This window comes from Gracilinanus agilis, chromosome 1, assembly GCF_016433145.1.
Source record: "Gracilinanus agilis isolate LMUSP501 chromosome 1, AgileGrace, whole genome shotgun sequence".
Classification (NCBI taxonomy): Eukaryota; Metazoa; Chordata; class Mammalia; order Didelphimorphia; family Didelphidae; genus Gracilinanus; species Gracilinanus agilis.
In genome coordinates this window covers 53,747,342-53,891,520 of record NC_058130.1, presented here as the reverse complement: position 1 = coordinate 53,891,520, position 144,179 = coordinate 53,747,342, and the positions used below count along the sequence as shown (strand labels likewise).

General features: G+C 40.5%; 6 protein-coding genes across 6 annotated transcripts in view; 2 read left to right on the top strand and 4 right to left on the bottom strand.

Moving 5' to 3' along the window:
- IRAK2 (interleukin 1 receptor associated kinase 2) overlaps window positions 1–362 on the bottom strand; it is a 53,541-nt gene extending 53,179 nt beyond the window's left edge. The window contains exon 1 of the mRNA XM_044676002.1: window positions 129–362. Within this exon, the coding sequence (XP_044531937.1) occupies window positions 129–276 (148 nt within the window). The 5' untranslated portion in view covers window positions 277–362. The remainder of the gene's footprint in view (window positions 1–128) is intronic.
- An 8,389-nt stretch (window positions 363–8,751) lies between these two features.
- VHL (von Hippel-Lindau tumor suppressor) lies at window positions 8,752–17,775 on the bottom strand. The gene is made up of 3 exons (XM_044656845.1): window positions 17,532–17,775; window positions 13,552–13,674; window positions 8,752–11,126 (listed from the first exon to the last, which is right to left on the bottom strand). Exons 1-3 carry the CDS (start codon window positions 17,704–17,706, stop codon window positions 10,948–10,950), a joined length of 477 nt encoding a protein of 158 aa, XP_044512780.1. The 5' UTR covers window positions 17,707–17,775; the 3' UTR covers window positions 8,752–10,947.
- Window positions 17,776–29,393: 11,618 nt separating this feature from the next.
- Window positions 29,394–39,200, bottom strand: BRK1 (BRICK1 subunit of SCAR/WAVE actin nucleating complex). Its single transcript, XM_044656844.1, has 3 exons — window positions 39,064–39,200; window positions 30,220–30,302; window positions 29,394–30,072 (listed from the first exon to the last, which is right to left on the bottom strand). The coding sequence occupies exons 1-3, from the start codon at window positions 39,179–39,181 to the stop codon at window positions 30,046–30,048; spliced, it is 228 nt and encodes a 75-aa protein (XP_044512779.1). The 5' UTR covers window positions 39,182–39,200; the 3' UTR covers window positions 29,394–30,045.
- Window positions 39,201–58,650: 19,450 nt separating this feature from the next.
- Window positions 58,651–59,187, top strand: FANCD2OS (FANCD2 opposite strand). Its single transcript, XM_044656843.1, has one exon. The coding sequence runs from the start codon at window positions 58,651–58,653 to the stop codon at window positions 59,185–59,187; it is 537 nt and encodes a 178-aa protein (XP_044512778.1).
- A 1,063-nt stretch (window positions 59,188–60,250) lies between these two features.
- FANCD2 (FA complementation group D2) lies at window positions 60,251–123,749 on the bottom strand. Its single transcript, XM_044656842.1, has 44 exons — window positions 123,686–123,749; window positions 123,578–123,580; window positions 121,976–122,113; window positions 121,463–121,530; window positions 121,002–121,105; window positions 120,580–120,640; window positions 119,363–119,415; window positions 119,095–119,173; window positions 116,860–116,984; window positions 112,627–112,714; window positions 111,479–111,583; window positions 110,797–110,897; window positions 110,507–110,612; window positions 109,430–109,465; window positions 108,613–108,756; window positions 103,880–104,014; window positions 101,828–101,959; window positions 99,131–99,241; window positions 96,232–96,341; window positions 92,476–92,533; window positions 91,854–91,973; window positions 91,548–91,621; window positions 91,008–91,157; window positions 90,238–90,335; window positions 89,832–89,947; window positions 88,056–88,164; window positions 83,779–83,889; window positions 83,189–83,301; window positions 82,796–82,942; window positions 80,755–80,871; window positions 77,239–77,367; window positions 76,503–76,621; window positions 74,073–74,183; window positions 73,039–73,166; window positions 71,424–71,523; window positions 70,097–70,219; window positions 69,065–69,158; window positions 67,873–67,944; window positions 66,939–66,977; window positions 66,374–66,448; window positions 65,104–65,178; window positions 63,464–63,610; window positions 62,173–62,265; window positions 60,251–60,768 (listed from the first exon to the last, which is right to left on the bottom strand). The coding sequence occupies exons 1-44, from the start codon at window positions 123,747–123,749 to the stop codon at window positions 60,721–60,723; spliced, it is 4,329 nt and encodes a 1,442-aa protein (XP_044512777.1). The 3' UTR covers window positions 60,251–60,720.
- A 3,442-nt stretch (window positions 123,750–127,191) lies between these two features.
- The window catches only part of EMC3 (ER membrane protein complex subunit 3), a 21,403-nt gene continuing 4,415 nt past the window's right edge, over window positions 127,192–144,179 (top strand). Inside the window, exons 1-6 of the mRNA XM_044665821.1 lie at window positions 127,192–127,411; window positions 136,717–136,774; window positions 137,358–137,451; window positions 138,125–138,229; window positions 139,163–139,244; window positions 140,169–140,248. Of these exons, the coding sequence (XP_044521756.1) occupies window positions 127,257–127,411; window positions 136,717–136,774; window positions 137,358–137,451; window positions 138,125–138,229; window positions 139,163–139,244; window positions 140,169–140,248 (574 nt within the window). The 5' untranslated portion in view covers window positions 127,192–127,256. The remainder of the gene's footprint in view (window positions 127,412–136,716; window positions 136,775–137,357; window positions 137,452–138,124; window positions 138,230–139,162; window positions 139,245–140,168; window positions 140,249–144,179) is intronic.

Below are 144,179 nucleotides of genomic sequence, written 5' to 3'. Positions count from 1 at the left end.
TAATCCCATTAGTTAGTTCCCTCTCAGCCCACTCTTGTACCCCATCAGCCTTGTCATTCCCAGGGTTCCCACCTTCCCAAGTCTCTAGTCTTCCCACTCTCCCCAGACCCTCTTGCCACCTCTCTCACCAAATTGCATCCAGTCCCATTCACTCAGGCTGTCCATCTTGTGGCAGAAGTCCTCCAGCACCCAAGAAGGGAGCTGATAGATATATTGGGCAGTCCTGGGGCTTCGGAGAGCCGGTGGGGGTGGCAGCAAAGGTGGCTGCAAGGCCATTTTCCCTGCTTCCAGTAATCCACAGGATGAAACAGTCAAGACTCTCTTCTCTCTCGGGCCATCAACTTGCTGGGACCGCAGATCTCTTTACCCCTCCCAGGAGAAGCAGCTGAGCCGCACCTGGAGTAACGTGATCCCTCCTTGGGGGGGGGAAGGAACCCAAACAGGGTGTCCCCTTTGTTAACAGCAAAGCATTGGGCTTTTTGTGGTACGGTCTGGGCTCCTACTTGTCAACAGGATGTCTGCTAGGCTGAGTTTCAGCCCGGAATGAGTCAGAAAGTGGCTGGCACCAAGCTTCTTACTCAGGGGAGGAGCCCCAATGGGAAGCACCCTTTGGTAACTAGCTACAATTTTCCAGGAAGTTGGGCTGAGCTGAGCTGAGCTAAGCTGGAGTGAGGTGGACTGAGCAGCACTGCCACCAAGCTGTATCTAAGAGCCATGACAGGAGAGTTCTAGCCAAGGGTTTACTGCCTCAGTAATCATAATGGCATTGAATCCAAAAGATGAAGGAAACCTAGAGATGAGGATGGCACCCTGGGTTCTAGTACTTACTAATTAATGCTACTTATGAGTGGGAGATTGCACAAGTCATGACTTCTTGGGGCCTCAATTTCCTTTGCTCTCAAACCAGGCTATTAGCCCTGCTATCTCCTCTGTATTAAGGAAATGACTGGGATAAAGTAAGCAGAAATATTTTTAAAAATATACATCCTTATCTAGTCCATACTTCTCATTTATAGACAACGGATGGACTAAAGAAATTAAGACAAAAGATGGACTAAAGACAAATGAAGACTAAAGAAATTGAGTAATTCTTCCCAAGGGCAAAGCTAATTAATAGAATGCCTGCAGCTGAGAGTCCAATTGAACAGGGGCTCAGTGTAGCAAAGAGATTCAGTATACGCTAAAATGGAATTTATAGAATTGGAAGGGCCTTTAGGTATCATTTAACTAAGACCTTTCATTTTAACAATGATGAAACTGAGGCTAGGGAGATTGTAAGTGACTTACAAATAAATAGTAGAAAAGCCAGGAATCAGAGGTCAACTGTCCCCCCAACCCCGTGCTTATCTGCACCAGGCAGGACAACCTTTGGGACTAAAAAGTCTTTGTTCTCAACTGGAAAGATTTAAGTACTGTGTTGTGGGAATGTAGCTGCTTTACACTGGATGGGCAAGGAGGAAATAAACAGGAAATATAATGGTTGGTTCCTGTTAAGCTGAAAGCAAGGCCTGGAAAGAGAACTGAAGGTAAAGAATGAGGGAAACGTCGAGTAAATCAAGAGAGTGGCTAATCCTAGAAATCTCTGGTTTGAGCAAATATTCAAAATCCCATATACAATTAATTTCTGACTACTCAACCAATAAATCACTTAGTAACATTATTCAAATCTGTACTGCTGATTTTCACTAGGATAGAATTTGGGCAGCTAGGTGGTGTAGTGAATAAAGAACCAACCTTGAAATCATGAAGACTCCTCTTGCTGAGTTCAAATCTGGCCTCAGACACTAACTGTGTGACCCAAGCCCCAGTTTCTCATATGTAAAATGAATTGGAGAAGGAAATGGTAAACCATTCATCACTAAGAAAATTTCAGACGGGGTCATGAAGACACAAGAACCAATTCCCAAATCTGTCCTCAGACACTTCCTAGCTGTGTGACTCTGGACAAGTCACTTGATCCCCACTGCCCAGCCCTTACTGCTCTTCTGCCATAGAACCAATACACAGTATTGGTTCTAAGACAGAAGGGAAGGTTTGTTTTTTTAAAGAACCAATTACCATATTTTACATGATAAAATATTTTATAAATTTCAATACATGGGACTATGTCATTGGAATTATTATCTGAAAATATAATTATAGTCATTATAACTGTAACAAAATATACAATACCAATAACAAAATATACATACATATGATATACAGAATTAAAACAAAATATACAAATATAGCATTATTGCATGGGGACAAAAAACAAAAACAGGTATTCATAGATTGAGGGATAGCTAAACAAATTATGGTTCATGAGCTTAATGGAATATTCTTATACTCAAGAAACAAAGAATATGGGGCATTTAGGAAAACATGTATATGTATTATGAAATGTTGCATCTGCTGCTCTCTCTGGTCTCAGCTCCCCTTTTTCCTGCCTCCTTTTCTGTCTGTTCTCCTTCTATTAGATTGTCAGCTCCTCAAGGGTAGGGATTGTTTTTCTTTTTATTAATCATATTCCTGGCAGACATCCTGTTGACAAATGGGAATCTAGACCATATAACAAAAAGCCCAACAATGCCCTGCTGTTAACAAAGGGGACACCCTGTTTGGATTCATCCCTCCCAAGGAAGAATCCTGTTACCGCAGGAGCTGCACCAGGCCTGGCACAGAGTTGGCACTTAATAAATGTTTGTAAAGAAAGCAGAATCCAGAGAACATACAACTGCAATAATAGAAATAAAAGCCACTCCAAGGGAACTGAACTCCCACAGTTACGGAAGTGGACAAAATCAGCAATCATGGAAGAGCTACTTTGAAGAGATTACCTTTGGATTTTGCCAGTGAAACTATTCAATTTAACTAATACATGTCTTAGAGCAGTGATTCCCAAAGGGGGCACTACCACCCCCTGGTGGGTGCTGCAGCGATCCAGGAGAGCAGTGATGGCCACAGGTGCATTTATCATTCCTATTCATTGCTATTAAAATTTTTAAAAATAATAATTTCCAGGGGGCTAAGTAATATTTTTTCTGGAAAGGGGGCGGTAGGCCAAAAAAGTTTGGGAACCACTGTCTTAGAGGGTGCAGCATAGTTTTTTCTAGAGATAATAGGCAGAGTCAATAAACATTTATTGAAGAACCTATCATATATCAGGCACTGTGCTCTAAGAACTGAAGATATAAATAGAAAAAAAATAGAAAAAAGACAGTCTCTGCCCTCAAGGAGTTTATAATTTAATGTCAGAAGAGGAAATACAAGAGAAAATGAGGTGAAGGGAGGGAGTGGAGTTTCCCTGGCATGAAGGCATGATGGAGAAGGAAAAAAATTCTAAATAAAAATTGGACAAAATTCTTAATAAAATTCCCAATAAAAAATAACATAAAATAAATTCTAAATAAGCATAGTAAGGGGCAGTTGGGTAGCTCAGTGGATTGAGAGTCAGGCCTAGAAACGGGAGGTCCTAGGTTCAAATCCGGCCTCAGACACTTCCCAGCTGTGTGACCCTGGGCAAGTCACTCGACTCCCATTGCCCACCCTTACCACTCTTCCACCTAGAAGCCAATATATAGAAGTTAAGGGCTTAAAAATAAATAAATAAACAAATAAGCATAGTCAGAGAAACCGTACATACATATATAAATGAGCATACATCTATATATATGCATGCATACATACATACATACATGTGTATTTATATATCATATATATACACACATATACACATTTTTGAACATGGCCAATGTGGGAATTTCTTTTGCTTGACTGCATATTTATTATCTTTTTCTTTTTTTTTCAGCTGGGGATAAAGAAAGACTGAAGACAGGGACCAAGTAGCAAAAACAAAAGAAAGAAAAGAGCCCTGAAGAATTTTTTTAATGCACAGGCATCCTATCTGAGCACAACAGCTTGGAAAGTGAAATGCCAAATGTATTCCACACCTCAAGAGAAAAGCAAGCTGTCCCTAGTAGATTTGTAGCTGAGGGTACAACCTCTTCCTCTGTTCTACTCTGAGTTTGGAAATGTGTTCCATTTATTTGGCATTTGTTAAGTTCAGAACAAAAAATAATTCTAAAAAATAACAATTTTTTTTAAAAAATGAATTTCCCAGGATTGGTAAAAACATCTTGAATTCAAGAGTCCCTGAATTGGCACCCGGCAGACCAGCAGCCACTCTCTGGAGCAGTGGGCTTCTTAGAGATGACTGGCTGCAGAAGGGCTGACCAAATCTTACCTTGAGTGACTCAGAAGCTTCAGGGGAGGGAGAGGGCGGTGTGCCTATTCTGCAGCCCCCCAAGGAGACTTTGCCTTCCAAGGAGGAGCGTGAATGTAATGGACTTGTTAAAAGATGTTTATCCTTTCTATACTCATCAGTGAGTGCCTGTGAGTTTTTTGCATCTTGAGCACTTGGGGCGATGGAGGAGAGAGAGCAGCTGTCCTCTTCCCAGGGCCTATAGTGTCTAACGAGGACCATTTCTAGAGGCTAACGTCTAGGGAGCACCGTAGAGGAAGTGGTGGCTCTTGGGTTAGAATCCTAACTTGGACACTCAATAGCGGTGTTACTCTGGGCAAGTCACTTAAGCTCTGGGTGGCTTAATTTTCTCTTCTGAAAAATGAGGATAATCATACCATCTTCTTCCTGGTGCTATTGAGGTTAAAATGACAGACTATGGAAAGTCGTTTCCAAACCTTAACTATAAACACTAGCTATTAGTTGGAGGAGGCTTGAGATAAGACCCCTCACTAAGTTTGGTTTTAGAGATTTCTCTGGAGCCATTATGTAGGTGAGGAGTGGAGGCAAAGATATTGGCATGAGGACCTCAAGAAAGGAAATACATGGGAGATAACCTAGTGGAATTGTTTGTCAGCTCTGGGAGGGAGGGGGTAAAGAAAATGAGTCATAGAAACATGGAAAAATATTTTTTAAAATAAATAAAATCTTTTAGGAAAAAATAAATAAAAATTAAGTCTATTTTTGCTTGATTTTTTGAGAGAGAGAGAGAGAGAGAGAGAGAGAGAGAGAGAGAGAGAGAGAGAGAGAGAGAGAGAACATATAGCCTCTTGTTGGAGGCTCCTGGACTACAGGGTACCAGGGTTGTACTGAGCATTGGACTTGACATAATCCTAAATGCTGCCTCTGACATTTACTCAATGTGTATTACAGGGCAAGTGAAGTAACCTCCCTCAGCTGTAACTTCCTCATCTCTAAAATGGGGGTAACAGCACTTAGTTTACAGGGGCTTTAGGAGAATCAAACACTGTGTTACAATTTCTGCTTCTACATCTTTCACCTCTATTTATTCTCACCGATCACACAACCACCACCACAGGTTGGACCCTCTTCACCTAACACATGGACAATTTTCAATCAAGAAGCATTTGTTACCTCTCTCTCCCACTTTTACCCCTCATTTAAAGAAAAAAAAAACACCCTTATAATAAATATGCATAGTCAAATAAAAGAATTTTCTACATTGACGATTTCCAAAAACAGTCTTATTCAGCATCTTGTCAGGAAAAGGGTGGCAAGATTTCATTTTTTTGGTACTTTGGAAGCATGGACTGCCATTGCATTGGTGAGGGTTGATATGAGACACTTTCCCAAAGAAAAGATCTTTTTCCCCCAGTTAACTAAAAGTTTCTCTTCTAATTTTAACAGCATCTGTTTTGCTTATGAAAATGTTTTTATTCTATATAATGAAAATTGTCCATTTTATCTTCTATTATCAGGATCTATCCACTGTGCTACTTAGTTGCCCTTTCTTGTTTTTCCTTAAAATAATAATAGATACTAATAAATAAACAATATGAATAAATATTATTTTGTAATGTATTTTAATAATATAAAATATTGTTTTATAATATATTTGATACCTGTTGTTGATATAATATAAATATTAATAATATAATAAATAATTAAAATTAAACCATTCCAGTCTTAATTGGTGAGGAGACATGGCTTGAAACTTACTGATAGGTTCTGGGGACCTAAATAGAAAAGCCAGCCTGGGAGGAGTCAGAGGCCCCTATTTAGGCTTTTTAGTATAGAAGAGAAATTGCTGTAGCCTTAAGTAAATATACTTCCATTAATTATTAGCCATTCTACAAGGGCCTTCTTTTGATCCTGAGTCACTAGAGAGCCAGAATCAGCTCTAGGCTTCCATAGTATGATCCTTTTGCTCTTGGGGAAAATCCCCACAGAAAACAGTCTAACTCTATCTTCTGTTTATTTCAGTTCTGCTTTTTAAAATATGATCTGGTATGACCCTGGGTAAGTCACTTACCTGCTCTGTTTCCTAGCCCTTACCACTCTTCTGTCTTGGAACCAGTATACAGTATTGATTCTAAGATGGAGGGTAAGGATTTAAATTAAAATATACATATATACATAAATATATATATACATATATATATATATGTATATATATATATATATAAACTGATCCTATGGAAAGTTCTTTTGGGGTCACATCAAGTTGGGAAAGGGATTAAAATCTCAAAAGGTACAACCTATATCGTGTTACTTGCCTTCTCAGGAAGTAAGAAAATATGGATTGCAAAATGTTAGAAGATGATTTTTTTTATTCAAAGATATTTTATTTTCCCAATTCCATGTAAAAACAATTTTCCACCTACATTTTCCAAAATTATAAGATCCGAATGGTTTCTCTTCCTCCCTTCCCTCCCCTAGCTCATAGAAGGAAAGCAATTTGATCTGGATTATTCATGAATTATCATGCCACATGTATTTCCATATTGGTCATTTTTGTAAGAGAATAATACTCATAGAAAACCAAAAACCCCAAATAACACCACAGATTAACTAATGTGAAAGATAGTCTGCTGTGATCTACATCTGACTCCAAAAGTTCTTTCTCTGGAGGTGAACAGCATTCTTTGTCATGACTATTAAAAATCATATTAATAAGTAACATGGAAACAATTTAAAACAAAAACAAAAGAATGTCAATGAAATGGGCATCGAGTCATGAGTTTCCTTTTGAGTTATATAAGAAGCAGCCTGAGAAAATGGTTGGGAAGTCAGTGTTTCCCCATGGAGCACAGCGAAGCAGAGCCCTTCAAGCCGTCTAGTCATCCCATCAGCTGGGGTCACTCGGCAGCCCCACGTCCTTTGGAGTGCCCATGAAGGGAGGGGAGGCTCAAAGCTGCCCCCGCGGTTCACTCACCTCCAGCGAGCCTCTTAGGGATGGACGTTCACGGCACGCTGGTCCTGGGTCTAAGGCAGAATCAAGCTGTTTCACAGAGCTTCTGTTTCTGATGTTACTTTGGAGAAAACAAGCCATTTCCGTATGAGCAAAGGGCCTCGTCCGAGTTCTCCTGGGCAGGTCACTTCTAACCTTGCTGGGCCTCAAGAACAGCACCCAGGTTCCAGGGTCTTGGTGGGGTAAACTGAGATATGTATCCAGCCTCCGTAAAAGATAATTCTTATCTCCCCGCTGTCAGTCATCTTGCGGATGGCCTACTGGGGAAGGAGGGGTTAAGATGGGATCGTCGGGTCTGAAAACAGACATGGAACGAAATCATTTCCAGGGTGGTGAGGACTAAGGACTGGGGGGATCGAGTCAGGCTTCATCTAGAAGATAAGTCAGGAAGCCTACCTTCTATGTGCCAGACACTGTGCTAAGCAGTTTACATCCATGGTCCCATCTGATCCTCAACAACCCCGGCAAGATGCTGCTGCTGTTTGCTGAGGACACTCAGACACTGGTTCAGTGACTTTCCCTGGGTCACCAGGCTAGGAAGGGTCTGAAGCTCGGATCTTCCTGACTCTGGCTGCCCTGATGACCCAACCTCCACTCCAATGAGTAATGTATGTAAGCCCTAAAACACCACCGGGGTATCAGCTCAGCTCAGACTCCTTTATCACTCAAAGTTTGATATCCAGAGGCAGCTCAGTGGATTGAGAGCCAGGCCTAGAGATGGGAGCCTAGGTTCAAATCTGGCCTCAGACACTTCCCAGCTGTGTGACCCTAGGCAGGTCACTTGACCCCCATTGCCCACCCTTACCACTCTTCTGCCTTGGAACCTATGTATTGGTTCCAAGACAGAAGGTAAGGGTTTAAAAAAAAAAGTTTGATATCCAACTATACTCTTTATCAGAAATAAAACCAAAGTTATCTACTCAATTCGATCCTTTAATTGCCATAAATGGTCATTTTCTCCATCTGTCCCTGGACTACCTTGGCCACGCCAGCCTTTCCCACAGGCCACTGCTTCCTAGGGTTCCTCCAAGCACTTCCTCCCTAGGAAGTGGGGCTTCTGTGTTCTTCATCCCTTAGGCCACAGGGTACTGCTTCCCACACAAAGTACTGGGGAGACAGAAGCATCTGTTTGCCTGGACCCAGGAGTTATGAAAGCTGAATGCAAAATGAACCTTCATTAACCTCTGACTGCACCTACCAGTTCATCTCTAGTCTTTCTCTCATTTCCATTATTAGTATTCTCCAGCATTTCCTAATCTTCCTCATTCCTAGAGAGGCCTTGCTTTTCTGCGACATGTCATATTTGCAGAAATTTGCACAAAGGCTAGGGTCCTAAGATATGAGCAGAGTATGACTGAGGAATCAAAGAAAATGGGATTTTTTTTTGTCCTAGTAAAGAATAAAACAGTTGCTCATGAATAGTACTGCTTCTGACAGAATTGTGAAAATGAAGGATTTAAAAACATGAGAAATAAATAGAAACAGGAAAACAATGTACCCAATAACTATGACGATAAAAAAACAAAACAAAGGCCAGTGCATGGACCTAACTCTTTATTCTTCATAAATTAAAATATTAGTACTATTTAATGCCAAACTGTAGTTGAGCAAAAAATTGTTTGTTGTTGTTGTTAACGCCAAATTATAGCTGAGACAAAAAAAAAATATAATCTCATTAAAACTGGTAATAGTCACAGAAATAAGAAAATACTTTGACTAACAGCCAATGCTCCGTAAGACAGCCTATATTGGAAACAATATTCAAATTGCATGATTCAGTGAGAAAAAAATTCATCATAAAGGGCTATCATCAGTGAAAGGCTTTAAGAAAATAACAGGGAGGGAGATCGATTGGGGACAGAACCTACAACTTCCATGATGTGACAGGTTTCGGCCTTCTCTACCACTGCTGTACTCACCCAGGACACTGAGCACTCTAAGGGACTTGTCTAGGGCCTGTCTGTGTCCTGATCCCATGATGCCATACTGTCTCTGAAAAAGGCAACTAAGGATAAACTCAGTAACTCTGGTTCAGACTCCCCTAAATTCCCTCTCTTTCAACATGAACATCTCTGTCTTTCCACCAGCACTCCAAAATTCTCTATAAAATCTATGGAGTTATTTATCCTCCCAACACAAGAGCTTATATGGCAAGCCATAGGGGAAAAAAAAAGACAATTGGACATGTCATGAAATGAGAAAAGTTAGGAAACGCTAGAGACAAATTGCTCTAGCACTTAAAAATGAAAGGAAAGAAAGTGGAATTTTAAACTTGACATTGTGGTGGAATGATTACTCATTATTTCATTTAGCCTCCAACTCCGTGTCAGGTCAGAGCACAAGAACTAAGTCTAAAGGTCAGTATTTGGTAACTCATTACCACAAAAAAAGGAAAACAAGGAAAAAAATCCAACATCAACCTTTAAGGATTGTCCCTTAGAGGATGTATAATTAATGAAGTTAAGTTGAAGCCAGAACAAAGAAGTTAAGTTTATAAGGAATAAACCACTTCTGGCTTTGAGGTGAACTCACCATATTCCTATACATATACATATATGTACATAGTACTTTACAATACATAGTAGAATAAAAATAGAAATACAAAAGCATTTCCTCAGGTAGAAAAATTACAGTGGATGATTAAAAAATTGTACTTTAGGAAATATGTTGGCATAAATGAATAAGTCATTAGATATATAAAAAAGAGAACAACAAAAACAGTAACATTTACAGTACTATGAAGTTCTTGCCTTTGTAGTCATTTCTTCAGGCTAGGCTGAAATACAAATATTAATAATGCACCTTATTCACTATGTAGAAACCAAGACAGAGTTCAAGACAGTCACAGCTCAGAAATGCTTGGCATAGTACTGTCCTGCCTTTTTGAAAAAACAGCACTTAAAAAAATTACAAAAAATGCCCTCCACAAGTGACTGCCTGACAAAATGAATAATCACCTTAATTTTTACAAGCCCCACCCGCAAAAAGCTTCCCAGACACTCCTGAATAACTTGTTTTTAAGTCTGGTGCTAGTATTCTCACAAGTGAAATGCTATAGTTTGTGCTTAGCATTCTGCTTTTCTACAGCAAAATAGCCTTGCACTATAAACAATCCTGAATCACCAAGAATCACTTTATCATCTCCCATAAACATTACTCTTGATTTTTTCACATAAAATAATTCAGGTCAATTACAACCTGACTAGGTAAATTCTTATTTTCCACAAAGGTAAACAAATAGATTAACTATGAATAATACTGTCTTACGGAGTAAGAACCAGCCTAAACTGAGCCAAAGCCCCCTGTAAAGCTGGCCACAGTTCTAACTTCATAAACCATAATAGATCATATAGTTAAGAGTTGGAAGCTACTGGTCCAGGGTTTGGGGGTACCCCTAACTCAAGGTAAGTTTGCATCCTATTAGTCAGAGGACCAGGACTCCCAAACAGCAGCCAAATCACTGAAGGCAGATGATATTTCCAAAGAGGACACTCATTAAAATGCATTTTGTGATCATAATTCCTAAACATCACCAAGTCCAATGAAGCCAGTTACAGTTAACATCTCAGTTACAGACTTGAAATGTTAATGTTCTAATTCCTGAAGCAATCATTATCATTAGAATATTTTACGTCTTGAGCACTAGATACTCTGAACCTGACCGTAAACAACAGTACCGTGGTTAAGTAAAATTACTCAAGGGCTTCCCCAGCAAAGCCTCAGAAACAGTCTCTTAATCTTTATTCACTTGATTTTCAAGGTACTCCAGTGAAAGCCTCCTGAGGTCCTTCTGGATATCAGGGTGGTCTTCAAGATCATCATACAATGACCTCACGATGTCCAGTTTCCTGTAGTCCTCAGGCTTGACCAGACAACGAACAACTTGAAGACATCTCTCTTTCAGTGTATAAACTGCAGGGGAACAAAACCTCAATAACCATTCTCTTTAATGGATTCATTCATTCGACTGTTTGATTTAAATCTAGCTTGCAAAGAGATGTGCTTCTCTACAGCTGCCAGAAAATGGAATTTTGTACAATAAATCATCCCTTCCTAACATCTTAGACAATTCTATTTAAGAAAATTGTAATTTGCATATTTGGCACTGCCCCTTGCCATACATTTGATTGATGAACACAACAGAAAAAGGCATTTCTGTGCAGAAACTTTGCAGATAAAATGTAAAGATGGACCATTGAGAGGACAAGAGTAGAACCACCACTCAGATATACTAATTGAGAGGACCTGTTTAAAGGCAAAAAATGACTGAGGCTGCTATTGTGGTACCTCAGCTCATTTGCATCTGGCTATTTTTAGAGTAGGAATGGATAAAACTCACAAAATGGTAAATTAAATAAGTTAATCCAACAGAGACTGATGAAAGAGAAAGAAAAAAAGCCTGGACATGTAACAATAACCACTATTAGATTTATTCAAGGATATTAAAGAAAAACCTCCCAAAAGTATTTCTAGTTCTTTTTATGGTAGCAAGAGATACCCATCTATTACAAAAGAAGAGAATAAGCATTTATAGAGCACCTACTATATTCCAGGCCCTGTGGCCCCAGGCTCAGTGCTCTAGCCACCTAGCTGCCTATCAATACACAAAAGGCATAAAAATGTAAAAGGATATTATTGCTCATTATGAAAAACCTGGGCAGACTCGTACAAACTGATGGGCAGTGAGCAGAACCAGAACAGTTTATCCCATGACAGTATGTTCATTCTAACTCATCTGCCTGCCTCTTGACTAAGACGTAGAACATGACCCATATTTTCAGACAGAGTCAATGTGAGAAATTATGTCATGAGGCAGGTGCTAATATACTCATTTTACCGTTGAGGAAAATAAGGCTGAAATTAAGTTACTTGCTCAGCACTACCCAGTAAGGAAGTGTCTGAGGCCAGATTAAAAATCTGATCTTCCTCACTGCAAGTCCAGAAATTCAACATGCAACTTTCAGAGTTGTCCTACTTCTTTCTCCCCATAGTCTTTCTGGCATTTCTTCTGTTCAGTTATCAAAAAATGAGGGGAGAGAGGGCAGCTGGGTAGCTCAGTGGAGTGAGAGTCAGGCCTAGAGACAGGAGGTCCTAGGTTCAAACCCAGCCTCAGCCACTTCCCAGCTGTGTGACCCTGGGCAAGTCACTTGACCCCCATTGCCCACCCTTACCAATCTTCCACCTATGAGACAATACACCGAAGTACAAGGGTTTAAAAAAAAAATTTAAAAAAAAATGAGGGGAGAATGGAACAAGGTTACTAATGCATCTTTTTTTTATAAAGAATCAAGAAGAGACAAGCCACAAGTTTTTAAAGTTACAGGATGAAATTATGTATTTAATAAGAAAAGCAAGCTGCACATAGTAGAGAACTGAAATTTCACATGCAATCCTTTTTCAGTTCTATTATGTATATGGAAATGTCCATTTTATTTGGTATTAAGGTCAAATAAAATAAGAGGGAAGAAAAAGACCTAGTAGAGTCTTAGGAAATGCCTTCTGAGCCAGATCAAGGTCAGTGATTCACAGGCTATAGATTGGGACATAATTAAATGGCTGTAGATTTTAAATGCAATAAAAACAAATTTGCTTAATGCCAGAAATGTAAAAGGATGAAAGTAATAAAATAGACACTGCTCACTTCTGCTTCAGCATTTACCATGGCAACAACCCTGGAGCAGAAAGACATGTAACAGGGAGGGTATTAGGAATTCAGATAAACTTCAGATGCTCTAGGTCCCAACAGACTGGGTTTTTAATGCCTCAGGCAACAAGAAAGCAATGTCAGAGGTCCAAGGCTCCCAGATCAGATAAAGTTTGAAAACAGCACCTGTAGCTCCTTAAAAGGAAATCATCCATCAGCTCTGTGACCCTGGGTAAGTCACTTAACCCCAACTGCTTAGCCTTTACTGCCCTTTTGCCTTGACATATAGTAAAGGTCTAAAAAAGAAAAAGAAAAAATATCCATGTCTACCTAAAGCAGATGCTACTCCCACCACACTGACTGAGTGGAGAGTAATGTGTTCCAGCAAAGACTAGCCAAAGGAGAAAATGTTGACAATGCGCCCCCCACCCACCCTACCCCCCCCAAAAAAAGACAAAAAAAAGCAATGTGAAGACTGAGAAAAGTAGTAATAGAAGGTAGGGAAATGGGAAGTACTAAATGTGGACAATGCTGTCCAGGAGTTTGGTGATTAAGAGGAGAAAAGCTATAGGATGCTACCACCCTTAAGGGATGATGTTCTTTTGCTTTTGTTTTTTTAAAAGAAGACAACTATGTGGAAGAATTTATGGGTGGTGGGGAAAGAGCTTTAAATAAAGGCAAGTTCTATCTTACCTGGGAGTGTGATGTTGGCAAAAACAGGCTGCCCATTTTCATTTAGAGTCGGCACAAATAATTCAGTCTGGTTAACAAGAAGTCCATCCCCTGTGTTTGCATCTCTGAATAACCAAAAATGGCCTGTTGTAAAATAAGTAATTGCTGGTTAAGTTCCTTATGCCTAATTATGAAGACACTAGTTTTTTCCTCTCAAAAATTTTACCTTCACCTGTTAAGATAAGTGCCTCAGGGAATACTTTCAAAGGCTTAAGTTAAAGGTGAGGAGAAATGCAGGGACATTTCCATTTTAGAGACCAGGAAGTCAAGGCCCAGAACCAAGGCAGTCAACAGCAAAGGTAAGAGGCCCAAAGCCTCGTACTTCCTCTCACAAGAGGCTTCTTCACTTACCTCAAGCACCACCTAAACTAACCCTGAAAACAATTACCTAGCAAACAGGGGATTCTAAGTATCTCCTCAAATGATAGTGGACTGAGCATTTAACTTGGATTCAAGAGCCTTAGTTTCAGTCTTCAACACTTCTGAACTATTCTGAGAAGTTCCTTTTAACTGGAGCCCAATTCTTCATCTATAAAATGAGTCAATATTTGCACTACTCACCCCATTAGATTGTTGGGAGAATGGAAAGCACTTTGTAATCATTAAATACTCCATTATGCCTAAGCTGCTTAAATCTATCAGTGCCAGTAATATATACAAGGGAAGCTGCTACTCTTACTCTTATAAAGAATAGGAATATAGGCTATGTAAGCACACAACCTAGTGGGAAAAGGACAATTACCAATTCCTTTTAAGGGTGAATCATGTTGTTTGAGGAATAATAGCAGAGGAGTAAAGGGTAAATAAGAGAAGAAAAAGAAACTGAAGGAGTTAAAGTAGGCAAAGAGGAAACTAAACTATTACTCTTTGTGGATGATAGGATGGTATACTTTGAAAATCCTAGAGAATCAACTAAAAATAAGGGTAAAGGGGGCATGAGAGGATGTAATCTAGGCAGACCAGGTGAAAGGACCACTCTGAAGCTCATTTAAAAAGAAAAGCAGAAAATTTAAATGTAAAAAAGTCACAGAGGGCAGCTGGGTAGCTCAGTGGATTGAGAGCCAGGCCTAGAGACAGGAGGTCCTAGGTTCAAATCCAGCCTCAGACACTTCCCAGCTGTGTGACCCCGGGCAAGTCACTTGACCCCCATTGCCTACCCTTGCCAATCTTCCACCTATAAGTCAATACACAGAAGTTAAGGGTTTAAAAGTTAAAAAAAAAAAAAAAAGTCACAGAATGAGAGGAAAATAACCATGCTTTAAAAAGGAACTTCCCAGTGTAACAAATCAACAAGATGGTAACTGTCTTCAGGAAAAATTTAGAACTAAAACAAAAACAAAAAAACTACTACCCTCCCCTTATAGAAAAGACCTAAAATGCTCTAGTTCTGATCTTTGGACTCTTGAGATGTGCCAAACATTGGAGATTAAGAGTACAGAGTTCTGACTCAATGGCTCCTTTCTCAGATCACTATCCTAAGAAATCTTCACTTGAACCCTACCTCTCCCCCAGATTCTTATCTCTTCTTCTTCTTACATTAAACTCCTAGAAAAAGCTATCTAGAAGCAGCTAGGTGGCTCAGTAGATTGAGAGCCAGGCCTAGAGTCAAGAGTTCCTGGGTTCAAATATGACCTCTGATATTTCCTAACTGTGTGACTGGGCAAGTCACTTAACCCCCATTGTCTAGCCCTTGCCACTCTTCTGCCTTGGAACTGATACTTAGGATTGATTCTAAGGTAAGGGCTTAAGAAAAAAAAAAAAGAAAGAAAAGAAAAAGCAGTCTACACTCCTGACTTCCATTCCTATTGGCTCACTCATTTCTCAAACTCCTCTAATCTGGTTGCTGCCTGCTATCTTCAAGTCAACTGAATTGCTCTGAGTTTACCAATAATATAACTGCCAAATGCAACAGCCTGACTTCCTAGCCTTCTTGACCTCTCAAAAGCATCTGGCATTGCTGACCACCCCCAATCCCACCTCCCCTCTCCTAGACACACTCTGCTCCCTGAGTTTTGTGACATTGTGTTCCTGTTTGGCCATTTCTTCCTCTCCTTTGCTGGACCATCATCCATATCCCTCTATTCAATGGATTCATTCCCTTCTGTCCTGGCCTCTATGGGCTCAATTATTATCCTCTATGCAGGTCTACGTGATCCTGTTAATAGAGTACTGGGCCATGAGTCATAAAGACATCTTTCTGTCTTTAAATCTGGCCTCAGACACTTATTAGTCATGTGATTCTGGGCAAGACACTTAATCCTATTTGCCTCTGTTTCCTCATGTTTAAAATAAACTGGAGAAGGAAATGGCAAATAACTCCAGTATCTCTGCCAAGAAAACTCCAAATAGGGGTCAGAGAAAAATCAGACACATCCGACAATGACTGAACAAGATGCAGGTCTATATATTCAGTAGATTCTGAGTTACTGTCCCAAATTACCTTTTCCAACTGGATGTCCTAAAAACCTAAAACTCAACATTTCCAAACCAAATTCTTTCCACATAATCTCCCCTCTACCCCCTCCACTTACTAACTTCCTTATTTTTATTTAGGGTATTTCCAGTCAGTCACTCAGGCCCCAAACCTAGCATAGGTCAGATTCTTCTACCTAATTATTGCCAAGTTCTCAGATTCTACCCCCCCAAGATCTCCCTTTACACCAGCCTAATTACCTTTCCCCTACACTATTGCAAAAGCTTCCTCCTCACCCACCTCCCTGCTCCAAGTCCAGTTCACTTTCACAATTGCCAAACTGGTTTTTATCAAACACAGTTCTAAATATGGAACTCCCCTCCTATGCCCCCAAAACTGTTTGCTCTCAAATCAAATTTTCCCCATCTTGGTTAAAATGGCCTACTTGCTAATCCCTATACAAGTCTGTTTTCACTGCCTCTGCAGTTTTGTCTGCCACGCCCAAAAGATATCCTCTCCCTCCCCCCTAGATTTCTTATAAATTCGGTTTATTTGCCATTTCTCTTACAAGAGACCCTATTGGGATAGCTAGTGGCTCAGTATCCTGAGAGCCAGGCCTTAGATGGTCCTATTCAAATCTGGCCTCAGACACTTCCTAGCTATATGATCCTGGGCTAGTCACTTAACCCCAATTGCCAAGCCCTTACTACTCTTCTGCTTTAGAACCAATACACACCATTGATTCTAAAACCAAAGGTAAGGGTTTAAAAAAAAAAACCAAGAGCATTTCTCCAGAGCCCTCCTAACTTCCCTTCCAAAATTACTGCATCTATTTGATTTCATATTTATAAAAAATAAAAATGACATAACAACATTAACAGACTACTGTGGGCTCCCACTAATTCTTTTTTTAACCCCTACTTTGTCTTCAAGGCAGAAGAGCAGTAAGAGCTAAATAAAGGTTAAGTGATGTGAAAGTGTCTGAGTTCAAATTTGAACCCAGGACCTCCCACCTCCTTGCAGGGCTCTCTATCCACTAAGCCACCTAGCTGCTTCAATTTAAAAAAAAAAAAAATGTTTTAGGCAAAGAGGGTCAAGTGATTTGTCCATAGTCACAGAGCTGTCTCTGTCTATGTCTGAGGACATATTTGAACCCACGTCCTCCCGACTCCAAGCCAGTCCATCCACCGAGTCCCGCCCCCTAACCCCCATTAACTCTAAGAATCTCGAAGGGAACAGGGACCCCCTTCTTTTCTATTTGTATCCCCTGCCAGGTGTCCGGCGCCTGGAAAGCGCTGCCTGGTACGTTTCCTGCCACAGAACTTTAGACTACGCCGATGTCCCATTTTCTCTAGGCGACGGGGTTGAAAGGCCTCCGGGAAAGCACAATTCCCCAGGGCCAGGCCCCAGGTGGGGGAGGGAGTGACAGCTCAAGGACTAAAAGGATGGAGAAACAGAGACCTCCGCGGCGGGGGGCGGGGCTCCAACACCAACCGCGGTCCCCGTCCCCGCCCCGCCCCGCCCGCACCGAGGTAGCTGCTCATCCTGCGGCCGGTGCCGGGGAGCAGCATCCGGTAGGGCGTCGGGTGCCCCTCGAAGTTGACCCAGAAGGGGAGCACCCGGCGGCAAGTGCGGTTACAGAAGATCACGGATGACGGCTCCCGACTGTTCACGGAGCGAAGCCGGGGCGGCTCCCGCGGCATCCTCGGGTCCCGCGCAGCGGAGCCAGAGAAGAGGGAAAGCACAGGGAGTGTGCCTCATGCGCCCCCGGGTCCCAAGCCCCCAGTTTCCTTCTAGGCTAGCAGCAGCGACGTGCCCGACGTGCCCCGACGCAGGGGCGGGGACCTGCGCCGAGAGCGCTTGTGCGCACGCGTGGGGCGGAGCTATCGGGGGCGGGGCCAGCGGGAGGCTGAGCACTTCTACCGCTTGCTCCGGAGTCTTGGACATCTTCTGTTTCTCCATGGGTGGCTGTTACTAACCCTCAGTCTCGTACAACTCAGGGATCAACTCAAGTCAAGTCCAACTCATTTCACGTATTTGGAGTGCTTTAAGTTTTATCAATAATAGTGATGACAATTGAGAATTTCCCAGTAGTCCCTGTTACATCAAGCCATTTTTGGATGCTCTGGAGCTGAGCGTCGCCCAGCATTTATTAAGCGACAACTTGTGTGAAGTTCTGAGGACACAGAGAAACGGGATGGGGTGGGGGGAATGGGAGAGACAGCAATCAATTAACATTTATTAAGTGCCTGCTCTGCACCTGAGCCAGGCTCTGGGAGTAAAAATACAAATAAAAATAGAATCCCTTCTCTCAAGGAGCTTATCGCTCTAATAGGGAAAGGTTATCAAGGGGAGGAAAAAGAGGAACACCAAAGCTAGTACTCATTCTTTTCTTGTAGTATTCCCTGGGGGAAAAAATCCCTAAATCATTTTTGGGGATTTGTTTGAGGATTTTTGGTCCTGAAGACTCAAGGTTGAGCTGATATGGGGATGTTAATGAGTTGAGGATAACAGGGCTATAGTAGGGGAAGGCAGAAAGTAAGTGGGTCCACAAGGAAAGATAATGAGTTCAATTTCCAGACATGTGGAGTTTAAGATGTCTGCTGGACATTCAATTGGAGATGTCTGCAAGGCCAGAGAAGATGAGAGTAGAAGTCAGCAGAGAGTTTGGGGTAGAATAGGTAGATATGAAAATCATCAATATAGGGGTAGCTAGGTAGCATAGTAGATAAAACACCAGTCTGGAGTTAGAAGGACCTGGGTTCAAATTTGGAGAAACAAACAAACAAACAAACAAAGGAAGAAAGAGGGGGGAGGGAGACAGGAAGGGAGGAAGGGAGGAAGGGAGATAAAGAAAAAGAAAGAAAAAAGGAAAGGAAGGAAGACTAGGAAAAAACAGGAGAAATTAGTGCCCAGAATTTTTCCATAAATTAATTCTATTACTTTAACATCAACATTCTTTGATGCTGAATGTCTATGAACCATGGAATACTGTAATCTTTGAGGAATTAAAGTTGTGCATTCCTCAAAGGGCACGAATTTAGGGTTGGCAAGCTACAGCTTGTTACCAACAAAGATTGTATATGAATAAATACATGATAAAATGTATCATCACAGAGCTTTATAATGGGAAAAGGAGATGAACTGGTCATGTGTCAAGGGTAAGGGTTGTATTATGTATCAATAAACAGTCCATGAGCTCCATTGGTACCCACAAAATGTCAGGAGATATAAAAGAAAGTTCCATTACATTGGATAGACATCCCATGGAGTACTTATGGGAGGACACAAACCAGAATAAGGAAGCATGACTTGGTTTCCATCAGTGCCACTGGAAGGAACACTTACATCAGCATAATTATGAATTCATCAGTGTTTTGAAGTAAATGGTAAAGTCTTACACTTGAGTTAAAAAATTAGGTTCACACATAGGTTGATGCAGACATGACTGGGGATGTAGACTTGAAACAACCACCACCAATGCAACTATCAATAATATGGAAATAGGTTGTTTTTTTTAAAACCCTCACCTTCCGTCTTGGAGTCAATACTGTGTAGTGGCTCCGAGGCAGAAGAGTGGTAAGGGTAGGCAATGGGGGTCAAGTGACTTGCCCAGGATCACACAGCTGGGAAGTGTCTGAGGCCAAATTTGAACCTAGGACCTCCCGTCTCTGGACCTGGCTTTCAATCCACTGAGCTACCCAGTTGCCCCCTGGAATTAGGTCTTGATCTATGTTAAAACCAGTGGAGAGGCAGCTGGTTAGCTCAGTGGATTGAGAGCCAGGCCTGGAGAAGGAGGGTCCTAGGTTCAAATCCAGCCTCAGACACTTCCCAGCTGTGTGACCATGGGCACGACCGCCATTGCCCACCCTTACCACTCTTCCACCTATGAGCCAATACACAGAAGTTAAGGGTTTAAAAAAAAAAATAAAAATAAATAAAACCAGTGGAAATGTTTGTGGGCTATGGGGAGGGAGGATGGGGAGGGGAGTGAAGGGGAAAGTAAAAACATCAATCATGTAACCATGGAAAATTTTTCTAAAAAAGAAAAAGAAAAAGCAAACAAAAAATTAGGTTCACAAATCCAAGATGGAGAGGAATGGGCAGAATATCTGAAGGAGGCCCACGCCTCTTAGTGTCCTTTAAGCTCAATATGATTCAATAGTATGAATTGACAACCAAAATTGTTAATGTCCTCTTGGACTACATTAAAAGAGGCTTCATATCCACAAGTAGAGAGGTGAGGAGTCCAGCCAGAACCGTGTCCTTGTTTAGACCACACCAGGTGCTTGGTGCAGAGTGTAATAAGAAATACTTTATCTAGACGGTTCTCTAAGCTAGAAAAGGCTTGTATGTTACATTAATGTTAAATTAATTTTTTGACATCAGGAACCATACATTAAATAGCAAAGCTTTTAATTAGGACAGAAGAGCAAAGTAAAATAAAAAAGGGGAAATTCTCTTTGCACAAAAGGGATAAGTATGTTCCTCCATATGTTTCCCATTCACTGATAGTAGAGAAGTTTCTAAGACAGTTTGCTTTCCTAGAATTGCAACCTTACTGAAAAATGTCTTATAACTTCATCTCCCAGAAAGCAGATTAGTAGGCCCCCATGCCCTTATTCTGCCCCTAAAGCTGCTTTCCAGGGACAGCTGGGTGGCTCAGTGGATTGAGAGCCAGGCCTAGAGAAGGGAGGTCCTGGGTTCAAATTCAGACTCAGATATTTCACAGCTGTGTGACCCTAGGCAAGTCACTTACCCCCCTCCCCCATTGCTTAGCCCAATACACAGTATTGATTCTAATACAAAAGGTAAGAGTTTTAAAAAATAAAATAAATAAATAAAGTTGCTCTCCCCACAGAGTGGCTGCTGCTTTCCATAGAGCTGCTGCCATCTGTTAGCATTGTCTTCAGTTAACTGGGGCTTCTTCTTTGAAGGAAGATGCTGGTTTTTTTTGTTTTTGCTAGGCATGCCCCTAGCTAACAACACATTTTAACTCTTATTTCTGACTATAGATCATAGGGGCTTCTAGTCATCTCAGGATGAGAGCCCCAGGGCTTTTTCAGCTCTCTCAGTCATAGGAGGATCAGTTTCTTCTCATTTGATTGCATTTCCTGATATCATCAACTTCCAGGGGTTTAATGATCATATATCTTTGATTCCCAGATTTATAAATCTAGCCCTAGTCTCTCTCCAAAATTCACATCAATCAGCAACTTGAAGGAGATGATCTTGATGTTGGATGTCACTGACAACATCTGACATCTTGAGCATGATCATAAAAGGCCCTCAAATTCAATGTGTCCAAAATAGAATTCACTCTCTTCAGCCCATCCCTTACCCCAATTCTTCCAGCTTTCCAATTATTGTCAAGGGCACCATGATTCTCCCTGTGATAGAGGTTATTTTTTCTTTTTAATAAACCTTAGCTTTGGTCTTAGAATCTTGATTCTAGGGCAGAAGAGCAATAAGGACTAAGCAATGAGGTTTAAATGACTTGCCCAGGGTCACATAGCTAGGCAGTATCTGAGGTCAGATCTGAAACCCAAAACCTGTCTCTAGGCCTGGCTTCTAACCACTGAACCACCTAGCTGTTCCCTGTAGAGAGTATTCTTGTTCAGATAAAGGTTGGATTTGATTTCTTCTAAGGTCTCCTTCAACTCTGATATTCTATGCCTTCTACAGACTCAACATTTCAGAACTAAAAATAACATTTCCGATGGTCTAGGCTGGGAATTTCTAGCCTTCTTTTGTGTCATGGACCCCTTGGACAGGCAGAAGAAGAAGAAGAAGGAGGAGGCGGAGGAGGAGGAGGAAGAAGAAAAAAGAAGAAGAAGAAGAAGAAGAAGAAGAAGAAGAAGAAGAAGAAGAAGAAAGACTATTTTATTTTTTTACGATTTTATATATTTTATATTATTATGTTTATTATTGATCATTAATAATATATTTATATATTAAATATATCTTCTTATTTTTATATATGTATCAATAATATATTTTATATATTAATGTATAATACATAAAACATTAACAATAATGTTTATATATTTATTAATATATTATATAACATAATATATTATGTATCAAATAATATACCTATATATTATTAGTAATGTAGCTATATTATTTGTTTAATTTTTTTTTACAAATATTTTTCCATGGTTATGTGATTCATGTTGCCTCCCTAACCTCTTTCCTTCTGCCTCCCAGAGCTGACAAGCAATCCATTGGGTTAAAAATGTATTATCACTCAAAACTTATTTCCATATCATTCAGAATAATATTTTAAAATGTATAGGGTTTGGGGGCAGCGAAGTAGCACAGTAGACAGAGCTTCAGGCCTGGAGTCAGGAGGATCTGGGTTCAAATCTGCTTGAACTGATACTAAGACAGAAGGTAAGGTTTTTTTTTAAATGTATAGGACAACAAAGGAAACCAAAGGTTAGTGAAAATAAAGAAGTATTTTTTTTCCCCATCAAAGCATCCTGGAAATTTCCTCAGAAATTTATCTATGGAACCTTTGCAGGCCATAGACTCCAAGTTAAAAACCCAATCTAACCCAATATCTCATATCCTCCCAGAGTATTTTACAAGCAAAGAAACTGAAGACTTCAAATGCACCTCTCATGGAAAGCCATGAAAGGGTGCAGCCCAATTTTGTTCAGTTCAATCGTTAACATTTGCAAAGTGCTTACTGAGTGCTGATTACAGCAGACACAAAAAAGCAAGTTATCTAGGTAGCCCATCTCTACCTGCCCAGAGAAATGAGATGATGTCCTTACATGCATCCTCTTAAAATTTAAGCATCAAGATTCCAGAACCTCTGTACTTTTGCAGAAACAGCTGTAGGTCAGATGTGCAAGTGCTAAAAGATTTTCAGTCTCAGTCTCTATAGCAACATCCTTTGCCTGACTTGACCCATTTTAAATTTTCTCCACGTCCTGTCCAGGAAGTGTTTGAATAAACAGGGAACTGATGTCATCTTTTCACCACAAACTACCGAGTGGAAAGAGTCTAATTTTAAAATGAGTGTGTGTGTCTATTAGGATAAAGCCATATATATATATACATATATATATATTTTTTTTAAATAAATAAACCCTTACTTTCTGTCTTAAAGTCAATACTACAGGGGCAGTTGGGTAGCTCAGTGGATTGAGAATCAGGCCTAGAGACTGGAGGTCCTAGGTTCAAATCTGGCCTGACACTTCCCAGCTGTGTGACCCTGGGCAAGTCACTTGACCCCTATTGCCCACCCTTACCACTCTTCCACCTAGGAGCCAATACACGGAAGTTAAGGGTTTAAAAAAAAAAGTTAAAAAAAAAAAAAAGTCAATACTGAGTATCATTTCCAAAGCAGAAGAGCTAAGCATTATGCTATGCATTGTATGGAGAACATGAGATGGATAAGCCATAAGGAATGGAAACTACACCCATAAGGAGTTTGTAACCTACTGCCATGAATAAGAAACATGAATGATGGTGGATTAGGAAACAGAGGCATGGAGGGAAGTCAAGAAGGCTGAGAATCAGGAGTGAAATGAGAGTCTCTCAAAGTCCTTAAGCCAAATGCCTTCCTCTTCCCTGAAAACTAGAATAATCTCTCAAAATCCCCAAGCCAAATGCCCTTCTCCCCTCCCAGAAGCCAGATGGTCCACTGCCACCCTGGAGGTTTCAGATGTTTCAGGGTATGCCCTGAAATCCAACAGAATCAGTCTGTTCACAGGTACCCATCTAGACTTCCAGAGTAAGAGAATAAGATCTCATCCTTCAGCCCTGCTGACTTCCAAGGCTTCACTGTTACAACAGGGATTCAGTAAAATGGAAGCTCTTTGGAGGCCGTGATTTCCCTTTTTTGCTTTTTTTTTTTTTGCACTGCCTTGAACTTACCTGAAACTTCCTATGTTTGCAAGATCCTTTCTGGGCTAGAAAAATGGAAGATCAGCACGCCAGGCAAGTCTGTGAGCCAAGAGATGATAGGAAAACCCATATCTAGTCCTTTTTTCACAGAATGACTTTTGGCAAGTTATCACCTATTTCCTCCAATAACTCGAGGGGGGTAGGGAAGAAGGGGGATTTTTTGCTTCATACTTTCTGAGAGCTTTTCAGCTTACTCAGTGCCTGACATCTATGATCTCACACAATTGTGTGAGGGAGAGAGGTATAAGAATTATTCTTAAGCTGCAACAGGCAAGGTGAAGAAAGGTTGTCTTTTCTTTTTTTTTTTTTAACCTTTACCTTCTTACCAATTCTAAGACAGAAGAAAGACAAGGGCCAGGCAATTGGAGTTAAGTGACTTGCCCACGGTCACATAGCTAGGAAGTGTATGAGGCCAAATTTGAACCAGGTCCTTTTGACTCTAGTCCTGGAGTTCTATCCAATGTGTTTCCCAGCTACCCAGAAAAATGAGTCTTGCTCAAAGTCACATAGCAACAGTGGGGATGTGAATTGGATCTTCTGACTGCACCAAAATGCCCCCTTTTTTTTTTAACCTATAAAGTCAGAGGAGTCAAACATAAAATTGTAGGAAGTTTTTTGTAGCTCTTTTGAAGGAAACTGTTAAAACTTTTATTTATTCTTTGTATCTTGCTCACCTACCCACCCACCCTTTTAGAACCTAAAAATTAAAGCTGAAAAATAAAGTAGATGTGAGCTTAAACACCTGCTTGATGGAGCTAAAAGGTGTCCTCCACAAAAATCAAAAGGAAAAAGTAGGGGGAAATTGGGACAGAAGTGGCAAAGATTTCTGTGTTCAGCCACAGTACCAAATGGGTGACAACCAAGATAAGAAATGCTCTGTATGACTGTGTCTGATGAGACAGAAGGATAGGAGTGAATAAAAGATAATAGTAATGTACAGGCATGAATAGGTTAATGTGTGTCACAGATCTCTAGAAGACCAAAGGAAGAGATAGCAAGGAAATAGCTAACCAGCATTTAGCATTGTGCCTGGTACACAGGATCATAATAAATGTTTGAAGAAAGGCTGATATTCCAAGATCAACAACCCTGGCCCAAGATTAAAGGGAAATTCTTGAAAGTTTCCTAAGTATCCCTGTCTACAAGTATGGGAAAAGGGGGTAAATTAAGGAGCAAACTGGGAAAAGCCTGCAGAAGGGGGACAATCAGGATACAATGGACTGGGGAATGCATCCACCTCATTATGAAAGCTTCTCACCAAACATGTCAGAATGGGAAACCTGCTTAACTTGGTTTGGAATCCAAAATCACTTACCTTGTCCAAATAAAGTAAGTTGATATTCTGGTTTCTAAATCAAGGGAGTTTAAGCTGATGCGGGCTAATTACAGCATAATAAATCTAAGTGGAAAGAGCTATAGAGATCTCACTAGGGTGAAGTAATACTGAGGATCCTGCCAACTAGCCTGATCTATTCAGTAGTTGGGAAATGATCTATTGTGCTGAATTTGGAGTCTCTCAGAAGTGCAAGATGAAGAGAAATCCCCTGACTTTTCGTACCTATCAAGAAAATACCCACATCAATTAGCTCCCCCAAATCTGCACACTTCCTAAAGGGCCACAGATTCTCCTGTTTCTTTGTTCCAATTCTTGACATCAAAAGGGTTGGAGAAGAAAGATAATGGCAAAAATGGATGAGATAGCTGGCCTTGATAGATGATAAACAGATCTGTATAGAAATTACAAACCAAATTATGGTTGGAGGTATTAAAAGAAAACTATCTTGGGGAGCTGCTAGGTGGCTCAGGGGATGGAGAGCCAGGCCTAGAGTCAGGTCCTGGGTCAGACACTTCCTAGCAGAGTGATCCCGAGCAAGCCACTTTACCCCCATTATCTAGCCCTTGCCACTCTTCTGCCTTGGAACCAATACACAATATTGACTCCAAGATAGAAGGTTAATATATATATTTTTTTAATGTGGCCCTGGGCAAATCACTTAACCCCCACTGCATAGCCCTTAACACTCTTTTGTCTCAGAACCAATACACAGAATTAATACTAAAACAGAAGGGAAGAGTTTAAAAAAAAACAAAACAAAACTGGATAGACTGGGTCAGAGGAGGTGAGAGAAAAGGAGGGTAGACACCTACTCCGCCCCTGAATCTGGGCGTATGTTAGAAAAGAGAGTCACAGGCTGACCACAGGAAATGTTTGTGATCCCTTCAGGGAAAACTTCCCTCAGTGGGAACAAAAGGCTTCACTTAGCAAAGAACAGACTATCCTCTTATAATTCTCCAGGAAGACAGGATGAATATAGTGCCTTTCCTTGGAAATAACAGATTATGCAAGTGCCAGGAAGAAGATAAGAAAGCCAAAAGGAATTTCTATGGAATAGCCTTATAGGCCTGCCATTTGAACTTGACAATCCCTTTTGGCCCTAAAATTCAGATTCTGTTTATTAGAGGCTTTTCAGAGCTAATTCTAACCTGGTGACAACTTGCAGCTGTATTTTGTTGCTTTCTCTAGAAAAAGAAGTTAGGTTTATTTGGTTATCTTATTGTATGATTTAAAAAGGGGAGGCACTTGAATCAGCCACATCTCTTTAGGGTTAGCCACTAGCTTTTAGATTGCCAAGCAAGGTTTCCAGAATCACATCATCAAAAGGACGAGGATACAGGTAATGGGAACAAATGTTTTGAGGGGCATCTGTGTGAAACCAAAAGCAACTTCTGAAGAGATCTCTGGGAGCGAGAACATTGAATTTAGCATTTTCTATGAGAATCTTATTTTTTTACTTTATGTAAAAGTTCAGAGGCCAGTGTAAACAACATGGTTGAGGTGGAACTTGGTTGTTAGGTAGGAAACTGGGTAAACATTCAACTTCTTCCAGTGCCTGCCTGTAGGTCTGGCTCAAATCACAGATTTGGAAAACATAGCAGGCTAAAGAGGTCCTTTCATCTGCAAAGGGGATTTGAAAACTATCCAGGCAAAGGAACTCTGTGTTCTAAACCTCTTGAAGAATAGAGCATTCATCCAAGTGTAAGGCACAGAAAAATATGCTCTGAAGGTTCCTAGTATACATAATAGGTGGGCAAGAAATCATTTTTTGCACTTTGTTTTCATTTGTTGCTTTCATAGGTATATGGCTTGATAAAAGTCCAAGTAGAATACAATCATTTGTTGGTGAAAAGGCTACTCTTCTGGGAAAATAAAGAAATAAAGGGGGAAAAAATAGCATTTTGGAAGGAAAATTAATTTAGCACAATTGATCAGGCAGCTTTGGACACGCTGGTACATTTGAACAAGCATTTCTGTGACCTAGACCAAGCTGGGGCTTTGCTCCAGGAACACATTCAGACCAGAGAGAGCTGGCCTAAACCTAGGAGTACACAGAGCAGAGACAAGTCTTTTGGAAAGGGCATACACTTCAAGGGAATTAAAAAACCGCAGTAAGACCTTTGAAAAGCGCTGTCTGGGGTGGCAAAGTAGCTCAGTGACTAGAGGATGTGGCCTGGAGTCAGGAGAACCTGGGTTCAAAACTGCCCTCAGTCACTTCCTAGTTGTGCAACCCTGGGCAAGTCACAACTCCATCTGCCCAGCCCTTGCCCTTCTTGCTTAATATTAAGACAGAAAGTAAGGGTTTAAAAAAAAGTCCTCTGGCTAGGGCTGCCAATAAGTAAAACCAGGTGACAGAAATGAAAAATGCAGAGGCCTATTAAGAAGAAACCCCTAAACTTTCTTGAAAATGAAGATAGGGAGCATCATAAAACCATGTTATGCCCCAAGTCACTTGCACAGAGTCATTTGAATGGAATGAATGAAAAGGCATTTATTAAGTGTGCTTAAAACGTGCCAAACACCAAGCTAAGCTGTGGAGATACAAATTCACAGTCCCCAGCAAGCTCAATTCTAGAGTGGAAGATAAGCCAAAGGAGGTCCAACTAGGACATTTTACTTTGAAAAATTCTAAGGCAAATGAGTGGAACCCTAGGGAAGTAAGCAGACCGACAGTGTGTTGTGAAAACATTGTGTCCAGAGGCAGCTAGATGGCTTAGTGGACAGAGGGCCAACACGGAGGCGGGAGGTCCTGGGTTCCAATCTAGCCTCAGACACTTCTTAGCTGTGTGACCCTGGGCAAGTCCCTTACCCTCCATTGCCTTTTCTGCCTTGGAACTAATATGCAGTATCAATTCTAAGAAAGGTAAAGGTTTTTTTAAAAAACGTTATGCCCAGAGAAAATGGACCAGGTGCTGTTACTGGTTATACGCTGCTGACAGTCAATGAGTTACCAGCAACAGACTGTATCAGGCCACTCCATGGCTCCCTGGAAAAAAATTTAAAACCTGATGCCTTTCTAAATAACATAGCAACAGGAAATTAAAATGGGCAGTCATGCATATGGAAAGCACTTGACCTGCTAGATAAACTGTTTCACTGCCACTCTGGCCTTGGGCTGGGTGATTCAGGATTATGGGCACAAAAAACACCCGTATGCTCATCTCCAAGGCCATCGGAGTTGGGAATAATGAACCCAAATGATTGTAGAGTGCTTTTTTCTGCACTTTTAGGAATATTAAAAAAGCAATGCTGACTATCAATAATATGTAAATAAGTCTTGATTGATCACACGTTAAAACCAGTGGAAATGTTCGTTGGATATGGGGGGTGGTGGTGAAGGGGAAAGTAAAAACAAGAATCATGTAACCATGGGAAATTTTCCTAAAAAATTAAATAAATAAAAATTTTAAAAAAGCAATGCCTGTGACTAATCCAAATTTAGGAAGCGAGGCTTGGACCTAGGATTTCACTGGTGTAGAGAACTCTGGGATGAAGAAATGCCTTCTAAAAAGGTTCAGTGAAATACTTGCTCGAGGTCATATGGCTAGTATGTGTCAGAGGTAGGGCTTCCTGGCTCTGAGGCCGCGTTGCCTCTTGAATAAGGACAACAGTAAAACAGAACATTTAAAATAGTAAGCTAGGTTGTGTCTACACTGAACTATGCTCATTTCCAAATTTAATAAAAATCTCTTAGTTTTGGCAGTGGTCTCAGAGAGGCAGAGTGGACAGAGGAGGGCCTTTCTTCAGACAGTGGGGATCTGTTATACTTTGGCAGGATTTTCTGGGTTGGATGATCACTAACATTTGGAAGAGCCCTCAAGGGTCATCTAATCCAACCCCTGCATTTTGAAAATTAGGAAACTTGAGGCCTAGGAAGGAAAGATGGCTTGTCAAAGGTCACACAGGGAGAAAGTGGCAGTCGGCATTTGAACCTAGCTCCTCAGACACCACATTCAGAGTTTATTCCATTGTACAATGGGTGGAACATTTACGCAACTATCCAAGTGCTGGCATTGCTGGGGATGAGTGAAGACAACACACAGAAAGTCCCATATCTGAGAATCCTCAGCATCCCACCAGGGACAGGCCACCAGGGGGTAGACTCTTGACCCCACTTCAATCACATCAATCAGATACAGTTGAGAAGTTTATTGGGAAAACATGACAAGCAGAGACATCTCACATGACAAAAACTAAACAGACTTTGAAAATGGCCCCTCCAGCCATGTGAGAGCCCAGCTCCATCTCCCTTCAAAGGACAGAACACCGGCAGGTTAGTAAGAACAACATTCTATGGCAGCCATTGAGCCTGGTGGAGGGCGCCAGCCTAGGCAAACCTGACACTGCTCCCCATCACAATGGAGTTCAGCACCCCCACCAACAATCAGCAGTGAACACACGGAGCCCTTCCAGAAACGACAGCGTGGGTTTGATGGGAACGCTCTTCAAATGTGAGAAGCTGCAGGGAGTAGGGACTGAAGAAGAGGAGGACGAGGGCATCATGAGGATCCCAGACTTCCAGCTTTTCAGCCACTTTGACAAATATCTCCAAGTAAAAAAATGTCACTTAAGTGAAATGCCCAATGTTGGTTTTCCAAGAGTTCCCCCTGGCCTGCACCCCCACTCCACACACCCACAGATGCATATGGTAGAGCCCAAAGGCCACATTTTTCGAAACAGAAAAGCAAGAACAAGCCTTGGGGCTCTGTAAGGAGTCAGGAAGGAGCTGGAGTCTGCTGGTGCCTCTCCCAAGCAGGCGACTGTCCAGCAGCTGTAGAGTACTGGTCTAGGTAAGGGTCTCACCCTTTGTTACCTGTCAAACAAAGAGAAAGGGACAGACTCAATTGACAAGGATTAAAAGTAATCAGCCTAGTCTCCTCACAAAGGATTCCCAGATGAATTCTTCCCTTGGGCATCTAGGTCCTGTCTTGAGATCAAGTATCACTCAAGTCTTGCTCACCCTTGCTTCAATGTACTCAATTCTCCGCTCCAGGGCTGTCAGTTTCTCATTGAGTGTCGCAAGCCTTGAACGACAGGACATATCTATTAAAAGAATATGGAAGATTCAGAGTCAACATCACAACATACAGACATAAAGGCTAGAATCATTCCCCCAACCAAGAAGAACTGAGACCTCATTTAGAAGATGTTTAAAGCAAAACCTAGAGGCAGACATCTTAAAACACAGCTCAGTGCAAATGATCATCTGTGCATGACTTAGCTTTTTTCAACAATACAAAGATCCAAGACTGTTCCAAAGTGTTTAGGATGAAAGAACTGACAGATTCTGAACACAGATTGAAGCATGTGCTTTTTAACTTTTTTTTTTTTTTGTCTTTTGTTTGGGTTTTTTTTTGGTCTGTCTTTTCTTTCACAATATTCTAATATGGAAATATGCTTTGCATGACTACACATCCACAACCTATATCAAATTGCTTGCCTTCTCAATGAGGGGGAAAGAAATTTTGGAACTCAATTTTTAAAAAAAATTATAAAACATTGTTTTTATATGTAATTGGAATAAAATAAAATATTTAATTTTTAAAAACACACATAGTTCAGTGTGCCCACCAAGACTGGGGCAATGAAATTTCTACCCAACAATCTTGCAAGAGTAATGAACATTCAAGAGAGGAAAAGTCTTACAAGGAAGTTAACAATTTCAATCAAATGGGGCTAAAGAAGGACAGGGAAAGGGCAATACAAGAAGTAGAAGGGAGAGCATATTTTTTAAACTCATGATAATAAAGCTCAAATAAATTCTAGGACAAAGGGACCTGAAAAACAATGCTAATAAATTTTCATTGAAGAATCAATAATGAAAAGATCATATTTAGAACAGGAAGAACCATAGCCCATCTACTCTAACTCCCTCATTTTGCCTTCAAGGGAACTAAGGTGCAGAAAGATGAAATTAGGAAGCAGGAAAAAAGGAAGCTGTCCACAGAAGTATCTAGAAGTCATCAACCAACATTGATTTTTAGCAGACATGGATAACAACCAAAATATTGAAGGTTACGCTACAAAAACAAAAACATTAGGAGAGAATCAGAACTGATGCATTCCACTTATTGCAAGGGACAGAGTTCTTACAAAAGAAAGAGAGGTGATCACAAAAGGCAATAGGTTATTTCAATTATATAAATGTAGAAAGCCATTGCAAGACAAGACCCAATACAACTAGTTTAAGGGAAGTTGTTGACTGGGGTAAAAAACATTAAATATCTTTGATTAAAATCTATATAGGAAGGAACTAAGCAAGCATTTATTAAGCATGTATTATGTGCCAGGCACTATGCTAGGTGCTTTACAAATCTCATTTTATCCACAACAACCCTAGGAGGTAGGTATAATTATCCCCATTTTATGGTTGAGGAATCTGAGGTAGGCAGTAGTTAAGCAACTTGCCCACAGCTACACAGCTAGTAAAGTATATGACCATGTTGGCAAACCTATGTCACACTTGTTGGGGGGGGGGGAACTGCTCCCTTACCCCTCTTCACAAAAGCTTGAGGACATTTCTCACATCACCCACCCCTCTGCCCAGCAGCCCAATGGGAGTGCTTCCTTCCTCCCCCATCTGGGGTAAGGAAGTGGCTCACATGAGGCATTAGGATTGCAGTTTAGACATTTAGTCTCTAAAAGATTTGCCATCACTGAACCCAAGATTTCCTGCCTGAACAGTGCTCTATTATTGCACCATTGGCATACATATATGAGACTATGAGCCATTCCCAATGAATAAGTGTTCAAAAACTATAAACAATTCTCAGAAGAATATTTGAAACCATTAAACTATTAAAAACCAATGAAAGAGAGGCAGCTGGGTAGCTCAGTGGAGTGAGAGTCAGGCCTAGAGACAGGAGGTCCTAGGTTCAAACCCGGCCTCAGCCACTTCCCAGCTGTGTGACCCTGGGCAAGTCACTTGACCCCCATTGCCCACCCTTACCACTCTTCCACCTATGAGACAATACACCGAAGTACAAGGGTTTAAAAAAAAAAAAACAATGAAAGACTACTCTACATCTCTAATAAATGAAAGAAACAGAAATCCAAACAACCAAAAGGTTTCTACCTCACACTCCACAAACTGGCAAATATTACAAAAAGATGGATTGGAGATGTGGGAAAATAGGCAAACTAATATACTGTTAGTGGAGCTTTGAACTGGACAGCAAGCTCAGAGACACCATCATGGTACTGAAGCCAAGCATACTAATGCCATTTAGGTTATGTTAGAAGTGGCACAGTTAACAGGACAAGAGAACTCTAGTCTGCTCTGGTCAGTCAAAACCTAGAGCATGGTGGCGAGTTCAGGGTATATTTTATTTATTGTTTTTTATTTATTTAATTTTATTTTTTTTAATTTTTTTCCATGGTTACATGATTTATGTTTTTACCTTCCCCCTTCCGGGAACTGACAAGCAATTTCACTGGGATATATATTTTTCTAAAAATCACTTGAACCCATTTCCACATTATTCATTTCTGTAAAAGAGTAATCCTTTAAAAACCCAAATCACCTACTCAGGTAAACAAGGGATAAACCACATGTTTTCTTCTGTATTTCTACTCCTACAGTTCTTTCTCTAGATGCAGATAGCATTCTTTCTCTTAAGTCCCACAGAATTGTCCTGGATCATAGCTATTAGCAGCAAAGTCCAGGGTACATTTCAGAATTAGAAAAGACACTGTTAAGTTAGAATGTGTTCAGAGGAACCAGGAAGATAATAGGCATTTAGAACGTGCCATTCTTGGAACTTTAGAAACTTCTCCCGTGTGATTCAGTGGAAAGGAAAGAGTATTATTGGATGTCATGCTGAGACCTGAGTTTGAATCTCACCACTTATGAACTAAACGAGTGAGGTCATCTAACTTCTCACAGCCTCGGTTTCTCTATTGTTTTACCTTACAGGGTTGTTGTGAGGGAAACACTATAAATCTCAAGTACACACAAATATAGCATCCTAACTCTAGGACATGGTAGTTATATAGTCCCCAGGATCTATTTCAAGAAGGAACTGTACAGAATTAATGGTTTTACTCCTAAATTCACTATATATTTCTTCTTTCTAATATATCATCTTTAATCACAGAAGAAGCACAGCTCAGAAAGCCAAGAATTAGCCTGAAAAACTGGTTTCTATTTCAAAGCAAAGGACCCTAACAATGTCCATTCTGGAGAGAGTAGTGATTCCCGGCAACTATCAAGGTATTACATAGCTACCTTCTCAATGTGATGCTCCTGTCCCCCCCCCCCTCCATTGCTTCCCAGCATCACCTGTCACAACAAATCACCAAAATACACATTTCATCAAGCTGCAAGCATATACACACACTAGGCCCAAATATAGTCATGCCACCTCAGAGAGCTAAGGATTAGAGCAAAATACATTTTTATGGTTAAAGTAATTAAAATCACAAGTCCAACAAGCACATTAAGTATGAAAGAAACAAAGTCAAAGAAAATAATATATTAAGCAATTACTTATATGGATTTTTCAAAACATGTTTCCAGTGTAAGATCCAAACTATAAAAACCTGAATTTTTCTTTAAGATATGTTTGAACATAAGACTCTTCAATTCTAAATTCAGCAAGTATGATGTCACTTCAACAAAGAATAAAATAGCTTTGATTTGGGTGTTTATCAGCGCAGAAATACTGTCACCACATCTGATCCTAATTTTCAGGGCAGGGCTGCCAAACAAAATGTGGCAGAAAGCAGTGTCAGGTTTTTTATTAAATGCTAGAAAGTGTGTTTCTTGATTTATATGAAAAGCTCTCACATGAGAGCCACCAGGCTTAATCTCTTGCTTGGAAGCACAATAATGTGTACATGCCATAACTTAAAAGAAATAGTCTTCTATACCTCCCCCTACTATTAAACAAAAGAATTACACATCCTAAGGGCAGAGCTCTGATTTTTCACTTCCAATATCACTAACTGCCATATTTAGATTGACAAAAAAAACCCTCATCCTCTTACTTTCTCCCATCTCCCAACAGATAATTTGGGAGTCTTTCAGCCTTTAAGTTAAGAAATTTTTATGACTTAAAGAATCATGTGAGGAAATGGTTTAGTTTCAGTTCTCCCAGTGACATAGGAAGGAAAAGATGTCAGTCACTAACATTAAAAATTAAGGAAGCGCTCCACACTGGAGATTTCAAAGGAGGATCACTAGCTAGCTCTTTGATTTAAATCCAGCTCTACTGGGTGGGAGTGTTTTTTAATTTTTTTCTAATTCAGAGAATCATGGAATATTAAGTGACCTTTTCAATTGTTTAATCCAATGCCCACACTTTACACATAAGGAAACTAAGACTCAAAGGAGGCATATAACTTGCCTAAGGTCCTGACAGCCACCTACTGGACAATATAGGATTAGAGGAATCCAAAGCTTTCGACATTCTAAGAAATCAGTATAAACTTTTGGATTTTCTCCCAAACTGGCTCCATCCCCAGTGCCACAACCCTGACGACGCTCCCTCTTTTTTCCAACATGATTACCAATCAATCAGCAAGCATTTAAGAACTGCACAAGTAGAATAATTAGAAAATTTAGCTAAGACAAGATCCTGCCCAGAAACAGTCTACTAGACACAGGAGAAGAGCACAGGGAACTACACAAGATATTACATGTGTCACTGGAGCCAAGGACCTCAGCTTCAAGTATAGCCTTGGATACTTACTATCCATGTGACTTTGATCAAGTCACTGAACCTCTCTACACCTCATCTGTAAAATGGGGGGAGCTGCTAGATGGCCTCAAGTTTCTTCCACCCTTTTTGAGGTCTATGATTCATTCCCTAGAGAAAGTATTATGTGACCAAAAGCTTCCTGAATGAAGTGGTGTTTGAGTTATCACAACTGTCTCTACATTCCATTCCTTACTCTCCCCCAGAGTAAAGAAATTTAGTACATTAAGCCACAGCAAGGCCAGACATACTGTATGCTTGGAGGGGATGGGGAGGGAAACAAGGAGAAGGAATGAACATTTATATAGCACCTACTATGTACTAGGCACTCCATAAGCACTTTTATATATATTATTTCAGTTGGTCCTTCATGACTCTATGAGGTAGGTGCTGTTATTTTTAATATACATATTAATATAATCTAGAACACCTGGACTTCCCCAACCCATGACTTACATTTTTCTTCCATCTTAGCTACCCTCCAGGAGATTTATAACTAAAAGCTTACTGTCACTTATAAGTGTTTGTTTCTTTTCAAAGAATTCAATTTTAGTTGTTTTCAGCTCCAAATTCTCTGCTCCTCACTTTTCCTACCGCGAGAACTAAAGAAAAATAAAACTCATTAAAAGCACGCAGAGTCAAGTAAAATGTTGCCTCATTGGCAAATGTTTCCCACTCCCTCCTAAAAAGCCTTGAATCTGCACCTTGTGTTCTTCACCTCCTTATCTGAAGGTGTGTAGATGTTTCACCATGAGACCTCTGGAACCATTTGTTATTTACGTTATCTTTCAAAACTGCCTTTTCAATATTGTTACTATATGCATTGTTCTCTTGGTTCTGGTCACTTTACTTTTGATTAGTTCATACAAGTCTTCCTAGGTTTCTCTGAAAACATCTTCTTGATCATCAGCTTCTTAAAGCACAAACAGTATTCTACCTTGTCAGGCACCCTTTCAGTTTCCAATTCTTTGTCAAAATGAAATGTGATACCAATACCCAACCCTGGACCATCACCCAACATCTACCTGCCTTTTCTGCCCATACTGTGGAGCTAAATGATGATGAAGGGAAGCCATTAAATGTGCCAACTGACACCACTACAAATTCAATTATCTAATTCCATTTAGACTCTCACAGCCACATGGCAATTCTTTTATTCTTCTAATTGACTCTCACATACACTCCAGAGGATATATTCTAAACTTTTTCCTTTAAACCGAAAACACATATGCCACGATCCCATCTCTCAGTTAACAGCCTTGCTTTCCACCTTCCTGAGAAAATAGAGATCACTGGTCATGAGTTCCTTCACCTTCCTATTCAATTGGAAACCTCTCTATGTCTCCCCCACATCTCTCTTTCTCCTCTAGAACCAGTCACTGAGGAAAAGGAGCCCCTTCTGCTTACCAAGGATACTAGAGCCCTCCTGTCCCCTCATTTCTTTCCAGGATATTGCCCTATCAATCATTCTTTTGCTCATCTTCAATCTCTCCCTAACTAGATCCTTCCATACTGCCTTCCACTCCAGGTATCCACCACCCTTAAAAAACTCCCACTTGATCTTGCTATTTTCTCAAGCTAGTATTTTATATTCCTAAGGGCTTTCTCTGCCAAATCCCTATAAAGAATCCTGTGCTGCCTCCCACCTTACCACCCACTCATTCCTCAACTCTTTGAAATCTGCCTCAACACTCAAATGAAACTACTTTCTATAAGGCTACCAAGAAAACTATCTCCCAGGTGCTAAATCCCAGCATTTTTTCTTGTCCTCTTTCTCATCTTTTCTTTATTTTAGAGGCTGATAATCAACCACTCACTCCCTCTACCTGGAAAATCACTCTTCCCTTGCTTCTACCTCTCTGGCTATTTCTCAGTGTCCTCTGCTGAACCAGTAATTCATTTCCCAATTCTCCAAAAGTGGGTGTTCCTATTCTTCTCTTTCCGTACTTTCTCCCTTGATGATCTCATTGGCTCCCATGAATTCAATTACTTTTGCTCAGATGATAAATCTATATATCTAGTACAAATCTTTCCATAATGTCAACTGGATATTGTTAACAAAGCAAATCAAACATGTTCAAAACAGAATTTATTGTCTTACCCTAAAACTGTTCCTCCTTCAATTTCCCCTATTTCTGCTGAAGACATACATAGCTTATGCCCTCAGAACTATCTTTAAGTCATTTTTCTACATTATCTCTCATATTCCCATCAGTTGTCAAGTCTGGTCAATTCTACCCCCACTGCAGCTCCAATTAATTCTCTTCATTACCATGGCCACCATCCTAGTTTATGCCTTTCTCATTTGTCATATTAAGTATTTCTAATTGGTTTTTGTTTCCAGTCATTCTGATTTCCAATCACATAAGCTGCCCAAATAATCTCAAGGTATGTCTAATCATATTATTCTCCTGATCAAAAAGCTTCAGTGGTTCTCTATTACATTTAGGCTCAAATATCAAATCCTCAGCCTGGCATTTAAGCTGGATCCAGCCCACTTTCCAGACCTAATTACCCACCCTTCCATATAATGGACTGTTGGCTGTTCCTCAAATGTGTAGTTTTATTTTCAGCCTGCATGTAATTTACACAATCTTTCTCTCATGCCTGCAATGTCTTCTTCCTCATTTCTAACTTTCAGAAACTTTATGTTCCTTCCGGGTTCAGGTCAAGGCCTTCTTCCTTAGTGAAACCTACCTTGGTCCTCTCAACCATCAGTACTTTCTCCCTTCTCAGACTATCTTGTATCTATGTTCTACTCTAATATAAAATGAAACCTCCTTGAGGGCGAGGACTGGATGGCTTTTATCTTAGCATCCCCCAGAATATGGCATGATGTCTTACACAGAGTAAGTTATATGCTGAATTAAAATGCTGAAGTCTAATTCCTATTCCATAAATAAATATAGCTAAATTTCTCCCTTAAGAGTTTCCTCTTCTGGCACTCTGTACTCCACTCCCATTACTTAGCTATCATTCAAGACAAACAGCTATATTTCTCAACTCTCCTACTAGCCTACACATTATCTCTGGACAAGTCAGGCCTCCTGATGTGCCTGGCACATTGCAGCATTCAATAAATACTTGCCGAGGGAATAAACAGAGCTGGAGAAATGGTTGAAAACACATAGATTTTGGTGACTTTCATTGGGAGAAGGAGCCCTGGATGTGGAATCTGAGGACTTTAAATTAGCGTTTGTTTTGTTTTAAATAATCTTTCCCTTCATTCTTAGAATCAATACTGTGTCTTGGTTCCAAGGAAGAATGGTAAGGGCTAAGCAAATTGGTGTTAAGTGACTCACCCAAGGGTCACAGAGTTAGGAAGTGTCTGAGGCCACATTTCCTGCCATCTCTATGCCTGGCTCTCAATCCACTGAGCCATCTATCTATACCCTTTTACTTAGTTTCAGTCGAAATGACATTAAAGAATCAACTTTGCTGCTGTACCCTAAAAAACATCTGTTCCTTCCATTCAACCTGAGGCTGAAATCTCAAGAATGTGTCTTCCCATTAGAATGTGAGCTCCTTGGCAGGAGGGGCCATCTTACTTTTCTCCTTGTAATCCCAGAGTTTTGCACCTAGTAGGTTTAATAAATGCCCTCCCCATTCATTCAAGTCCCGGTTCTGGCACTTATTAACTGAGTGACTTCCTCTAAAATATGAGGTCGATCTCCCTCCCCTTCTTGGTTTCTTCCTTCGAGACTCGGTTCCAAGCCCGCCCTAGGGAGGTAGGAGACCCCGTCCCCCTCATTCGAGCTTCTCCAAGGACCTTAGCCTGCATTCGAGTGGGAGGTCCTAGGGGCAGGAGCAGTGTTCTGACTCCCGGTCATGTCCACCAGATGGATGACCTCTGCACTTTCCAGCCTAGGGGTGACGGATGGGTTCTCTCTCCTTCCCCCCGGAAGTGCTCGGAAGGGGTGAGGGGATGATCTGCGGGCCCAGCTGACAGAGGACGCCCCCCACTCATTTGACAGTGGAGGGAGGGTCAGGAGTCACGGTCAGAGGCCCGGTTTGGGGCGAGGGAAGGCGGGGGAGGGGTGCAAATGGGAAGGGGGGGCGCCCTCATTGACTCCTCCCAGCCCCAGGCCCCCTTCCTGGGCGCTCACCGAACGAGTTAAGGAAGTCCGTGATTTTCTTGATGCTGCTGGTGATGACCTCGATGTACTCGCGGTTCGCCCAGTCCTGATGGATCTCCCGCTGCACCGGATCCTCCTGCCCCGCCATGGCCCCCGCCCGACCCAGCGCGCCTGCGCCGCCCACGCCGGAAGCGCGCTCCTGGCTCGAGCCCCGCCAGCTCCCGGAAGGCGGAGGAGCTGGCAGCGATGCGCGTGCGCACTTGTGGACAGCCGCCCCCGCCCGACTCTGCGGAGAACCTCCGAAGGAGGAGCGCCGCGCGTGCGCCTTGAGCCCAGCAGAGGAAGGGAGCGGGGCCCAGGGATTGAAGGCCAATCTCCCAGGTCTCAGTCAAAGCAACGTCTGGAGATGGGGATAAAGGGAGAGCCGGCCTTTGTGCGCCCAGCCCTTGTGCTCATTTTTTTTTAAACTCTTGCCTTATGTCTTAGAATCGATACTAAGTATCAGTTCCAAGGCAGAGGAGCTATAAAGGATTGGGCGATGGGGGTTAAGTGACTTACCCAAGATCACACAGCTAGGAAATGTCTGAGGCTGGATTTGAACCGAAGTCCTAGAGTTTATCCATAAGCCACCTAGTTTCCCCCACCTGCCCCCTTGGTTCATTTTCAACATGCCCTTCGAAAGAGGCAGGATGGTGCATCAGTTTGAGTCCTGGAGCCTAGGGTTCAAGCTGCCTCTGCCAAAGCCTGGCTGTGTGACCCTGGGCAAATCACCTAACCTCTGTGCACCAAGTGACTTGCACTAAGACCCAGGGCAGTGTCTGTTCTGCGTTGCTGGAGGGAGGAGAGTCCCACGTTCTCTCTCCCAAAAGTGCCATCCAAGAGTCGCCTCTGGGTTGGGGAAGGAGAAGAAGCAATCATAACCGTAGCTGACATTTAATCAACATTGATTAAGTACCTACTATGTGCCAGGCAGCGTGCTAAGTGGCATGTGATATAAGAAGAGGCACTAGGCGGTCCCTGCCATCAAGAAGCTCGCTAACGGGCAAAGGGAGCTGCTACCAAATGCCTGCAGAGCCGGCTGCGCTAAAAGGCTGTTGTGCTTAGTAGGAAGCGGAAGGGGGTCTGGTGTCTCAGAGGACTTCGCCTCAGATCTGCCGCAGACCGTCTGGCGGTTGGACTGCATACTTCTAAGGTCCCTTCCAAACGGAAAATTTCTGATCCAGCGAAATTTTCCCATCGCTCGAGGCTAAATCTGCCTCTGGGCATCTCCTCCCCTTTGGTCGCTTCTTCTTCTGCCCTCCAGCCAGCCAAAAGGAGCCTAATCTCTGCTCTAAAGGGCAGCCCTTCAAACTTGGGAAGACGGCTCCCGCATCCGCTCTTCTCTAGTTTTCTCTAGCCTTCTCTAGGCTAAATAAAGCTCAGGTCCTCCAAGCGATCAGCAGGTAGCCCGGCCTTCAAAAGACCAAAACCCTAAGAGGGAGGCAGAGCAGGTAGTTTTGCCTCCTTTTATAGATGACTAACTTGCCCCAAATCATTGTAAGTGTCAGAAACAGGTTTTGAAACATCAGTTGTTCCGAATTTAGTAACCGGTTGCCTAGTAACAAGAGTTGACAACGTAGCGGAGGAGACCGCATCCGGAAAAGCTGGCTGGTTTAGGGAGAGACAAGACGCGTGATTCATCCCCATCGTTCCATGAGAAAGCGGGTCTCCTACATCACAGATTCTGAATGGAAATGGACCTTAGAGGTCATCTAGTCCAACCTCTTCCATTTACAAATGGGACCCCAGGGTAAGAGACTTACCCAAGGTCTCAGAGCTTATCAACAAGAGAGCCAGGACTTCTGTCAAGCCTGTGTTCTTTCCCATCCCTGGGGAATTCAGCCAGATTCCCCCCCCCCCCAAAAAAAAAAATGAGAGCTGACTAGATTATAAAAAGCTCACAGTTTGTTCTAGTGCTGCTGGTCTCCCTTGCTGGTCTCCCTTAGATTTTCTAGAGCTGTTTCTAGGGTGAGATAAAGGAACCAGATGCCTGTCATTGAAAGCCAAGGAGTATACGCAAAATAGAAAACGAGGCCATATGAAATTTTATATTCTTCTTTTGGCGGGTTAGTGGATAGTGCATAGAGGACCGGCTAGAGGTCAGGAAAACCAGAATTCAAATTCGGCTTCACTTACTAGCTGGGTAACCCAGGACAAATCACTTAACCTCTGTCTGCCTCAGTTTCCTTGATTGTAAAATGAGGGTTCATGGCTGAAGTTGTTGTGAGGATAAAATGACAGAATATTAGTAAAGCATTTAACATAGTTCCTGGCACATAATGGGTGCTTAGAAAATGGTTGTTTCCTTCTTTGCCTCCAATACAAATATCAGCAGTGCTGTGTTTCAACGCCCTTTCTGTGCTGTCCTGTTTGGTCCCTGGAAGCTTACAGACAACCAAGGGCACGTTGACAGTCAAAAAAGCCGGGGACTTGGCTTCAGAAGAGCTAAACTGGGGAGCTAAACTGGCTCTGTGACTCACCAGCCTTGTGACTTTGAACAGATCACCTTTGGCTTAGTCTCAGTTTCTTCATAAAGTTTGATGAAGATTTATAAAATGTTGGACAACAGGATGGCTCAGTGGATTGAGAGCCAGGCCCAGAGACTGGAGATCCTGGGTTCAAATCTGACCTCAGACACTTCCTAGCTGGGTGACCCTGGGCAAGTCACTTGACCCCCATTGCCCAGCCTTTACCGCTTTTCTGCCTTGGAACCAATACCCAGTACTGATTCTAAGACAGAAGGTGAAAGTTTAGGGGAAAAAAAAGATTTATAAAGTGTCAACTACAAGTGACACCCATAGGACAAACAGTATAGCCTATGGGATAGAATTGGCCTTGGGATCAAGTCCCAGTTGTCTGAGTGACCCTAGTCAAGTTGAGTAATCTCTCCAAGCCCTAGGAAGCTTTGACCATGTTGTCAAATTCAAATAGAAAGTGGCAATTAAATCATCCATAATGATCCCTGTGGGCCTCCCATTGACTTAGAAAACTACATATTAGCATTATCTATGTTCTATTGTATTTTTAATTAAATATTTCCCAGTTACATTTTAATCTGGCTCAGCCTGCCATGTTGGGGTGCCTGCTGGATGTTTGACCCTTCTTCCTAAGACCTTAAATTGCAGAGGAGGTGTAGATTTCTACTGGTCAAAGTTTCCTTATCTAACAATTCCTTATTACTATAAAATCACAGGGCCAGTCCCTATCAGAGCTTTTTTAACCCCTTACCTTCGCTCTTAGAATTAATAACAAGCATATGTTCTAGGACAGAAGAGCGGTAAGGGTAGGCAATGGGGGTTAAGTGACTTGCCCAGGGTTACACTGCTAGGAAGTGTCTAAGTTCAGATTTGAACCCAGGACCTCCTGTCTCCATGCCTGGTTCTCTATCCACTGAGCCACCTGACCAACCTTAGAGTCTTTATATCTAATGTAGAAGTCAAAAAAATGTTCCTACATGTAACTGAAAAAATACATATTTTTTAACAGAGAAGGCACTATGTCGGACACTAAGGATGTGAAGAAGAACCAAAATACTGTCACAGACCTTCTGTTCTCCGGAGGGAAGACAGCTTCTACACTGAGAAATAAGGTGTAAAGGGAAATGGGGAAGGAGGCAAAAGAGAGAACCAACTAATGGGACATCTAAAAATGGGAGGCGAGCGAGATGGCAGCTTGAGCTAAGGGAATCAGGGAAGGGTTTCAGGAGGAGGTGAAAGCTGAACTGAGCTTTGGAGGCACAGAAAGACTATTCCACAGAGCTGGAAGAGGGCAGCATCCGATCACGCAGCCCGGGAGGACAAGAGCAGGAGATGAGGCCGCACATACTCTGTGGACTTTTCCGACCCCAAATATACACTTTAATTTGCTGTCTCTGTGATTTCGCTCCTGCTGCTCCTGGAATAGCCACCACCTTCTCCCCCTGTCTCATTGGGTGGCTTCTAAGTCCTCCTTGAATGAGACACTGCTATTGAGAAACTGCTAGCCTTTCCACAGAACCCCATCAAGTGCAATTGGGGTTGAATAGTGTCTCACACACAACTGCTTGCATGGTCCCTCTGTTGTTGTTCAGTCATTGTGAACTCTGAGACCTCGTTTGGGGTTTTCTTGGCAAAGACACTGGAGCAGCTTGCCATTTTCTTTTCTAGCCCATTTTCTTTTTTTAATTAAAACTCTTACATTCCATCTTGGAATCAAAATAGGTAATTTTTGTGAGAGTTGTGACTTATCTAGGGTCACACAGTTAGGAAGTGTCTGGGGCCACATTTGAACCCAGGAACTTCAGGCCTGGCTTTCTATCCAATGACCACAAAGCTGAACCCCCACTCATTTTACAGATGAGGAAACTAAGGCAAGTAGGGTTAAGTGACTTGCCCAAGGTCACACAGCTAGGAAGTGTTGTAGGAAGTAAATTAAGGGATAGAGTTAATTTCAGGGATTAGCTTTAAGAGGAAAAGAAGGGGATTTGGATAAAAGCCCTGGGAGAGGATCCTGAGGAGGAGAGAGGGGTTATGGGAGTTGTACTGGCAATTAACTGCCATTTGCACTCTCTGCCAAGCTAGAAGAGGTGTTTTTGCTCTGACAGTTTCCCTTGGAAATCCAAAATCTTGTGGAGAGATTAGGTACTCCCTGGTGGAGAGTCTACTTTGGAGTGAACTGTTTCCCTGAATACAGAGATCATCCGCCAGTTATCCATCTGCCAGAAATCCTCTTGGGCTAAAATAATCCAAAGATTATCATCTGGGACTTTGGGTTATATCACATAGCCAACCCCCAGCTTCCCTTTTCCCTCTTTTGTTAATTCAGAGTAAAGTGTTACTATCTTGCCTACCAGTTTTTCTTACTCTCATTATAAAATAAATCGTGTTTATCATAAGTCAAGGAGTTTGTGCTTTACTGGCCTTGGGGAGGTTCCTAGGTGGATTATATCATCTCACATTCCTCTAGGACAGGGGTCAGCAACGTGTGGCTCTTTCTGCAGGAGCCATAAAGTCAATTTTTTTTTTCAGACGCTGTTACAGGAGCCGCACTGTGAGCACTATACGGCTCTCACGAAATTACATTTTTAAAAATGTGGCATTTATGGCTCTCACGGCCAAAAAGGTTGCCAACCCCTGCTCTAGAACAATTCCCTATTTCAGTGTCTGGGGCCACATTTGAACCCAGGAAAATGAGTCTTTCTGACAACAGGCCTGGCTTTCAATCTCTTGAGCCACATAGTTGTCCCCACCAGCTTATTTTACAGATGAGGAAACTAAGGCAAACAGGGTTAAGTGACTTGCCCAGGGTCACATAGCTAGAAAGTATCTGAAGCTGGATTGAAGTCAGGAAGATGAGTCTTCCTGACTCCAGACCTGATGTTCTATCCACTGTGCCACTTAGGATTCTGTAGAAAATTCCTAATGCTCTCTTATCCACATCCATGAAAGAGGAATGATAAAATGCCTGGAGCACTTACAGAGTTATCATGAAGCTCAAATGGAGAAAAATAAAGCACTTTAAAACTCAAAGCACTACATAAATGTCAGTTATTATAATTATTAAAGTATTCTAAAGACATATTTCTACTGACTCAGCCCACTAGATCCTTGACAATCTGGTGACGGGTCTCTCCAAAATTAGCCGGACTGATCCTCAGACAAAGCACTGAGTCCTTTTTTGAAGCTTGTCCAGTTTGGCATTGCCTGACAGGATGTTTCCTCCACTGTAAAGCCTTCAACAAGTCAAAGTCCAACCTTGATCAAGAAGAAAAATTATGAGCAGGCACCTCCTTCCTTCCCTTCCTTGCAGAGGTGGGGAACCATGGAGGCGAAATAGTGCATTTGTTATTAGACTTAGATAATATACAATTTCTGGTCTTAACTGAAAAAAAAAATACTAAAATTTTGGGGGTCCTCATTTAAATTATTTGTTAAAAGGTATAGCCCTTAAGGCAGCTAGATGTTCAGTGGATAGAGAGCTAGGCCTGGTTGAGAGAGGTCCTGGGTTCTAATCAGATATTTCCTAGCTGTATGACTCTGGACAAGTCACTTAACTCCAATTGCCTAGCCCTTACCACTCTTCTGCCTTGGAATTAATACTTGGCTTCAATTCTAAGTCAGAAGGTAAAGACTTAAAAAGGGAATCAGGAATAGCTCTCTGCATAGAACAGAGAAAGGGGATATAACAAAATATTAAAAATGAGGAGGGGAAAAAGCAAGGTCATTTCCATGATACAGTGAGATATCAATCATATTTGCTTACTTTCAAAGAGATGACAGCTTTTAAAGCCTAGCTCAAATGCCACCACTTCTGTAAAGCCTTCCCTGATTTCCCCTATAAATATTTTCCTCCCTCAGACTATGTAATACTTTGTTCTATACTTTTCTAAAGCACTTGTTACATAATAGCTATTTGTTTCTTAATCTCTTTCCATACTTTTCTTTTTCCTTTTTAATATTTTTATTCTGGACTTAAAACACTAAAAAAAAAAATTCCATATACAAAATAGAGCACAAAAAGATCCTGTCTAAAACAGTGAATCTCCATTTCATGCCACTTGGCTTTTTTTTAAAATGTACTGAATTCTACATTACTTTCAAAACTATCCTGTTTGTTGGTTCTTCCTTCTGAACTTCCTTTAGTTCTTTTCTGTTTGTTTGTTTTTTATTTTTATTTTTAAAAACCCTTACTTTCTGTCTTAGAATTGATAACCAAAGTAACACTTCTAAGGCAGAAGAAAGGTGAGGACTAGGCAATTGAAGTTAAGTGACTTGCCCAGGGTCACACTGCTAGGAAGTACCTGAGACCATATTTAAACCCCGGTCCTCACATCTTGTTCTCTATCCAGTGAGCCACCTAGCTTTCCCTTTTCTATGCATTAAAAAAATTGCCCCCCTTTTTTGGGGGGTATCATTATTGCTACTCCCTTTGCTTCTCCCCACACACAGTAAAATAAGAGAAAGAAAAAAAAATCCGTAATCAAGATAGCCAAGCAAAATGAATCCACAGAATGACCATGCCCGTCTCTATTCCTTGTATCCATCACTTCTCTGTCAGGAGGTGGGCGACGTGCTTCCCAAAACGTCCTTCATAGACATAATCGGTTATCAAATTGATCAGAATTCTTAAGTCTTCCAAAGCTGCTATTCATTATGGTGTCTCTATACTTGAATAAATTGTTTTCCTAGTTTTGCTCACTATCAATTTATCTTCCCAGGATTCTCTGAAATCATCTTTTATAATTTGTCATAATACAATATTCCATTATATTTGCATACCACAATTTCTTCAGCCATTCCCTAACCATCTAAGAGGCAACCCAAGACACTCCTTTAGATTTTAGTTCTTGTTTTCTTTTTTCCCTTTCAATTCTTCCTTCACAGACAGCCTCAGACACTTAGTTGTAGGATACCCATTAGTTGTTGACAAATCACTTCATCTCTCTGTAGTTCAATTTCATCATCTGTAAAATGGGAATAATAATAGTACCTACATCCCAGGGTTGTTGAGAGGTTAAAATGTGATATATGTGTGTGTGCTACCCTACTGTACTTCTCTAATCAAACCACTTTAGGCACACTGGGGCTGGGATGTTGCACCCTTTCCCTTTCTACTAAAGAATTGTTCTGTACCTATGTACGCAGTCTAGACTGGATTCGGTTCTTGGGTAGCCTGGTCTTTAATGACAGTTCTTTTGTAGCTGGGTAATTTATGTTGTCCTTTTACCATCTGGTAATGAGTGACACTCAAGCATTTGATAAGAGTCGGGGGGGGGGGGAGGGGGCAGCTGGGTGGCTGAGTGGATTGAGAGCCAGGCCTAGAGACGGGAGGTCCTACGTTCAAGTCTGGCCTCAGACACTTTCTAGCTGTGTGACCCTGGGCAAGTCACTTGACCCCCATTGCCTAGCCCTTACCACTCTTCTGTCTTGGAGCTAATACGCAGTATTGACTCCAAGATGATAATCGGTAAGGGTTTTAAAAAAAAAAATTAAAAAAAAAAAGAGTCAGAGGGGGGCAGCTAGATGGTTTAGTGCAGCATTGGTGAATGTTTTCAAGTTTGTGTGCCCAAACTGCAACTTCAAACTATCTGGGAGCCCCAAGCAATACCTGAAAGAACAGAGGGGGGAAGTGTTCGATTTGGGCAGCTGGGCAGAGGAATGGGGCATGCAAAAAAGTGTTCTCAGATGCTGGAAAGAGGGGGAATGGAGCAGCACACACACACACACACACACACACACACACACACACACATATATACACACTGTGCCAGATGCACATACATGCCAATATTTCACCAACACTGGTTGAGTGGATTGAAAGCCAGTCCTGGAAATGGGAACTTTTGGGTTCAAATCTGGCTTCCAACACTTCCTGGGCAAGTAATTTAACCCCAATTGCCTAGTCCTTACCAATCTTCTGCCAGAACCAATACACGGTATTGATTCTAAGAAAGAAGGCAAGGAATTTTTTTAAAAAACAGTCAAACAGAAAAGCAGAGAAATAATGTTCCTTCCTGGAGCTTCCCTCCCTGCAAGGTTTCTGAGCTGGTCCTCCTATCCCATCACACCCCAGCTTCAGAATCACAGACTTTCAGAATTATAAAGGACCTCAGTGGTCATCCAATCCAGCCTGAACCTCAATGAGAATCTCCTCTCCAAAATGACATCCATCTTCTGCTTACTCTTTCTCAAAGGAGACAGAAGCTACTATTTCTTTGGGAAGGCTCTCATTGTGAGAAAAATGCATTCTCTCTCTCCAAGTCCCTCTCTTCCTTTGAACAATTTTCCCCTTGACTCTACCATGCTCTTGAAGCCATTTTCCTTACCTCTGATTCTTAGAATCCCTAACTTTCTTCAAATCTCAGTTCAAGAACCAGCTCCTATATATCAGGCTTATCTCTAGTGCCTTCTTTCCTTTCCTGTGATTATTTTGAACTTACTTTGTATATTTTTTGTATCTATCTGTGTACGTTCAGGTCCTTCCCTTCCGGGTAGAATGCCAGCACCTCTATTGTGGCTACAGTTTCGTTTTTTCTTTGTATCCAAAGCACTGCACAGTTACCTACCATCTACGCTTTATGTATCATTTATATACTCCTTGATATAAATGTCTCCCCCACTAGAATATAAGCTCCTTGAGGGCAGGAACTGTTTTTGCTCTTTCTTCATACCCCCAGTGCTTAGCATAATGTCTGGCTTGATAAATGCCCATGGAATGACTTAAGAGATTTCCCCCAGAACTTTGGATGGGGCATTACAATCTAGAGAGGATGGGAAAAAAGCCTTAACTCCCCTCACCCACCCTCTTTGGGAGAATGAATCTGGACTTTATATAAGTTCAGAACAAGAGTGCTTTATGTGAAGGGGCTCCATGGGCCACTGATAAATTCCCATTTTACAGATGAGAAAACTGAGGTTCAGAGAGCTGGAAAATGTCAGAGCTGGGAACTGAATTCCCAGTTTCTTAGCTTCAATTTCAACATTGGTTCTGGTTTGTATTGGTTCAGTGGTTGCTAGCAGACAGAGCACTGGATCTGGAGCTAGGAAGATTTGAGTTCAAATTCAGCCTCATACAAGTTCATCCATAGTAGAAGGGTACCAAAATGACATCACTACGTGGGGGGTCAATGTACAGGGTGTCTGACCGTGGCTGATCAGCAGCATACAGGCTCTACTACAAACATCCTGGATGAACATTTGGGTTGGAGATGTCACTTCTTTTGAGCACTTGCAATTCTGCTTGGCTCATGGAACTCCAGAGCATTTTCTCTGGTGAGAGCACGCCGTGCAGGAAGGTCCTGTGGCCACTGTCTCCCCGTCTCACAATGGATACCACAGTTCTTCAGAGACCTTTAGAGGTTCTTCTCTTGCTTCTTCTGATCTCCACGTGAGGTGTTTGCCTTGGGTGAGCTCTCCAGAAACTAGTCTTTTATTTTAATTTTGAATTTTAATTTTGAATATTTTCCCATAATTACACGTTTCGTGTTCTTTCCCTCTCCCCCAACAGAAACTAGACTTTTAGGCAAATGTAGGTTTGAGAGTTGTGCTCTCTGCAGAGGAGTCTGAGCGCTTGGCAGTTCAGCTCGAGAAAGGACCTCAGTGTCTGGTACCTTCTCTTGCCAGATGATCATCAGAGTCTTCCCAAGATAATTCCAATGGAAGCGAGGCAGTTTCCTGTCATGACGCTGGTAGACTATCCAGGTTTCACAGAATTATAACAATGGCATCAACACGATGGCTCTGTAGACCTTCAGTTTGGTAGGCAGCCCAATATCTCTTCTCTCCCAAACACTGAGCTGGTTCTGGCAATGTGTAGGTCAACCTGATCCTCTATGTGCACATCTCTGGAAAGTATACTGCTCATACAAGTTACTAGCTGTGTGACCCTGGCCAAGTCACTTAACTTTTTTTAAAATTATTTTACAATTTTTTAAAAAACCCTTAACTTCTGTGTATTGGCTCATAAGTGGAGACTGGTAAGGGTGGGCAATGCGGGTCAAGTGACTTGCCTAGGATCACACAGCTGGGAAGTGTCTGAGGCCGGGTTTGAACCTAGGACCTCCCTTCTCAAGGCCCAACTCTCAATCCACTGAGCTACCCAGCTGCCCCCAAGTCACTTAACTTCTACCTCAGTTTCCTCATCTATAAGACGGAGGTAATTATAGCATCTATAGCTCATGAGATTATTGTGAGGATAAAATATTTGTAAAGCTCTTTGGAAACCTGGCTATATGAATGCTACCTCTCGTCATCATCATTTGTTCAAGTCACATCCAACTCTTTGTGACCCCATTTTAGGTTTTCTGGGCAGAGATACTGGAGTGGTTTGCCTTTTCCTTCTCTGGTTCATTTTACAGATGAGGAAACTAAGGTCAAGTGACTTGCCCAGGGTTACACAGATAATAAATGTCTGAAGCCAGCTTTAAACTCAGGAAGAGGCTCAGTGCTCTATGCACTATACCATCTAGCTGTCCAAATCGGCTCAGGAGCAGGAGACCTATATTCAAATCCTACCTACTAGCTGGGTGAATGTAGGCCACATCAACTCTCTGAGCATTTTTTTCCTCGTCTGCAAAAACAGGGTAATCCTGGCATTAAAGACTAGTGGATAGAAAGCTGGCCTCAGAGCCAGGAAGACCTGGATTCTAGTTCTGTCTCTGACACTGCTTGTGATGCCAAATAAACTAGTTAATTTTAGGATTCGAGGTAAAACACTCTAGGATTAACTACAGATTGCAGAGGTGTCACTAATCTGCTTCGGTAGGGGTAGTTCCCTGGTAGATCCTTTTCCTACCCCCATCTTATGTATTCTCTCATGGGTTTGTTGTGACAATCACAGATCACAGGGTTAGTTCTGGAGGGGCCCTTAGGGACCACCTAGTCCAAATCCTCTCAATTTATAGATGAGGAAACTGCAGGAACCTTAGGGTGATTGGCTCAGTCATACAAATATTAAAGTGGCAGAAACAGAATTTGATCTCAGGGCCTCTTGTTGTGGTGGGGCTGGAGATTAACCCTTGGTCCAGGGAGGGTGCCCTTTCAAGAATGACAGACTCTGGTGGAAACCCTTTAAAGATATTTATTTAGGTTGAAATGGTAGGGAGGCAGCATGCAGGACTACTAACTGATTCCCTGAACAGAGAAAAGTTCAGGATTTTTATATCCTAAAGGGATGGGGACTAAGTGACTTGGAAGGGAAGAATGGGGAGGGGGACGAACGGTGGGAACAAACAAGTGGGGCAAATGGGAGAATAAGTAACAGAATAGGTGCCTTTGGGTCTGGGGGCTTACACATAAGCACACATCGTTCATGACATCCTGATCATAGAGGTGGGACTGGGGGCATAGTACAAGTACACATCCTTTAAGGCATCCTGATCATGTTACCCATCTTGAGAAGCCGGGGGATATTGGGATCATAGGCGATGTCCGAGATGTAGGGATCATAAAAGTAGGCAAGTTATCTGGAGAAACCTAGTATGTCTGAGATGGAAACAAGAGCTCATACCCTTATCATAAGGCTAGTGTAATAGAGGCAGAAGATCCTTTGTTCAGCTTCCAGCCCTACAAGGTGGATTCCTCATGTGATCTTTAACCTAGGGTGACTTTAAGAATTTGGGGTGTACTGGGGGAACCTGGTGCCCATCACATCTCCCCCATCTTGAATTTATTTATTTTTTTTAAACCCTCACCTTCCATCTTGGAATCAATACTGTGTATTGGCTTCAAGGCAGAAGAGTGGTTAAGGGCTAGGCAATGGGGGTCAAGTGACTTGCCCAGGGTCACACAGCTGGGAAGTGTCTGAGGTTTGAACCCAGGACCTCCCATCTCCAGGTCTGGTTCTCAATCCACTGAGCCACCCAGCTGCACTCCCCTCTTGAATTTCTAAGGGAAAGAGGGTGACAGTCCGTCTTCTGTAACTTCTTCAAGGCTGGCAAGGGACGTAGAGCTGGCCCTTCCTCCTAGGGAGAGAGGGAGAAAAGGTGGCGGAGTTCATGGTCCAGAGGTCCAGGATGCAGAGGTCGTTAAGGGTTGCAGTGGCATCGTGGTGGCTTCCATGAAAGCTTTTACCCTAGAAGCAACTAGAGAGGTGACAGTGTTAAAGTCACAGGGGCCACATATCAGGATGATAGGAATGAAAGGGCTAAGCAGGGCATATAACCATTTAGTCCAGGAGGAGGAGGAGCCAGGGAAGAGTTGGCTCAGGGTGTCTGCGGTCCAAGTAGACACCGCATGTATATAAAGATACCCGGGGGTCAAGGAAACCCAAAGGACATTCCCCATAGTTAATGTAGGGGCTGAGATGGGTAAGACTCCTCAGGTGACCACCCAGGGACAGAAGAGGGTAGCTGTGCCCAAGATGCCAGAGGTGGCGTGGACAAATACATAAATCTGTATCCTGAAGGGGAACAAATGGATCTGTCAGTGGATTACAACATTTCAGTAGCCTCAGTTCCCCATTCAGAGGAATCATTGCAAGACGCAAGTCTACCCAGGTTAAGGTCAGCCTGGGTTAGAGTGTCCAGTGTAGACCATGAGCCTGGGGGGTCTAGAGGGGCTGCCAGGGTAGAAAAGTTCTTAAAACTCTTCCCTGAGTTTTGGAGGGTAAAATTAGGGTAGCAGTATATGTGCGAATGGAGGAGTACGCAGGCTTTCCATTACTGAACATGGCGGGATTCTCAGTATAATTTCCACACTGTGTGTGAGGCATATTAAAGGGGAAAGGGTCAGTGTTTCAACCCTCTTATGGGAAGGGATCATGGTCAACCCATCCCTCCTCCATGAGCATCGCCTGGTGCACTGGACCTGTTTGTATTCAGGGAGAGTGAAAGGCTGTCCTGTGAGAAAGCAGGAGACATTCTCTGAAGTGGCCCACAGGGGGTAGCCAGAGCAGGAGTGGATGGACGCGGATCTCCTAGAAAGTTCAGGCATCCGGGGGCCCTTCGAGGCACAGGGGAATAAGTTCGCAGGCAGTTGTAGCTTCTTAGTGGCGCATCTCAACTCTGTCTTTGTCATGACTTATTATAGCTTCGTATCCCAGTTGTTTGCAGGCCTGGGAAAATGAGGAAAATAATCTTGGTTTCTCTTCCCTTCAAACCCTCTGCTTAAAGCTGAATACAACTTTCTTTAAGCTTCCATATTTCACAATTCCCCTCCAAATGGACTTTGATTAAAGTCCCTTCCACTTTTTTTTTTTCATATTCGATCCCAGCATTCTTCTCACCTTCATAGACTTTACTTTTTACCACCATGATTGGAATAAACTTCATTCCATTAGGAATCCCTTCAATTGCTCATCAATAATCCCAAAGAATAGGGGGCAGCTGGGTGGCTCAGTGAGAGCCAGGCCTAGAGACGGAAGGTCCTAGGTTCAAATCTGAGCTCAGATACTTCCCAGCTGTGTGACCCTGGGCAAGTCACTTGACCCCCATTGCCTACCCCTTACCACTCTTCTGCCTTGGAGCCAATACACAGCACTGACTCCAAGACAGAAAGTAAGGGTTTTAGGGGAAAAAAATAACCCCAAAGAATCCAGATTTAAAAGGACTGTACCATTTAAACACTGTATCTTCACAAGTTCTTTTATCCAATTCACTTAATGCATTAATTTTAGTTCATAGTACTGTGGATTTTAAAATTAATATTCAATATCTCCAAAGTATAATATTTGTAGAGATTTATTAATATTTAACTAAAGAGCTAGAGAACACAGGGAACGTTCCCCACTCACTTCACGTGGAAGAGAGAGCTAGAGGGGCGTTACCCCAAACTTATATACAATCATGCTAAAGACCCACGTAAATAGAAAGGAAAAGGAATTGTGGGCAATACAGAAAGGAATCCTGGGCAATGCAGTTCCAGGGATTCAAGATTTTCCAACTATACAGTACAAGTTGGTAAACTGAGATAACTACTCAGGATTAAACAAAATATGGAGTACCAGCAGGTTGCACCAAGCACGTGTTTACATTCAAACAATGAAATGATTCTTATTTAAAATTACATATTTAGTAGCAACCCATAGTACTAGCCACATTTTAGAACCCATTTAGTCCTAGATCACTTATGTTCTGCTATTTAAGCCATTTGTTGGCCTAAGGCTGTGCTAACTGCTTAAAAAGAAGTCCTCCTTCTAATATTGAATCAGACTGAAATTTCACTGAGACCAACAAGCACAGTTAAGAATTAGGGTGTTAAAGAAGAAAAACAAGTGCTTGATCACATGGGTCAATGGGGATATGATTGGGGATGTAGACTCTAAGTCAGTGATTCCCAAAGTGGGCGCCACCGCCCCCTGGTGGATGCTGCAGTGATCCAGGGAAGCAGTGATAGCCACAGATGCATTTATCTTTCCTATTAATTGCTATTAAAATTTTAAAAAATTAATTTCCAGTGAGCTAAATAATGTTTTTTTTTCTGGAAAGGGGGCGATAGGCCAAAAAAATTTAAATATTGATAATATGGAAATAGGTCTTGATCAATGACACATGTAGAACCCAGTGGAATTGCTTGTTGGCTATGGGAGGGGGTGGGAGAAGGGGAGGGAAAGAGCATGAATCATGGAACTATGGGAAAATTTTCTTAATTAATCAATTAAATAAAATTTAAAACATATTTTAAAAAATGAGGGTGTTATTTTCAAAATCACATGTATACGCAGTCTGTCTTTGAAATAAGCATCATTTAGGCTCTGTCTGTCCAGCAGAGGGGTGTGTGGGGGGGAGGAGTTTGAACAGAACCCCTTTTCTGTCTCCAGTTTTTTGTTTCCCCAAACCAAGGGTAGAGCTAGTGAAGAATTTCTTTTCATTTTGTCAAGCTAGTGTAAGCTTTTCTTCCTCTTTCTTTTTCTTAATGCTGGTAGCTTGTGGGCACTTTCCCTAGACTGAGATGTTTAAAAGTGTAAGTCCTAGAATTGCAGGGCTTTCTCCCAGATTTTTTAAGGGATATTCCAGAAATCTGTGCAGAGTTAGCCATGCAAAGCTGGGGAGGGAGCAGCTGAGATGAGGAAGAACTGACAGCCTACTTCCTCCTTAAAAATCCCTGCCCAATAGGGGCACAGGGAAGATGAAAGGGTTAAAAAGAATGTGTTGGAATTATTTGTCTCTGCGGGCACAAATTAGGGTGCATCTTCCCTAGACTTAAGAGGTTTCCCACATATTCCAATTCCCTGTTGCCAATGGGATTGGATGGGAGAAAGGAGTAAAGAAGGTGGCCCTTACCTCCTGCCTTGCTTGATTTCCAAACTCCCTATACCTAATGCTAGCTAGGGTCCTGGCGGGGCCCTGCTGTGGCCCCAGGCAAAGGATAGGACTGGGAGTGTTGGGACTGAGCCAGGAAACAGGCGAGAGCCCCATCTTTATGCACCTGCCTGTGGAGCACTGTAACCTCAGCTTCTGGCTGAGGGGTATTAAAGTTAAACTCTGGGGGCCTCCTGTCCATATGCCCTCTTCCCTGCCAAATACATCCGATGGCTACATGGCATCCTAATGGAAGGTGTCATCCAAAAGTTGATTTCCTCGTTTTTCCAGGATGTAACTCGGGCATTCAACTTTATGAAAATAAGTTGTTTTTTTTTTTTTCTTAAGCTGTCCAGGTTTAACTTTCCCTGATTGGTAGAGAAATTGCAGTGGGGCATCTGGAGAGATGCTCTCTTTTCTGTCCCAAGATTACCACCAACCTTGCGTCCAAGGAGGGTGCCCAAAAGCCAGTCTCTTAGGTCAGACTGATTTCTGATCCTAAAAGATGCTTCCCTAAATCAGAATGTCTTCTGATTGTGCAAGAGAAGCCATCAGGATGTGGAGCCAGACCTCAGGGCCAGCTGCCCGAACCGACCCCTGAGGACACAGATGGGAGAGACGGAGAGAGCCCAATGAAGCTATTGCCCAAAGAAAAGGGAGTTTTAGGAGCCAGAAAAGGACCCCTCTCTTACCTGAGGAGAAGTCATCTCAGGAGCATCCGGGGCACGGCACCAAAATGTTGTGGAGGGCTGGAGATTAACCCTTGGTCCAGGGAGGGTGCCCTTTAAAGAATGACAGACTCTGGTGGAAACCCTTTAAAGAGAGATTTCTTTAGGTTGAATGGTTGGGAGGCAGCGTGCAGGACTACTAACTGATTCCCTGAACAGAGAAAAGTTCAGGATTTTTATATCCTAAAAGGATGGGGACTAAGAGACTTGGAAGGGAAGGATGAGTAAAGGGATGAACAGTGGGAACAAACAAGTGGGGCAAACGGGTCTTTGCCTTTGGGTCTGGGGGCTTAAACATAAGCACACAACGTTTATGACATCCTGATCCTAAAGGTGGGTAAGTTATCCATCTTGTGAACAAAACCTAGGGATGTTGGGATCATAAGTGATCTCTGAGATGTAGGGGTCATAAAGGTGGGTAAGTTAGCTGGAGAAACCTAATGTGCTTGAGATGGAAACAAGAGCCCAGACCCTTATCACGAGGCTAGTGTAAATACTTCCAAAGCTTAGAGGTAGATCCTCTATTTGTTCAACTGCCAGCCCTACAAGGTGGATTCCTGTGGTGTCTCTAGGAATTTGGGAGTGTATTGGGGGACCCTGGTGCCCACTACAATACAAATATTAAAGTGGCAGAGACAGAATTTGAACTCAGGTCCTCTGACTCCAAAAGCTGTTGGGAAGCACATTTTCCATTTTAAAGCTCATGCGAATACGGATTGTAAAGATTATGACCATTAAACTCTATGTGTCTCTTCAGCATCATGTTCACCCTATTGGATCTCACAACTTACTCTCATTGCTATAGCTTGGGGCTCTGGCCAGTATTCCCTTTAACCTGCTGATCTGCTGATTGCTTACTCATCCCCGCCATCCTAAGCCAATCCCTCCTCCTCCTCTTCCTTTTTTCAGATGAAGTGATTTTCCCAGGGTCACACGAAGACTTGAAGCCCGGTCTTCTGCCCCTTCAGAACCAGGGCCTCCTATTTACTGTGTGACCTTGGACAAGTACCTTTCCTACGACGATCTCTTCGGTTCCTCGCAGCCCTGCTTCCGGGTCCCACGCAGTACCCTCTCCCTCCGGCTCCCTTAAAGCTACGAGCGATGGGAGAGGGCGGAGGACGCCCCCGCATAGGGAAGAAAAGGCTGGAGCGGACCGGCGGCAGAGCGGAAAACGCGCTCCCGGTAAGCCCGCCCAGGCACGGAGACTGAATGAATGAATGGCTCAGCAGAAAGTCCAGTTCAGGGTAGAGATTCAGGAGTTAGGAAAGAGCCGAGGCTTAAGGGCTAGCGGGCAGAGGAAGCCCTCCGGGGGAGCCGCCCCTCGCGGAAGCCCCTTAGCCTCACGCCCCTGCCCTCCCCCCAGTCCGGGCCACGGGCTCTCCCCGCGGCGCCTGGGTCACAAAGGCCGTTGCCAAGCACCCGGCAGAGGAAAGATGCGGCCCCGGGAACAGCGGCCGCCACTCGGGAGCGTGCGACCCGCGGAGCCCAGCAGGTGAGCTCCCCATCCCGTCCAGCTCCCGCCCCGGCAGCTAGGACTAGAGCCGGCCTGCGGCTCCGGCTCCGGCCAGCCTCACCTTGTCCCCACCCTGGGCGAGGTCCCCTTTCCTCCACCACCCCCGGGCTAAGACGGAGACAATTCCTTTCTGTCCGGCTAGGAGGCGGCGGATCTACCTCCACAGCCACCCGGGGGGCTCCAGCCACTCGAAATACCACCCTCGGCCTCGGAGGTGACACACAGCTCAGCTGCGGTTCTGCATCCTTATTTTCCAGGTGGAGAAGTTGAGGTACAGAGCTATACCTACGGCTCGTCTGAATATCGGGGGAGCCGCCTATTTCATCTCTCTCCTCCTCCTCCTCCCCTACACTTAGGGGATTTGGGAAGAGCACAGTAGCCTGCCCCAAGGCTTCCGTCTGGGGCCCTGAGATGGATGCCTCGGAAAGAGCTGTGTCTCCTGGAGAGATCACCGGAGTGAAGCAGATAGGGGTTCTAATCCTGCTCTGCTAGGAGCTCCGACTTTGAGCAGTCACTTTCCCTCTCTAGGCCTCAGTTTCCTCATTTGTAAAATGGAATGGGAAAGAGACGTTCTCCTAGATCCTCTAAGGCTATAGATCTGAAGCTCCACTTCATTCGTTTCTCAGGAAACTGATCTTGCAATCACAATTTGTTTTGGTGCATCCCAATGAGCAAAGTTAAATGAGGCTGGGAGGTGAGGAGGAGAGACCCTTTTGCTCTTTCCCGGTTATCTCCCTAAAACTGCAAGGGAAACGATGCACTCCATCTTAAGGTTATGAACACAAAAAAGAATGTTTGGGTGGGGTGTTCAGGATGGGTAATGACTCCTTTACTTCTCAGAGTTCTCTTCTGGAGATCAGCTCCTAGATTTACTTCTAAGAATGAGATTTCCACAACTGGTTCTCAGGCAACATTTGAACACAGAGCTTGTGCAAAGAACCCCTTTAGGCCCTGCTTAGGAGAATTCTGGGGAAAATATAGCAAATTGATCTGGAAATTGCTTTAGTTACCTCTTCACATTCCACACAAAGCAAAAACATCTTCCAAACCAGTTCTCAGTGACAGGTGAAATGAGTCTATCCAATTCACTGTCACATACCTAAGGTGGTGTGAATCTAGCATTTTCAGGCCTAAAATGGGATGGGATCTCCCAGGTTGAAAAGCTGGTCTTTTTCTTTTTGTAGGTGAAGAAAGAGGGGTCAGGGAAAGGTCCATTTGTCTGGGAAGAGGAATCTTTCTCACCCTGGGCACTTGGAAATGTAAAAGTGGAGAATTCACATGTAATCCTAAACAGAAGCCAAACTTGGTTCAGCCAAGTTACGGGTTGGAGGGGAGAGTGAGATTTCAAATACAAAGTAAAAGTTTTCGCTCTCACCAGAACAGGTATTCTACCGAATAGTGACCGGCCCACTCAGAAGCAGAAGTTGGCTTTTAATTAGTAGTTGGGATTTGGGGATCTTTCTTTTTCCAGAGGCTGATCTAGAGCCCCTAATGTGATCTTAGAACCTCTACTAGAGTAGAGGAAAAATGTGATTTGTAATGGATGAGACTTGTTGAAAGCAGCTCTTGACCCTTCCTGAAGAGAGGTTCCATGTTTTAATTGCTCTCCTCTAGGTGTAACAATGGCAGGATATCAGCTCTGGTCACCATGGACCCCACTGGATGAGAGTTTCCAGTGGTTACGACATACAACACCTACTCCTTCTTCCAAGCACCCCTTTAGGGCTTCTCACTGCTTCCCACATACCCCTTCAGACCTGGAAGTGCAGCTTTGCTTCCAGGAGGTTACCCTCGTCCTAGACAGCCCATTTCTGGAGACTGGGGTGAGTCCCAAGTTGCCCTGCCACACGTCGGAGCTTCGAACAATGAACAATAAGAAAGGTCTTGTCCGGAAGCCTCAGCCTGTCCGCCTCAGTGGAGTGGACTCTGTCTTTGGCAGGATCATCACAGCTCAGCCCCCAAAGTGGACGGGGACATTTAGAGTTTCTGACAAATCAGCCTTTTGCAAAATCATCAGCCGGGAGCATCAGTGGCCCACTGGACTGAAGGAGCCTCAAATTCAAATGACAGTGACTATGTGTAAGCAGATGCTGCGGTCTATTCTGTTACTATATGCAACGTACAAGAAGTGCACTTTTGCCTTACAGCACTCCAAGTAAAACCCCTACCTGGTTTGCAGTCACACTCACACCATGTCCTTTGGTAAGTGTCTGGAGTTTACAGAAACTCATGTAAAGGAAATTGCAACATCATTGGAGCTGTCTTACCTCTTCTGTCAAGACAAGACAATGCAGGAGTCCCCCCCACCAATAAGGGCCGGTGACACAGAGCAAGAGAGAACGTCTTTCACTTGTAAAATTAAACCACTTTAAAAATGAGGCAAACTAGCACATGTACACGCGATAACGAAGAGCATTAAACAAACAGTAGATACCAAAGAACACAGGAGCTGGCTTGTCATTTCTTTCAAATTTATGGTGACAAATGATTGCAGTTTTTAAACAATGGGGGTATATGGTGGATGGTCTGCTGTGTGAACAGGATTGAAGGCAAAGGCATCAAATCCAACACTGTTAGATTGGTTGATAAGTTTTAAAAAAAAAAAAAAAGAAAAACCTGACCGAAAAAACCCCAGGACTCCTGGAGAGAGAAGGAAGAGAATCCAAATGGGTAGAAATACACCAGATTAAATAAATTCTGACCTGACAGGGACTCGTGAAAGAGAAAGGGGGGGTAGGGGAAGTGGGGGGGAAGGTTGGGAGTGGGGGGCTGGGCTGGCGGCAGAACAGGGTCCAGGCTCTGGGAGGAAGGAAGACATCTGATTTCCTGTTTTTTGTCTGACGTGCACAATCCACATCTCTCACTTGCTGTGGTAACTCAAACAAATTGCCAATGATTTTTTAAAGCAGTCTGTAACTGAGTTATCAGTGTAACTCATACAACATAATAGGAATTGAGAATAAACCTTATGTGCAAATCAAACCCAGCTCTGTCCTGCCTCTTTTACACACTCTGCTGTAGAATAGACCACTGCTGAAGAAGAGCTCAGTACCAAGACCCACTTGGACTTCCTTCTAGAATAGGGGAGGAGAGCCATGAGCACTGCTGCTCCCTCCTTTCTCCTAGAAAGGCTGAAAGAGCAGGCAGGCTCTTATTCTTCAAGTGATACCCGAGGGGGAGTGACATTTGGGATCCCAGCAGGAAGTCTGACGAGGAGGATACTGCCAGACAACTTGATATCAATCTCATTCATTCCTCCCTCGGCAAAGACCACAACATCGAATCCATTACCCCAGACAATTAAGGAAATGTAGGAAGCCCACTGAGGGGAAGGGAATTTCTCCAAAAAATGAGGTGGGAGAAGTGTATAACTCAGAGCCATGTAAAGTGCTTGTGTTTAAGTCTAGCTCCTTAGACCTGAAATCCTATCATAGTCTTCACAATGATCCCACAAATGAAAAGGGAAATGAATCAGGAATTAAAGAATGTCACTTCCCATAACAGCAGGTCTGATGCTGGCAAACAGTCTAAAACTCATGCTGGGGTGACGCCATAAAGATTCCTCATCTTGACATCTAGATGTTTTTAACAAGACTGGCTGCTGGCTGGAGGCCGGGAAGTGTGAGCAGAGATGAGGGGTGGGAAGATGGGGGGGGCTTCTCAGGAGAGGGAGCAGCATCTCCCACTTCTAATCAGCTGTCACTCTCATTTCCACCGACACTTGTTTCATCTGCACTTTCCTGAAGAAAAGAATAATCAGATCAACAAGTTCAGTATTGTAGGCTTTATGGACCTTCCTAAAGCCCTCTGTGGGAATGCTTCAGTGGCCCCCTGAGGGAATGATCTCCATGAGCTTTAATCTGGTCAGGTGTAGACTCCCCATCCTGGGGAAGTGCCCATATTGTTTCCAAGCAGTCAACAGACAAACCAGCATCCTCCCCAATTCCATGACTTTTTTGAATGTAGGCAACAAACAGCACAAAGTAGATGAATTTTAGTCTCAAAGAAATAAGGCTCTCCAACAAACCTAAACCCTAACTTAACCACTATATGCGGAGTTTGGTGGAACTTGCAATCTGTGCACCTGACCAAGAAGGGTTAGTTATAAGAAGAACTAGAAGGATTTGGGGCAGTTTCACTGTAAAATGACACAGCCCCAGACATGGGTTGAGAAAACATTATGTGGAGGCATTATTGCATTCCTCTGATGGGTTAAATGTTCAAAATGGCCCTTTGGGTTTTTTTTCCTTACAGATATTTGCAGGCTGGTATTAAGCCTTAAACATGCCAGCTCATCTTGATCTGTGAACCCTGGGCAAGCAATGTTATGTGTGTCTGTGCTGACTCCCATTTTCAACCCATCACAAGTGCCCTAGGGCAACTCTGAAATACAAGAATTGATGGCTTTTGAAAAGTTTCTTCATTTGAAAAACACAAAATCAAAATTTAAAAAAACCCATACTTTTTGCTTTGAAAAGATACTCAAATATTCCAAGGCAGAAGAATGGGAAGGGCTGGGCAACTGGGGTTAAGTGAGTTGCCCAAGATCACACAGTTACAAAGTATCTGAGGCCAGATTTGAACCCAGGTCCTCTAGAATCCAGACCTTGCTTTCTATATAGAGTCACCTCACTGTCCAAAGAATAATTTCTTCTCTGAGACTGTGGAAAGATCTAGGTACCTTATTGTAAACATAATACCAAATTGGGGCAAATATACATTTTTCCTAAAAGTATAAGCAGAAGAATTAATTTAACTCAAGACTTTCCTCCAAAATACATGTTCTGCAAGAAAATCAGCAAGACCCCATCCTAGAAAAGTTTTCAGATATGAGCTTAATAAATAGGAAGCTACAAGGGAAACTGGCACAGAAGCCCAAATATAAGATATTTAGGAATAACTACAGGTAAACCAGTGAGCTGCATAGAATAGAACTACCTCCATTGCAAAAAATTCACAGGCCAGATAATTTTTAATCTATTCTCTGTCTCAAAGAGATCTCTGAGAACAAGGGCTAGGCTACAAATACATGTAAGACAGACAGAAAAACAGGGAAAGAGAAAGGGTAAGAGTTTGTGTGCTATATTGTAAAGTGTCCTAAACATTTAACTAGCAAAACCCAACCACTATGGCAACCGCAATACCTCCTCAGTTTCTTGCTTGGAGATTTGAGAGTTCACTTCCTGGCTCTCATCCACTGAGCTTTCCTCAGATTGCTGGGATAGAATCTCTTCACCCTATTTGGTATAACAGTATGTTAATAAAAGAAATGTTAAGAAAACTCCAGTATGTTTCCTATTTAAATAATCTCAGATGTATGCGCACAAAGATTTTTCAATTTGACTTAACATACCCAACACAAATTGTAATTCGAGAGGCTGAAGGCCAAGTGAATGCTGAAAGTGGTAAGCTAGAGACAGTTTCCATTGGTTTAGAAGACCTTGGCTTCTCTTCCCACTTACTCCTATCTACAACTGTCATTGGACATGGAACAGGCTAAAAGCCACCATGTTCTCTGACCCATAAATGGAGATGAATATTACCTATCCCAGGCTGCATCCTAGGACTTCCGAGTGAGTAAATGGATTATCTGTAAGTATTTTGAACTTTTGGGAGGAAAGGCCTGATAGAAATTCTAAATGTCACGGCAATGAACCTCTGTTGCTTTTACTACAACACTGTACCAAATGGGCACAGGGGTCATTCTGTGTGTTATCAAAGCACCTTCCCTCCTGTAAAGCTATAAGTACTCTCAGAAGCATCTTGGGAAAATAACAAAACCAGTTTTGGGGAAGAGAAATAACCACTCCATATACAAAAGTGACCCTCCCGGCTCAAACTCAGTAGAGAATGAATACAACGAGATGTTTTTCCAGGATTTGCTCCAACTCATAAGGTTTTTTACTCTCCCTTATGATCGAAGACATGCCGTTATGAGATGGCTGGCCATGCCATGCCTGGGGTAAGTATGTGATACTGGGGCAGAATGGCCCATAGGAAGAATGAACTGAAATTTGATTCTCACTAATACTGTCCTTTTAACCCACCAAGCTAGCCAGGGATAGGCAACCAAAAAAGCCTAAATAGATTTTTTTTAAGAACAGGGTTTAAAGGAGTGAGTTATTAATAGCCATCACTTGCTTTGCTTTCTAGATGCTTTTATCTTCCCATTCTTCCCTGAAGTGAACCTCCTGTTCTAAATAAACCTGGCCCAGTTTTTTTTTTTAAAACCCTTGTACTTCGGTGTATTGTCTCATAGGTGGAAGATTGGTAAGGGTGGGCAATGGGGGTCAAGTGACTTGCCCAGGGTCACACAGCTGGGAAGTGGCTGAGGCCAGGTTTGAACCCAGAAGCTCCCATCTCTAGGCCTGACTCTCACTCCACTGAGCTACCCAGCTGCCCTGGCCCAGTTTTACTTGCTGGTCCCAAGCTCACCTGCAGGTCCCTGTTTTTGAGATTGCCCAGCCAGAAAGCTTCCTGGCAATTGTTGAGGATCAACATGGCTTTCACCCTATACACAAATAGTTCCAGGGTTTTCTTCAACAAAGGCACATGGTTGGTAAGGCTCATATCTTGGTGAATCTGAAAGAGGAACCAAATATCCTAAGCTACGCACCATCTATTTTTCATTGGGTTTCCCTGAGGATTGTTATCACTTCCTTGTACTTCTCAAACAGTCAATGAGAATTTACGAAGTGCCCGCTACAATGCTAGGTGCTGGTGATAAATACACAAGGGTGAGACAGCTGGAGCTTAGACTCCCATTTCTCCAACAGAAAGGTTGGTTGATCATTAATAGTTGGACTTTCAAGAACTCAGATTCATAGAATCACAATTACAAAGGGCCTCAACAGAGATTTCTATTTTAAACCACAGAGCAAAGGGAACCTTACTATAAATAACATGCTCCAAAAGTAGCAACCCAGGCACCCTTTGAAGACCAATTTGGAAAGGGTGCCTATCACCTCTTGAGTCGGTCCAGTCCCCTCTGGGATAGCTTTAATTGTTACTTTTTCTTGACATCAAATCTAAATTGCTCTTGTCCTACTCTATTGGATCAAACAAAACAAATTTAATCCTTCCATATGAAATTATTCAGATATTTGAACATAACTATCATGCCATCCCTTGGGCCTTCTTTTTTCTAGGCTAAGTCCTCATATATCACCTTAAGGCCCATCACTATCCTGGCTGCCCTTCCCTGGACATTCTTCAGTTTAGCAATGTCCTTACTCACTTAAACCCCAGGAGTCCTGTAGAACCCACTCTTTGACAGGGGAAGAAAACAGGGTATATTCAGTCGAAGTGCACACTCCTTGCCTTCCATGTCAGGTTCAAAATAGGCATCATGGATACCTCAAATAATGCTTTACACTATTAAAGAGTTATCAAGTTCTTTAGGAATTTATTCAAATTAATAACAAGACTAGATCTAATTGGCTAAAATGTTATTTGAATCTTTTCTAATCACGCCTTCTAAAAATGGACCTTCAAGGGGACAATAGCTAGTGGAAGGACCTAGGTAGGAGACCCAATTCATCTGCCAAATTGCCTTTGAGTTCTGCAGTGCTTTGATACTTTGGATTAAGGAAGACAATAGCCTGTCAGAATTTGACACTGGCATCTGGCAAGAAAAAAACAATTTTTTTCTTTTATTTTTTTGGTGCCTAAGGTGTCGTCAGAAGCAAGAGACCTGATTCTGCCAGGCAGATTATAAATGCAAACAAGGCTCCAACAGCTGGCTTCCTGTCACCAGCAGGGATTCACTACTTATATAATACATCCACAGGCATTCTGTCTCTCTCCCCTAACAACACCTTCTGGAGGATATAGGGTGTGAACTCATTTCACATGCTGAAATTCATCTTGGACCTGGCTGTCCTCTCTCAGCTCCCTAAAGTCTTCACATCATTGCAAATAAATGACTTCAGAGAGGGCACCAGTTTGATAAAAAGTTAGAAAATCCAAGCCTATGAAACCAATCCAAGAAATATCCAAGCCTATGAAACAATAAGTAGTGCCTGCAGATTTGAAACGGATATAAGGGCTGGGATATGTCCCATTATCCTTCTTACCTTTGAATGCCCACACATGTGATGAAGTTGTCTGGTGCTCAGCTGGAAGGTTTTCAGCAAACTCAAAACATCTTCCTGAAACCATCAGATCCCAGAAAGGTTGGTTATGTAAAAACTGCTGTCCCTAGCAAGTTGTCAACTAAGGCTAAAAAAGATTTTCCTTTTTTTCTGCAACCAGAGCTCTCATTTCAATACAAATGTAAAAGAATAAGACTAAAGCAAGATAAGCCCACCACAAAGGGGCCTAAAAGGGTCCTGGCTACATAACTATGTCATCTATACTTGAGCCTTGTATATAAGGAGCAGTAATGGAGTACAAAGATGTCTTCCTTAGTTCTGGCATCTTCTGTCATCTGGCAGACAGTATATAGTTCATTGGAAGGAAATGAGAGCCTAGAGTCTCAAGATTTGGATACTTGTTAGTTCTGGTCTAGCCTAGGACTTTAGCTCTTGGGCCTCAGTTCCTTCCTGCTAAGTAAAACCTGAGAGAATTACCAAGAGAACCAAATGTGATTATTTTGCAAGGCTTTTAAAAGCATGAGCCAATGATAAGGATTCAGGCTCCATGTGCCCATTCCCTCCTCAATACCATGCAACCTTGCCAGTGTGTCCTCATGACTTAGCCAGTGTGCTTACTGCTAGGACCTCCAGCTCAATGATAAAATGTGCTCTACTGGACCTAGCTCTCTAGTCACTTCTCCTGGGACCTGGGAATTAGGATCCCATTGACTAATCTCCCAAGACTAATAGCAGGAATGACTTGACTTAAGGCAGAATGTTAAATACCAAGAACCTGAGAATGATCTGGTGCTTTTAAAAGGAAAAAGCATTCAGTCTCAAGCTGGAACCTTAGTTTCATTCTTGAGAATAGGATAACTTTGCTAAGCAACAGGAAGTAAGAGGACTGAATGGCTGTTCTCCATGCAAAGTTCCTACAGAATCCCTTTTCTGGAAAGTCAATGTTAATGTCAATTCCAGGTCCAGGATAAAAAAAGAATGGAATGTTGGCTCTGAGGTCTAGATAAGAACATGGAAACTTGATACAACAGCAAGGTAAGAGGCCAGTTACTTCAAGATTCACCATTTTTGGGGTAGACCTAGGAATATAGGTTTAAACTAGGTTTGGCCTCTCTTGGGTTTAGTCTTCTTTGGGGCAGGTTCTTTTGTTCCCAGCCTGAAATGGACCCAAACCCAAGGGCTGTCCTGAAGCTCAGCATTCAGGACCACCATACTCTAAGTCTTTGTTTTCCATGGATTTGGTTGCTCTTACCCGATGTTTTCTGAAACTGAAGTCCAGGAGTGGCATGCACTGCTTCAGAAAGGTTTCCACAAAGAGACGTCCATACTAAAGGGAAGGAAGGTAGATATCATAACTGATGATCTATAGAAACATCACTGGGCCATAGCCAATTGCATACAACTATCCATGGAGCCTCAAAAGGAAGCGATTAAAGGATTTCCTTCTCTCCTTTCTCCTACCTGCCCAGAGATCTTGGGGAAGACAGTCATTATTATACCAGCCTCCCACCTAGCGCTCCTACTCATTCCTAGGGCACTCTGTACCTGTCTCCTCCCCTTATCTCAGTTGCTTGGCCTCTAATCAGGGGTTTAAAGCTACAGTGACACTGGATTCTCCAACCATTCACTCATTCACTAATTTCCTCCCAAGATACCATCTGGAAAGCATTCATTCCTGGACTTGGACCTCTGGGGAAGAGACTCTGGTCAAAACTATCGCAGCTAAAGCCTTTTCTTGGAGCAATGGAGACTCTTCTTGATTGGAAGGAAAATCCAATACAAGAAGGGTCTTAGTGGAGCAGCAAAGTCTCCCTTACCTTAAGACAAACACTTAAGACTGGCCGACTATCAAACACCTGAGAGGGAAGAAAAACAAGCAAAAGCTTAGGCCTATTTCTTACACTGGTAGATAATAATACTATTGTATCTGCAATTCATACTTTAGTATTTTAAGATTTATAAATGGATTTTCTCACTATAAACCTTGTGTAGTTTGTCCAAGTATTTTTACACACATTTTACAGATGTGAATACCAAGGTACAGAGAGGGCATGCAATTTACCCATGGTTTCACAGCAAATGTGCATCAGAGCTGAAACATGACCTCCAAGAATACACTTTTCCCACTGGACAACACTGTCTCCACAGCTCTTTATTGAAACACTTGGGAGGCAGGGTTCTAGACACTAATCAGTAGGCAGGACATTAGTTGGAATTCCACTGTGATGGTAATCACATAGCAATATTATGATTGAGTTGCTTCTAGGATGATAGGTGAGAACCTAAGTCCTGATCCAATATGTTAAGAAAATATGCAGGAGCATGCCTAAGGAGGGATGACGTCCACACACTATTTTGTACATCTGAGGAAAGTGTCAAAGAGAAGCTGGTACAGCATATGGGGATAACAGATTGGTCCAGGGGCGGAGGCAGTGAAGACCAGCATCTACACATGTGATCCTGACAGGAAGGAGAAACATTAGGGGGCACTGCTTAAAGAGAAAGGAAAAGAAGGCGTTTCTGTGTTTCATCTGTGGATTTGTTCCCAAGTTTCGCCATCTCAAAATAGCCCCTTCTGAGAAGACATGGGATGGGGAAAGAAATGGACTTTGATTTCCTCACAAACTTTACAGAGAATAAAGAAGGTATTATCTGGGTGGTGGGAGGAGAGAAGTTAGTTCTTATCCAGGGTAAGAACTTCTTATAGAGAACATAGAATTTGGAGAGATGGACCAAGTCTCAAGTACTCACCTTGACTAGGTTGATAAGGATATTAAAATCTCGGACAGCCATGCTCCAATTCAGAAGCTTCTCCTCATGTACCTAGCAGTAGTCATAGAAACAGGTATTGCATAATCAGAGCCAAATTCTAACATTCTAGTTTGAGTAAACAAAACCTTAAGTTGCACGGAGAGTCAAAGATTGAAGCCATAAGAAACATAGCAACATATCCTTAAAGTGGTTACGAGTACTACATATACAAAAGTCCTTGGCACTGTCAAATTGTTCAACACCAGAAACTGATATGGTTAATGAAAATGAAATTAAAAAAGATGTAACCATCTAGTTTGCTATTATACCCTAAGGACTATGGATCCTTTCTAAATGACTGGTAGCTGAAACTTTACATATATGTTATTTCTACCATCAGAAAGGGAGTTCATTGAAGGCAGGGTCTGTATTACTTTTTCTATTTGTGTCTCCAGAGCTTAGCAAAGTGCTTTGCATGTGGTGTTTAATAAATGGTCGGTCATTCATACATTCATATGCCAAGCCAAAACATGTGCAAGAAACAAGAATTTCTCCCTTCATATTGTATGGATAGACTCTGGTTTCCAAACAGATCTTAGCCTCGAAATGACTAAAGGCCTTGAGACTCTGGGGCTCCTTCACACACAATTGCAGAGTCCCTACCTAAACCACTTGCAGTCAGCTAGCTACAACATCCCTTCTTATCCTATCTTGGCTCCCAAGCGGCAAACATCTTAGTCAGCTGACCACCAGGACATGGCAGGGGCCAGAGATGGTTTTTCAGGGTTGGGTCCAGGCCTCACCATTAGGAAACATGCTTAGGGCCAGAGTTATCCAGTGAGTGAGTGATAGTCCAGTCTCCAGGAAAACAAAGGAACAGATCGGGGGACCAGGAGATTATAGGAGCTAGAAATGTTGGGACATTTCTGGGGTCAGCTGACAGGGAGTAAGGAAAGGGGACTAGCTATGGCAGAAGAACCTTCTGAAGAACCGCAGGGGAGCAACTGACTGAGGAGATACATGGTACTTGTGTGAGGGTGGGTGTCTGAAGAGCCCAGAGTTCAATGACAAGGATATACTCTAACTGTGACTCTCTCTCATCACTAGATAAGAGTGAACAGGGCTGGATGAGACCACATATGGTGGTGGTTTTAAATCACGTCTCAGTTATTATTCAACATTAGGGTCTCACCTTAGGCAAGTCTGCAGCAGTACCAGCCTGAAGGTTCCTCACTGATTTCTCCAGCTCAGCCATCATCACTCGGAAGAAAACTACAAATGTCTGCCTAGAAAAAGGGAAGATTTGTAAATTCCTGGCCTATAATGTGGCAGCTGGGAATATTCCAGCACTGGCATTTATTCTGTGAAGAAACCAAAGGCCATTCCTTCCCAGGTCCTCCAGCAGCCTTACACTGGGATCCATTATAGCATAAGGGAAACTAAAGGGCAAGGACACTGAAGAAACCTACAAAATAATGAGAACCCAAAGGGCCAGGGAAGAAGACATAAGAGGATGGACATAAATCTCACATTCAATCATTTTTTTCTACTTTTAATCTTTTAAAAGTGAAGTAACTAGAATATGGAGTAGAGCAGTGATGGTGAATGCTGGGTATGCCCCCTCCCCCCCACAGGGGTGGGAGAAAGCACTCCCATTGGGATGCTGGATGGAGGGAAGGATGAAGCAAGGAATGTCTTCATCGAGTATAGAGAAGGGGAGGGGAGTGGCCAAGCGCTCTACTCCCTTCTAGCTCTGCCGCCTGTAAGGTCCCCACCTTCCCCCTGGGTGCTCTCATTGGGCTGCTGGGCAGAGGGGTGAGGGTGTGAAAAAATGTCATCAGGCACAGTGAAGAGGGGGACAGGAGCAGCTCCGCCCAAGGCCCTCTGCCTTTCTAGTAACAAACTCAGGGGGTTGGGTGGCCTGAGTGCCCACAGAGAGTGCTCTGCGTGCCATCTTCGGCACCCATGCCATAGGTTCGCCATCACTGCTAGAGGATCTCAAAGTTAAATGATAAAATGAATGGCTTTGAAAAAAGGACATTGTATGGCTAGATTGCCCCCCACCCCAAGCATGATACGAGGAGTAAAGTGCTTTATTAAGTCCCTATTTAAGTACTTCTGAAGTAAAACAAAACATCTTCAGGAAAAAAGAAAACAGGGAAAAGGTGAGATGTGGAAGCCTTTCTTGTGACTATCTCCACAGAACCAACAACCTAAGACTTACCTGGTCAGTGTAGGGAAAGAGGAAGAAGAAGCATCTTTGGAAGACTGGATTAGTTCTGGGACCCCAGTGCCAGAGATCTCTTCTATAAGCTTGAGGACATTGTCTGCTCGTTCCAGGTAAATACTGCACTAAGAGAGCCGTGCGATTGATTAGGAACAGAATGACTAAAGGCCTTTAAAACAGACTAAACACTCCTTTCTTAGAGACTCAGGGAAGAACTTATTTATTTGCAAAATAAAGTCTCATTCCTTTTCTAAACTTTCTTAAAAGGTGATATGAAATGTCTAAGAGATGGAAGTAGAAATTGGAACTAACTGAATCAATTATGAAATTCTGTCCTTTGGAGTTTCTCTTCCTATGGACAAAATACATTTAGGAGCTACTGATGAACTTACATCTCATACAAAGAGCGCCTCTGCCCCTAGCTCCATATGTTTCTTTTGGATCGACCAAGGAGGGTGATATCAGACTGAAGGGTTTTGTGTGTCCTAAATTAATTTGTTCCACCAAAAGAGCTAATGTGGCAATTTAACACAGAATGGAAGGATCACAGACTCCACTAGTCTCAGATTAGGATCATTTCAAGCCTATGACTAAGACATACTCAAGATGTTTATAAACACTATTTTCTCACTGTTCAGATTCTTAGTGGCTCCGTGGATCAACTGTTCATGGGTTTTTCTCGGCAAAGATACTGGAGTAGTTTGCCATTTCCTTCTCTGGTTTTAAGCAGGCAGTGGTTAAGTGACTTGTCCAAGGTTGGAGAGCTGGTAAGTATCTGAGGTCAGATTTGAATTCTGGCCTTTTTAATTCCCAGCCTAGTACTCCATTTACTGCACAACTTACCTGCCTACTATTACAAAATTCTCTTTATGGAAATTAAAGGAAGGCTTATATAGCTGGAGAGAGAATCATTGTGTAAGGAAAGATTTCACCAATATAATAAAAATGAAAATAATGTCTAAATTAATTTATAGATCTAATGCTGTAAGAATCATTTCAAGCTGACTTGGTCACTTTCTGTTTTCTTCTAATATTCACTCTACTGGCAACTAAAGTCAACCCCAGAAATTTCTGAGTGTTTTGCTAGGTGAAGAACCTTACAAATAGCAAAATGGAAAAACCAGAGTCAGGCCTAGAGACAGGAGGTCCTAGGTTCAAATCTGACCTGACACTTCCCAGCTGTGTGACCCTGGGCAAGTCACTTGACCCCCATTGCCCACCCTTACCACTCTTCCACCTATGAACCAATACACAGAAGTTAAGGGTTTAAAAAAAAAATGGAAAAACCACATTTGATTGTCTTGGCAAATGCCAATACTCTCACCAGAGCAAAGTGTGCAGTTGGTCGTTAAAGCTGCTGCCTTTCTCTCTCTCTCCATTAGGCTGCACCCAGACCTGACAGAGGAACTGCCTTGCCAGGGAAGCTGTTAGAAAGAAGACAGTGATAAGACTGGCTTGGAAGGATCCTCCCTTATTTTTTAATCCTGAAGGTATAATTGTAAAGCATCACTCTTTAAAAAGGCAATTCCTTGTGATACCATCTCCTAACAGAAAACTTTAAAAAAAGCTAACGTTGATATATCTTCCCTACACCTGCCCTGACACCTTTAATAACTCTTAGGATCCCCACATTTATCAAACTTCCAATGGTAATCTGGCTTCCCATAGTTTTTCTTACTGGGAAAAGAGTATGCTAAAATAGTCAACAAGTTTTCTTTTGAGATTAAGCCAACAAGTACTTTGTTTCCTATGGAATTAAGCAATCTTAACTGACATTCTTGATATCATTATTGATGTTTTCATTATTATTAACAAGTTAACCATCACATTTGAGATTTAATGTTTCTTATGAGTTTGCTTAGTCTGAATGTTTCCTAGTGCTTAAATACCCCCTCAGTGGTGAATCAATAAAACTGAAATTTCTAAACCTTTAAAGCTCAGAACAAGACTCTGGTTGGTAGTAACTGTTTCAATTAATTGTAAAGATTTATTAAATACCTACTCTGTGCTAGGCACTGTGCTAAGTGCTGGGAATTCAAAAAGAAGCATAAGACAGTCCCTCAAGGGGCTTCCAGGCAGTCCTCTGAGCTCAATCTTACTCATCATAACTATAGTTTATTCCTGAAGGTTTAGGGTTCACAATATGGCTTAGCTTTAGTTTCTACACTCCTATTATAGGGGCTAAATCAGAGAGGTAAAGGCTAATTCTAGATAATGTTGAAAGCTTTGTTAAGCAAACTCTTTTTCCCAAGGAGCTTTTCTGGCACCTACTTATTACTTTAGATTTTGGGCAGGATGCAGCTGCCTGCATGATATGACTAATAATACCTGCTACACTAGACCACCAAATAACTTCTCATTATGTAGGTAAAGAAATTGAAGCAGATAATTAAACAAGTGAATGTGTTATCTTTCACTTACAAAAGCGATGCCACTAAGTTATCATTAGAACCTAGGTTTTTAATTTGATTTTCCTACAGATTTTGAAGATGCATCTTTCCCAAACATTAGCTGTGGAATAAAGTGAAGTTCATTGTTCTAGAAAGGAATTAACCTTCACCCCTGATCTTATAAGTTAATTAACCACAGACCAGGCATTTTTTTTTGAGAACCTAAGTTATGGCTCCATATTCCTGTTCAAATAAGAAGTGTCTAGATGACCTCTGAAGTCCCTTCCAATTCTGATAGTTTATGATTCTTTAAAGATTCCAATTATCCTGCTCTTGGTAACAATAGAAGTACACTAGATAAAAGTCTTATTACTACCCCAGCTTTGGTGCCTCAGCTTTTTAAAATCATTACTACATAGAGTGTGGCAATGCCCGTTTACTACTTTAATTAGGAAAGGGATTTATAAGGCCAAATTCATAAGGTACTTGGAGATCTTCAAATTTCAAAAGTACAGTATTATCCAATTAAAAAAGGAAAGAGTCTTTCACCTAGTTTTTCTTTGTTCTGAGAGGCTGAGGATTTCTCCGAGATGACAATAAGGAGTCGAATGAGATAAACGGCACACTGGAAACTTGGAACACTGTGATGAAAATTCTGTAAGTAGTGGAAGCTCTGGCTATGAAAAAAGGGAAAAAAGAAGAAAAAAAACAGCAGTAAATTCATTCCAATTCTGCCTAGAACTAAACCTTAAATCCATTTCAAGGATTTTACTGCCCTTTCCACTATCTTATCCATTTACATTTCAAGTGTTTAAATGACTGATTCCTCCCTTGAGGTGACAGCCATAGTATATGCCCCAAACCAGGAAGAATCAGGATAGAACACTGGAGCAGCCAGGAAGTCCGACTTCTATGTTGACTTTTTGACTACTTTGGTGACTTGGGCAATTCATCTGTTGTATTCCCAACTGCAAAAATGTAAAACTCTCCTCACTTTTCACACAAAGTTGTGAAGAAAAATTGAAACAAGTTAGATAGAGACATCTAGGATTTTTAAAAAGAAAGATGTTATATTAGACCAAAGTAGCATTACTAATATCTGTAGAAAGCAGTATTTTAGTGTGGAGGATGAGTGACCTGGTAAACAAGAATTGTTTGGAGACTGCTAAATCTGTGGTACTTATGTGCAAGGATGCTCTAAGGAAAGAGATCTGTGTAACCCTGGACAACTGTACAACAATAGATCTATCTCTTTTCCAGAAGTAAGAGCACAGAATCTGCTCAGGCCTCGGTTTTTCTAACTTTCCCCCAGCCCACTCACTTTTACACATCATGCTCATGGGCCAACTGTTGGCCTTCCTCCTTTGCTAGGGCCACCCACGGGACATTCCCTCTGTTTCATTGTCATCCTTCTTAATTGCTGGCTTTCCTGCTGACCCCCAGGGGGCACCAGAGTTTAAATTCTATCCCCATGATCAAGGTCCCCTAATTTCCTTCACACAGATCTTCACACAGTATCTTCTGAACCCTCTAAGGATTAGGAGGATGTTAGGACAAAACTCTGAGACACATCTGTTACACACCTGAGTAACTCTCCCAAAGGTACTTCTTGGTCTCCCTGTTTTAGTCTGTTGGCAAGGACTTTCAGGGCTTCCTGCATTAAGTTTCGGTTTTCAGCCTGAGAAAATCCACCCCTAGAGAAAAGTCAAGAGAAGTGTAGGTTAAGAAGGTTTCAGGCAAGAGAGGTCTGAAACAGCATTTGGGACTCTTAGCTTGAAGTTTATTGATATAATCAGGAAATGAGAAAAAGGACAAACCGAAACTATCTCTGGTTCAGCTCTGGGTCTGTGTGGCTGGAACAGGAACAAGGACAAATTATGTTCCTTAAGGTTCTGCCAAGATTCTCCAAAGGAAGAAAGCTCTAAAAAGATTTCTCTCTCTTTTCCTTTCCTAACAATCAGGCACCATATCTTGTTGATTCTTTTTCAGCTATCTTTCACAAGTGCCCTCTTCATACTTGTTGTCACTTCCCTAATTTGGACCTTACTGAATTAATCTTAGATGAATAATATTTTGTTTCACAACATACAACTTTATCAGCCAGTTCACAAAAGAACAATTTAACAAACATACATCTGGATAATTAGAGCAATAAAGTCTTTTAGACATTTCAAAACATGATCAGTAAAAATATAAGATTATTAATAAAGTTTTCTTTAAAGAACACTTCCAGATTTTTTAAAGTAATCTCTTTTCAAAGAGTGCATGATTGTATGGTATACCTACAAGATAAAGTCTAAACTTCCCTGTCTACTATTTACAACAACCTGGAACCTTCCTTGGCTCACATTCACTTAGCTCCACACTGTCCCCTTGCTGACTCCTGCTCTTTCTTCTTCCAGGTCTTTGCTTATGCTAATCATTTCTTCTACATTCAGCCCCATCTCTTGTCACTAACTGGGCTTCAAGTTCGACTAAAGGTCTTACAGAGAAATTCTAGGTTACAAAAATGCCCTTCTTTGAACTTTATGGGACTTACAGCTTTTAATACTCAATTTCGTACTTGAAAACATTATGCTTTGTAATTAAACTGTAAATATTCATGTGTATAATACTATCTAGTCCCCCTAACATCATAGAAAAAATTTGGTATAAACAAAATTTTGGTATTAGTCAAGAGTTCCAGGTTCATTTATCCTCTTTGTGACTGTTTCTCTGTTTATAAGTTGTGATGCATAAAGTCAAAGTTTTTCTTCAAAGGGATATGGCGCAAAGAAAAATAATAAAAAACACCATATAAATACTTAGAGCTTTTTAAAGAAAAGTCTCATGTAAATTCATTGTATCATTGTTACTATGACAGAGGGCATGTGTGGGTTGATAAAATTATTTGAAGACCTGCAATGGTTCAGTATTTATCTGAAAGGTTTTTCTAAAAGCATATCTAAGAATTTCAGAAACTCAGGATATGGGAGAGAAATAGTCAAGTAAAAGTCAAGAAATCTTTTTGATCCTATATCCTATGTTTTTTTTTTTTGTTTTTTTTTTAGGCAATGGGGGTTAAGTGACTTGCCCAGAGTCACACAGCTGGGAAGTGTCTGAGGTCAGATTTGAACCTAGGACCTCCCCTCTCTAGGTCTGGCTCTCAATCCACTGAGCCACTCAGCTGCCCCCCTTATATCCTATGTTTTTAAAGGGATCTTGAGGATGAAGCCTCTCCAGAAAGTGGCATTTTGGTTATGCGTCACAGAGCTGCTATGACCTTCGGTTTTCTCATTTTTAAAATGGGGTGGAACAGCAAGGTGGTTCAGTGGATAGAGAGCCAGGTCCTGGAACTGGGAAGAACTGGTTCAAATCTGGTCTCAGACACTTGTTAGCTGTGTGATCTTGGGCAAGTCACTTAATTCCAATTGCATAGCCCTTACAACTCTTCTGCCTCAGAACAGATACTTAGTGTTGATTCTAAAACAGAAGATAAGGGAGTAAAAAAAAAATGTTTTAAATGGGGTAACAATACCTGCAATAAAAGCCAAACAAGATGAAGTAGGTATAAAACAATGTATGTGAGAATGCTCTGAAAAACAGAACTTTTGTACATGTTAGTGCTCCTAAGCAGGGAATTCTGATTTTTTTATATTCTGAAAAGCACTTCGCACAATATATACTTGCCTCTCAATAGTAACAATATCAAGGCTAATAATAGCAACTACTATTTATAATAGAATATATTCAAATACATTAATATTAGAAAAGTCCATTACATATTTTCTCATTTAATCCTCCTAACAACCCAATGCTTATATTTTCATTTTACAGATAAGAGACTGTAGCTGGAATAGGTTTCAATTACTAGCCCATAATTGAAAAGCTGCTAAGTATCTGAGGTCACATTCAAACTCAGGTCTTTCTGACTCAGGTCCAATTTCTCTATGCACTATGCACTAAATAATTGGTGACTAAGGACTAAAAGTAGCAACTTTTACATCCACCTGAGTCACATCCCACATACTTACCAGGCAAACAAGCCAAGAAGAATCTGCAGCAGCCTTTGGTAACAAGATGACATTATCTGGTGCTCCTGCATTTTCACTCCAGGCCCATCCACTACACCATGGTTTTCAGTAGCCAAGCACTTCAACAAAAGGAGGAAAATGTTTCTAGGTCAAATTCTTCAATGGTTATTCCTATTCCCAACTCCCCCACCCCTAAACACCAAAACAAAAGAGATGGAATTGTTTATTTTAGGTGATATGTTTTAAGCTTCTAGATCAGAGGTGTCAAATATGTGGCCAATGACATACTATGGCCTGCAACACTCCCAAGTGAGGGCCAAATGACATTAAAATATAATTAGGAAACATTCCCAAAATAAATAAGAATGCAACAGAACACAATGGTAATACCTGGCTTTCTAAATCATTAGGCCGCCTGCAAGAATACTTCTGTACAGGGTAGTGGCCCCCATTTCTAGCCGAGTTTGACATCAATGCTCTAGATCTGTGTTGGTGAACCTATGGCACACATGCCAGAGCATGCCAGGAGACTGCTCCCCTCCCCCTCTCCACACACCCCGGAAGCCATTTCTCACACGACCCGTGCCTCTGCCCAGCAGTCCAGTGAGAGTGCTTCTTCCCTCCCCTGTCTGGGGTAAGGCAGGCCTCCCATGCAGCATGGCAGGTACAGGTTGGGAACTTGGCTATAACTGGTCTAGATGATCTCAGTTGCTTAAAAGGCAGAAGGGCTACTGACCTGAAAGTAGTTGTGCATGTTCTCCAGGTGGTTACAGAGTGGGGTCAGAAGCAATACTAGGCAGCGAGCTACTTCTGGAGCGGATCGCTGATGCAGATGGGAGAATCCAATGTTCCGACTTCCCTTACTCTGCAATGAGGCCAGAGGTGAAAAACAAACAAACAACAATTCAAGTCCAAACCCAACAACCAGAGACTACCACACGGCTCCTTAAGAAGCAAGATCCTGTTCACTGTAGGCAAGTTCAGTCTACCGATTGCTAGTCAGGAGTGTCTGAGGCAGCCAGCTGCCCCGCTGACTGTTTAAAGAATTCTATGAGGAACAGAACAGTCTTTTCTTCTCCTCATTAGCTTGCCATCATAGAAGAGTGAAGTTTCCTTCTAGCCTTGTATAAATACAGAAACCAGAGACCAGTCAAAATGGTAGAAAAGAAAGATACAGTACGAGTTGGCTCTGCTGCCTTCCAAAAGGCCAGGTATAATAGGTGCCTTCACTTCCTCTCACACTCTCTTCTTAATCCCTTCCAATACAGCTTCCAAACTTATTCTATTGAAACCACTCTCCAGTTACCAATGACCTTTTATTTGCCAAATCCAGTTTCCTTTTCTCAATCCTCCTTTTCCTTGGCCTCTTTGATTACTCTCTTCTCTCCAGTTTTTCAGGACACCACTCCGCCTTATCCAGGCCATGCCCTCTAATCGTAGGTGTCCCTCAGGGTTCTGTGCTGGGCCCTCCCCTTCTCACTCTATGCTACTTCACTTGGTGATCTCATTAGCATCTATGGATTTAGTTTCTTTCTTGATGCAGATGATTCTCATATTTACTATCCCATTTCAACCTCTTGGCTAACCTCTAATCTCACATCTCCATTTGCCTTACAGATATCTTAATCTGTATGTTCAACTCAAATGTCCAAAACTGAACTCATTATCTTTCCCTAATTCTTTCCCTTCTCCCACCTTCTCTATTTTTCTCTCAGGCTCAAAATCTCAGAGACATCCTCAATTCCTCATTACCTCTCACCTCCAATATCCAAGCTATTGCCTGAGGTCTGCTGATTCCACCTTTGCAACATCTCTCCAATACACATCTTTTTCTCCTTTGTCACTGCCACCACTCTAATGCAAGCTCATCATCTCACATCTGGATTACCACAATAGCTGCTAGTGGGTTGGTCTACTTTATGTTTCTCCTCACTCCAGTCCATCCTCCATTTAGCCACTAAAAGTGACTTTCCTAAAGCACAAATCAACTGTCACTCCCCTTCTCAACAGACTCCAGGACTTCCTATCACTTCCAGGATCAAACAGGGCTTGGGGCCAAGGCCAACTAAAATTCCTAGGAAAGATGAAACAAGAGTTTTTAATGAAGGATCTACAAGTATTTTAAAAATGAGAGAACAGGATAAAAGAACTGAAAAGACATGAGAATTGTGGAGGAGAGATTTGGAAAGATAATTAACATCTTAACACAAAAGACATAATAACCTATGCATCAGACTCTGTATTAGAATGGCAAAGAGAAGTTAATGACTCCATTAAACAAGAAGAAATTTTATAAGAAAGCTAAACACAAAAAAAGAAATAAAGAGAAAATAAAAAAAGAAAAAAGAAAGCTAAAACATCGAAAAGGTAGGATGAAATGTAAGGTATTTGATATTGCATTACCAGAAAGTCATGATTTTAAAAAGGAGCTAGTTATTTTAAGAAATCATGAAAGACAATTGCCCAGATTTATCAGAACAAGACTGCAAAGGGAAAATACAAAGAATCCACCTGTCACATCCTGAAAGAGATGCCAAATGAAAGTTCCTAGAAATATCACAGCCCAAACCCAGAATTTCTAAATCACAGAAAAAATACTGTTAGCAGGCCAAATGAGAAACCATAAGCCAGAGACTTCAGCAGCTAATGTGTAGTCTCTAGAGACGTGACTTTCATCCTGGGGGTACTCTCTTCCACAAATGGCAGCTCCTACTGCTCAATGACTTAGAACAAGGCCTTTTATGAGGTACTCTCACCACAAGGAAAGTCCCTAGAAGCCAACCTTTTGCAAAGGAGAATCTTTAACATTATTTATTCAGGTGAATCCTCAGACAAAAGATCTATAGTCCTTTATTGGACCTTGACTTCAAGCCAAAGATAGCACTCTGCAGGCATTTGGGAACCTAAGAACACCCATAAACCATCATGAGGCATTAGAGTAGGCCAGTGATTCCCAAAGTGGGCGCTACTGCCCCCTGGTGGGTGCTGCAGCAATCCAGGAAGGCGGTGACGGCCACAGGTACATTTATCTTTCCTATTAATTGCTATTAAAATTTTTTAAAAATTAATTTCAAGGGGGCTAAGTAATATTTTTTTCTAGAAAGAGGGCGGTAGGCCAAAAAAGTTTGGGAACCACTGAAGTAGGCCCTTACTGAAAGAATTTAATGTAGTAATGGAGATGAAAATACTTTGAATAACTTGTGAAAAGCTCCATATAGATGCTAAACTGTTTTTATCTGAGATGGGAAGTGTTACATTCTCAGAACTCCTTAATTAAGTGCCCACAATAACAAGCATGATCCTGGTCACTGAGAAAGAAAATAAAACTGATGGTATCTCTGCTGTTTAGCAGGATGTATCCAAGTGGACAGGCTAACAGAATCCCAAGATCCACAAGCTTCACTGTCATGCAACACCAAGAACTAGCAAGCACCCAAATCAGTGCTGTTAAGCTCATTCACACTTGAGTAGATTTGAACATTTTATCTGCTTGCAACATCCCAGCTCCAATTTGGTCATTTACTGTGCAGGGAGAGCCACTTGCTTGTATGTCTTGTATATGAGCAACCAGCTACAATACTGTAATTTGGAATAGGTTAGTGTAAAAGAGGTTGTTAAATAGAAAACTGAGTAAGAACATGATTCAATTAAGATGGAAAATACTGAGAAAACCAGGTGGGTGTCTGGCAACATGTTCCTTATGTGAATTTAATATAAATTATACCCCCTTATCCGGTCAGAAAAACCATTTTGATCAGTATCAGCCTCACCCTGTGAGTGGGTGCACACACATTGTGGGAGGACACCAGAGGTCTCGTGGCTCCTTGAAGAGGTTGGGCCCAAGTGCTATATGACTAGGCTCTGACCTAGACTGTCCAACCAAAGAGAGACATGGGAGTGATTCCATTGGCCTTATAAAAAAGGGGATGGATCATGGAGCAGGGTAGTGTGGCACACAGATTAATTAGGAGCCATCAGGTTATCATGTGATTTTCTCTTTCTCCAACTTTTACTAATAAATAATTAAATTAATATCCAGTCTCCAGAAGGTTTTAAATATAACACTTATTTTACGTGCCATTTAAAATAAATTTTGCTTGTTACATTATTAAGTTGAATGAAAAAATCTCCCAGCAATGGCTAGCTGTACAATGATGCAAATATGAGAGAAACCATCAGCAAATACTTGCTAGTCAGGTGCTCTTATTTCCACCCCTGCCATAAGCCCTGGGCGCTTGTTGCTTGTACTGACCTTGAGGAAAGAGATTCGCTTCGTAGCAGTGGGAACAAGCATATTTTCCAGTTTCTGGGAAAGATCATTCAGTAGGAAGAGTAACTCAGGAGGTCCTAACTGTACAACTTCAGTGGCCTAAGATTTGGAGAAAAGGTGCCAGATATCCTCAAATTACATGAATTATTGTTATCTACATGTCAAGTATCTACAACGATTTCACATGCTGTCTGTCTCTGCCTCCTAACACTCTATGTTAACAGCTCTCTTACTAGGATCTATTTTTTGTCCTCAAAAAAATGAAACTAACTTAAGCTGGAATAATTTTACAAGTATAAAGGCTACAAACTTACAAAAAACATTTTAAAAGTTATTTAAGTTTCTTTTACACTTATTTTGCCTTGTGAATTTTTGATGATTAAAATTTTTAATTTTAACAAGTCAGGTTACTCTGTCATTGACAGTTTCTGGATGATACTTTCTCAGATCAGCATCAGAAGAGAGGTTGATCTTGCTTGGTCACCTCTATCTGCCTCCATTAGACTTCTTGTCTGGCCATAGAATACAATGTAGTATATGCATCAAAACCTCATTCTCTGGATGAACTTAAGGTGATTACAAATGTAGTATTTTACATGGTGAGCAGCATCTGCTAAAAGTTTGTATAAAGTTCAAAAGCCAACTAGAGTAATATATAAAATAAGACTCTGGTTGTGCTGAATTTTAGTAGAAAATATATCAATACTTGATAAAATTTAAATAACCTTTCAAAATATTTTCATAAATTTGTACCATTTATCCTTCTGAAATTATTAAAGTTTCAAACTGTCCAAAGACTTTTGGGACATCTTGCAGACTGTAATTAGTGTCCTCCAACCATAAACAAGTCAGTTTTGTCAATTCCTTTGGCTTTCATTTAAGGGTTCTTACTACATCAAAATAATGGGGTTTTATCTTGGGAGCCTCATATTGAAATTTATCATTTTATCAGGTTTATAAATACATTAGACAAATTCTGAATTGGGGATAAGTAAACATGGGTTCAAATTTTGGCTCTGCTACTTATTACATGTGTGACCTTGAACAAGAGTCCCTTAACCTGTGTGGGCTTGAGTTTCCTAAACTTTAAAATGGACTAGACAAGATAGGTTTGATGGCCCTTCCCATCTCTAAATATATGATCTGAAGTTTCCACATTTTATCTTCACTTCCTCTCCATCTAAAGGGGAATTCTCACCTTTCTGGTTTCCCCAAAGTCTAAAACCTTAATGCATAAGAAGAAAACCTGCCCATTTCACAGTATAGCAATGTTACTTTGAAATGATTAAAGAATGAAACTTTCTATAGTGAATTAAAACTGACAAGAGGGAAAAGTTTTCTCCCCTGCAATGAATGTATCTTTCACCTATGGAGTCAGCCTAGATCATCTAAAAACCCAAAGATGAAAAGTGCTTAATTCATGGTTAACTGTATTTGCTTCCCTCCTCATGTTAAATTTATTTTCTCTTAAATTACTGTATACTGCTCTCCATTAGAATATGGGCTACTCCAGGGTAACTATTTTACCTAGAACATAAGGAAATCTATCCCAAACATTGGAATTGACATCTCAGGTGATGAATATTTATCTCTAGTCTGAGAAGCATGGCAAGATTTCTCCAAAACAGTGAGGCTGGCCGCTGCCAACCCAGAACCAGGCTGCCCAACAGACCTATTTAAATACCTCAGAATGCAAAATTTCTCATGGAAACCAATCTTCTTAGTAGATTGTACAGGGATAGAATGAATGCTGCCTTTAACAAGGATGCCTGAGGTAAAAGGACCAAAATGAGATAATCTTTGTAAAGTATTTAGCAAGGTCTAGCACATAATAGGCGTTTAGGAAACGTTTGCTCCTTTCTCCCCATTTTTTGTGGCAGAGAGACATATGAAGAGACTACTGAAACAAATTCCAAACTTTCTTACTGCCTGCTTCTATGATTTCTCAAAAATAATTCTAAGGTCCAGGAACTTTTTATAGAAAGATGCTGTCTAGTTCTAGGATCTGTACCCGATCCCTTACCTCAGTGTGCATTTCAGTATCTAACAGGGACTTGGTCAAAAGTCCACAATGTAGAATTGAGAACACCTCAAGATCTAGCTCTCGGAAGGAAGTGGTATAATTGTGGAGCGACACAGAAGTCTTCTCTTCTTCCTTCTCTGTGAATTCCTAGGCAAAAACAGCAGCAGTACATACAATACAATAAATCCTGGGACCAAATCATGGGTTCTTTTTGATAACTACAAAGTGTATTAATGTTTCTAATTTAATGCAAAAGCTGTATTTCTGAAAAGGTTTGCCTAAATTCAAGTAAGGATAGGAACCATGAAGTAAGAAATTACAATATACTGGCTTATAAGTTTATGAGGAAACAAAGTAGGTTTCTGTCCTTCCAATCTCTTGCTATCCTGTCACCTTTTCTGGTTGACTTTTATCATCAGATTGTGAATGTTCACATTCGGATCCATCTTCCTTCGAAAGTCTCTCAGGGGAAGAAGACTTGCTCCCATTGGCTTTTCGTTTTCTTCCTCCCTGTGCTTCAAAGGAAAAACAACAAAGGATAATCCTGCCTACAGAATGCTGCTGTGCATGAGAATCGCCACCTCTGCCCCCGATGGTATGTTTCCTTTCCTGTCTTGCCTGTGATTGTCCAAAGTTAAAAGGCCAGCTCAAGAAATGTCTTCCCAAGGTGCATCCTGTCATCTAAGGTGCCGCACATATTCTCCAGAGGGCTGCCTACTAGATGATGAATTTATGTTAGGCCACAGAAATTTATGAAGGTGTAAGGCATGAAAGGATTCTGGTCTTCATCAGCAGAGGGACAAACCACACAGAATAAACATATTCATGGTTAGAAGGGGCTGGAGTCCACAGTTACCCTAAGCCTTTGAGCCTTGGAGCACTTGGCATTTAAGTCAGAGGATGCTGAAATGACAACCAAGGCCACTAAGTCAGTTCGGAATAGCCCGTGTCAAGTCTGACAGTAGGAAGAAATAAATGCCTACCCTTTTCTGCCTTTTTTTTGTTTTTCACTGTAGCAGCAGCACTGGTATGAGGACCTCCATCCAAAGTCTCCAGATCAAAATTTGCAAGAAGAGGGACATAGTCCGGAGTTACTGGAATAGAGAGAAGAGATACTAACTAACAACCATCACAGAAAATGCCAGTCATTGATCACCTACTATTACTGGCCACCTCCACATGCAGCCCTGGCCCAGTTTAGCAAGACTACCAATGAAAGGGTTTCTAAAAACTGTTGGTCACACACAGGTTAGTTTTTGTGAGATATGGCAAAACAATGCTACATTAACTGCCTTGCCAAGAAATTCAGCAAGCTGTGTAAGACACATTATAGACAGATTATATTAACTGACCAAATAAAAAGAATTTTTGCTAGTAACAGAGGATCCCTGTAGAAAGTAAGCAGAAACACACTAGCCTCCATTTTTGGCTCCCCTCAAAGTTACCTATGCCCATATTTAATAAGAGCTGACACTTATTTGTGTTTTAAAGTTTTGCTATAAGACAGCTAGCTAGGTGGCATAGTAGAGAGTGTTGAGTCAGAAGGACCTGAATTCAAATCTAATCTCAGATATTTCCTAGCTACATAAATCTAGACAAGTTACTTAACCTGCCTGCCTCAGTTTCCTCAACTATAAAATGGGGATCATAAGAGCATCTAACTCACAGGACAAATATGAAGGCTATTGTGAAGATTAGATAATATTTGTAAAGCACTTAGCACAGTGTCTGGTACAGAGGAGAAACTTATTAAATGTTCCCTGATTCCTTCCTTTACAAATACTGCCTCATTCTATTCTCTCACAATAGCTCTAGGAAGTGGGTACTACGGTTTCTTAACCCCATTTTATAGACAAGAAAATTAAGATCCAGAAAGATTAAGTAATTCCCCCATGATCACACAGTCAGTAAATGTTAGAAATGAGATCAGAACCTAGACATTCCTGACTCTCAAATTCAGCATTCTTCCATCATCCTATTTCAGGTAGTAACTAACTAACTAGTCACTAACATGTTTTGTGTCCAGGGAATATAGATTTGTGATGATCTAGAAATCTGGTTTAAAGCAGCTTTACAAAAAATTTCAGAAATAGTTTATTTATTAGATGTCTAATATGTTCAAGGTATTGTGCCAAGAGCTGAAGTTACAATGATTAATAAAGCCAATCTAGTTCCTATTCTCAAGGACTTTACAAGCTAAGCTGAGAGATACAACATGCCCCCAAAAAAGTATGAATAAGGTCAAAAAATGTTTGGGGAAAATTTGATATTAGAGATTAGTTTCAGCAGAGGGAAGAGGGGAGGAAGAGAAGGATTCGTGGAGAAGGGAGGCAGTTGAGATAGGTCAAGAAGCTGAGCAGGCAGGGCTGAGAAAGGAATGCATTCTCAGCAGGAGGAAGGTCCTACAAAAATGCCTGGAGGCTGGAAAGTTTAGGACAAGATTGGGAATGGCTAGCAGTCTAGTTTGGCTATAATATACGATACATAAAAAGGAGTGAAGACTAGAGCTATATTGAAGAGGGCCTTCCATGCCAGGCTGAAGAATCTAACTTTTATGCTAGAGACAAAAAGGTATCATTGAATGATTTTTAGCAGGCAAATAATATGGCTAGACTGAGACATTAGGAAGATTATTTTTCTAGTTGTATGAAGGGTGGATGCAGGCAAGGAAGGTATAAATGAATAGGAAACAGCTTAGCAGACCATTATAATAGCCCAGATGAGAAAGAATAAGGGCCTTCTTAGAGTGCTGGCAGAGTATGTGGAAATGAAGGGCTGGATGAAATACATTGTGAAGACAAAACTGACAGATCTTGGTAACTGGACAGTAGGAGAAGTCAGAGTTATCAACAAAAATAGGGAAGTCAGGAAGAAAAGCAGGTTTGAGGGAAAGATGCTTCAAGTTCCATCTTGTAGCTGGTGGCAGCGAGGTAGTACAGTGGACAGAGAACTGGCATCAGAGTCAGGAAAACCTGAGTTCAAATCTAGCTTCAGATACTTACTAGCTTTGTAAACCTGGATGAGTCCCAGGCAGACCTGTCTGCCTCAGTTTCCTCAACTGAAAAATGATGTGAATAGCACATCTCACAGAATTGTGATAATCAAAGGAGAAAATATTTGTAAAGCATTGGCCATAGTAGGCATTTAATATATGCTTATTTCCTTCCTTTATTCTTTCCCATAAGCTCAGGGACTATATTTTCCCTCAACTTTTCTCTTTCCCAGTTCCTAGTAGAGTGCTTTCCCCACCATGAATGCTTAATATTTGTGGAAAGAATGGTAGGGGAAAAGCATAAATATAACATTTTAAAATGAAAGGAACATGTAAAAATGGAACTTTTAAAAAACAATCCGTGAGTAACAAGTCCATAGTTTCAAGTATGATGGATTTTTTGTTCTTTTGGTGTTGGAATGCTTATGTTTGGTAATGATGATTCCCTCTAGGCTCTGGTGAGAAGGCGGCCCTGCTAGTTACCAAGGCTAATCTTTTTGTCTATATGCTTGATTTTGTTCTCTCCTTTATCTTCCAGATCGCCAACACAATCTCTCAATAATGTTAGTTTCTCTCCACCTACTGGTCCCTTCCTGGCTGTCTACAAACACATTCCTATCTCCTCTATCCTTAAAAAATAATCGCACTTGACTGTATTTATCCCCTCAAGTTATTTCTCTATCCTCTATCTCTATCCTCTCATTTATAACTAAACTCCTAGAGAAATCTATCCTCTCTTTGCCTTCACTGTCTCCTCTCCTTCACCTGTCAGCTCTTTGCTATCTGGCTTCTGTTTGCATCTCACCACTGAAACTGGTCTCTTCAAAATTACTCATGATCTTTTGATAACTGAATCATATGATCTTTTCTCATTCTCATCCACCCTGACCACTTCATAGTGTTTGGCGCTTTTAACCCCATTTTCTTCTTGGAAGAGCTTGCCTAAGTTTTGTGATGTAGTGCTCTCTTGTCTTCCTGTCTATCTTGACTCCTCTTTCTTAGCTTCCTTTATCTAGACCGGGGATGGCAAACCTATGACACGTGTGTCAGCACTGACATGTGTAGCCATTTTTTTTTAAGGGTTTATTTTTTTTTTTAAACCCTTGTACTTCGGTATATTGTTTCATAGGTGGAAGAGTGGTAAGGGTGGGCAATGGGGGTCAAGTGACTTGCCCAGGGTCACACAGCTGGGAAGTGGATGAGGCCAGATTTGAACCTAGGACCTCCTGTCTCTAGGCCTGACTCTCATTCCACTGAGCTACCCAGCTGCCCCCATGTGTAGCCATTTTTGATGACACAAGTATGGGGCCACATGCCAAGGATGAAACATTTGCTATAGTGTAGTGTAGACACTTTGTGCACTATAGATGACAATTCTACCTATATTAATTTATCTATTTTGGTTTATTAAATACAATTATATATTACAGTTATACATTTTTGTTATTTAAACTATAAATATCACAAAATTATGGTTTTTTTTATCGAAGTGACACACCACCTGAGTTATGCTCGTTTTTTTGGCGAATTTTGATACACCAAGCTCAAAAGGTTGTCAATCTCTGACCTAGGCTCTGCTCCCTAACTATGTGTGCCTTCTGAGTCTGTCTGGGGAGCTTTTTTCTATTCTCTTTGTGACTGTTTCAGCACCCACAGACTTAATTACCATCTCTGCAATGTGCATCTTTTAGCTCTCCTGTGCACTAGTTGATCAGACATTGAGAACTGACCATCATACAGGCACCTAAAAGTGAACATGCCCAAACACAGGACTTATGAGCTTTCCCCCTCAAAATCTCTCCTCTGAACCTCCACACTGCTGTTGAGGGTACCCCATGCACACAATATTTCAACTTCCATCTCCATACCTTGGCACAGGCTGGGAATGTGCTCCCTTCCTCATCAACCTTGAAAAATCCCAGGTTTCCCTAACTCAACTCAAACAGTACTTTCTTAATTTCTCCCTCCCAATATACACTGTGTTTGTTTTGTATGGGGTTGGCAAATTCTTAGACATATATGTGCTGTCTGCTCCAATAGTGTAAGTTCTTAGAGGGCAGAGGGCACTTGGTCTCTTTCATTTTTGTCTTTGGAGTCTCAGCCCCAGCACAGTGCCTGGCTCATAGTAGATGTTTAATAAATGAAATGCTTGTTGACTAACTGAAGGGCTAAATAAACTGTGATCCTTTGATATAAAGGAATATTATTTGCCTAAGTAAAAAGGACCTAAGGGTTTTAAAGCTAAGGCATGCCTCCTATCTTTCTCACCTGCCAAATACTTCTCCAGGAGGGTCTGTAACTCTGTGATGTGCCGTAGCCGGATAAGCACCTTCCCCTTCATCTCAGCTGACTTTTGCTGGCAGAAGGCATTCACAACCTGAAAAGGCCCACCAGATACTCTTAGACAGTGTGGCATGATAATAATGCCTAAGAATTATATGGATTATTAGCATTTGCAAAGCAATTTACAAAAACGATCTAATTTGAGCTTCACAACCCTGAAGTGCGTGCTCTAGTCATTATTATACTCACTTCATAGATAAGAAAACTAAAGCTCAAAAACAAGTAGTGACTTGGCCAGGACCAGGTCACTATTAAGTTAGTGGAGAGGAAGCTCCGATCTCTGGGTCCAGTGCTCTTTCCACTATACCAATCTGCTTTTTAATAAAGAAACACTAATTGCTTCTTCAAGGGTTTCTCAATTGCCATTCTTTCATATGCAATTACTGACCTTCTCCAGCTGAGAAAGTCATGTGGACGGGTTTCTTTGCATGGCATAGAAGAGAGTGGTAGACTTGGAGAGGGGAAGACTTGGGTTTGAATCCTGCCTTAGACGTGGACCTAATTTTCTTTACCTGTAAACTTCAGGGGTGAGATAAGATGACTTCTAAAGTCCCCTCCAGCTCCAAATTCATGATCCTATGACCCTTCTCTTATGTGGGCCTCTATAGCACCATATACATTTCTCATGTACTTGTTTTATCCCTGCCCTATCTCCACCTAGATAATTCCTGAGGACAAGGACTTTCATCTATCTCCTACTACTCGGTGTAATGACCTGCACATAGTATACTAAATATTGACGTGAATTTATTTATGAGAAGCAGCAAAATTGGGGCCCTGAGCTTAGGAGATCACCTCAAGAGCAACCTGCTGGGGTCTTAAGACATAGAGTAAAAAGATTATAAACGAGGCATCAGGAAGCCAAATGTGGTCACTAACTAGCTGTTTGGTCTTAGGAAAGTCAATTGATTTTATTGGGCTTCAATTTCCTTCTCCTATAAAAGAAGGATAAGAAAACTTCTATCAAGCCTCATAAGATTGTGGTACTAAGGGGCAGCTAAGTGGTTCAGGGGATAGAGAGCCAGGCCTGGAGAGGAGAACCTGGGTTCAAATCTGGTCTCAGAAATTTCCTAGCTATGTGATTCTGGGTAAGTTACTTAACCCTAATTACCTAGCCTTTACTGCTTTTCTGCCTTGGAACAGATACTTATTATGGATTCTAAGATAGAAGGTAAAGGTTTAAAAAAAAAGACTATGGTACCAAACAAGACAATAAATGTCAAGAGACTTGGAAAATGTGAAATACTATATAAATGTGAGATGCTATTATTGGGGCAGCTGGGTAGCTCAGTGGACTGAGAGTCAGGCCTAGAGATGGGAGGTCCTAGATTCAAATCTGGCCTCAGACACTTCCTAGCTGTGGGACCCTGGGCAAGTCATTTGACTCCCATTGCCCACCCATACTACTCTTCCACCAAGAAGCCAATACACAGAAGTTAAGGGTTTAAAAAAAAAAAGAGAGATGCTATTATTAACAACTCTAAAATCTAAGAAGCAGAAAATGGAAATATTTCCCAGACTTAGATACAAGGACTGAAGCAGATGTGACAATGGGCTACATATAAATACATTTATTAAACACTTCCCTGGATGCAGAACACTGGACTTGCTACTAGGCAAGTACGAAGTTTAGTCAAGACAGATCCTGCCTCCCAGCATTTCTTTCATCCTCCTCAGTAGATGTGTGAGATGTGTGCGTACCTCTCGGAACCAGTTAATAACAAGGAACAAGAGTGAACATCTAAAGGAACGCTCCTGTACAGACAGAGATCCTAATTTCTCTCCAAGATCCAGGTCAGCGAGGTATAAAGGGCAATCTGAAAGAGAAGGAAAAAAAAATTTCTCCTTTCCTTCAATTCCAACTAAAAGTCCAGATTTTGCTACCTTCAGGAGCTGGTCTTGTTTCTTACTTGCTACCTTTCCTAACATTTGCCAAAGAATTCTTTCATGGACAATAAATTTACTTCTCTTTCATCTCAAGAATAACTCATTTTCCCACAACAAGGTAGCCTTATAAATATGCACAAGTGATATTCTTTCCCCTGCAACCTACAGAAAAGATCAACAAAGATTATGGAAAAGTGGAAGTCAAGGTTTTCTCACATACCCAACAAACCATCAATCTCCTCTAAATCTCCATGTTGTTTTTCCACAGAAAGCCTCAATAACCGGAAATAGGGTGACAGGCACACTGGAGACACCAACCTAGAAAAAAAGAATTAAGGCTTCTCAGCTTCATTTTATAATTTTGTTTCTAAATTATAATTAAGGAAGCTCAGGTAGCCAACTGATGTTAGGGATGAGGAACCAGGTAAAGAGGACGTGCTTAGCAAACATTTGTTGTTCTCCCTGAAGATGGGGGTGAAGGGAATGAAAACGACAAAGTCAAGTTCAAAGGAATTACAGAGAGAGAAGAGGGAAAGGAACAGACAAGCACTGGCAAAAGAAAACTCTTTCCTAATATTTACTGCTAAGTGAGAGGGATATTCAGCATCCTGGACAAGGAACAAAGAAGCCCTCCCATTTTTTCCATCCCTTCCCCTGCTACCAGCCCAGGAGAACTCGTCCTGCTCAAGTGTTTGAAACTTAAGAACTGTGGACTTGTCAGTATACATTAAGACAAGACAGAGGGCATTGACGTGGCTCAGTAGATTGAGAGCCAGGCTTAGAGACGGGAGATCCTAAGTTCAAATTTGGTCTCAGACACTTCCTAGATGTGTGACCCTGGGCAAGTCACTTAACCTCCCCTTTGCCTAGCCCTTACTGCTCTTCTGCCTTAGAACCAATACACAGTAATGATTCTAAGATAGAAAGTAAGGGTTTAAAAAAAAAAAAAAGACACAGACAGAGACCTTGGAAAAGAGAAACTTAACTGACTTTTGGTCTGTGTCCTTAGAAGTCATTCCACTTATATCTCTCCCAAGATCATCATGACGTAGCAAAAGTGGCAGAAGATTGATGGCGATTCCATCCTGGCTGTCATCTTCATCCAGGCCATACAAGGCTTTTACTGGGAAGGGATAATCACTGCAGAGAAAATAAGGATCTCAGTTCCCAGGATCAAGTAGAAGTCAGGGTGGCCAGAACATTATACCAGGTCAATTAACTAACTCTCATCTTATTTTGGGGGAGAGAGAAATGACATATAAACAGCTGTTTGACCAAGAGGAGAACAAACACCACTGTGAGGGACTTCTCAAGATGCCATCCCTGCAAATGGAAGGGCAATGGCCTTGAGACTGGGAGGAAAATGATCGTATTCTAAAAACTTGGTAAAAGCCAAAGACACTCTGCAGTTCGCACAAGCCACTGAATGCCAGATACTTGGCACTGAATAATGTTAAGGCAAGAAAAGTCTAATGAAGGAGAGGAACTCTCATAAGAAAACAGAACCAAACCAAGGGACAGAGCACTTACCACTTTGGCAGATCAGAGAGGTCCACCACAAATGCATCTTGGAAATCATTACATATGGTCTGTCCAATCCACTCCTTCAGAAGACAAAAAAGAAGCAGGTCTGGGCAAGGGACCACTTCAAGAAGAGTCCTAAGAAATGGAGAAGCCAAGGGCCAATCCAGCCAGAAGAGCTGACACATCTCTCAGCATTTTCCTTTTCTTTTCATTTTTGTCCCCCTACACTGACTTCCCGCAAAGATCATCTAAAGTAGCCCCAATCTCTTAGCTTCATATAGACTTGAAGTGATTATGAACACTTAGTCATACCAGAGTTTTTGGAGGCAATTTTCCTTTTGCAATAAGATTGGCAAATTCATCATAATACAGTGCAGAGGCCTGGGGAGACTGTTCACTGCAAGAGTGCACCAGCTGTAATAAAGAGGTCACCTGAAGAAGCAGGGAAAGAATGAAATCTACCAATGAGCAATGTCAAAAAATAACAAAAACAATAACAAAATTGCCACCTCTCCAACTGTCCAACCGGTCCCTAGCCCCAAGTCCTCCTACTGAAGCACTGTGGGGGCTTCTCAGCCATATTTCCATTCTGAAACTATCAAAATCTTTCAGAAAAATACCTTGCTTTGGCCAAGAGCTTGTTTCATTCCACAAAGACTAACCTCAAAGGGCTAGTAAATGGTTGGATCACAGATTTAGAACTGGAAGAAACCTCAGAAACCATCTAGTTCAACCCCTTAGTTTCAAAGATGATTCAGAAAGATTAAGTGACTGCCTGAGATCACACAGTAGTGTCAGAATTTGAACCTGGGTCTTCTGATTTCAGAGTCTCTGAACTATGCTGCCTACTGAATAAGGCAGTCCCTTAGTCCCTTAGCTGTAAGGGAACCTTGTTATAAGCAAAGAGGCCCACCCACATCTCCACAATACTAACCTGTTTGCAGAGCTCACTGCTCAATTCTGCTCCATCTGGTGTAAGACCGGAAGCATCACTTTAGAAAACAGGAAATAAATTAAACAAACATATATTAAGTATCTTCTATATTGAAGTCTCTACTGAAGTTCTATTCTGATACTCCTTAAAAACTTTGACTGTGGGGTTCAGCAATGGACCTGTTGTTTCCATTGTCTGAGGACCAATCGGCCTAGTTAATTTTATTTTATTATTTATTTTAAACCCATATCTTCTGACTTGGTAGTAATTCTAAGACAGAAGAGCAGCAAGGGCTAAGCAAGGATGGGATGGGGTGGGGGGTGTTAAGTGACTTGCCTAGGGTGACACAAGTAGGAAATGTCTGAGGCCAGATTTGAACCTGGGTCCTCTAGATTCCAGGACTGGCACTTCATCCACTCTTCTATTTAGCTGCCCCAACTAGTTCAGTTTAGAGAGGCAAATCATAAGCAAATTGATAGTGTTTCAGAAACTAAATAAGCCTGTATTAAGGAGTTGCTATCTGCCATGGTACCAATAAAGTTACATATCTATGACTGTTGGTAGTTGTTGTGAATACAAGAATTTTTTAAAAATGGAACTTCTCAGAGAAATAACCTCAGAGAGCTTACAGTTCAGTAAGTGGATCAGACATTAAGATATCAATGGCACAGGTTGGAATGGAATCAAATATATAGGAAAGTTCAAACAAAGCTCCTCCCCTGAGGTTAGTAGTAAGAAGGATCATTGTTGGCTAGAAGTTCAAGAAGGATTCATGGAAGAAGTGGCAGCTCGGCTGAGCCTGAAAGGAAGAGAAGGATTTGAGCAGGCAGTGATATAGGCATAGTATGGTTAAGATACGGAACACAAAACAGGCAAACACAGAGAGGTTAGAAAGAAAAGACTGAGACTGGAGAGCTACAAATTCACTGTGGCTAGCAAATAAAAATACATGCTGGCAAATTAGGTGTGAGACAGATTATGGAGGACCTTAAATGCCAAGTTAAGGTGTTCATATTTAACTTGTAAGGCAATAGGAAGTCACAGCAGGAGAGTCAGTTGGCCAGACCCATGCCCCAGGATGACTACTAAGGGAAAAGCATGAAGGCTAGTACAGAGCAGCGAGATGGGAAATCAATTAAGAGGTAAGTGTAATAGTTGAGATCTAACAATGGCCTGCACTAGGGCAGTTGCAGCAGGAATGGAAAGGAACAGATATTGCGCAGATAGAACCGGCAAAACTTGAGAGCTTATTGGATATGATGAGTGAGGGTGAGGAAATGTTCCCAAATAACTTCAGGGATTGAGCCAGACAGTCAATGGGATCAGGGAAATTAAAAGCAGGGAAGATTTTGGTAGAAGATCATTTGTTCAGCTGTACAAATGCAGAACAGAATATTTCATCACAAATGTATCAGCAGGGCTCATTTTCTGTGAGGTGGATAAAGGCACAGGAAAGGCCTTATCAGGGCCGCACTGAATATGAGCGATAGCACTAAAAATCATATCAAGAAACATCTACCAATATAAATAATATGGAACCAAAGTATATTATGAAGAGCAAATAAAAGAACTATTATTTCTATAGTCCTTTAAGATTTACAAAATGTCTTCCTCGTGTCATAGGGAAATGAGGGAAAGTGGAGGTGACAGGCAGAGAGAAAGGATTCCACCTTCCAGCTTTCCCTGATTTCCCTATAACACTCACAAAACGTCCATGCTATGTGCTGGACTATTATTAATATTCCTTCTTAATATGAGAAACTGAGGCTAGGTGATTAAATGACTTCTCCACAGTCACAGGGCTAACAAATAGCTGAACCAAGACTTAATTCAGTTCTTCTAATCTCAAGTCCAATGCTCCTTCCACTACACCATAAAAACCCTCTTAGGAATTCTAAAAATATCTCCTGAGCTCTTTGGAACAGCCTGACAAACAAGTTCCAAGGAGAAGTCACCAGACCCCAAGCCTATCACTTTACTATGCCTTCAGTCCTTTTGCTGAATTTGGGATAGATTAGAATTATGAAGATGGGATTAACTCTCTCCTCACTCACTTTTAGATTTAATCACCAGAAGCATATACACCCCACTTATCCGTAAGTATGGGGAAGTCTGACCTATGTGTTCGATTGTGGGTGATGAATCACAAATGACTGACTGCCCCCTGGGTAGTCCTAAGCAAAGCTAAAACTACAACTGGTCCATGTAAAGTGGAAGGCACAGGAAGTGATGAAAAGAATAATTTTTAAAACTGGGAAAAACTTCCTGTGAGAGGTCTTTTGCCTTTAAACTTGGCCTTGAAGGAGGTCCAGCTTGGACCCTTGGACTGCTCTTGGATTTTCCTCTAGGACTACCATGTGGGTGAGTGAAAAGGCTGACTCCTTTTTCTGGCTTTTCTGTTGGTAGTAGCCTCTGGAGAGGCCCCTTATCTTGGGGGAGGCCTCATGGCTAGAACCCTTGTTTAATTTACCTCTGGGCCCCTTTTTACCAGGGCCTCTGAAGCTCTGCCTGGTTCCAACCAGCTGGAGTAATTTATCTACACTCTCTCTCATTTCCTTACTTTTACTTTTTCTCCTTTTGTAAATAAACTACCTTTAAAAGTCATCCTGACTTGAGTAATATATTTTCAGTGACCACATTTTTATACATTTAGTCTAACCTTTAATTTTTAACCCTTACAGAATCTAGAAGTTCAATTTTACAGAGTATTAGCCACAACAACACAAACAAAAGAAAACATCATTATGAAAATGTAGATTCTTAATTATACTGGTTAGTATTGAGGAAAGAAGGGGTGAGATGCTAGGAAAAGAACAGCAGAATGCAAAAAAAAAAAAAGTTGAGCTGAGAAAATGGGGGGAGGAGGGGGAGACACGACACTTCAGCCCCAGCAAATTTCTAGAATAACTATAGAATTCTCATCCTATACATAGTCTGAATCTCCAATCCATGAGTCATCTTCCATAAAACACAGTTTGTTGTTGGCTTAATAAATTCATTTGATAAAGGAACAGGAAAATGAACAGCTACTGATTTCCTTCTCTTTGTAGGTTAAGGCCTTCCCAAGGGTAATTTTTCTCTAGAGCAATCAACTGGTGCTATTTTTATTGTATCATGAACCTGTTTATAAAAGTGAAAACTAGTAACAAATTCTTGCTACTACAAATTAAGCAATTGGAACTCTTTTTCTTTTACTTGTGAAAGCAGTGAAATTTGTCACTGATAGATTTGTGCAAAATTGAAAAAGAGAGTTTGACTCTGAGTGGGCCATTGAGGGGAGGTTAACATTATTGTTGTTCTTAGTTGCTTAGAGGACTAAGAGGAAGGACATATAAAACATGGGATCTTAGAATTGAAAGAGATCTTACTGTTCATCTAGCCCAAACTGTTAATTTAGCAGATTAAGAAACAATTTAAGTGATCTCCCCAAAGCCACATAGCTAACTGGTGTCAGAATTAAGCCTAGAACCAAGATTCTCCCGACTCTCAGGCTAGTGCTCTTTCTACTACACAATGCTCTCTTTAATGCTGGTTATGGTTCTCCTTGTGCCACTTACCAGCTCTTGACTTCAGACAAGTAAGTCACAGCCTCTCTCTAGATCTAATCTGCAACCAAGTGGGGATACCACTTGGTCTGCCTAAAACAGAAAGGCAGACTAGATGATCTCAGGGTCCTCATCAATTTTATGATCCCATGATTAAAAGGCCAATTCCTAACCTATAACTTTAGGAAATATAAATTTTCCCTTCTCTCACCTGTCTGCTGCCATACTGCCCACCATGGTGATGGCACCAATAATCCCAATTAGTTTGTATTTGAATACAGTACTGGAAAGCTGCTTTCGTATCACCAGGTACATATCATCCTACAAAACATACAGAAAAATAAGGAAAAAAGTCATTATTCTCTTTTTTTATTATTCTCTATAAGCTATTAACATGTTTTTCAACTAGTCTACAAGTAGATAGTAAGAAACTAAAATTACTTCTTCATTAATCTGTATAGATATTAAGGACATGCATATAAACCCAAACATATGATTAAAAAATTATCAGTCTGTTTCATATTCCTGGAACCTATGTTGCTAGAATGGATAGAAAGAATCACATGCCAGGATAGAGTGCATCACCAGGTTCCAGGATACCCTACCAGAGCTACAGAAAGAATAATGGAATTCTCATTTTATGCTCTTCATCTTTGTACTGTTTTCTTGCCCCTAAACTTGGGTTTTCCATAAATGTGGTTTCTTCAAAATTCCAGTTTCATAAGGCATTTTGTGGAGTTTCAGGAAAGAGTGGAATCATGGTAGACATACTTAATTTTTGTTTATTGCACCACCTCCAGTTTCTCTCTCAACATTACCCCTTGTGCTGTAATTTCTATATGATTTTAGAAATGCAGAAAAGTTCCTTACTCCCAAAGACTTTAAAAACACTGCTCTAAAGAAATATACAAGGGCAGCTGGAGAGTACAGTGGATAGAGGGCCAGGCCTGGAGTCAGGAGAACTGGGTACAAATCTGGCCTCAGGTACTTCCTAGTTGTGTGAGTGACCCTGAGCAAGTCACTGAACTCTGATTATTAAGCCTTTACCACTCTTAGAACTTTTCTCATGGTTTATGATACTGATAACTGATACTAATAAGACAGAATTGATAAGAACTGATAGAACTGATAAGACAGAAGGTAAGAGTTTTAAAATCTAAAAAGAAAGCCTCATGATAGGTGAAAAGTTAGAATGGGTACCTTCTGACTGGACACTATATAAGTTGTCTCTCACCTTAAAAGAGACATATCTTTAGGGAAATAACTTAAGAAAATGTAAAATATTACAGAGAAATCCTCTTCTCTCTTCTACAAATAGCAGTACTGAAAAACACCAGTAGAGTTACAAAGAAGGTGTTTGTTATTCAAAGTTAAATTCCTTAGTAACTTCCATAAGGGTGCATCAACTGATTCTAGGAATTTTGGATTCCAATACAATCTGCTCATCAATTTCAATATTTATTCATTCAACAAACATTAATGAAAAACATATTCTGTAACAAATGTTAAGCATTCTGCCAGGTGCTGCCGAGGATACAAAAGACTGTAAAATACAGTCCTTGCCCTCACAGAGCTTATAAAGAAACTTTCCTCACACACGAGAAGAGAAAACATGCACAAATCAATTAAAAAGGCAGAATTAGAAACGTTCAAGTATAATTAGATAGTACAAAGGCCCAGCAGTGTTGAAAGAAAAGGTAACTCCTGACTAGGAAGAAGAGGATCAAGAAAGGCTTCATGGCAGGGATTTGTAGTTGAACTTAATCTTGAAGAATAGGTAAGAATTCAGTGGACAGAGTTTGGGGGAAGGGCATCCTTGGTGGAGAATATCATGAAAAAATACACAAATGTGGGGAACAGACGAATATGTTTAAGGATCCTTGGAGGTATAAGTTACCTGGAGCATAGAACATATAAACTGGAATGGTGGAAGAAAAATAAGATTAGAAAGAAAGAAATGCCTAAATGTCAGGGAGAAAAATTTAGACTTTGTTAAGCAATGGGGAATCACAAAAAATATTTAAGCTGGGTGATGGTGTGACATGATCAAAGCTGTATTTTAGGAAAATTAATCCAATCTCATTAGCTAAGCAGGGTTAGCTTTAGTTAGTTCTTGATTGACAGACACCAGACAAAGTAGTAGCCTTGCTTCAGTGCCAGGCACGGCAAATATGTGATCCTGAGTTGTCAAAGGTTATGCCAGGGAAGTACAAGCTCTGACAGCATCTACAATACTGGGAAGGTTTTACATAATCATGGAGAGAGTCTACTTTTTGATGACTACCTAGTAAGTATAAGAATTCATCCCTACAAAGCTAGCTATTTGGTGATTCTTAAGCCATCATAAACCATGAGAAAAAAAATACAAAACAGCCCCTGACTCTATGTGGCTCCTTTCTGTTTCTGTATTAATTGTGGCAAAGTAGCAGAAAGATGGCTGTGACTGCTAAAAATCAAACATATTTTAGGCTATCAATAAGCACCAATGTGTTAATGACTCTCATTAGTTCACATATGAGTTTAATGATCCTTACATTGATCATCTTAAATTTACATATCTAGTCTTCATCTATCTCCTGAACTCGAGTCAAGCAATTGTAAACTGTCGGCCTGTTTTGAGTTCAAAGTCTCATCTGTGAGCCATCTGCACACAGACAATAGTTAAAGCCATGGGAGCGATGAGGTTACTCTATGTGTGAGAGAGAAGAAAAGAGAGCCTAGCTTAGAACCTTGGAGAATACCCAAACTGGGAAATGTGATATGGATGATGAATCAGCAAATGAAACAGGAATGGTAAGAAAGGGAAGAGGGGAATTAGGAGAGAATAGTGTAGTGAGATCCCAGAAAGGAGAGTAGTCAATGGCATTTAATGCTTCAGACAGGCTGAGGAAAGATGAGAACTGAGAAAAGTATATCAGATTTGGCAATGAGAAGATCACTGCTAACTTTGGAGAGATTTTTTTCAGTTGAGTGATGAGGCTGGAAATCAGGGAGTAAAGGATGGAGGGTTGAGAGAAATGAAGGCAGTTTGTATAGAGAGTTTTTTCAAAGAATTTGGCTGGAAAATGGAGACATAGAATGATAACTTTGTCCACCATGGCGCTGCTTACCTGAATGTGGCTGCTATCTTCGTGTCCCTTGCTAAATGCCAGTGTACTGAGGATATAGAAGAGTTTTCTTATCTGAGAAGGGGCCAAATTATCCAGATAATCCAGAATGCCCTGTGAAAGAGGAAGACTATAGTGATTAGACCACGAGGTATAGGAATCAATACTTCTCAGAGACCAAGGTAGATGAGCTGCCTATAAAGGTATAGTAGAAAAATCCTGGGTTTGGAGTCAGACCTTCATTCTTATTCTAGATCTGTTACTAACTGCCTGTCCTTGGGCAAATAATTTCTACTTTCTGGGCCTCAGTTTGCTCATCTTTGAAAGGAAAGAATGGGATTATATTATCACTAAATCTTATGAGCCATAAGACTTCCATAGACCCTGAAAAGACTTCAGTTTGCTTTTCAAAAGAAGCTAAAATTCTGTCATGGACCTTAACAACCTCTACCAATTGGCCTTTATCAAACTGCCTCATCTTGATTCAACTCAATAAGCAAAGAAGTGATCATTTTGAGCAAAATTTAAGGAGGTGGGGGCAGATGGGTAGCTCAGTGGATTGAGAGTCAGGCCTAGAGACGGGAGGTCCTAGGTTCAAATCTGGCCTCAGACACTTCCCAGCTGTGTGACCCTGGGAAAGTCACTTGACCCCCATTGCCCACCCTTACCAATCTTCCACCAAGGAGCCAATACACCAAAGTTAAGGGTTTAAAAAAAAACCAAAAAACTTAAGGAGGTCACATTCTTCTGAGGGAATACAAGATGTACATCATCTCTCACTACAATTCTATGTGTGGCCTCAAACCAAGTCTTCCTACTGACCAACTTTCTGATAGTTCTCTCTTAAAGTTAGTTTTTGTCCACCTTCAAGTCAATGCCAATCACCTGCTTGACATGGCTTCCTCTCTCATTTTCACCAAACAACGATCTTTTCTTTCTCATAATTGCTACACTGAGAATCCTGCAAGGCTGGCTCAGTTCCAATCATGCCATTACCATTCCGAGATTACTCTTTCTTCCCAATTCTGCAAATATTTATAAACATATAACACCACCAACTTTACTGTCAGTTTTTATAATCTTTTGAACCCTTACCTTCTGTCTTAGAATTAAAAGTGTATTGATTCCAAAGCATAATAGCAGTAAGGACTAGGCAATGGGAGCAAAATGATTTGCCCAGGGTCACACTGTTAGGAAATATCTTGAGATCATATTTGATCCCAAGACCTCCCATTTTTAGGCCTGGTTCTCAATCCACTGAGCCATCTAGACCTAACTTGTTCTTAATATACATACTTATCCTTTTCCACTTCTCCTCTAGATTATCGCTGTGGATTGGTTTCCCTCCAAGGAATGTCTCCCCATTCTAGGTTATTGTTTTATATACATATTATATATAACCCTCAGGTATTGAACATTTTCCTTAAGTACATATTTGACCAATTCTCTCCCAATTCACTGAGACCACAAGGAATCCCTCTCTTAAACAGCTCAGGGGCCACCTTGCATCTAAAGCTTTTCCTGAGCCTCCCTCCTACCCACAACCAGCCACTAGTCTAGAGCTCTCCTTCTCTTGTATTTAACTCCCTTTAAAAATTTATTCTATAAACTTATGTGTCCTTGCTTTTTCTTTATACTTGACTATAAATGTGTTATAAAAGCATTTGCTTCATTCTTGGAATTTGTATTCCCTGGGCTTGGCTAGTAATAGGTTAATTATATTTATTTATAATATAATAATAAAAGTTTATTCATTACTATGATATCATTATTATTGTAGGTGCAGCTTGTAGTTTATTGATTGCTATTGTTAATTTTTAAGCTCTTGTCATTGGGTGGAAAGGATTCAGATTTGACAAAGACGTGTCACATAGTGTTACAAGGTATGAAGCACTGCAGTCAGAGCAGATGGTACAAGAAGTCCAAGTTATAATGGCTGATGCTACAGATTCACTTTGGATGAGGACTTGTGAATGATGATTTCAATGAAAACTTCAGGCTATTCACTGATCATTTCAATAACCAAGAGAAATTTCTCATAGAAATCAAGCACAACCTCTATCTTCCTCCCACCTGGCTGGGCTCATATATCAGTTTGCGGCTGTTTTGAAAAGGCAAAATTGATTATTCTCTTGTTGCTTCATGCATGTGTTCTACCTCCCCAACCAGATCATGGGTTTATGGCTCTAACAGTGGAAAGAGGGAAGAGGAGGAAAGGGTAGGTGGCAGTTATGTAGCACAACAGATAAAAGCACCAGGTCTAGAGGTAGAAGACACTGGGTTCGAATCTGAGCTCAGACACTTCCTAGTAATGTGACTCTAGTCAAGTCTCTTAACCCCATTTGCCTAGCCCTTTCTGTTATTCTGTCTTAGATACGATTGGAAGAGAACTCTATCTGACCAAGATCACACAGACTTAAGTAAGCAGCAACTACAATTCAAAATCAGGTCTTTAGATTCCCAAACCAGAGATCTTTTCATTGCACAGTAATGCCTCTTCCAATCATAAACACTTAACCCTGCTATTTAATAGTTGTGTGATTATGGGAAAATATCTTTATCTTTTCTATATCCCACCCAAACATAAAATATTTTGCCCACAATAGGAGGTACTATAATAGCTATTAAATGAATAGATGCATCCTCTCAAAGACGGGCAAGGCTGATGAATATTCCAGGATTCAGCAGAGAGCACAGCACCTTCACAAAGACAGCATACAGTCTCATGGCAGACAGATTGAGAACCACCAGCTCTGAGAGCACCTCTAGAGCAATATCGACTTCGGCATCATTTCCGCTACAGACGTGGGTCACTAAAGCACCAATTACTTCCTGCCAGAAAAAAAACAATTAGGAAAAGGTGAAACAAAAAATATAATAAGTGCCCACATGCCTGTCTCTTCTGCAACTTGTGTTTTCCTACTCCACTGCCAGTAGACTATACCTATTGTGTCTCGGTGCTGGCCACATTATCTTTATCACAACTAGACATAAGAGTGTGGACACATTGAACCTTCTCTCACAACTTGCTTCCTTCTTCATAAAATGAGGCAGCCTAACTCAACAATCTCTCAAGCTCTTTCCAGTACAAAAATTCCATGTTTTCTATTTCTGGTGAGAAGCTTTGTTGTCTGGAGGACAGTGAACTGGTCTTAAAGGAAGGATAACATGGGTTCTGGTGCCATCTCTCACTCATGCTGGCTCTGTGTGATTCCAAACAATTCATTTAACTTCTCAATACTAAGGCAATTCTTCAGGTCACTTAGTACAAATTCTTCACCGGGCATACCTTATACTAATGACAATCACAAATTTGTTCATAGATATGTTTGCATTTGTATATGTATTTATATTTATTTATTCACACACATATTATTAAGTTACTTCTTCTGATTTCCCCATGGAGCTTCAGTTTTGTCCCTTGGTAACTCATGCCCTTTTTTTGCCCTAAAACTGGGTATGGTTAGAGGCAATGAATTTTTAATTCATAGCAAGCTAGATTGCAAAGTACTATTAAAATCTCATGAAGAGGAGGCGATACAGAAATTTAGGCAATCAGTTAAAATATGGATTTTATACTAGGCTGTCATTTGTAAAATTCTCTACATGGCACCAATTAGAATTGTGTTCCAGCAAATGTAAGTAAAGAAGATGCGATAGTCAAATAAAAAAACAAAAACAAAAAATTCCCTTAAGTTCAGAAATTAACTAGTAGTTGTCATTACAGCCAAGGTGAAAAATGTTTCAACAAAACTAATCAAACTAAGTGCTACATTTGAATCGCATAATTTTTCCAAATAGCAAAAAAAAAAAAAAGAGAAAAAAATCCAAATTATCCATTTTGAACTTCATCATTTTCTGTAGTTGCATTTCAAAATATCTGTTGATAATATGTGTCAAATGACATAAAATTCAGTTCTGAAGATCTTTCTAGAGCTAAGTGGTCTAAAACACACTCTTGGCATTTTGTTTATTTCCCTCCCATCTTTGTATTGAGAATGACTAAATACTAAAGTTGGAGGAGTCCTTATTGATCATCGATCATCAAGTCCAATATTTAGGTAGGGGGTACAGTGGATGAGGTTCTGGGCTTAGAATTAGGAAGAATGAGCCAAACCCTGCTTTCAGAAACTTACTAGTTATGTGTTCACACCAGGTAAATCCATTAAGAGCTGTGGGGCAAACTGAATAAGTTTGCTCAGAGGTGCAAAGAATAGAATTCTTGGCTTGGAGAAAGAAAACTGGAATTTAAATCCTCTCCTTTATCCTCCCCTATCCTCAATTTTCTCCTCTCCAGAGCGAAGGCACTTTGTTTTATACATTTAAGAATATTATTCTGAGAAGGGGTCTAGGGGCTTTACTGGAGTGCCCAAGAGGTCCATGCCACAAAAAAAGTTAAGAACTTCTGGTCTTGGAGCTCATTCTTAATTTGCTGGTACATTCTTATATTTTCTTCTAGAGAAAAGTTCCAGGCTCAATAAACAACTAGACTATTTACAGTTAAATTTTGAAACTATCCCTCTTTCCATATTTCACTCTACTTGCTCTAGAGTCAAATTAAAAAACAAACAAATAACTACTTAAGTTCAGAAATTAACTGATGGTTGTCATTATAGCCAAGGTGAGAAATGTTTCAACAAAACTAATCAAACTAAATGCTGTCTGAATCATAATTTTTCTAAAATAGCAAGAAAAAGAAACAACTTATTCATTTAGAACTTCCCCATATTCCCCAGTTGTATTCCAAAATACCTGTTGATAATATGTGTCAAATGACATAAAGGCATATTTATAAAGAAGGCTGCCAAAAGAGATCACACTGTGGTCTGTGGAGTGCAGCAAACTCTGAGCCAGTGATAAAATGGATGGAAAGACATCTTTGAGAACCTGAAAGAAAGTCAATGGTATAGGGTAGTGACAGTCAACTTTTAGTTACCATCTACATACTACTTGAAGGTTCATAAAGCACATTAAATATAAATACCTACAATAATCCTGTGAGAGTTACATCCTACTTTGATAGATGAAAAGGAAATTGAAAGAGGCCAAATGACCTGTTCAAGAGTACATAGCTAGGGCTCAGGCTCAACTTTGAATGACTCAAGGCAAGTGAGATTTCCATGACATCACTCTTCTTCATTTCCCATTTTGGGGCTCTTCTCCCTACCTTTCCTCTGGACTCCTAACAGGGCCTATTCTTTCTCAGGTTTTCCATCATTAGGTGGCTAAGTCAGTGTTTTTTCCACCTGTTCTGCCTGAAGATTTAAAGCTTGAACCCAAGAAACTTCGAGTGACAAACTTCATAAAGCTACTTTAGTCAAAAAAGGACCTGATGACTTTCTTTAAAGACCAGGGAGGACAGCCCCTGGCGGATACCCACCTCACAGGGCTGTTGTAAGGAAACATTAAAGCACTTATTGCTGTACTATATAAACGACTTCTGAAGCAAGCTTCATCATCACTGTCATCAAAAAATATTTACTAGGATATGAAGTTAACCACCTTGGCAACATAGAAAAAAATTCAACAGAAAGTTCTCTCTAAGAGCTTATAATCTAAGAATATTGTAGTAACAAGCAAGGCAAAGATCTTTCAAATAAAAACAAATGTAAGCATAGGTAAGGGCAAAATCTGAAAGCTGAACCAAAACATTCCTGCATCTTATTGGGTCAAACCAAAAAAGCTTGGAAGGCTCAAATCATCAGTCAGAATTCTAGGAACTTGTACATTGCTCATTTCATTCTCAAGGCTGGCAAAATATTCATTTACTTAGAAAATTCAGTAATATTTTCACTCCAAGAAAAGTAACCATACAGGAATATAATACAATTAGATGAGAGTACTGATTGCCAGATTTGTATACATCTGGAAGGAGGTCTCGAGTGGCAAGTCACTTTTGCCCAGTCTCATTTGCCATTTTAAACTTCAATATATGCAGATAAAAGTGATAATTGTCAAATTTCTAACTAACAAAGCTGAAAATGTAATTTAACAAGTTTTATGAGGAAAAAAGTGAAGATGCAAAAATGCTTCTCATAAGCTGGTAAAATAAATGGAATAAGAATAAATATATATCAGAATAAAATTAACAGGATGAAATTTAATAAGGACTGATTGATATTCAAAAATTCACCCACAATTACCAACATGGAAAAGGATTAGCTACCAATTGTGTTATTTGCTCTAAGATCAATGAGCCAAAAGGGCTTAAAAGAAAACCTAACAGGATTTTAGGATCAATTTTAAAAAGCAGAGTATCCAGGTTAATTACTACTAGTGGAGCTCTGAATTTGTTCTACTGGTCTGGAAAATAATTTGGAATTAGGTATGAACTAAACTGTTTATATCATACACCTCTCAGTGCTTACTGACAGAAAGGAAATAAGTACAGTTACAAAAACACTAACTGTAGAACAAATATTTGTAATATCATAAAGTTGGTAACAAAATCTGTGCCAAACAATGCTTAAAAAACTATGGTATAAAACAGAATTGGCAAACTATTGGCACGCATGCCCAGCCAGCACAGGGGGAGCTCCATGTTCTGCCCCTCTATCCAGCTGCCCAAAAAGAGCACTTCCTCCTCCTGCTCTCTGAGGTAATATGGGGGGCTCACAGACAGCTTGAAGTTGCAATTTGGGCACACAAACTTGAAAACCTTCGCCAACGTTGGCATATAAGCTTAATACAATATTATTGCACTAGAAGGAATGAAAAAAAAGAAAATTGCATAGAAAAATGGGAATGTTTACTTGTATGAAGTAATGCAGAGTAAAGAAAGCAGAACCCAAATACCAATACACATGATCACTAGGCATAAAGATATCATTGACATACAATCAAACTCAAACCATATACAATGGACATACCATCAAAATTTAAAATCTTTTCCATTAATATGTATTTACTTTTCTTTCCCTCCCAAGTCTCCCTTTATAAAAAAGAAAAATTAAAAACAAATCCCTTATAAAAAGTAAGCACAGTTAAACAAAATAAATTCCTACTCTGGTTGTGTCCAAAACCATACACCTCAGATTCTGCATCCTGACTCCAATCTTTCTGTCAGGAGCCTAGCATCAAAGTTTAAGCATATATATCCTTCTACAAACTATTGGGAAAATATAAAAGTGGAATGTGACGCATCAATAAATCCAAAGGAAGTACAAAGGTTAATTACTTATCCACAACTTGGAAATCTGTGCTTTAGGCTAAAACATACCCATGTGTTTAAGTAAAAAGTAAATAAAATTTAGTTATCATCAGTGAAAACAACAAAAACATAAAACCTGCAAGAAAGAAGCTAATCACAAATAAAATATGTAAGCACAGAAGCAGTAGAAATTAAATTTTAATGCTAAATAGATTTGAGTTGATGCCAAAATAACACTTTTTTAGTGTTTTAAATCTCTTATAATTAGAGAAAGGCAAATCAAAACAACTCTGAGGTACTTTACACCAAGGAGATTGGCTAACATGACAGCAAAGGAAAGTAATGAATGTTGGAGGAGATGTGGCAAAATTGGGACATTAATGCATTGCTGGTGCAGTTTTGAATTGATCCAACCATTCTGGATGGCAATTTGGGACAATGCCCAAAGGGCTTTAAATGAGTGCCTGTCCTTTGATCCAGCCATACCACTGCTGGATTTATACTCCAAAGAGATAACAAGGAAAAAGACTTGTGCAAAAATATTTATAGCCATGCTCTTTGTGGTGGCAAAAAATTGGAAAATGAGGGGATGCCCTTTGATTGGGGAATGGCTGAACGAACTATAGTATCTGTTAGTGATGGAATATTATTATGCTCAAAGGAATAATGAACTGGAGGAATTCCATGTGAACTGGAACAACCTCCAGGAATTGATGCAGAGTAAAAGGAGCAGAACCAGGAGAACCTTATACACAGAGACAGATATGCTGTGGTACAATCCAATGTAATGGACTTCTCTACTAGTAGCAATGTAATGATCCAAAACATTTCTGAGGGACTCATGAGAAAGAACACTATCCACATCCAGAGAAAGAACTATGGAGGTAGAAACACAGAAGAAAAACAATTGTTTGATCACATGGGTTAATGGGGATATGATTAGGGATGTAGACTCTAAGTGATCACCCTAATGCAAATATCAATAAAATGGAAATAGGTCTTGATCAATGATACATGTAAAACCCCGTGGAATTGTGTGTAGGCTATGGGGGGGTGGGGGTGGGAGGAGGGAAGGGAAAGAACATGAATCATGTAACCATGGAAAATTTTTCTTAATTAATCAATAAAATTAAATTTAAAAATGTTTTTAAATTTAAAAAATCTAAATAACACTTTTTTTAATATTAGAATTTTACCACAATGGCAAAGAAACTAATTACAACCCAACTGTTTTAATTCTTTAATAAAGGGACAATTATATAGATGTAAAGGCTAATAACTGTTGTTTCAACCTGTCATTTAAATGCATACTTAACTGCAAAATGCTGACTGAAAATTACATTATTTTGTCTGTTTTATAAAAAAATTTTAAAACACCAATGAAAAAAATATACATACTATCAGGTGCCATCACATGATTAGAAATTTTGCTTCTCTATTTTGGGAGACTGTATTCTGTAGGGGTAAATGTCTGGGGATTTACCAAGAAGCAGTGATCATATTGAATTAAAAATATTGATAATTAAAAGGGTTAAAGCCTTGGATCACAGGAAGAGTCAACACACAGCCAAGTTTAGAGGGATGGGTTTGGGAGAGAAATATCCCTCTATCTCAGACACAATTAGTCTAACTTACCTGGAACAGGCCTTACAAGGTAGAGATGTCTAGTAGACAATTGGCAACAATGAAAATGACATTCAGGAGAAAGATTAGGACTGGATATATAGACTGGGAGTCTATAAATAACAAACAAAGGGGGTCAATGAGATTACCATGGAAATAAAGAGCAGAAGAGAAGACACCTCAAGACAGAGCGTTTAGGGACATTGCCACTTTCTGTGTGTAAAAGGAGAAGAATGATCCAGCAAGAGATAAAATGGTCCAATCAATAGGAAGAAAACCAAGCGGGAACAGTGTCACATAAGCCAAAGAAGGAGAGTTTCTAGAAATAGGGGTAGTTTAGAAAACAAAAGCTGCAAAAATTTTAAATAGGATGAAGTCTGAGAAAGGGCAGATTGAGGAGATAAGATCCTTACATTGGAGAGAACCATTTCAGGCAAGTGGTAGCATCAGAAGGTAGACTTAAGTGCCTGAAAAGTGCTGGGGATGATAGTAAACAAGAGTTGAGGAGTTTAGACAACTTTTACTGGGGGTTTGGCTGGGAAAAGAAGCGATACAGGACCATGCATTACATATTACTTGAAATGTTTTGAGTTGAGGCTGGATATTCCTTTATGTGTCAATATTACTGAATAAAGTATTCCTGCATCAGTCAAGAGTTTGAGCCAGATGAGCTAGCTCTAAAGTCCAACCCTTCAAATTCTTTGAAACTTACTGCTGTGTAACTGCAGAATGTGCTCTGAAGCAGCTGCTCTGGGATGCATCCCAACTGGATTTTGTTTCTCAGCACCTTCTCAATGCACTTCTTGTTCTGAGTGTTTACACTATAGATGATCAGAAGCATCATCAGGTCAAGAACCTTCCATAAAGAAAATGACAGTGAGATAAATCAACTGCAAAGTGCCAACAAAATAGCTAAGCAGAAAGCCTAAAGAACTCCTTGAGGGACCCCTCCACTTTTAGTGGACAAAAGGAAGATAAAGAATCAGCAAAGGAGACAAAATGGTCCAACAAGAGAGCCAGCATTTAATTCTAGTTCTTTGGAATAAGCCAGAATTTCTAGAATTGAAGCAGAACTGGGTTTAGTATAATTGGCTTTTTGCCAGTGGAAGGAAGTTTTAGTCCCATCTTGGCATACCTCCCTTACCAGTGAAATTGAGATTGGAGGGCACTGGGGAAAGGGAGAATATATAAGAATGAAGTTAAGAAAGATGTCAGTATTTTGGTTGAGTTAAAGTAAGTTTTTAATTTTCTACCTTCTTACCAGTGAAGACCTGATCTTTGAGTGCAATAGGTCAGATTCATTTAAAATATACAACTTTTCCTTTTTGGTCAGTAAAAGTCCATTCATTATAATTGCAATGAAAAATAAATGAGGGCATGCTGTCTGAGAAGTCACCTCCAAGATGGCCTAAGATCACGAATAAAGTTTCTACAGACTCCCAAGAATGAATGTTTCTAAGAAAGGTTCAAATTCCAAATTTCAAACCCAAAATGCATATGATTACGGAATTATGTTTGATAAATGTCACCTTGTGTTCAGACACAGAATCAATGTTTTCAATTGCCTAGAGAGAGAATAGAAACAAAGGAACATTCAGAAGTTGAATGTAGCACCTTATTTTATTTCAGAGCTGATGTCTCGATGGCTTGCATTGCTATTTATTTCTCTATGTACTCTCTCCCCAGCTAGATTATAAAGGGCACTAGACTGGAATTAGAATCCCAAATTCAAATCAAGGCTGCAACCCTTCCTAGTGGAAGGACCCTAGGTAAGTCACTATTCCAGTTGCCATATCTATATAATGGTGATAATGATTCACAATCCACCTCATAGTATAACTGTGAGTAAAATGCTTTGTAAATCTTAAAGGGGTGATTCAATGTGAGTCACCACTACTGTGAACTATTCTAAGTCCCCTTAGGGCAAGATTGAAGTTTTAGACTATTTAGTATGCCTAGATCTAACATTATAGTGTCCTAGCCTAGTGTCCAGCACTCAGTAGATACTCAAATAAATATTTGCTGATAATAATACTGAAACTCAGCACAATGAAGATAGCCTTCTCTTTCCATTCACTTTTCCAACCAAAACTCATTAAAACTTTTAGTTGTATTTCCTATTATAAAACCTTTTTTCTTAGGACTATAGAAAAATATTTCCAAATCTTACCACTTTTTTCAAAACATTTATAAAGTCAATGCCATTTACAGATTATACTTTCTTCATCTTATTATCAACTTCCAGTCTACACTTGGTCTATAGAAATATTTGAAAGGTGGAAAAACACTTTAATGTTTTTTTAATGTGTTTTAATAATTGTCAATCAATAAGAAGTTAATTTCTCCGGTACGCTTCCGATAAATTAATAAAACCACTAGCCTTAGAATAAACAAAAGATCAGTTTATTCAGGTCTTACCCATATATCCTTTCATCCAGCACTACTTCCTGCAGAATGGCTGACTAAGATGAGCAGAGAATCTGTGGCAGCAGAACCCAAACACTCACTTGCCTCTTTGGGGGGGGTCTCATCCATGACTCTACTAGTCTATGTAGTGGCATGGCCTCACAAACCACAAAGGTCTCATTAGAGGAGCGGGCAATTACCTTAATCCATGCTTCTGAAATGGCTCTCTCATATCGAACAGCTGACTTTATCACATCGAAGAGGAGAGAAACACAGTCCTGATTACTATTTTCTTGATTTCCAGAACTATAAGAGGAGAAAAAACCATGTTCTTTTATGTCATGAACCAGAAGCTAACTGCCCAGCTAAATGCTCTGCCTTTCAAATATTACTTAGAACAGCGACTGCTCTTATGATCAAAAGAGAAGCTTTGTTTATTGGGTGGATAACCAAAGAGAACAGGAACAAGAGGTATCAAGGACTACTATACCTCACTTGACCTTTATTTTTCAATTTGCTTTGGGATGTTTGCAGCTGAGGGGGCAAAATACAGTAATCCAGATCCAACTTTTTCCGAAGCTCAGAAATCACCTGCAGAAAGCAAAGGATTTCCCCAATGTATACTGATCAATTACGATGGATAAGCTCAAGTCACTAAAATGATTTTGACTTCCTTTAAGTTTGGGGATTATAAATTATTTGGGGGGGGGGGGGTTACATATATTTATTATTTATTTATATATTACTTATACATAATTTGGGGATTATAAATTAGAATTATAAGTAAATGAAATACCAATTTCTTTGATATAAAAGATTGATAATAATGAGGTGTCACAACCTTCAAAATGCTAAGTGTCTAAGATTCTATAAGAAAAGAGTAAATAAGATGTTATAAGAAATATGACTAGTAGTGCCAGTCTGTATTCCAAGGTGCTACCCTGACTTATTAATCAGTTATTCTGGAAATAGGGAAAAAACAACAACCCTAATTCATGAAAAGGCAGGCATTTTTTTCTGGTTCTTTTGAATATAAGTGAAAAGTACTTTATGTTTTTAAGTTTCTCTTCCACTTAAGAAGAGACTCTCCCTAAAGGTGAAGCCTGAATCTATGTATGTTGTGGTGTTTAGCACCATCCTAAATAGCTGGTAAGTATATAATACCAAAGTACCTCTAATGCATCTGTGACTGTGACTGCATGAAGAATGAACTTGACGATCACAGGTAGATTTTCCAGTGTCACAGCTGACAGTTTAGCCATTACTAAGTGACGTACCTAAAATGGAAAGCAAAAAAGATTACCTCAGTTTCCCAAGTTCAATACTCAGACCTCTCAATCTTAAAAAAATAGAAAAAAAGTTTCTCTATGCCTTGTTTTCCCCATAAGTAAAAAGGGGAGGAAAACACCTGACATTAACTGAAATCTCAAAGAAACTGAATGTTGGGGGTTTTTTTTGGTTTCAAAAGATTGCTTTATTGCAAAAATAAATAATATGGAAATAGGTTTCAAGTGATAACATTTGTATCTCCCACTGGAATTGCTTGTTGGCTTTGTGAGAGGGGGAGGATAAGGGGAAGGAGAGGAAATGAATCAAGTAACCATGGAAAAATGTTTTTAAAAATCCAAACCATTAAGGACCTCTGTTTTAGGTTTGTGTTGGATTTTTTTTTTTGACCATTGTATATAATGCTTGATTGTTGGCATTGATTCAAAAGCATTAACAGTGTATAATAAAATATCCCAGCTAGTTTTTAGCTGGTAAAGTCCAGTCCTTCCAAGTACCTACATGCAACAGAAAACAGTTCAAACAATCGAATGTTGTTTGCAGTTGATGTTCAGTAAACATTCAGGAGTTCCAGGGCTTAGGTGAAGACCTAAGAGACCTAAAATCAAGATCTCAGCTTAAAGAAACTGAATGTTAAAAAGATAATTACTAAAGACATATGATACACAGAATGCTATGATTATCTTCTCAGATTTTAGAGCTGGAATTTTCCATAGTTAGGAGAAAGGGGATTACATAAACTTCAGGGATTTAGACCATTTAATTTAGTACATTTCCATCAGCAACAGCAAGAACAAAAAAACACCTCTTGGTTTTAATCTGAGTATCTAACAAAATGGACCATTAGTGTGCTGCAGCTTAATTTACAGCTTAACTCTAAAATAATAAAGTTCCTATTTGTCTTATCTGGCCTAAAAAAAATTAACAAGATAATTAATGTTCTTTCAAAATGCAATTTCCACTTCAATGATTTTCTTAAAAGGCATTTGTTACTTGAAACCATCTGGGTCTGTCTCTCTCCCTCCTTTACTACCTTAGACAGAAGTTTTGGATCAAGACGGAGGCTAGAAAGCACATCCAGGATTGGGACTGTCAGCGGTGTATTCTGCATCAGAAGGTCACTGTGTAAAAGAAGGAGCAATTATGTAAGAAATAAGAGAGAATTAAATGAACGCAAACTTAGGATAGGGGCAGCGAGGTGGCACAGTGGATAGAGAGCTGGGTCTCAACGTAGGGAGACTTGAATTCAAATACAGCCTCAGATACTTATTAGCTGGGTGGCCCTGGGCAAGTCAGTTAACTCTGCCTCAGTTTCTTAATCTGAAAAATGAGCTGGAAAAAGAAATGGCAAACCACTCCTGTATCCCTGCCAAGAAAACCCCAAATGAAGAACTGGATAGGATCGAATAGCAACAAACTCTGGAAAATCCTCCTCTCTTTAGAATCCAAAGTTTAATCAGTTTAGTTTAATGGGGAAGCCTTCCTAGAATCCAGATTCCCTTTACTCCAAAGTTATCATGATTTTCCCCAGGGAGTTGGTTCAAGTCCTATACTGTTGGTGGGTGGCTATAGAGCTCCCTTTCCTCACATTCCCCAAAGCCAAGTCCTACCATTCTCCAGGGAGACAAATGCAGGAGCAGCACATTTCAGACTTTCCATGAACCTCTAGGCCTGCTAAAGACTTCTTGCTCTTTAAAACATAGTCATAAGCGGCCTCAGACACTTCCCAGCTGTGTGACCCTGGGCAAGTCACTTGACCCCCATTGCCTACCCTTACCAATCTTCCACCTATAAGTCAATACACAGAAGTTAAGGGTTTAAAAAAAATTAAAAAAAATAATAAAAAATAATAATAAAAAAAAAACATAGTCATAAGAACACAGAAATAATCCTAAGGAATTGTAGGGTTTGTGGAGGGTGGGGGTAAGGGGAACATCCCAGAGATTTGAAAAATCCTCAGTACAGCAGGAGACTCCACAAACAGGCGATTTGAGTCAAGGCTGGGGTCAGGTAGGGAGGCATTATCACAAAGGATAATCCTCAGTTTAGGAAAATTCAGGTTCATATAAGGCAATAGGTATATATATGTAATCTTGAAGAATATATCTAGGATTGGACACTTTTTCTATCAAAATAATCTCACATCAAGAAATGACATCCAAAAGGCCTTTTTCCCCACCTCAAACTCTACAGCAGCATTCTGTTATCCATCTGTTCCCATCTGTCTCGCATTTATCAGCCCTATCAATCTAAGAGCATGGAATTTTTTGAGCCACAAACTGAAAGAATGGGAGCATTATAAATGGAGTTTAAAAAAAAGACAAAGGAATAAGTCTGTTTAGTTTAAGAGAATTGTCCCTTGAGGACATAGTTTGCTTTTCCTTCACTATAAATCCACTACGACTTTTTAAAAATCTGGTTAGCATGTTCAAAGGACACATTAATTAGGCTGAGCCCTTTGGTTTAATCTGTAGGCAGGCTAGGCCTTAAGCCCAAACAGTCAAGCTCATAAAGGTCCATAGGTGCAGTTGGCTTGGCACCATGGAAAAAAGCAAGAAGACAGAGCTCTATAATCCCATCTCAGCTCCTTGCTGCTCTCGAAGATTTAGGCAGGTCTCTTAAACCTACCAGGGTTAACCCCACTCTATTTCCTCATCAGTCCAAGGATAGGTTTGGACTGTCAATGGCCTCAATGGACCCTGAGGCTCCTGCCAGCTTCAAATCTATGTACAACATTGGAAAAGCAAGTCAAAACATGTTTGTAGCACTGACAGTAGGCCGGCAACATCTTTTTTAAAAATTCATTTTTATTTTATTATTAGATCTGAATTATCTCCCTCCTACCCCTCCACCTGCTGCCTCCCCTCCCCACTGAGAAAAAAACAACCTGTTACAAGCCATGTATAGTCACGGAAAACATATGCCCACACAGTCCATGTCCAAAGCAAAGAAAAATATATGCACTGATATGAACTTTGAGCCTATCATTTCTCTATATAGAAGTAAAGAACTCTTACATTTTAAGAACTTAAATATAAATAAAGCTATAGCATTTAAGTTCTGGATGATTTGACAAGTTACTGAAAAAGAAGTATGACAGAGTAACTTTAGTCCCCCATGTCCAATCTTTTCCCTTAATATTCCGGGACTAAATGGTCTAGAAGTGATGGATAACCTTTTAGAGACGGAGTGCCAAGCCCCACCCCACCTCACCCCCAAACTAAGTGTTGTGCCTGCCCCTCCCCAGACTGTGTGCCGTGTCCTGCCCCACCTCCCTTTACCCCATACAGGAGAAAGAGAAAGTGCTACCATTGGGCTGTTGGGCAGAGGGGCGGGTCATGTGAAAAAAATGCCATCAGGCAAGGTGGAGAGGGGGAGGGGAGCAGCTTCACCCAAGCCCCTCTGCTTTTCTAGTAACGAACTCGAACTCCGGGGAGGGGAGGGCGGCTGTGTGCCCACAGAGAGTGCTCTGCATGCCATCTTCGGCACCCATGCCACAGGTTTGCCATCACTGGTCTAGATGATGACAAAGACTTGCCCTCCTCAGTGAGAAGAGATAAATTAGTCATCTAGGATGGCAGAAGACTCGGGCTTGCATTTGCAATGGGTCCTTGGCCTCAGCCTAGCTGAAAAATGTGCCTTGTGTGAAAATATGGGTTTCTCACTTTTACCATGTAAAAGGACTTTAAAGTAGACACAAATGGATAGTTGACCACATACTGATGAAAAGCTAACTTTTCCAGGGAGCTTTTTTTTCATCACTAGAGTTTAAAAATATAGACATTCCTTCCAAAATGTGACTTTCCCCATCATGGTTTCAGTATATAAAAGGTTACATAAAAAAATTAGAATTTTTGGGAAATTTTGCAGAAAATGCTGGCTACATGCAAAAAACAGCAGAAGATAAAATTTAGGAAACTTAGAAATGCATAAAATATATGTAGAGTATTGTATAATATCAACATATTGACCAAATACTTAATCCAAATTTTACAGTAAGGTATTATAAATTTTACCCCATCAAAGAAAAAGACAAAATTCAGACTTCTTTTCTGGTATGATGGGAGAGCCAAAAAATTTTACATGAATCTTTCCAGATCATGGGGGCACCATGCCCCAAACCCTCTTATTGGAGAAGGGATGCCTGTACTTTTCCAAATGCCATGTTAATGAACTTTTCTCATATAATGCAGAACAGGGAAATTTGAGTTCAGTCAAAGTTAATTCCAACATAACCCTCCTGGCCATATTTGATACATAAAAGTAATAATTAGAGCTAAATATTGCACTACTCTAATATACATCTCCCTGTTTCCAGCATATGTAGGAGAAATTGAACACCTAGAGCTGGCAATCGAGTATCAGTGTTCCTCCCACAGGCATCTGTACCATCTTTGAATTGGTCTCTGCCATTAATCTGCCTTACATATGGGCCTGGCAGCTAGGTAGTGTATGAGGGGAACACCCTCCCAGGATCACCTTTGAGGCCCTACCTGTGTCCTGCTAGACTGCTAGAGCTACGTCACATCAGTGAGCTTGGTCCATGAGACAGTGACCTAGGCACTTGACCCAGAAAGGATCAGGTTATTGGTCTGGAATAGAGAAGGAATAAAAGAGGGAGTTCTAGGAAGTGGGCTCTCTCTATTCTCTCAGGATCGTGTGGTGAAAAGAAGGTGGCTGAGGGAGCCACGAGGAGAGTACCCACATGGCTAAAAGGCTTTTCTCTCTAACTCTCTGCCTCTACCTATCCAAGTAAAGACTAATAAAACTCTAGGGAAAAATAAGGACTATAGTCCTAATTTTATTTCTTACAGTAGTGAAATTTTCTTCGTGAACTTTTTCCTCTTCTCTTTGTATTTTCTTCTTCATTCTTCCTCTCTTCTCCTCCTTTGTTTCCTTACTTTCTTCCTTTTATTTCTGTTGACTACACCAAAGCCCACAGGTATTACTAACTCTTCTCCTGGCACTCAGGAGATTCCTACTACTGGCTTATGATATGATGGGAGATGTCAGCACAGTAGCAAAAGTCAATTTATTGGCTGAATTTAACAGTGGGTCTAGGCTATTTAAACCAATCTTATTGAGTCTAGACATTCTAATTCTTAAGTGGCTCTAATGCTTAGTGATCCCTAGTTAAGACTGTGAAATGAAAAAGAGAACAACATCTTAAGAAAGGAAGGATAACACTATCGTTTAGGCCAAAATAGCAAAACCCATTTCTAGGACAAGATTCTGTTGAAGGAATTCTCTAATACTATTTCAGTACCTCAGCTCTCCAGCTACGTCACCATGTTGGGCATCTCCAATTATCTCAGGCAAACTGGTTATGAGGTCATGCTGCAAGGTCACTGGTGCAATACTGATCAACTGCATAATCTTAGTTGTAAGGTCCTAGAAGTTAAAGAAACACCAAATTATGAAGAAAGTCAACCTTATGAACAGAGAAAGGCTTTCCATTCCTATCTGTGAGACAAGGCATCAAATTGAAATTTTGCTCCTTATTACAGAGACTTAATCCCAAAGTCTGTTCCTGAATGTAACTAGGCAAAGTTTTGAGTAAAGTTCTATCCATACTTAAAGGCTGTAGGGGAGGGATCGAGATGGCTGAGATGACTAGGAGAAAGAAAGAAATGAATTGGCTCAAATGTCACCTCCTCTACAAACTCCTTCCTTGGTCCCCTTAGTTGGAAGAGCCATCTCTATCTTCAGAAACACCCCCAATCCTGTCTGTTTAAACTTCTTTGGGGGCATTTTTCACATTCTGACATTCTGCTTTGGATTAGTTATTTCTGTCCATGTCTTATCTCTAGGACTAGACTATAAGATCCCTATGGACAAAGACAATGTCTTATTTATTTTGTAGTGTCCTTAGTATCTAGTATAATCCTTCACATATCACTGGCTCTCACATATGCAACTGTCTTATCCAAAAGTATATATTTTCATCCTGACTTTTCCATTTTTGCTTGAAGTTCATGTCATACTCCCCTTCTTCCTGGACCACCAGGCAAGAATTCTCCGGAAGGACCTAACCACCAAGATGTTGCTCCTATCCTACCTCCTCAGTCTACATATTTATTAGGCATGGGCTAGCAGGATATAATTTTCAGTGAAACTTGAACACTGGCCTGGAGTTTTACTGGATCCCACTGCCAAAAGCAAAACCTCCAATGGGCCTAAACATTATGGACCTGCCATTTATAGAACTGGGTTATTAAACATCACCATATTCAGACTTCTGGGGACTATACTTCTGCTTGGCTCAAACAAAAGGATAGACCTTTCCTCTGGCTCTGACCCTTACTTAAAGGACTCAGCCATAACTTCACCATATCTGGTATGATTGGTAAACAAAGCCACTAGTCTCAAATATCCAAGACAAGTTCCCAGCAGTCTTGGATCACTAGGCAACAGTGCCACAACTCAGACAACCAGCCTGTGATAACTTTTACCCAACCTCGACCTTAAGACCACATTCCACTCAGCCATAGGTGAACCTGCATCACAACTCACAGAAGGATGACCCTCTCTTTTAGCCCCAAATGATGAAACATGAACAACCTGTAGGGTACGTACCTATCAAACTGAGTTAAATTACTCCATCGCAAGACATTATCTAGGCTTTTTGCATCACCTCTACCTAGTCCTAAACTCCAGGCCAAGGCTATGCTCTACCCCAATGTTCAAGGACAGGTCTCCAATTACTAATTCATTCAATATATCTTTAAGTTTACCATATACCAGACTTCTGGGAAATACAAAGAGAAAAACAAGATAGTCCTTGTTCTCAAGGAACTTACATTCAGTTGGGGGTGAGGGATGAGGAAAATAACTTATACAGATCAATAAACACACACAAAATATAAAAACAATTATACTATCACAATTGAGTAGGCTTATATGTACCTCATAAAAGCATTTAAAAATTATCTATTTGTAATGGAAAATATAACAAGTAAAAAGAAGGTAATCTATTTTCTTGCTATTAAAACTGATAAACCTGAAGTATATGAGGAAATAGGAAAAGAACTGTAGGTTGTCATACCATTTTTTGCTATTATTTGTATTTTATTATATGTTCAGGGTTAATTCAAGTGTATAGTAAAAATTTTAAATAATCAATTGCTTTTTAAACTTCTATCCCTTAGATAATAAAATCTAATCACTGTATTCTGATAAAAATTCTTTTGGATAAATTGTAAAAGGTTAACCACCAACATAAGTCTCAACAATCATTTCTCAATAAACTAGAATACATGAAGAAGGAATTAATGAAAAATATGTACCTAAAGGGAAAAAACAATAGCTACAAATGACAAAGTTTTTGGACATGGCTAATATAGGAATCTGTATAGTTACAAGAATTTTGATTTTCCTGCCATGTTGAGAAGAGATTGGAAAAAGAGGGAAAATAATGTTTATTAATTGGGGGAAATTTTTAATTTTAGAAAGTCTATCCTTAAACAGTTAGACAATAAATAAAAATGAGCACAAAACCTACCTTGCCATCAATAATCCTATCAAGCCATTTCAACTGATTGATAATGAGTCGAGGCATACTGAGTCCATCATTATTAACACTGAAATGTCAGAACAGGGGAAACACAAGGGTTTTTAGCCATATTTTTATAAATAGCGAATCCTAATGTTATGTAGAACTTTTTTTTCAATTGAATATGATTTTCAGAAAAGTTGAGGTCATTTCAAAGAAAGCTTCCTAAGACATTCCTTTCCAGGGCACACTGGGTCTCTGTACATATGCTACTTACCTCTCATAAAGAAACTCTGGCAACTTTTCAAATAAGATTCTGATAATGGGAGGCTGTTAAAAAAAAAAAAAAAGGTAAGAAGTTATCCTAATTCAAAACATTGAGAGAACCTGTAGTGACCCAACAAGCCTAGGAAAGCCTATGTTAAACCATCAGAAAAACTCTTACTACATATCTCAGCTTATAAGAAAGATATCTAACTTAAAACAAAAACTGTGATAGCCTATAACTTGTCCTAAAGACTAGCAAAGGAAAATGATTATTTAGTAGTATTAGTGATAATTGCCAATTCATTAAAAGGAATATTTAAAACAGTCATCAAGTAATAATAAGAAGTTTTTAGAAAAGGAATTATTAGCCTTGTCCTGGTTGGCTTGAGGGTAGAACTAGAAACAATGAATAGAAAAAACAAAGTGTAGATTTAAGTATGCTATAAAGAAAAGCTTCCTAACAACTGACACTCTAAGTAGGAAGGACCACCTTCAGAACTAATGAGATTCCACTTCACTAGAGGTATTGAAGAAAAGAGCAGATGATGTCTTGTTGGGTATGTTATAAGTATATTCATGTTCAAATATGGCCTCTGAGGACCTTCCAGCTCTTGAGATTTTCTTTTGAAAAATTAAGTTGACTGAATCATACTCAAGACATCTAATGAAACAAAAGAATTTAAGGGGAAAGGAAGGAGACAAAATCAAATCTGAGGAGAGTTGCAAGTGTGTATTTGGCAGAGATGCACGAGTGAGAATCTACAGGGCAGAGAGGTAAGAGAAATCAGGAAAAAGGGAATTTAAGAAAGAACACAGGAGGCTACTGGATGAAATGGAACCAACTGAGTTGTGAGATCCAGAAATTAGATTCAGGTAAGCAGCAGCAGAGCCATAAATTGTGCTAAGGGACATGGCAAATCAATTTTTAAAGACAAGTTCAACTGATGCTTAGGGATATTACAAGACTAGTAGGGAGAAGAGAATGGTTTGTGGAGAAGTGCTAACTGGGACGGAAATTCAATTGTTTCTGTACTGCTGACGGACTACAAATGTTATTAGCCATCTCCAAATTTGTTTTCCATTCTGCCCTTCCATTCTGTACAAGGTCATAGAAAATGCTAAGATCACCATTACATTCATCTCAACAGTACTTGAATCACTTACACTGAACTGACATGAATTATGGCATTTTTAAAATTTTTGTTTGGGGAAAAGTCAAAAGCTTACCTGTAAATTGTCAATCCCCAGCAATAGTTTAATGAGGCTCTTATAGTAAGGAGTAGCCAGGCTGTAAAAGAGATACAAACTTCACTGTAAAGGATGAGCAATGAAAAGACAGCTCTTAAACAAGAAAATAGTTGATATAATGTGTTAAAACATAGGTGGTACCCTGGCTTGGTGAAATAATTCTAGATAAAACCTTTGGCTCTGAATCTTCACAGTCATAACTTAGAAGCTGAACTATGGGAGAAGGGAGATATAATTCAGGATGAAGCTCTGGGGCGGGGATGGTGGGGGGGAGGGGGAAGGAGATGTGATGTGACTCATGATAAAATTTTAGGAAATTACTAGATTCCTTCTTCTACTCCAGAGAGATACTGTACCCAAATCATACCTCGACTCTACTAGATACACTTTTCTTTCCATACCTTGTCTCCTCTTCTTGTAGTCGTTCACAAGACAAAAGGCAATTCCGAAAACAGTCTCGATCTTCTATGTATAACTCCAGGCCACTAATAAATTCTTCCACTGCCTTCAGGAAAAGGAGTAAAATGTTTGATTTAGAGCAGGGGGGCTTAACTTGGGGATCTATAAAAATGGTTTAAAATTTTCTTTTGATAACTGTATTTCAATGTAATTGGATTCCTTTGCATGTTATTTTATGCATTTAAAAAATTACTCTGAGAAGGGGTCCAAAGATATAATTAGATTGCCAAAAGAGTCCATTATACAAGAAAGACTAAGAATACCTGATTTTGTTTTCTTATTAGTGGAAAAATATCATTCCAATCTATCTCAACTCTGCAATGGTCTTATTCAAGCCTGTCAATGTTTCAATATAAAGGACTACTGGCAAAAATAAAAAAGTCAAAGGGCAAGAAATCCATACTTTGGGATAAGATGGGTGTTTCCTCAAGGCCTGAGAGAGCTTCTTTTGGAAAATTGCTTGATCCACAGCTACAGAATAAAAAAATAAAAAGTTGGTGTCAGAAGCAATCATCAAATTAAAATTTAAGCAGATTGTCTTTAATGCTGATTATTTTTTCAAGTCCTATAACCCTTCCCAATGCCATTAATTTTCATCAGGTTCCATGTTTCTGGCCTGAATCAAGTTTTCCTATTATGAACTTAACAAATATTAAAAAAAAGTCTATGTTTCTTGATATTTCTCAAGTTTATAAAAAAGGGAAAATTTAAAGAATTTCTTTTAAAGATCTAGAGATCATCTTTTGGAAAACAATTCTCTACTGGTCCCTGGCTGATAGCATTTTCTCTACTTTCTCCCACTTCTTTCCAACCTTTTGTAATCTCAATGACATTAAATTTCAAAAGTACATAGCTTAATCCCACCCTACACACACATATACAATAGCAAAGCCTAGGATAAAGATAAGAATATTACCTAGTTGATTCTGTCTTTCCCCAGTTTTAAGAGTAACTCCAGCTGTCTTGAGAAGCTTTACAAAAGCACTATCATTCTCTACTACTTCATCCTGAGGGAGCAATTTCCTTGGCTTTTTACTCATTTCATTCTTCTTAGCTTCAAGAAAAAAGAAACATCTCAGATTTCATGAACAGAGCAACAGATGTTGAATGTAAACAAAACAGGAAACTTGATGTGTCCTCCCAAAACAAGAGGTCATACAGTAAAAAATACCAGATACAAAAGTGGTTAATCACCGCTTAAAAAGAAAAATTATATCAATGTTTCTATTTGTTGATTTTTACCTGAGGAACTACAATTGTGTAAAATTTGAAGTGAAGATATGACAAATGAAATTTTCTACCTAGCTTCAATGTCTAAGGATAAATATAAGAAGACTTCTGTTTTTCTTGTATACGGAACTCAGACACGACTTCAAACAGAATTCAAGACATACTGAATAAACAGTAAGAATTAGAAGTAACAATCTGTCTCTCTGTTGATCTTCCTTTTCTATGTCCCTCTTTTCTCTCTATCTCCTCTTCTTCCCCTAAGTAAAACTTAAAACAATATGTTGCCATGGTCAACAGATCCATCCATCCTCTCCCTTTTGATGCAAATAAATAGGGACATGAAAATTAAGAGACTAAATTAATTTATCGCATATCCCCTAAACCAGTGATGGGCAAACTTTTTAAAGAAGGGGCCAAAGTAAAGGAAATGCTCATCTGTCAGTCTGTTTCTAAGGCAACTCTTTCAAAGTTTCATTGTATTGTATCCTACTCGTTGTATTCTTCAGATTAGGAATAATGTAGCATGGCCAGATTGAACATTTCAGGGGGCCATAGTTTGCCCATCACTGCCCTAAACCGTGGTCTCCTCCCAAGAAAGTTAATAATGAGGCTTCTTAACCTTTAGGGCTATCAGACGACATTACCTAAATGGCTCATTTACTTTCAGTCAGACTACTAAATTATTACCATTTAAATGTAAATATTTTGTGCTCACTTTGGCAGCACATATACTAGACTTAAACATTTTTATCAGTTAGGAAAAAAAACCCATAAGCTTTACAATACCTTTAATAAAGCATTATTAGGTTGCCAAAATCAAAAAGTTCATTTTCTCAGTTTTTTACATTTGGAATTTTACATTTTGCTGCTGCAGTTAGACAAAAGGAAATCCAAAACATATTTCCAACCAATATATTGGCTCAAGAGTTAGAAGCAAAATCCCAAAACCAGATAAGATGATAAGCTCCACAATTATAAAACTGGACAATCAATAGACTAGAGTTCCTTTTTTTTAGGGAATATATACACTGAATGAAAGCCATTGTTTTCTAACTTAATGCTTGCTATTATTACCCAACAGTTTTAAGTAAATCAATCATCTTGCTAACATAAAAAAAAAAAATCTTATCACCTGACTACAGGTCAGGGACTGTGCATAATATATTTGTGTGTCCCTTTCAACACAAAATGTAGGGCTTTTGAAAAAGAGTTGCTTAATAAATGGAATAATAGAATCAGAAGTTTCATTAGAAATATTTAATGGAAATCCCTATTCTAATACATAAACTCTCTATGTAACATCCCCAAAAACCAGGCAATCAGTTTCTGCCTGATCACTACCAGTGACAACTCATTCCAAATACCAGCTGAATTAAATGAATGACTATTCACATACTAGAGCAATCTTCTGTCAGGCTCTTTCTGTCTTCAGGTCTTGACAGTCTTCTTTTCCCAAACATTGTGGATATCTTCTACAGCCAAAATTATTTCCTATAATAATGTCAGAAAGAATGTTACCATTCAAATAGGTTTTGAATTTCTAAACAAAGTTGGATCTCAAAGGAAAACTTTAACAGAGCCAAAAGGGTTCTAGTCTTTACAATAAACCTATTTAAATCCAGGAAAGCTAATTGCAACTCCCTGAACAATTAATATTTCTCTATTTTTAAGTCTCTCCCATAATTATCTACATGCCTCTCTTCCTGGGGTCCTTTATTTTAAGTAACAACATTCAAGGAATCTTGGCATCTTAGAATATCATCTAATACACACTTGGCAATGTGCTACATACTAAAGATTTCTTTCTTTAACCTCTTCCTTCTGACTAAAAATCGATACTAAGTATCAGATCCTGGGCAAAAGAGTGGTAAGGGTTAGGTAATTGGGGTAAGTGACTAAAGATTCTTGAAAAATGTTTTGTTGCTGTAGAAATAAAACTTTCTCACAGGGAGAAATTCAGAGCAAGAATATAGAATAAAAAAACAAGAAGTCTTCTCCAGTTCCCTTTCCAATATTCCAAATTCTGTGCTAAGTGCACAATACAAAGAACAATCCCCCCCCCCAAAAAAAACCAGGCCCTAGTCTAAAGAAACAACCTAAAGAGAAGACAATATGCAAACAACTATGTACAAATAAGATAGATATACGATAAAATGGACATAATTTTAAAGAGAAGGCACTAAAGTTAAGGACTAGAAAAGGCTTCCTGCACAAGGTGAGACTGAAGGAAGTCAGGAATTGGAGATAAAGAAAGAGAAAATTCTAGGTATGAGGATGGGCAGTAAAAATGCCTGAAGCTGGAAGATGTAATATTGTGTTCAAGGAAAATCAAGGAAGGTGTTATCAATTGATCCCCTTCATTTTAAAGATGAGGAAACTAAGGTTCATAAATTGCAATGACTTGTCCAAGGTCACAAAACAATGAAAGAAACTGAACCCAATGTATTCTAAATCCAGAGCTCTTCCTATCATAACAGTGTCCTGGTGAATGATGTCTGAAATTTCCTTTCTCTATATTGAGCAGTCATTTCTAGGCTCTTTTTTTTTTTTTTTAATGATATAGACTTTCAGAAAGGACTTACATGAACTGATGCAAAGTGAAGTAAGCAGAACCAGAAGAATATTGTTTTGGGTTTTTTTTTAATATTTTGTTTTCCCAATTAGATGTAATAGCAATTTTCCACATAAGTTTTCTGAAATTGCAAGATGCAAATTGTCTCCTCTCTCCCTTCTCTCAGGGATGATAAGCAATTTGATCTGGGTTATACATGCAAAACTTACTAAGTCACTATTGTAAGAGGATACTCATATAAAACCAAAACTCCAAAATAAAAACAGAAACTAATGTGGAAAATAGTATGCTTTGATCTTCATTTTGACTCCAACAGTTCTTTCTCTGGAGGTGGATAGCATTCTTAGTCATAAGTCCTTTAGAACTGTCCTGGATCATTGTATTACCAAGAGTAGCTAAGTCTTTCACAGTTGATCATTGTACAACATTGCTGTTACTATGAACAATGACCAGAAGAATATTGTACACAGTAATAGTGATTTTTTTGATGAACTATAAATGACATATTCTTAGCTATACAATGAACCAAGGCAATCCCAGATTTGTGCCGAAAAATGCCATCTGCCTCCAGAGAAAGAACTGTGGAGTCTGAATGTAGACCAAAACATATTATATTTCACTTTCTTTTCTGTTTGAAATCTCTTCTGCAAAAATGAATAATATGAAAAAATGTTTTACATGACTGCATGAACATATAAAATCTATATCAGATTGCTTACCATTTTGGAGAGGAGTGGGGAATGAAGGAGGGAGAGAACTTTGGTTTACATGCAATTGGGGGAAATGACATTAAAAAATAATAATGAAGACTTCCAGCAGTATTACCTAACTTATGTGGTTCAGATTTTACATGGGTCAGGCACTACCCTCAAACAAAAGTGATATATGACATTTCTCTTAGTATTTGTTACTTTTCATCTATTTGGCATATCATATTCTTGCTTTAAGTTGGCTGTCAATTAATACTTATTAAGGTATTCATGGGAACTGAGACCAAGTATCTTTCTTTGTATTCCCTTGAGGCCAAAACGGAGGAAGGAAGAGGGAAGTGAGAGAGGGAGGGAGAAAAAAGGGGGGAGGAGGAGGGAGAGGGGGAGAGGGGGAGAGGAAGAGAGACAGAGACAGAGGGAGAGAATATACGCACATATATACTCATAGTTTCTAGGATTTTTGAGATCCATATGGGCTACAAGGAATACTGAGAAAGCTACACAGTCTCAGTTCTCAAAACTTAAATTATGAATATATGGGGACAATATAGGTGTATATTCATGTATATTTGGGTCTAAGACTTAGTAGTTTTAAGCCATGTACCTATTTAAGTACCATGTTATATAACTGCATTACTTTTCCATTAATATTCCCAGCATTTAGCACATAATGTTTCATTAAGTAAAAGGCAAGTATGTGAAATTGATTTTTCTAAAAAGTGATTACTGATACACTAATCTGGAGTCCAGAGATGTTACATACAAAATTGATACAGAGGCAGCTAGGTGGCACAGCAGAAAGTGTATCGCCTGGAGTCTGGAAGATCCGAGTTCAAATTCTGCCTCAGACACTTAATAGCTGTCACCTTGGAGTTAATCCCTTAGCTCCTCTGAGCCTTAGTTTTTTCATCTGTAAAAAGGGAATAATAGCAGCCATCTGGCCCTAGGATTGTGGCGAAGATATAGCGTTTGGCACAGAATGCGGCTTAGATCGCGGTTACATAAATATTATTAATGAGGGGGTGGGAAGGGGCAAATAACAGCTGAAGGAGGTGAGAGGGCTGAATCCTTCGAGAAACCAGGGCCGAATTCGAACCCAGGTGCTCCGATGCCGGCCAGCCTCCAAGGCGTCGCGGTAGCAGGGGAAAGGCACCCCAGGGGTGGGATTGGAGGGAATCGAATGACTGTTCCAGCTGCCCCTCCCCCCAGCGGTCCGGGTTCACACCAGGCCAGGGCGGGGGCTCTCTCTCCCTCTCCTGCAGCTGTCTGCCGCTACCTCTGTCGTCGCCGCCGCCTCCCCCGGGGGCCGTCAGCGAAAGCCCGAGGCCACGGGACACGCGGGAGCCCCCACTCACTCACCCGACAAGCTCCCGCTGCTAGCCCGGCTCGACTTTCCCGCCCAATACACCCCACAGGACGCCGTCACCGGAAGGGGCGAGTCTGTCCGGGGCTCCGTGACGTCATCGGCGGGCGCCTCCACTGCGGGCCGGACGCTGCTCTTAGGACTCGCTGGGGAGGGCGGGGGAGCGGTCTGAAGAAGCCTGGTGGGTGGTGAGGGAGGCCCGAGCTGTGGTCGCTGCCGCTCTCCTTTTGGGACGTTGCGGGGCGGGGCGGGGCGGGGGGAGGGAAGAAGGCTGTGAAGCCGTCAGAGACCCCCCTCCCGGTGGTCATCCCTGCCGGCCACGATGGCCGAGCCCGAGTTGCTGCTGGACTCCAATATCCGCCTCTGGGTGGTCCTGCCCATCGTGTTCATCACCTTCTTCGTAGGCATGATCCGCCACTATGTGTCCATCTTGCTGCAGAGCGACAAGAAGCTCACCCAGGAGCAGGTGTCCGACAGGTGAGTATCCGCGCTGGGCCCGGGGGCTCCCAACCCCGTGCCCCGCAACCTGTCAGCCGGGCCACCCTCCCCCCTACCTCATCGACGCCTCCTCGAAGATACTAGAAGGCCACAGCCCAGTCGGTTGGCCTCAATTGAACGCTGGCTGTATGCCAGGCTCCGGTCTAAGCGCCGAACTTACTAAGAAAAGCCAGCCCCCGCCCTCAGGGAGCTCCCGATCTAGCAAGCTAACACAAAACTTAGGATAAATTAGAGAGAATCTACCGAGGAGATGCTAACACTGGAAAGGAGCAAAAGAGGGTGAAATTTTAACTGATACTTGAAGGAAGTTCAGACTAAAAGGAGGCCCAGAAAAGGAAAATGACTTACCCAAGGAAGTTCATAATTCATGATATTTGGAAGGAACCATCAAGATCCCTAGGCCAGGGGCAGCAAGGTAGAACAGTGGGATAGAGCAACAGGCCTGGAAACGGGAGGACCGGGGTTCAAATGTGACCTCAGACATTTCCTAGAGTGTGACCTTAGGCAAGCCACTTAACCCCAATTACCTAGCCCCTGCCACTCTATTGTCTTAGAATTCATACCAAAACAGAAGATAAGTATTTAAAAAAAAAAGTCACTTAGTCCAGCAGTGTCAAACTCAAATAGAAATGGATCTCTGCCTGGCAGCACATTGCATTAGGAAACTAGATATTAAGGAGCAATTAGGTAATAGAGTGGATAGAGCTCCAGGCCTGGAGTCTGCCTTAGAATTGATTTATTTATTATTTTTAAACATTTATTAATATTCAATTTTAACATAGTTACATGATTCATGCTCCTACTAGAATTGATTTATTTAAAACAAAGTAAGGGTTAAAAAACAAAACTAGATATTAATATTAGCTATGTTGTATTTTTATTTATTTCGTTAAAGATTTCCTTATTACATGTTAATCTGGTTGGACTGAACTTGGGTTTTGATACCTCTGAACCCTAGACTTAATTTTCGGTTGAGATCCTCATGTAGTGCCTGGCTTACAGTAAGCACTCAATAAATACTTGTTGAGTTTATTTGAAAAAAAAAAAAAAGGCTTGAATATTTGAAATATACTACTCAGGGTTGTTGTGAGGGAAATGTTTTGTAAATTTAAAGGGAGAGAGAGACACACACACAGAGAAAAGAGGCAGGCAGGCAGGATGGCCATTCAATAGATAAATTGTTCACCTTGGAGTCAGGAAGACCTGAGTTCAAATGCAGTCTCAGACACTTACCAGCTGTGTGACATGGGGCAAGTTACTTAACCTTATTTGCCTCTGTTTCCTCATTGGTTAAAAATGAGCTGGAGAAGGGAATGGCAAACCACTCCAATCTCTTTGCTAAGAAAAGCCCAAATGGGGTCATGAAGAATCAGAGATAGATTTTTAACAAGCACATATGTAGGTGAGCTATCATTCTGTTGCTGTCTCTGCCCTCAGTCTGTGACTAGAAAGCTGCTCAAGTCTCTGGACCTCTGCGAGCATAAATTTCATCCTCTATAAAACAGGGCGGCTTGATTAGACAATTTCCAAAGCCTGGTCTGTTTCACACATTTACCAGCCTGTGGTTCCTGGAGTTCCTCAGAGGCCAAAAGGGTGGGACCGTGTCCTCTCTGCCTGCATGCATGCCAGAGCTGCTCCATGTGGTTGGGTTTTAGTTGATCTGATTTTGAAAGAAAACCCTGAATTGTCCTACTTCCAGATAAAACCCAAGTGATTAAGAGAGGCCAGTTAATGTAAGCAAAGAGGTTGTGTGCCTTAACCTTTAGGAATGATATAGCCAAGATAGGTTGCTTTTTTTTATTGTTATATTCCCCATTATGACATTTTTATGGTCTTTTGCCCCAGAGTGCCTTGTAAATGTGGGGGAAAGCGAAGGGGAAGAGGTAGTGAGGAGAAATCCTTCCCACAGTTACCCTTAGGCCAAACCTGTTCTATTGTCTCATCCCCACTGACTCATTCCAGCCCCTGAGAAGAAGTAGAAGTTCACAGCATTCTATGTTCTTGTATCCAGTTGTAGCCCACCGAGGCTCTTACTTGGTAAAGATTATGAATGGGGCAGGGAGAAAAGATTCAATAAACGTTTACTCTGGATAATGACAGATGATCCAAAGACAAAAACAAAACAGTCTGACCTTGGGGAGTTTACATTTATTGGGAAAGGGAGGGAATACTATATGTACTAAAAATGCAAAATAACTTCCAAAGGAGAAAAAAAATCAAAAGTATTAATACCTGGAGGGATCAGGAAAGGTAGCACCTGAACTGTATCTCAAAAGAAGCTAGGATTCTGTGAAGGAAATTTGAGGAGGGACTGCATTACAGGCCCTGAGGAACCACTTCTTCCATGGCATAGAGCAGTGATGGGCAACCTTTTGAGCTTGGTATGTCAAAATTCACCAAAAAAAACGAACATAACTCAGGTGGTGTGTCCCTTCAAGGAAAAAAAAACATAATTTCATGATATTTATAGTTTAAATATCAAAAATGTATAACTGTAATATATAACTATATTTAATAAACTAAAAATAATTATTTAACTTACCTGCTTAGTGACTTTTTTGTTCACCTGTCAGTCGGTTTCTTTTTTTGGTCTTGATATTATCTAATTTGTGTGGGGTGCTGCGAACTAAGATAAATGAGGGGGAGGGGGAAGTCTTTAACTAACCTGCCTGTTAGTGACTTTTTTGTTACTGAATTTCATTGGCTATATTGACTACTCTGTATGTGGCCACGTGCCATGGAAAATGGCTACTCGTGTCAGTGCTGACATGCATGTCAGGTTCGCCATCAGGGGCATAGAGGCAGAAGATGCAATATCATGCCTGGGGAACTGCTAATAGGGTGGTTTCCCTGGAATGGAGAGTGTGAAAGGAAGGAATATGAAATAAGACTGGAAAGGTAGATGGTAGCCAAATTATGTAAGGTTTGAAGTGCCCTGATGAGTATTTTTTATTTTGTTCTAGAGGCAAAAGGAAGTTGAGATTTTTTGAGTAGAGGAATGACATGATCAAATCTGTGTTATAGAAATAGTAATTTGATAGCTGTATGGTTTATGGATTGAAGAAAGGAGGGCCTGGAGGCTGAAACACAAATCAGGAAGCTCTTGGGATAATCCAAGCAAGAGGTAATGCTTGGGCTGACTTACAGTAGAGGCTGAGAGGCTGAGTGAGTAGACAGACAGTAAATGAAAGAAACTTTGTAGAATCAAGACTGCGCAACTGTTTGGATGTGAATGATAAGGGAACCGGAAGAGTTAGGGATGATTGAAAGGTTATGAACCTGGAGGACTAGAATGATATCAATATTCTCAACAGAAACAAAGAAATTTGGAAAAGGGATGGATCTGAGGTATAGAAGAAATTCCAGAGCTTATATTGGGGAGATTGGCATAAAGAAGATTTGGGGACAAGGAGACTACAGGAGTCCTATTTTTTCCCTCAGTTGGAATAACTAGTTTTAATTAATTACGCTGCTAAGAAGACATTTTGTTTGGGATGTTTTGAAAAAAGATCATCTGGATTGTGTCACTCAGCTGCAATTTGTTGGAGAGAAGTTCAGATTGTTTCTTGTTCTAAATTGGTGAAAAGTTTAAAAAAAGAATTGTGTAATTTTAAGAATGAGATGTATTGTGCCTATGCCCTCAAGACAATGAGGGTTTACTTTTAGCTAGTATTGAAGAAGGGTTTGTTTCACTTACTGTCTGTGCTTTAAAAAGAATACTTTTCCAACAAAGAACATCTTCACGATCTGTTTGAATTCCATAGGCTTGAGTCTCTCAGGATCTTTTTTCAAAATATCCAGCTTAATTCTGAGGATAAATGTCTGTATGATAGACTGTGGTAGACAGGAATTTTGCCACATTGGGGGCAAGCTAATTTTTTGTCTATTCAGAATTTTTAAAAAATAGTCTTGTTTCTATGATTTCTTATGAGTTCAGTAGTAGTTATGTAACCAATATTAGTAGAACCATAAAATTTAGTAATACGTTTATTCTTACTGTTCTTATTACTTTGACTATACATCTTTTTTTGAGTTCACATGTTCATCTTAAAAGTCTGAATTTGTGTTGAAGTCAAACTTTCATTTTTTCAAATGCTAAATGAGTAAGAGATTGCCAAGCCACTTTACTAAAATATATATAGATGCAAATAGATCAAGGAGTTTAGGATCATGGAATTAAATCTGAAAGAGTCCTTAGAAGTTATCTAAACCAGTCCCATCAGATTAAGGAAAGATGGGTTGGATGTTAGAGGAGAGAATAAAAAGAAGTGGCTTGAGGATACATGGAAAAGTTCTGAGAGATAGAATAAGGGAAATTTTTTCCTTTCCTGGCCTGCATGGAATCAGGTCACTGATAGCAGAGATTTCAAGCTAACAGCCATCAACATGCTCTAGGATGGGGATAGCTAGATAGCACAATAGATTTCGTGCCAGGCCTGGAGTCAGGAGGACCTGAGTTCAAATTTGGTCTTAGACACTTCCCTTGTGACCATGGGCAAGTGATTTAACCCCAAAAGTCTAGCTTCCTGCTCTTCTGTCTTAGAATTGATACTAAGACAGAAGGTATGGGTTTAAACAAACAAACAAACAAACCTCCTGTAAAATGAATATCATTAGTGGTTTGGTTGCCACTCAGACTAGAGAAATAAAGAAAACAGAAAGGATCGTGAACATTTCTTTTTTAAACCCTTACCTTCCATCTTAGAATCACTACTATGTATTGGTTACAAGACAGAAGAGCAGTAAGGGCTAGGCAATGGGGGTGGGGGTTGGGGAGAAACTTGCCCAAAGTCACACATCTAGGAAGTATCCGAGGTCAGATTTGAACCTAGGACCTCCCATCTCTAGGCCTGGCTTTCAATCCACTGAACCACCCAACTGCTTTTTTTCCCAAAGCAAAGAAGGAGGGGATATAGAGCCAGCTCTAGAGATGGGAGATACCAGTTTCAAATCTGATCTCCGACACTTCCTAGCTATTTGGCTCTGGGCTAGTCACAACCCCAGTTTCCCAACCCTTACAGCTATTCTGCCTTGGTATTGATTATAAGACAGAAGGTAAAAGTTGATTGTTTGTTTTTTTTAAACCCTTACCTTCCATCTTGGATTCAATACTGTGTATTGGTTCCAGGGCAGAAGAGTGGTAAGGGCTAGGCAATGGGGATCAAGTGACTTGCTCGGGGTCACACAGCTAGGAAGTGTCTGAGGTCAGATTTGAACCCAGGACCTCCAGTCCCTGGGCCTGGCTCTCAATTCACTGGGCCACCTAGCTGCCCCCTGATTTTGTTTTTAAATAAAGAAAATAATTGGTTTAGAGGCCAGACTTTACCTTAAATGGGCTTATACTTTGTTGGGGGGGGGGGGGGGAGGATTATGGAAACACCAAAAAGAGACATTTCAAATGAAAGAATGATGAGGAAACTCCCTAGGGAGATTTTTCTATCTGCTCTGTATGTCTGCTGGGCAAAAAGGAACAATCTTTAGCCAAAGTTCTTTCTAACATGATTAAACAAGAACAAAAAGAAGAAAAGAGCTAGGAAATGGGATATACTATTGCCAGAAGTCCATTGTTTTGAACCTTTATTTTGTGCCCAGCATTGTTGAGAACACAAAAGAAGTAGAAGGTTTGGCTCTTGGCCTTGAAGAGATTGCTATCTGGCTAGGGAGGCAAGTCTCACGTGTGTGAAGTAATCAGAGAGCAATTAAGTGCTAAACTGTCTTCTACTGGCTATGGGAACATTAAGAGCCCAGAGAAGGAAAGGTCACTTAAGCCAGAGTAATCTTAAAAAAAAACTTGATGGAGAAGTTTTCAGAGTTTAGAGGGCCAGAAAGAAGAATAGCATTTGGAGAAGGAAGTTGGCATTCCAGGGGGGTGAGAACAACATAAGCAAAGGAAGGCACAGAGTCAAAACAAGTGCAGTTTGTACAGGGGACAGAAAGACCAGCCCAAGGGAGTAAGGAGTCTATTGGGTAATTACTGAAGTTTGTCAGAGGAAAATGAACTTGATACTATGAGGTGCTATAGAGGCTTTTGGGGAAATTCTTCTGGGAATGAGAAAAGAAAGGAAAGATGAATCCAAAAGGCTTTTCCAAGAAAGAAATAGCAGACTTTGATGATCAAGTGGATATTGAGAGAAGAGCAAAACTCCAAGGTTTATACACTGGGAAGCTGGACAAAAAGTTATGTGTAAAAGAAGTCCTGGCCTCAGACACGTCCTAGCTGTGTGACCCTGGGCAATTCACTTACCACCCATTGCCTAGCCCTAGACCTGTCTTAGAGTTGTTACTAAGACAGAAGGTAACGGTTTAAAAAATAACAGCTAACGTTTCAATAGTAATTTACAATTTGCTAAGCACTTTACCTATATTATCTCACTTGAACTTCCAAACCACTCAATGAAGTAGGTGCTTCACTCCTAATTTTACAGATGAGGAAACTACAACTTGAAGGACGGGGTTAAGTGCCGTCTTGGACATGGTTACATAGCTTGCAACTGTTAGAGCCAGCTCTTCCCAACTCCAGGTTCAATACTCTGTCCCTTCTGCCATGCATCAATTATATAAGTGAATATTAATATATAGTACATGATAATTAACAATATTTATATTTTATATAATTTAATAATGATAGTTCATATATTGTGTAAATGAACAATCAAAGAACACTTACTAAGTGCTTTCTTTGTGTGAAGCACTGTGCTAAGCACCAGGTATTCAACAAGAAAAGCAAGGCAGCCCCTGTTCTCAAGGAGCTTCCATTCTGGAGACAATTCATAGAGGAGGTTTCAGCTGCAAGTCAGATGGAAAGGACTCCTGGTCCTTAGGCTACAGCAGAAAAGCACTTGTGACGCATCATTTAAAATGTAATTTCCATTAATAAAACCATTTTGGTTTCTGAGCCTGAGCCACATGACAGTGCCAAGGACTTTGTAGCTGGGTTTGCTGAGGAGGCAGCACTTGCCAGGGCCTCTTCTCCGGACTCTAGCATTGGAAACTGGGCTAAAAGGGAGCTTGATTTGGGGAAGAGGGGGTGCTATTCTGGTGGCTCTTGGGCTTACTAGCTGTTGGTGGCAGTTGGTGTCACCCTCCTCCATGATGGCTTGGAGGACCAGGCTGGAAGCAGGTCTGTTGGTGATGGGGATGGAGTTATGCTCTTGGGCTTAGAGTCCTGGATTACCTTCAGTGGGGTCTAAAAGGAGATGGTAATCAAGGTTGTGAATAGCATTTTACTAGGTTTGGGAGAATATAAAATGCATGAGACAGAGTCTACGTCTGTTAGGAGTTTTCAGTTTAGTCAAAAACAATATATGAAACAATTTATGAACAAACTTTTTTTTAGTTTAATATTTTTAATATTAAATTTTGAATTTTGTCAGTGTAGTTCTTCCATCTAATGCAAGTCACAATTTTTCTATTAATTGTCTTCAAGAGTTCCTAGCTGAGGGACAGCTAGGTGGCTCAGTAGAGAGGCAGGCTCAGAGATTGAAGGGCCTCGGTTCACATTTGACTTTATTCACTCTCTAGCTGTGTGATCCTGTCACTTAATCTCAATTTTCCAGCCCTTATGGCTTTTCTGCCTTGGAACCAATACTTTAGTAATGATTCTAGAACAGAAAGTATGGGATTAAAAAAAAAAAGTTCCTAGCTGAAATTTTTATCATTTTGGCTAGCATCACAAGTCTTTGAGTTTAGCTTGTTCAGACATGTAATCTTTAATCTGAACCTTTCTTAAGGCCTTACTCTTTGGTGGAGCCTGCCAAAGTTTTTGCTTTAGTGGCATAGACTTTGAGAGACCATAATCAGCCATTCTCAAAACTACTAATATTAATTTAATTATTTGTTTCTGTGATATACTTTGAGACTAGAATCGTATATAGCAGGGGTCGGCAACCTTTTTGGCCATGAGAGCCATAAACGCCACATTTTTTAAAATGTAATTTCATGAGAGCCGTACAGTGCTCACAGTGCCGCTCCTGTAACAGTGCCTGAAAAAAAAATGGACTTTATGGCTCCTGCAGAAAGAGCCGTATCTGGCCCTCAAAAGAGCCAGCTGTGGCTCGAGAGCCATACGTTGCCGACCCCTGTTATATAGTATGCTAGTTGGATATAATTGCATATAATATGCTAATTGTCATCAGCAAATGGCATGAGTAAAATTTGAAAAATGGGAAAGTTAAAGAGACTTAGAGGATGAAACAGTGTTTGGGGATCAAGAAAGAGATAATAATAAAGTAAGCCACAGAGGTGGGATCAATTATCTATAGAAGGGACAGTAGAGGAGACAACTGGAGTAGAGTGGGGGAACTCAGTGGTCGTTGCTAACTAGATTTTTTGTGATTCAACTCAGGCAGTTGGGGCTTTGATAATTTTCAGTGCTTAAAAGGGGGTTCTAATTAATTAAGATTTTATTCTGTCTTGAATGTATTTTAGAAACCCTTCAGAATATAATTCTTGCACCTTATGTAGCAAACTACCCATTGAGTGGTACTCTTTGTACTAACTGCTACTTTTAGTATATCTTCCCGGAGGACATTGTGCTGTCCTTGTTGATATACCCCTGAGATACTGAAGAATATACCACATTCCTCTTAACAGGAAGAAAAGGAAAAAGAAAATGGATGCTGTTGGCATTTCCATTTATGGTTTGCTACAATAGTATATCTTTGCAGCAAGGAAAAGCTCTTAAGTCATATAGGCATTTCTCCGTAGAACTATTCCAAAACTTATTCCCCACCCCACCCCCATCTTCTGAGCAATGACCAGCTGTTCTTTCCATTCAGAAAAAAAAAAATCTCTTTTTCTTCCCACTTAAAGTTAATAGAAAACTTGGTGAAATATCCTACTCTGTCTTCCTTAGAAGTCTTTGAAAACCAGTGTTACTAATAACATCTGTCTTTTGGTGTTTCTCTACTGAGGCAGCGAGGTAGCATAGCAGATAGAGTGCTAAACCTGGAGTCAGGAAGACCCAAGTTCACATTCAGCCTCAGCCATTTGTGTGACTCCCAGCAAGTCACTTAACCTCTGTTTGCCTCAATTTCCTCAAGTATAAAATGAGGATAACACCTGCCCAGTAGGATTGTTATGACAATCAAATACTATGTGTAAAGTAGGTTCAGTGTCTGGCACATAGTGGGTGCTCTATGAATGGTAACTCCCTTCCTTGCAGAGCCATTGCCAAGTGAGACCTAACTTGTATTTAAGTGAATTTGTAGCTCTATCTAGTGTCTTTTCCAGTATTTCATTCAGATAATTTCATTTCTTTGATTTCTTTTTTTTTCTTTTTCCAGTCAAGTCTTAATTCGAAGTAGAGTCCTCAGGGAAAATGGAAAATACATTCCCAAACAGGTACTTTATCATTTTTATTGGCATCTCAGACTAGACAGATTTGTAGTCCGTGGTTGTAAGTATCTGAATGTTTTATGAGGGAACTGTCTGGGGAGAGTCAATGGCTTCCTGCTGCTTGCTGTGAGTATCTTTCTTAGGAAACTCATTTTAAAACAGGCTTACTCAGATAGCAGTTTGGTTGCTGAGTAATCTGAACATCCCAAGGTCAGGAAATTTAAAAAAAAAAAGTTTTGGTCAAATATCATTCAATGTATTACTAATCTTGTTTTCCCATCACCTTTATTTCCAAGTGTATTCTTTCCCTCTTTTCAATCCACAGAGCTACATTTTATAATAAAAAAGAAAGGGGAAAATAGGTCACAGTACTAGCCAACTCATCAGCTAAGTCTGACTATAGAGGAAAGAGGTCAGCCCCTCACCTCCTTTTTTAAAAGTAGATATTTTGGCTAAGAGTTAGCAAAAGATGTAGTGTTTATAATCATCATCATCATCATCATCATAACCTTTTTAGTGCATATCTCTATATTCAGTAATTTTGTCTCTGAATTTTTTTTAATGTGTGCATGTTTTGTTTTGTTTTTAGTCTTTCTTGACACGAAAGTATTATTTCAACAATCCTGAGGATGGATTTTTCAAAAAAACAAAGAGGAAGGTAGTGCCTCCATCTCCTATGACAGGTATTTCATTAGCTTTCTTCCACTTTAAATAAACGGTGGGGGACAATGAATTTTTAAATTCTAAGAGTCTCATAGAATGTACTATTGGGAAAGCCTTTGCTTAGTGAGAGGAAATTCACTTCTTATTTACCAGGGCAACCCATTTCATTCTTGGGCTGCTGTAATTGCTAGAAACTGTCTGCTATGTCTACTCTTTTTGATTTCATAAATGTCTGTCAAGTTTTGTTGCCCTAGGAATAAATTGAACATAGATATTTAAAGTAGATTAGAATGTTATTTTGTGCTGACTGCCTTCTCTTTTACTATATTCATTTCTTGAGTTAAAGGTAACCATTTATTTTGTAATGTCTTATGTGAGGCACTCGTTAATGTTAGATACATTTATTTATTTGTTTGTTTATTTGAAGCCCTTATCTTCTGTCTTAGAGCCAATATTGGTTCTAAGGCAGAAGAGTGGTAAGGGCTAGGCAAATGGGGGTTAAGTGACTTGCCCAGGGTCACATAGCTAGGAAGTGTCTAGGCCTAAATTTTAACCCAGAACCTCCGATCTCTGGGCCTGGCTCTCAATCCACTGAGCCACCTAGCTGCCCCCAGATATAGTCATTTAGAAAACAATCCAAAATTCACTGGGAAAAGAAAATATTGATGCCTAGACTGTTTGTTTATTTCTTAGATCCTACCATGCTCACAGACATGATGAAAGGAAATGTAACAAATGTACTTCCAATGATTCTTATTGGTGGATGGATCAACATGACTTTCTCGGGATTTGTCACAAGTAAGTGAGTGTCCAGCACAGCAAGCTTTGGGAATTTATTCTGTTCTTCTGTTCCTTGGATTAAGAACTAGAAAGAACCTTAGCCACCATCTATTTTCACTCCCTCATTTACAGAGAAGGAAATTGAGTCTCAGAGACAGGAAGTGATTTAGCCAATACCTAGCCAAGTAGTAAGTAGCATAGGTGGAATTAGAATCCAAAATTTCAGACCCCAGAGCTAGTGCTCTTTTCACTACATCACCTCACTTTTTTCCTTGTTCAGAGAAATCCAAATTCTCCTAGTATATGTAAAGGGCCAGGTAATCTGATCATTGATAGATTTTAATAGTGTTTTTCAAGGCCATTTTTAAAACTAACGTAATTTTACTCGTTCATCCTATACCAATACCTTATTTATGATGTAGAAGCCAGTTTAGCTTTATTTTCTTTGTGACTGTCTTCTCAACGGGGATTCAAATCAAATGAAATATCTGTTAGTTCAAAGGATACTTTGATGTTCCAAACCATTAGAAAACATGTGAGTTTGTTTCTGGTTTGAACTAATTCACTATCTTTAAAAAATTTTCTCTGTTCTCAGTTCTGTTTAAAAAAAAATAGGTTTCATTTTTGAGTTCAACAGATTAGTAAATTCCATTCTAGTCTTTGATTCACAGTTGAAATACTAGGCTCTACTACCAAAGGGATATAAGAACTATTCTTAAGAGGATCTGATTTAGCCCAAGGAAACCAGTAGCTTAATAATGTATAATTTGCTAGAAATCGTTACAAATAGCCTTTAAAAATTCATTTTCACAAGGAAACATTTGTTGAAGATTTTTCATATCTACTCAGGGAGAAAAATATTGTGTACATTAACACTTAAACCTTTCTAAAAATATAATAGTGGAAAACTGTTGTGAAGTTTTGGTAAGTTTTGTTCTTTCTTCCTCACAGCCAAGGTCCCATTTCCTCTGACCCTCCGATTTAAGCCTATGCTACAGCAAGGAATTGAATTGCTAACTTTAGATGCATCCTGGTAAGAACATTCTTTTACTGAACTCCAAACTTAATGTGTATAAAGGAAAAGGGGTTCTGAGTTCTGGAGTTCATTGAGGCAGTCTTTCAGTGTCATATCACCTAAAGCTCTCACAGTGCATTTATAGATTCCAAACATATGATAATCCTACTTCACTTCCAGCAAGGTACATGAGGAATTGTTGCATCTGTGAGATATGGGGCAGAGCAGGTATCAATGGCCACCCTAATACCAAGCCCTCAAAGGTAGCACAATTCAGGAAAAAAAGGTATAGTGTCAGCCTTATGAATTTAAAAAAAAAAAAAGTCTTAGATATGAGGTCAACAGTGCTGGGGAAACCCTCCTGCTCTACCAAAATTCTCTGCCCCCTTTCTATTGGCCTGAGATGCTACCATTGTCATTCATTTTCTTGGCCTAAGTCTTTCCTCCTGTTAAAATGCAAATAACTACTTGCCTACAGTGAGTAACTGTAAAGCTGCTATTCTTTATTTAATGCCTGTCTTTAATTTTGTTTGAGAATGAATACAAAATATTGGATGGGCTCTCTTTTACTCTATAAAAGCTGCCAAGGTCTCAACTCAGCCCTTTCTCTTTTTTTTTTTTTTTTTTTTTTTTTTTAGACCCTTAACTTCGGTGTATTGTCTCATAGGTGGAAGATTGGTAAGGGTGGGCAATGGGGGTCAAGTGACTTGCCCAGGGTCACACAGCTGGGAAGTGTCTGAGGCCGGGTTTGAACCTAGGACCTCCTGTCTCTAGGCCTGGCTCTCAATCCACTGAGCTACCCAGCTGCCCCCCCTTTCTCTTTTCTTAGACAGATGCCAATGGATATAGTTTTGTCATTCTAATTTATCTTGAGAATTGGGAACACATTCCCAAACATAATTCCTTCTATAATATTTTCAATGTTTTATCCTGTTTTGTTAGGGTAAGTTCTGCATCCTGGTACTTCCTCAATGTATTTGGACTCCGAAGCATTTATTCACTCATTTTGGGCCAAGATAATGGTGAGTAATCTTAGTTCTATAGATGAATACTCTATAAATGAATTTTATAAATGAAAATTGACTTTTCCCACAGAAATGATTATCATTCATATCTGAGTGAAAGAACCAAAGTGGGGCAGCTGGGTAGCTCAGTGGAGTGAGAGTCAGGCCTAGAGACGGGAGGTCCTAGGTTCAAACCCGGCCTCAGACACTTCCCAGCTGTGTGACCCTGGGCAGGTCACTTGACCCCCATTGCCCACCCTTACCAATCTTCCACCTATGAGACAATACACCGAAAAGTACAAGGGTTTAAAAAAAAAAAAAGAACCAATGTGGATTTTTTTTTTAAACCCTTACCTTCCATTTAGAATCAATACTGTGTATTGGTTCCAAGGCAGAAGAGCGGTAAGGGCTAAGCAATGGGGGTTAAGTGACTTGCCCAGGGTCACACAGCTAGGAAGTGTCTGAAGTCAGATTTGAACCTAGGACCTCCTGTCTGTAGGCCTGGCTCTCAATCCACTGAGCCACTCAACTGCCCTCCCAATGTGGATTTTCTCATGTGGCAACACAGCTAACCAGTGCATCCACTATGCCACCAGCTCATTTTTCTGATTGATTCTTCAGTCACTACAGTGAAGTACAGAAGCATTCAGCACTGAGGATAAGCTGGATGCTTTGAACATAGGGAATGACATGACACTGACAGCACACTAATTCAAGAACAAGATTGTCAGTAAGATCTGGACGGTCTTTCTTGTGATCATTGGAGAGGGATCTATGATTCCTTAATGTGTGTACTCCTTCCACTGATGCAGATCTCAGTTCTTCCATACCTTATCCTGTGTGTCCTTTCTTCTTTCCTGCATCGTGAGTATTTCTCTTTAGCAGCACCCTGGAGACCTCCTCCCCTCTCCTACATGTTATGGATGTCTGGTTTACTACTTCCATGGGCGTCATTGTTGATACACTGTAGGCTGTTTGTACCCATGCAGCTTTCCATTGCCCTTGAGTCACTTGTATTTTTGTGTTTTTTTGAGATCCTAATATTCTAAGATTTGAAACCATAGTTATTATCTGGAGAAACTATGGAGAACATTTCTGTTAAAAAGATGAGCTTTGGTGCTGGGAGCAGTTTGGGATCATGGAGAGCTGCAGTTTCTGAAATGCAGTTTGACCATCTCTACCCATCCCTGCCATTCTCGGCCCATACTACTGTCCCCCTGAAGCCCTTGTCCTCAATACTTCAATGGCCTTTATCACACTATATGTCATAATCTAAGTGATATGCATTCTTATTCGCCTTGGCTTTCCCTGTGAGGATGGATCTCATCAAAGAAGTCATGTTTTGACCTTTGGGGTTTTATGTGGTCAGGTTTCACCCTACCCTCTTCCTTCTCCATAGGAAATCCCTTTATCAGACTCTGCACATGTCAACTCTAGGACAGTGGCAGGCAGCCACAACAGGCTTGTTTCCACTGTACCCTGCACTATTAACATAGGATTGTGTTGAACTGATTGATCTGTGTGTTTGCATCTGCTAAGGATGTCTTATATAATGTTGACACCTTGTTAGAAAAGAGCCTTTAAGGTTGCATTTTGCTTTGCAGAATCAAAAGCTCTTTATTTGATCAAATAAATTTTAGATTCTCTACCCCTTTGTCATTTGTATGCACGTGTGATCTGCTGTAGAAGCATCTGCAAAAGCTTACCTTTTCCCTTTTCAAGGGGATGAAATTATTCTAATAAGATTTTATAGAAGAGAGAGTAGCACATGAGGTCTGTCCTTACTAATGTCTTCTGAGTTCTTCTTGATCTTTTGCATTCTGGAATCCTTTCTTGAGATCTTGAAAATCAGTCCCTGTGTATCTCCTCCAGCATAGAATTACCTTTAAATATTTATTTACTTGCCTCTATCCAGTTTTCCCAGCTTCGTTTTCTTGAGTGCCTTTTTTATTTCTTCATTTTATAGTTGTTCATACAGTAACCTAGTAAATCTAGAAGATGTTCATACCTGGAAGTCAATGGGAAATTGTTGGATAGCCAGTACCTTTAGTTTGTATAAAAACCCAAATCAGAAAGTGCAGAGAAGGCATGATGTAGTTGATGAGGGCTATCGAAGATGTACCTTCCAGATGCCTCTATTCCATGAGTGAGGAAGCTAAGGAAAGAGGGAGAACAGAGTGGAGAGACAGCCAGAGAAGAGAAGCTGGAAAAGTTGGGGAAACCAGGGAACACTAGCAAGCAGGGCAGTTTTGTTACTAACTTGCTAAATTTAACTTACACCTAAAAAAAGGATACATGACAGAAGTTCATGTTCATGTACCTCTCCTCTTTTTGGTTCTTTTTTGTTTGTTAAAATGTTTGTATTTCTTGAATAAATTTATAATAAAAGGAACAAATATTTTTTATAAATCTACAAGCATCAGAACAATAGCCATAGGAAGAAGAGTAAAAAACAACAAGGAACAATCATTTAAAGGAGGGTCCCATGAAGGTGCTAATGGTGAGGTGAGAACAGCTCCTGACAGTGGTGGTGAAGCAGCTGGGTGACTTATTGGATAGAGAGCCGGTCCTGGAGGCAGGAGGTCCTAGGTTCAAATGTAACCTCAGATACTTCCTAGCTGTGTGACCCTGGGCAAGTCATTGAACACCCCCCCTAACCCCTAATTGCCTAACTCTTCTGCCTTGGAACCAATATACAGTATCACTTCTAAGACAGAAGGTGAGGGAAAGAAAGAACTTGGTGGCAGGCCTGCTGCTTTAGCCTAGAGCAGGGGTTGGCAATGTATGGCTCTTTTGAAGGCCATATCTGGCTCTTTCTGCAGGAGCCATAAAGTCAATTTTTTTTCAGGCGCTGTTACAGGAGCGGCACTGTGAGCACTGTAAGGCTCTCACAAAATTACATTTTTAAAAATGTGGCGTTTATGGCTCTCACGGCTAAAAAGGTCGCTGACCCCCCTGGCCTAGAGAGTAGTGTCTTCTTTGTGTGGCATTCATAAAGGGCCTAAGTAGGAATATATTGATGCAGCTATAACATATGTCTTATCAAGACTCATAAGACAGCTAGCTGCCCAGGTTCTTTGCCAAATACTTCCTAATGAAGAAGTTGCTCAGGGAGCTCTCCTGTCCCTGGCCTTTCTTCTCTCTAGTGCACACAAGCATATACCTATGGTTCACCAATCCACAGGTCTTTCTTGAAAAAGTGTCAAAGTCAGACCCAAAGTGGGTGCTGAAAGAAAGCAAGACTCGATGCCTGCTGAAAGTCATCTCCAGTGAAGAAGGAGGTAAGGGCCTTGGAGCAGGCCCTCACAAAAATGTTAGCACAGACACAGGGAGTGACAAAGGACAGTCTTCCTTTTGAGCCCACCAACTATGTTAAAGAAGAAGAGGCAGAGACAAGGTGGCTGAAGTGGGACTTGATGCTTCAATGGTGTTAGTCTGCAAACTCAGTGAGACCAAGGCCTCTGCCTTCTCTTTCCCCCAGTACTTGACATGGTACCTTCCTCACATGTAGGAGGCATTCACCAAATATTGAACGAAGCTGTAAAAAATCAGCCTTTGAAGGCTATTTAGGAGTTAGGTGACTCTGATTTTTAAAAAAAAAAACAGCAAGGATAGATTTGGGGGGAAGGTAAGATAGAAAGAAACTGCTTTAGCCTTTAATTTGGGAGTTCATTTGGCAGAAAGATTAACTGGAAGGATACTTTGAGTTACACTTCATTTTTTTGAAAAAGGTAGACAACAAGTTCCTAATTGTGATTTGCTTCCTGGTCAGTAAAGCAAGTTATTTTAGGGTCTATTTGTACATAACCCATTTGCAGCCCAATGTTCCATATCTCTGGCTTGTGTAGGACAGTATGATGGATCTTCATAATGATGACCCTCAGCCATCAAGAAAAATTAAATCCTGGTCATCGTACCTTATTCACTAAAGCAAGGAAATAAATGATTT

Excerpts from the sequence above, each read along its gene's own strand:
- FANCD2 (XM_044656842.1), bottom strand. The coding sequence starts at position 123,749 with ATGTTTGGGAAAAGAAGACTGTCAAGACCTGAAGACAGAAAGAGCCTG. Across the intron at positions 77,368-80,754 it reads AGCGAATCTCTTTCCTCAAG|AGTAAGGGAAGTCGGAACAT; the intron begins GTCAGTACAAGC and ends GCCTCATTGCAG. Across the intron at positions 67,945-69,064 it reads CTGCTGCAGACTTGCCTAAG|GTACATGAGGAGAAGCTTCT; the intron begins GTGAGACCCTAA and ends GACTACTGCTAG.
- FANCD2OS (XM_044656843.1), top strand. The coding sequence starts at position 58,651 with ATGGCAGGATATCAGCTCTGGTCACCATGGACCCCACTGGATGAGAGT.
- BRK1 (XM_044656844.1), bottom strand. The coding sequence starts at position 39,181 with ATGGCGGGGCAGGAGGATCCGGTGCAGCGGGAGATCCATCAGGACTGG. Across the intron at positions 30,303-39,063 it reads GGACTTCCTTAACTCGTTCG|ATATGTCCTGTCGTTCAAGG; the intron begins GTGAGCGCCCAG and ends TTCTTTTAATAG. Across the intron at positions 30,073-30,219 it reads TTGAGTACATTGAAGCAAGG|GTAACAAAGGGTGAGACCCT; the intron begins GTGAGCAAGACT and ends TTTGTTTGACAG.
- VHL (XM_044656845.1), bottom strand. The coding sequence starts at position 17,706 with ATGCCGCGGGAGCCGCCCCGGCTTCGCTCCGTGAACAGTCGGGAGCCG. Across the intron at positions 13,675-17,531 it reads CAGGATGAGCAGCTACCTCG|GCCATTTTTGGTTATTCAGA; the intron begins GTGCGGGCGGGG and ends ATTTTACAACAG. Across the intron at positions 11,127-13,551 it reads TGCCAACATCACACTCCCAG|TTTATACACTGAAAGAGAGA; the intron begins GTAAGATAGAAC and ends GTTCCCCTGCAG.